The sequence below is a fragment of the Castanea sativa genome, chromosome 9 (assembly GCF_040712315.1).
Source record: "Castanea sativa cultivar Marrone di Chiusa Pesio chromosome 9, ASM4071231v1".
NCBI lineage: Eukaryota > Viridiplantae > Streptophyta > Magnoliopsida > Fagales > Fagaceae > Castanea > Castanea sativa.
The window spans coordinates 18,728,483-18,867,354 of record NC_134021.1 but is presented as its reverse complement, the minus strand read 5'-3'; the positions used below and the strand labels follow the sequence as shown (position 1 = coordinate 18,867,354).

At 34.8% G+C, this 138,872-nt stretch overlaps 10 protein-coding genes, 1 long non-coding RNA gene, 1 other non-coding gene and 2 pseudogenes across 21 annotated transcripts; 7 read left to right on the top strand and 7 right to left on the bottom strand.

Moving 5' to 3' along the window:
• Positions 1-17,893: 17,893 nt before the first annotated feature.
• On the bottom strand, positions 17,894-21,234 carry LOC142608870 (replication factor C subunit 1-like; annotated as a pseudogene).
• A 2,502-nt stretch (positions 21,235-23,736) lies between these two features.
• On the bottom strand, positions 23,737-24,527 carry LOC142608869 (serine/threonine-protein phosphatase 7 long form homolog). The gene is made up of 3 exons (XM_075780529.1): positions 24,429-24,527; positions 23,874-24,302; positions 23,737-23,754 (listed from the first exon to the last, which is right to left on the bottom strand). The coding sequence occupies exons 1-3, from the start codon at positions 24,525-24,527 to the stop codon at positions 23,737-23,739; spliced, it is 546 nt and encodes a 181-aa protein (XP_075636644.1).
• A 4,198-nt stretch (positions 24,528-28,725) lies between these two features.
• On the top strand, positions 28,726-31,545 carry LOC142609729 (uncharacterized). Its single transcript, XR_012839660.1, has 4 exons — positions 28,726-28,983; positions 29,856-29,989; positions 30,832-30,894; positions 31,178-31,545. It is a non-coding gene; the product is annotated as an uncharacterized LOC142609729 (long non-coding RNA).
• Positions 31,546-31,761: 216 nt separating this feature from the next.
• On the bottom strand, positions 31,762-34,614 carry LOC142609728 (receptor-like protein kinase FERONIA; annotated as a pseudogene).
• Positions 34,615-39,271: 4,657 nt separating this feature from the next.
• Positions 39,272-44,349, top strand: LOC142609652 (eukaryotic translation initiation factor 2 subunit beta). Of its 2 annotated transcripts, XM_075781293.1 has the most exons (8): positions 39,272-39,579; positions 40,658-40,790; positions 40,891-40,950; positions 41,070-41,149; positions 41,988-42,133; positions 42,396-42,538; positions 43,295-43,380; positions 44,127-44,349. In XM_075781293.1, the coding sequence occupies exons 1-8, from the start codon at positions 39,553-39,555 to the stop codon at positions 44,202-44,204; spliced, it is 753 nt and encodes a 250-aa protein (XP_075637408.1). In that variant the 5' UTR covers positions 39,272-39,552; the 3' UTR covers positions 44,205-44,349. The 2 variants fall into 2 exon arrangements, with proteins under 2 accessions (XP_075637408.1, XP_075637410.1); XM_075781295.1 differs by having other exon boundaries at positions 39,449-39,579; positions 40,650-40,950.
• A 1,857-nt stretch (positions 44,350-46,206) lies between these two features.
• Positions 46,207-49,842, top strand: LOC142609583 (mannan endo-1,4-beta-mannosidase 6). Of its 2 annotated transcripts, none has more exons than XM_075781200.1 (6): positions 46,207-46,347; positions 47,500-47,782; positions 48,140-48,334; positions 48,528-48,650; positions 48,746-48,957; positions 49,239-49,842. In XM_075781200.1, exons 2-6 carry the CDS (start codon positions 47,522-47,524, stop codon positions 49,669-49,671), a joined length of 1,224 nt encoding a protein of 407 aa, XP_075637315.1. In that variant the 5' UTR covers positions 46,207-46,347; positions 47,500-47,521; the 3' UTR covers positions 49,672-49,842. The 2 variants fall into 2 exon arrangements, with proteins under 2 accessions (XP_075637315.1, XP_075637314.1); XM_075781199.1 differs by lacking the exon at positions 46,207-46,347 and adding an exon at positions 46,815-47,145.
• Positions 49,843-50,896: 1,054 nt separating this feature from the next.
• On the bottom strand, positions 50,897-55,005 carry LOC142609581 (serine/threonine-protein kinase STN8, chloroplastic). Of its 4 annotated transcripts, none has more exons than XR_012839632.1 (6): positions 54,235-55,005; positions 53,527-53,700; positions 52,857-53,261; positions 52,128-52,491; positions 51,359-51,517; positions 50,897-51,212 (listed from the first exon to the last, which is right to left on the bottom strand). XR_012839632.1 is itself a non-coding variant. In XM_075781195.1 (5 exons), exons 1-4 carry the CDS (start codon positions 54,817-54,819, stop codon positions 52,141-52,143), a joined length of 1,515 nt encoding a protein of 504 aa, XP_075637310.1. In that variant the 5' UTR covers positions 54,820-55,005; the 3' UTR covers positions 50,897-51,438; positions 52,128-52,140. The 4 variants fall into 4 exon arrangements, 1 of the variants encoding a protein (XP_075637310.1); XR_012839633.1 differs by having other exon boundaries at positions 50,897-51,247; positions 51,359-51,438; XR_012839631.1 differs by having other exon boundaries at positions 51,359-51,438.
• A 132-nt stretch (positions 55,006-55,137) lies between these two features.
• LOC142609582 (serine/threonine-protein kinase AtPK2/AtPK19-like) lies at positions 55,138-59,917 on the bottom strand. Of its 2 annotated transcripts, XM_075781197.1 has the most exons (8): positions 59,861-59,917; positions 59,273-59,334; positions 57,811-58,766; positions 57,516-57,598; positions 57,308-57,428; positions 57,005-57,178; positions 56,067-56,171; positions 55,138-55,632 (listed from the first exon to the last, which is right to left on the bottom strand). In XM_075781197.1, the coding sequence occupies exons 3-8, from the start codon at positions 58,477-58,479 to the stop codon at positions 55,327-55,329; spliced, it is 1,458 nt and encodes a 485-aa protein (XP_075637312.1). In that variant the 5' UTR covers positions 58,480-58,766; positions 59,273-59,334; positions 59,861-59,917; the 3' UTR covers positions 55,138-55,326. The 2 variants fall into 2 exon arrangements, with proteins under 2 accessions (XP_075637312.1, XP_075637311.1); XM_075781196.1 differs by lacking the exon at positions 59,273-59,334.
• A 3,783-nt stretch (positions 59,918-63,700) lies between these two features.
• Positions 63,701-69,393, top strand: LOC142609584 (uncharacterized). 2 transcript variants are annotated; one of them, XM_075781202.1, is made up of 7 exons: positions 63,701-64,311; positions 65,491-65,571; positions 66,906-66,980; positions 67,841-67,885; positions 67,970-68,059; positions 68,258-68,359; positions 68,923-69,393. In XM_075781202.1, exons 1-7 carry the CDS (start codon positions 63,811-63,813, stop codon positions 69,103-69,105), a joined length of 1,077 nt encoding a protein of 358 aa, XP_075637317.1. In that variant the 5' UTR covers positions 63,701-63,810; the 3' UTR covers positions 69,106-69,393. The 2 variants fall into 2 exon arrangements, with proteins under 2 accessions (XP_075637317.1, XP_075637316.1); XM_075781201.1 differs by having other exon boundaries at positions 68,920-69,358.
• An 886-nt stretch (positions 69,394-70,279) lies between these two features.
• Positions 70,280-70,353, bottom strand: TRNAI-AAU (transfer RNA isoleucine (anticodon AAU)). The gene has a single exon. It is a non-coding gene; the product is annotated as a tRNA-Ile (tRNA).
• Positions 70,354-74,252: 3,899 nt separating this feature from the next.
• LOC142611142 (uncharacterized) lies at positions 74,253-75,720 on the top strand. Its single transcript, XM_075783184.1, has 3 exons — positions 74,253-74,751; positions 74,845-74,922; positions 75,445-75,720. Exons 1-3 carry the CDS (start codon positions 74,332-74,334, stop codon positions 75,541-75,543), a joined length of 597 nt encoding a protein of 198 aa, XP_075639299.1. The 5' UTR covers positions 74,253-74,331; the 3' UTR covers positions 75,544-75,720.
• A 10,018-nt stretch (positions 75,721-85,738) lies between these two features.
• Positions 85,739-94,598, top strand: LOC142610199 (phospholipid-transporting ATPase 1-like). Of its 3 annotated transcripts, XM_075781949.1 has the most exons (11): positions 85,739-86,257; positions 86,391-86,446; positions 86,561-88,488; positions 89,703-90,042; positions 90,154-90,776; positions 90,855-90,946; positions 91,171-91,294; positions 91,522-91,741; positions 92,790-93,248; positions 93,340-93,639; positions 94,177-94,598. In XM_075781949.1, exons 3-10 carry the CDS (start codon positions 86,694-86,696, stop codon positions 93,536-93,538), a joined length of 3,852 nt encoding a protein of 1,283 aa, XP_075638064.1. In that variant the 5' UTR covers positions 85,739-86,257; positions 86,391-86,446; positions 86,561-86,693; the 3' UTR covers positions 93,539-93,639; positions 94,177-94,598. The 3 variants fall into 3 exon arrangements, with proteins under 3 accessions (XP_075638064.1, XP_075638063.1, XP_075638062.1); XM_075781948.1 differs by having other exon boundaries at positions 89,706-90,042; positions 90,154-90,946; XM_075781947.1 differs by having other exon boundaries at positions 90,154-90,946.
• A 12,597-nt stretch (positions 94,599-107,195) lies between these two features.
• On the top strand, positions 107,196-109,417 carry LOC142609645 (WRKY DNA-binding transcription factor 70). The gene is made up of 3 exons (XM_075781282.1): positions 107,196-107,645; positions 108,062-108,166; positions 108,657-109,417. The coding sequence occupies exons 1-3, from the start codon at positions 107,287-107,289 to the stop codon at positions 109,150-109,152; spliced, it is 960 nt and encodes a 319-aa protein (XP_075637397.1). The 5' UTR covers positions 107,196-107,286; the 3' UTR covers positions 109,153-109,417.
• A 12,722-nt stretch (positions 109,418-122,139) lies between these two features.
• On the bottom strand, positions 122,140-123,696 carry LOC142611007 (uncharacterized). Its single transcript, XM_075782997.1, has 2 exons — positions 123,384-123,696; positions 122,140-123,063 (listed from the first exon to the last, which is right to left on the bottom strand). Exons 1-2 carry the CDS (start codon positions 123,549-123,551, stop codon positions 122,530-122,532), a joined length of 702 nt encoding a protein of 233 aa, XP_075639112.1. The 5' UTR covers positions 123,552-123,696; the 3' UTR covers positions 122,140-122,529.
• Positions 123,697-138,872: the final 15,176 nt, after the last annotated feature.

The following is a 138,872-nucleotide window of genomic DNA, read 5'->3' as shown; positions in this document are numbered from 1 at the left end:
AGTGGATAAATCTTATTATTAGCTTCTGTCACCATTGCAATCATCAATTTCCCTTTATATTTTCCATAGAGGTGGGTTGCATCAATACTAATCACAGGCCTATAGTTCTTAAACCCAATAATACATGGACGAAACGCCCAAAATACAGACTTGAATGTACAAGTTCCCAGTTCATCATTATCGTTCACTAATAACTTATACTTTGTACCCGGACTTGCATCCTTAAATCCTGCCAAAAAATGCAGCAACTCTGCATAAGACTCCTTAAAATCCCCGTATATAGCTGCAACCGCCTTTTGTTTAGCATCCCAAACCTTGTATGTCAACCATAATGATTATGTTAGAAATGAATAGAAGTTAAATAATTATAGTTGAAGAAAACAAATCAAGACTTGTAAGGTATTCATGGGTTTTGGGAAAAAATATCATGCTTATACTTCCATGAAGACTAATGTCTCTACATTGTATTGAAAAAAGAATGCAAGTTAAAGATTACCTTGTAGTGAGATACTTCGTGTTTTAAGTCTACCAAAGCAACGTGGCGTAAGTTCTTTATCTTATACGAGGGGTCTTCTCGTATATAGCGCTCAAGTACGTATGCTAGGAACACCGAATCAATCATCCGACCATCATGAGCATTCTGAATTTTGTAACACGTGTAGGGGCCCTTGCATTTTGCAATCTTCCAAACATTGTCTCCCTTGCAACAGATCGCACGGACTGACCATGGACAGGAATCATCCTCACAACTCACCATAAGCCTCTCTGAGTTTAAATGCTCAGTTTTGAACCTAAAATTCTCTCGCAGTGCGTACCAAGTCAACGCATGTCGCACCACAAATTTAGTTGCGAAGACCATTCCTTTCATTGGCTGCTCTCCAGGCGTCCAACTTGATACTTCCGCTTGCATAACCGGTGATGGATCAAACATATTATCCCAAGTGTTTTTGGTGAACCATTCCGGTGTAGGATCGGGACCAGGGCATGTATCTCTATTCTCTTCTACAACCACATCCTTGATATGATCAACATCCTCGTGTTCACCCATGGTATCTAGGAGCTCCTCGAAGTCATCCCTAGTAACATCAATATGGGTTGCATCGTCACCAAGTTCGTGATCATCTTCATTTTCAGATGTGCCCCCATGCAGCTCATCATGAGATAAATGCTCTCTCGCATGCACTTGCTGGGGCCCTTGCTCCTCCTCAATGTGTGAAGCATGGAGAAATGTTTGCCATGGTTCAGATTCATACCCATCTCCTGTGTTTTCTATACACCCTTGATAAGACTGTAATGGTATTGAGTCAATGTGCTCATCTACAGTTCCATCCAAAATAGTATGTTGTGAAACCTCTTTAGCCTCTACTATGGTGGGCTCAACAGTGACATAGAGATCCGAACTAACAAATCCTTTCACCACCATTTGCTCAACAATTTCCCACATCATCTTCACTTGGGCGGCACTCGATAACTGTAGTGAATTGTAGAAAACATGGGTGTCTAGAACCCGTTGAGGTGCTCGATAAACGATGGAAATGTTATGCCTAGAGTGATCTTACCTCATCACCTTCAATATTCTTTGTTGCAATTTCATAAGGCCTATCCCACGCTTCACCCTAACACAATTTTGCTTTTGGTTTGAGCCTTGGTATGACAACCCATGCAAGTCATGATAATACATCTCTCCATCGTAGTACACATAGAAAAAGTGAAAATCCATCACCGACTTGTTATTAACAACATAAAAGTTGTCATACTGTATAACCACTTACATAAATTTGGCGTATAATAAAAACAATTTTTATTCAAACTCAATCATAGACATATAAATAATTGAATAATTGAATTTATAAAAACAATTAATAATATATCGAGTTTTGCGTTCTAGTTAACTCAATTTATAAAATTTCTCTCATACAAAAAATTATAAAATTTTTTTAGTGTTTTGACATAATTAAGAACCATATTCAAACGAACAATTCAAATACAATCATATTTACATTTTTAAAAAAATTAGGTTAAAACAACATTGTGTTATGAGTTATTATTACCATATAACTAAGGCAATGGACTACCACACAAACTAACATCATGTTCATGTCCAACAACCGTTGGAGGTACTGCCATATGACTGTAGCAAAATAGACTATGCATTAATCTTAAGGATCCGGTTTACTAGTGTTGGTGTGCATTGGCTATGGTTAAGTTTTTTTTTTGATACATATATAGTTTGCTCTCCTTATTCTTCTTTTGTTTCTCTTTTTTTTAATTTGATCTATAAGAAACTGAGATCTCAACAATTTTGAAAATTTTATGATAACAATAAGTGTTGTAACATTTTTTAAAACATTTTATTTTTAGTTGTGGTTGGCTACAGTTTCATATTTTATTATTTTATTTCTACTTATAAGAAATTGACACGTCAATAATTGTGAAAATATTGTGAAATTTGTTGTGGGGGGCAAAAAGATCCTGATGGGAACGTGGGCCTTTTGGGCCGTGTTAAGGAAGGCCGACCTGATCCTGGGTTTAGAATTTGTTAGTACTATGGGTCGGCCCATACGCCGAGGATCCGAGGATCCAGCCGAGGGCGACCTTACCCTCGGATGAACACCGAAGAACTCGGGACTTCATAGTAAGGATTAGGGGATGACACGGTTAAGGCCAATGGTTAAAAGGGGGGAACCCTAGAACGCCCCAGAAGCACCGGTGTTGAAGAAATGTCAAAGATAAAGGCTGCTACCTCCACATTAAAAACCCTGCACCTACCACCCTGGCCGCATTAATGGGGAAGTGACACTTGAACAGTGGAAGAGAAACTTCTAATTACTATTCAAAGGCACTGAGAAAAGAAATATCTAGGCTAAGGGGGAGGTGAGGCAACACGTGTACAAAGTATTCAAAAGAGTAGTATTTAAAGAGCAATCAAAGACAGAAAAAGGGGACGGACTTTTTGTAACCTAAAAAAAGAAAAAAAGACAAGGAGAAAGATATAATATAAGAACAGTTCTTGGCTTACGTCCGAGAAGGCCGATTTACAATATCCCTTGTTGTTTCCAAGTATTTGCAACCTCTAGTTTGTCATTTAATCCCCACACACTTCTAACCTGGGTTTCAAGCCCACACTCTACAAATTCATATTGTTTAAGGCTCATTGGGCCTGAGCCCATAACTATTCTTGGGGCCAGGTGCACTTGTGCACTTACAATTGGCGCCGTCTGTGGGAACCTAGTCTAGAAGAGGTAGGGATATTATGGCAGGCTTAGGCTCTCACCATGCTGAGTCACAAGGATCACAACCGGAAGATCATTTCGAACGTCTTGAACATCGTAGGGATCGTGAGGGAAGCATCCATACAGAATACCCAGGGGCTAGCCATACTCATGGAGGGGGTAGCACTACCCATGATGAGGGTTCTAAATCCATGCAGAAGGAAATCAATCGTTTGAAGAGGAAGTTACGCCGTGCTAAACGTAAGGTTTCCCCGTCCTCGTCTAGTTCTTCCTCGGAGAAGGATAGGGGACTTGGCTACAGTTCAAGGTCATGTTCCCCCACCAGCGCAACATCCTCCGGTGAGGAGGACGACCGGCCAGCCCGCAGACGTAAGAAGCTTCGTTCTAGGGGCTTAGGCAACGATACCATGAGTAGGGCGTTGCACCAGCTCTCTAAATCTCCGTTTTCACGGAGGATCGAGAGGGGGAGGCTTCCCAGGAGGTTCACCCAGCCCACCTTTACCATATATAATGGCCGTACTGATCCGGTGGAGCACGTGAGTCACTTCAACCAAAGGATGGCAGTGCACTCTCACAACGAGACTTTGATGTGTAAAGTCTTCCCCTCCAGCTTGGGCCCTGTGGCTATGAGATGGTTTAACGGTCTGAAATCGGGATCTGTAGGCTCATTTGGGGAGCTAACTAGGGCATTTGCTTCGCGGTTCATTACGTGTAGCAGAGTCCCTCGGCCATTGGACTCGTTGCTATCCATGGCCATGAAGGAAGGGGAGACACTGAAAGCATACTCTGACCGATACTGGGAGATGTTTAATGAAATAGATGGCGACTTTGATGAGGTGGCGCTTAATACCTTTAAGGTGGGTCTCCCTACTGATCACGACCTAAGAAAGTCTTTGACGAAAAAGCCCGTCCGCAGCGTACGCCGTCTTATGGATCGTATTGATGAATACAAAAGGGTAGAGGAAGACCAGCAGCAGGGAAAAGGAAAGGAGAAGGTTATCCCCCAGGAGAGAAGGGATTTCAGGTCGGACAGATATCACAACAACAAGCCGAGGAGGGATTACTTCGGACAATCCGGTTCGGCAGCACCTCAGGCTGTAAATACTATCTTCCGAGAACCAGTGCATCAGTTATTAGAAAAAGTTCGTAAAGAGCCCTTCTTCAGATGGCCCGGCAAGATGGCAGGGGACCCTGCGAGAAGGAATCAAAACCTTTTCTGTCAGTATCATCAGGATGTGGGTCACACTACTGAGAACTGTCGCACCCTGTGGAACCATCTAGAGCAGCTCGTCGGTGAGGGAAAGTTAAAGCAGCACTTGTGTCAGCCCACTGGGCAGGTCAGTCAAGTTGGTTCAAACAACCAGAGGAACAGTTCATCTCGGCCAGCATTGGGAACAATTAATGTTATCTTCGCTGCACCTGGTAGGACCGGCTCAGGTCCCACTAGGGTGATGGCGGTTTCCCATCCGCAGGCCGAGGATGTGGGTAGCAGGCCAAAGAGATTAAGGGGCACTTTACCTGTCTTGGGTTTCTCCGAGGAGGATAAAGTAGGGACTATTCAGCCCCATGACGATGCTCTTGTGGTTACCCTCAGGATAGGGAACTATGATGTGAGAAGGGTGATGATAGATCAGGGCAGCGGTGCAGATATCATGTACCCTGATCTATTTAAAGGGCTAAGATTGGAGTTGGAAGATCTAACCCCTTACGACTCCCCACTTATAAGCTTTGAAGGAAGGGCCGTTGTGCCGAAGGGACAGATCAGTTCACCCGTTCAATTCGGCACAGAAACGGTTGAGGTAGATTTCATTGTGGTTGACGCGTACTCTCCATATACAGCCATCCTTGCCAGGCCATGGCTGCACGCTTTGGGAGCTGTCTCCTCTACCTTACATGTTAAGGTGAAATTCCCCTCGGGGGAGCATGTTGAGGAAATCCTCGGCAGCCAGGTAGTGGCTAGGCAATGCATATCGGCTGCGGTGCTACGTCAGTCGGAAATTGAGTCATCAACTTTGCCCATCCAGGAGTCATAGCAATTAACAGCTCCGGAGGCACCTGGAGCGATGACGGGAGACGAGGCTGTTTGTGAGGAGTTAGAGAAGTTTGTAATAACGGATGATCCAGAGAGGTTCTTCCAGGTTGGCATACTTTTGCCACACCAAGAGAAGATGGAGTTGTTGAAATTTCTGAAGGATAATTTAGATGTCTTTGCGTGGGACCCCTATGAGGCTCCAGGCGTAGATCCGAACTTTATTTGTCATCGTTTAAACGTCAATCCTGCCATTGTTCCGAGGAGGCAGCCACCTCGGCGATCTTCCCGAGAACATTCTGAGGCTGTGAAGGAAGAGGTTCTTAAGCTCAAAAGGGCGGGGGCTATCAAAGAAGTTTTCTACCCTGAATGGTTGGCTCATACTGTTGTTGTTAAAAAGAAGAACGGCAAGTGGAGAGTATGTGTGGACTTTACTGATCTAAACAAGGCCTGTCCTAAAGATTCGTTCCCAATGCCACGGATTGATCAACTGGTAGATGCTACTGTTGGACACCCTCGGATGAGTTTCTTGGACGCCTTCCAGGGTTACCACCAAATTCCCTTGGCGTTAGAGGATCAGGAGAAGACTGCTTTCATTACTCCAACCGGGAACTATCATTATAAGGTCATGCCATTTGGATTAAAAAATGCTGGGGCTACTTATCAAAGAATGATGACCCGAATGTTTGAACAGCAACTGGGGAAAACCATCGAAGTATACGTAGATGATATGGTGGTGAAGAGTAAGACAGTACCTTCACACATGACAGATCTGGCCGACACCTTCCAGGTGCTAAGGAAGTATAAGTTGCGCCTTAACGCCTCCAAGTGTTCTTTTGGCGTGGGATCTGGAAAGTTCTTGGGATATATGATTACACATAGGGGCATAGAGGTAAACCCAGTGCAGGTTAAGGCTATTCAGAATTTGCAGCCGCCTAGGAACCCAAAAGAGATTCAGAAATTGACTGGAATGATTGCTGCGTTGAATAGATTTATTTCTCGGTCAGCTGACCGGTGCCGTCCTTTCTTTCAGTTGTTGCACAAGTGGAAAGGGTTTCAATGGACCGAGGCCTGCGAGTTAGCTTTCCAACAGCTTAAGTAATATCTTTCTCGGCCACCTATTTTATCTCACCCTGAGGTGGACGAGGTTTTATTCGCTTATCTGGCCGTGGCTATTCACGCGGTGAGCTTAGTCCTTATAAGGAATGAAAGCGGAGTACAGAGACCGATCTACTACGTTAGTAAGTCCTTGAATGAGGCCGAGGTGCGCTATCTGCCCTTGGAAAAAGCACTTCTGGCTGTAGTCCACGCCACGCGCAAACTTCCTCATTATTTCCAATCTCATACTGTGGTTGTTCTGACCCAGTTGCCTCTTAAGGCTGTGTTGCGTAGTGCTGATTATTCTGGCAGGGTGGCAAAATGGGGAACCATTTTGGGAGCCTTTGATGTTAAATACAAGCCTCGTACTTCGGTAAAGGGACAGGTCCTCGCTGATTTGGTGGCAGAGTTCACTGAACCATTGTTAGAAGAAACTTCAAAAGAAGCACACATGGGTGAAAAATCAGTTGGTGTGATCACAGACGTATCGCCCTCGGTTTGGAGAGTTTATGTGGATGGGGCTGCTAATCAAAAAGGGTCTGGTGTTGGACTTGTTCTAATGTCCCCTGAAGGAATTGTCTTCGAAAAATCTTTGAGATTGGCCTTCTCGGCTACTAATAATGAGGCCGAGTATGAAGCAGTCTTGGTAGGCTTGCAAATGGTACATAAGATGGGTGGCAAGGAAATCCATGTGTTCTCGGACTCTCAGTTAGTGGTCGGCCAAGTCATGGGGACCATGGAGGCTAGAGACCCCCGAATGCAGGAATATTTGGCCCAGGTCAGGCGTCAGCAGGTTGAATTCGACTCCTTTGCCTTAGCTCACGTCTCTAGGAGTGGAAACACTCATGCAGATTCTTTGGCTACGTTGGCAACATCCTCGGCTCAAGGTCTACCAAGGGTTATTCTCGTTGAGGATCTGGTAGAACCTTCTCTTGTAACTGCTAACGCACCTCGCATCCATCTAATAAGGCCTGGTCCTAGTTGGATGGATTCGATCATATCTTTTCTTAAAGGTGATATTCTTCCCGAAGACAGGGTTGAAGCAGAAAAGGTACGTCGAAAGGCGCCGCGTTTCTGGTTGTCCGAGGACCAGAAGCTATACAAACGGTCCTTTTCAGGACCGTATTTGTTGTGTGTGCACCCTGAATCAAACAGAAACTTGGTTAAGTGCAGTCCTCGGACCACAAACCTTGTGGAAATTGATGTCTTGTCATTTGTTAAACAGAACCTTAGTTATGACGGGTCTTCGGACCTCCTACTTTGGGAAAATTAACATTTGAAGTTATCATTTTTAAAGAATCAAACAGAAACTTGGTTAAGTGCAGTCCTCGGACCACAAACCTTGTGGAAATTGATGTCTTGTCATTTGTTAAACAGAACCTTAGTTATGCCGGGTCTTCGGACCTCCTACTTTGGGAAAATTAACATTTGAAGTTATCATTTTTAAGAATCAAACAGAAACTTGGTTAAGTGCAGTCCTCGGACCACAAACCTTGTGGAAATTGATGTCTTGTCATTTGTTAAACAGAACCTTAGTTATGTCGGGTCTTCGGACCTCCTACTTTGGGAAAATTAACATTTGAAGTTACAATTTTAAAGAATCAAACAGAAACTTGGTTAAGTGCAGTCCTCGGACCACAAACCTTGTGGAAATTGATGTCTTGTCATTTGTTAAACAGAACCTTAGTTATGTTGGGTCTTCGGACCTCCTACTTTGGGAAAATTAACATTTGAAGTTATCATTTTTAAGAATCAAACAGAAACTTGGTTAAGTGCAGTCCTCGGACCACAAACCTTGTGGAAATTGATGTCTTGTCATTTGTTAAACAGAACCTTAGTTATGCCGGGTCTTCGGACCTCCTACTTTGGGAAAATTAACATTTGAAGTTATCATTTTTAAGAATCAAATAGAAACTTGGTTAAGTGCAGTCCTCGGACCACAAACCTTGTGGAAATTGATGTCTTGTCATTTGTTAAACAGAACCTTAGTTATGCCGGGTCTTCGGACCTCCTACTTTGGGAAAATTAACATTTGAAGTTATCATTTTTAAAGAATCAAACAGAAACTTGGTTAAGTGCAGTCCTCGGACCACAAACCTTGTGGAAATTGATGTCTTGTCATTTGTTAAACAGAACCTTAGTTATGCCGGGTCTTCGGACCTCCTACTTTGGGAAAATTAACATTTGAAGTTATCATTTTTAAGAATCAAACAGAAACTTGGTTAAGTGCAGTCCTCGGACCACAAACCTTGTGGAAATTGATGTCTTGTCATTTGTTAAACAGAACCTTAGTTATGTCGGGTCTTCGGACCTCCTACTTTGGGAAAATTAACATTTGAAGTTACAATTTTAAAGAATCAAACAGAAACTTGGTTAAGTGCAGTCCTCGGACCACAAACCTTGTGGAAATTGATGTCTTGTCATTTGTTAAACAGAACCTTAGTTATGTTGGGTCTTCGGACCTCCTGCTTTGGGAAATTTTACATTTGAAGTTATAACCTTTAAGAATCAAACGGAGAATTGGTTAAGTCTTATCTTCTGACCACAACTTTTATCAAAGTCATTCCCTTATTATGTCTGGATGTTAATGCGTTACTGTTTATTAACTCGGATCTTAAGTTTATATCTTTAAGTGTTAAGTAAATTTGTGTAAGGAATGGTCCTCGGATCTTACATCTTACTAGAAACAGAGCTATGCATTACAAGGGTTTAATCGTTATATGAGGCCCTCTCTTCTTCTTAATCGAGGCATTGTTCAAATATATTAACCATGTCACCTTTTATTGAATCTTTAATAATATACGCATGATTATGTGGAAGTTATGATTGTGCAATCCTTGGAGTTAGATTTGTGTACTCTGAGAAACTTTTGTTATGACTTAATGGGAAGCTTTTGTAATAAGTACAAAAGGAATAAAGTAAAAACAGATATAACCCAAGTGAAAAGCAAACGAAAATGTTCTTCATTAATCTGTTAAATGTACATTACATATATAATTCAAAAATGGAAAAAGAGAAGCCCTAAGCTAAAGTCCTAAGCTTTTTGAGGAGGATCTTGCTGAGAGGTACTGGTGCCCTCGGTCTTTCTCAACTCCAGCTCAAAGGGAGTCAAGACTTGCTTTCCCTTATCTGCTGTCTTCGTTGAAAGGACGTTGGGTTCCGCTGTCTGGCTCAAGTCCTTCTCTGCATCCCCTCCTCCTTCCTTCTCTTTGTGGGAACCAGAAGGTTCTGTAGGATCAGGAATTTGCTGTGGGACCACCGGAGGAAGAGCAGGAAGAGTTGTCTCGGGGGTAGGAGTTGCAGCAGGAGCCTCTTCAATCTCCTGTATTTCTAGAGGAAGCCAAACGTTCTCGGACTTCCTCAGATCCGAAGATGGAGGAACTCCTGCTACGTTTAAAGCTTCCCCCCATACTTTTTGACAGTATTCCCGGCATAAAGCCACGAATTCCTCTGTCAGCTGCTCCTTTGTGGTTGCTACCCCTTCATCGAAACTTGCCTGCTTGGCAGCTTGAAGAAAGAGTTGGAAGGAGCTGGCTTCTTCCTTCATCAGCGCCAGTTGCTTTTTCAGATCCGAGCACTCCCTTTGAGCTTGGGAGAGCTCTTCATCTCTTTCACGAAGGAGCTTGCGCTGTCCTTCTATCTGGGTCTTCATGGTCTTCAAGTTTGACTCGACCCCATTTTTCTCTCTCCTCAGATCAGCCACCTCCGAGGTCAACTTCTCATTCTCAGCAAGGGCTGTGCCTAAGGACTTCTCAGTTTCCATCCTGATTTCGAGCTCAGTTCTGGCTACCTTCCGAGTGTCTTCTATAAACTTCTCAGCTACAAAGACCTCCTGGATAGCCTATAACAAAGGATGACGGAGTTAGGAATAGTAAAAAATAAACTTACTTATAAATATTGTTAAAAGTGGAATCTTCCTAAAAAGGGGAAAAACTTACCAGCGCTAGATCTCTTTTTAGTGAGAGGAATAGTTGTGGCTGGCCCATTTTTTCCAAGGTCTCCATGTCCTTGGGCAGCAGGAGGGGGCTTTCCAAAACCTCGGCCAAGTGGTGGGCATGGCCTTGTTGAACCGCCCTTATACTGGACTGGCAGGAGATGGGTGCGCCGTCCAGTCTTAGATCGGGGGACCAGGTGGTCGGTGCTCGGCGCACTTCAGCCTCGTCCCTGAATTCCCCGATTTCAACCGAGCGGGCCCTACCCTTGCCCTTGTCCACCTTCTGCTGCTGGGCCGGTGGGAGTTGTTGTCGTGATTTCTTGGGGTCTTTATTAATCGTCCCCTCGTTGTCCCCCTTCCTCTTCTTCTTTGGATCCTCGGCTGGAAGTTTTGGCTCAGCTGGAGGAGGGGGAGGTGGTAAGGATGGGGGAACTTGAGACGTCCCCTTCTTTTTCTCTGCAACTTTAGCAGCCCTATTGGTGAGAAGACCCTCCATTCTTCCCATGTCTTCTTCAAATTCGTCCTCGGGAAGGGCAACCACAAACCCTGCAATTCCAAAGGCCTCGGTGGCTTCTTCCTCCTCGTCGGAAAGTACCACAAACTGGTTCCCGCGAGGTCTCTCGGTGTCTTCGAGATGGAATTGATCTATCTCGTCGTCAAGTGTGTGTGAAGAAGACACCTGCTCTTCTGGAACGACAGTTGCTTGTGAGTGCACAGCAAGGGGAACTGCTGCTATTGGCCGGTTGTACAAAATGGTGTTAGGAGCGTCCGGGAGGTCGCGGTCGTCCAGAAAGTGGGGCCGAGCTACGTTTATCTTCCTTCGTCTTCGGTCGCCCGCAATTATGGCGTTCTCTATCTCCTGGAAGTCCGAGGAAAGGGGAGTGTACCCTAGAATAAGGTGAGCAGCCCGGAGTTGTAAGTCTTCACTAACGAACACCTCGGAGCGAAGTACTCGGTTTAGATCTGCGATGTTACAGTGACTCAGACGAGGACGCACGTGCTGCTTATTTGCAAAAAACGACGTCAAAACGGACAAACCTGGTCAGATTCACACAGATATTTAACAAATTTAAGTAAGTACGAATACGCATTTCTGTGTGTGTTAGAAAAAGTTGTGTTGTGGGGAGATTAATCCTACGGCGTCGCACTTGGATCCCCCCACTCAACTGGGCAGTGGAAGCCGTCGTGCCAGTTCCCAGACACGATCAAGTAGTCGTCCTTCATGCCTTTGTTTGATTTGGGCAGACAGGAGATTAGCCTAACGGTGCTGGACCGAGATTTAATATAATAACCTACCTTAGAAAGTTTATGGGACTCATATAGGAACACGACATCGTGCCATGTGAGGTTTAAACCCATCTGCTCGTTTAGAGCGTCTACACTACCTAGAACTCTAAAAACGTTTGGGAGGCATTGATCGGGACACAACCGGTGGTTGCGAAGGTACTCCCTAGTTACAGGTTTCATTGGAAGGGTCATCCCACCCTCTATAAAGGCTATCATAGGGATGATAACCTCTCCCTCTTTCCTAGAACCGGCCACGGCTTCTGCCGGGCAATATTTTAGTCCTACATCGCTGGGAATACGGTATTTGGCCCTAAAGCCTTCCATCCCAGCGGCGGTATCAACTAGACACTTAAACTTACCCATTAGAAAAGAACGAAAGGTTAAACTCTAAAGGGGAGAATGTTTACGAAGACAGCCGAGGACTGTATCCGAGGAGAAAGGGTTAAGAATAGAGAGAGCAAGAACTTACAAAGTTGAAGGTACGGGTTTCCACGGTTTTCTGCTGGTAAAGAATGATTGTTGGTGTTTTGATGGGATTGATCCCTGATGAATTAAATGAAGGCGCGGGTTCCCGAAGCGTCACGACGTGCGAAAAGGCGGCCTCGAAATTATATTTGTCCCGCCTAAAATTTCGTGGAGTAACGAGGATCGTTGGATGCCCATCTCACCGTTGAACGTGGGAGACAAAGAGTAACTTACAGTAATAAATGCGCGCGTTTTTGAAAATAAAACCGCCAAGTGGCATCTTCTGGGACGCGGAACGATTTCCACACGTGCCATTACTCACAAAGTGAGTGGAGTAGGTTCTCGTCGGATCAAAACCCTATTTTTCTCCTCGGACGTTGAAAATTAGAGTTTTGAGGGGCTATTGTGGGGGGCAAAAAGATCCTGATGGGAACGTGGGCCTTTTGGGCCGTGTTAAGGAAGGCCGACCTGATCCTGGATTTAGAATTCGTTAGTACTATGGGTCGGCCCATACGCCGAGGATCCGAGGATCCAGCCGAGGGCGACCTTACCCTCGGATGAACACCGAAGAACTCGGGACTTCATAGTAAGGATTAGGGGATGACACGGTTAAGGCCAATGGTTAAAAGGGGGGAACCCTAGAACGCCCCAGAAGCACCGGTGTTGAAGAAATGTCAAAGATAAAGGCTGCTACCTCCACATTAAAAACCCTGCACCTACCACCCTGGCCGCATTAATGGGGAAGTGACACCTGAACAGTGGAAGAGAAACTTCTGGTTACTATTCAAAGGCACTAAGAAAAGAAATATCTAGGCTAAGGGGGAGGTGAGGCAACACGTGTACAAAGTATTCAAAAGAGTAGTATTTAAAGAGCAATCAAAGACAGAAAAAGGGGACGGACTTTTTGTAACCTAAAAAAAGAAAAAAAGACAAGGAGAAAGATATAATATAAGAACAGTTCTTGGCTTACGTCCGAGAAGGCCGATTTACAATATCCCTTGTTGTTTCCAAGTATTTGCAACCTCTAGTTTGTCATTTAATCCCCACACACTTCTAACCTGGGTTTCAAGCCCACACTCTACAAATTCATATTGTTTAAGGCTCATTGGGCCTGAGCCCATAACTATTCTTGGGGCCAGGTGCACTTGTGCACTTACATTTGTTATGTCAGTATAACAATATAAATGTCAGCTTACATCAATATTTAAAAAAAAAAGAAAAAAAAAAAACCAATCTCATATTTTATTTTATTATTTTATTTCGACTTGTAAGAAATTGACACATCAATAATTGTGAAAATATTGTGAAATTTGATGTGTCAGTATAACAATATAAATGTCAGCTTACATCGATATTTAAAAGAAAAAAAAAACACAAACCAATTATTGAAATTTTTTTTTTAAAACTTTAGGCACTGTAGCTACAGTACCAGTTGAATAAACAAAAGGATTGAATAAACGGGAAAAAAAAGTGACTAACTAAACCAAAACACTATTGTAGCTACAGTGCTGCACAGTGCAAAAATATTGGAGGTACAGTGCCAAGACACTGTGCGCGCATTCGCGCTTTTATTATAAAGAAGTAATTTTCAACTCGACTTATTACATGTGTATAAGCCTAGGTTGGATTGTCAAAGGGTTGTGCATATATATTTCATGCTTTGTAAAATTTTAGGGTTCGTTTGGTAATGTTGTTCTAGTAACGTTATTTGTATTTTTTGGAAATACATGTGGATGAAAAAATGTATAGAAATACATGTAATGTTGTTTAAAAATTGAAAATTATTGCTTAAAATTCTATACCAAACGGCCAAGTTTTTATAAACTATTTAAGTACTTTTAAAAAAATAAATATTTACCATTCATATAATTTGCCTAAATTATATTTCAAAATTTCAAATTTGTGAAAATTAATGATTAAGATACCAAACTTAATCAAACTGAAACTGAAAATAATATTATAAAATAAATTTGTATATATGGTGGGTGGAGTTAGGCCAAATTGGTTGAAAAAAACTATTACTTTGAATTTGACCCAACTCAAATCCAATCCAACAATAAAAAAATGATTCCAATCATCAAGTTAGTGGGTTGGCCACACATTTTTTCCACGGAGAGTCCCCCAAAAACATCTATTACATTCACAAGAATTTGACAACTTTTTCACATGTGTTGAGTTTGTATATTTTTGCAAATACTCGTATAGACTGACTACTTATATCACTTCTTTATTTATAATTAACCACATTTTTAAATTTCCAAATTTTTGAAACTTCAATTCAAATGTGTGAATATCAGCAGTTGTACATAGTTAATATTGAAAAACTAGGGAGTACAAAAACACCTCATGCATGGAGTACAAAAACACCACATGTGTAAAAATCTCATACGAAGCACATACAAACACAATTTGAAACTAAGCACTTAACTATTACCTCTATGTTTTGGTCACAGCAGGGTTGACCCAAAGGATAAATGGACAACACGTTGGTCTTGGACGAAGAACTGACATACAAACTCAAGGACTTGCAGATGGTGACCCAACTACCAGTAGCTTCTGCGTCCACGTAGCGTTCTGACTCGTCACGTGGAGTTGGGAAGATAGGTACGCGAGTAGAGTTCAGAAGATGCTTAACTAAAAATAGGTGAAAGGTGATGGGGTTTGTTTTCTGAAGAGGTACTCGAGTTTCGTGAACTTGAGTACCATTCATTATCCATTAATGTAGTGGTTGCCACCAGGAAAGTTGGTGCGCGCAATAAGTATGGAACTTATTACTCGAGTTTGAAGGACTCGAGTACTGTGTTAGAAAGTACTCGAGTCCAGTAAACTCGAGTATAACTCGGGTATAATAAAGTAAATCATACAGATTAGTACTCAAGCTTAAAGGACTCGAGTACTATTAGAAGTACCCGAGTCTAGTAAGCTCGAGTATTGCTCGAGTAATCTGTACTTACTCTACTCGAGTAATAGTATGGAACTTATTACTCAAGTTTAAAGGACGCGAGTACTGTGTTAGAGGTACCGGAGTCCAGTAAACTTGAGTATGGCTCGGGTATAATATACCAAAAATGTCCTACACGATTAGTGACAAACGCTTTTTAACAAGCATTCCCAGCGATATGTGAACCAAAAACCTATTAATAGATCAGAGCATACACCAACTAATTCCCAAAAAATATAAATTTGTATAAAATACCCTCGAGTTTTTTTTTTTTTAGTACTCTCGAGTTTATAGAGAGACTCCACTGATGTGTATGCCAGATAAAGAAGAACGCTTTTATAGAAGTCAGCAAATTGTGGACGAAATTTGTAGAACTGAGATGAAACCCAGTAATAGTTAGCATAGACAGTTGGATCAATATCCGTCATGCTGTCAAGGGTACTCTTCCCATCTTCTAGAAGCTTCTTGCACTCTTTTCGGTCACCTTGCTCTAGTTTGAATATGGCTATGCAACTTAATGTAAAGGATTGGTTCTTCAATTCGCTGCTCTCTACTTGCTTGAAGTTTCTCAATCACTCCTTCTAGATGATAATTAATAGCAGCTTCTTTCTCCTAATATTGCCTAGAAACTATGACAGCAAAATGTGCAAGCTTGAGAAGATTGACACCATACAACATTTTATAAACAAATCTACCCAAAGAAGAGAAATTGGTCTCAATCCCACCTAGCATTTAATCAGGCAACATTATTTTTGCAAGTTTCATTCATCATAACCTCCTTTTAACTGGTTAATATGAGTAGCATCAAATTTAATATTCTTACATCAAGACAATTGACACATGTTCCTACAAGATAATGTCCTGTGATCAAGATTGAGAGACGTATACAGCAACTATGGTGTGGGAGGAAAAACAAAAACAGAGAATTCTCATCTTCAATTACATTATACAATGATCTACTGCTAAAGAGTAAGGTTCTTCTACCACTCTCTTTCATTTCATATTATTTCATATTATACAATGGTCAACTCTAATAATGCCTGTGATGCAGCAGATACAGCTGAACCATCATATGAAGGAGCACTATATGCAGCTCCATTGTTACTAGGACGACAAGCATTCCTCCTTCTCTGAAGTACTTAAAAGCAGCTCTAGTTTATATGCAACTTGATTGCTATAGGCTGACTTGAACTGTTTCTTTTGAGCATTTGTTGAAAATGAAGTTGATCCAGACACCTCCTGCGGTACAAGATCCAGACAAAATGATTACTCACCACCACATCAATATCAATTCACCTTTTCTGTTCTCAAGATGTTCACAAATAACAGCTTGGAAAAATGCTATTCATTCTGGGGTATTCTATAATGAACTCATCAAAACTTGTCTTTGACAAACTATGGACTGGATTCTTAAATTAATGTCTGCATTGGAAACTGCCACAAATTTTTTTTCAAAATCTATATCCTTCAATTGATTCCAACATTCTATGGACTATGTCTTCAAACACAAATCTCTAGTGAAGCATATGTTATCCATTTTAACTTACAACACTGTCTGAATCAAGCACTCCTTATAATCTCTTTGTGGGAAAGTCCTTGTCAACTGCTTTTACTGCAAAAGAAGCTGGTTGTTGAAAGAAAAAAAATATCCCCAATCATAAAGTCAATAATTCAAGTAAAAATTTATCGTATCAAAAAAAAGTTGTTAACTAATATGTTCAACACCATAGAAGAGATGTGCTATCAAAAGAGTCTTGATAACATGAAATATAGACACCACAATGTCTTCAACGTCTTTTTTACACCCGACAGGGGACTTTTTTTTTGGGGGGGGGTGTTCAGTGTTATGTCCACCAAGAACAACAATAAAATGATCAAAAGTAAAAACTGAATTGAAAAGAAAAGCAAAGGAATGGCAATCAAGCTTCTTCTTTAGTCCAAAGACAGTATAAGGCTTCTAAATGGTTCAGAGATCCTATACATCAAAGTGTGGAAGAACAGTTCAAAACTTTCATAATAATGATGTGCTCTAACCCCACAACATTATTGATGAAGGCAAGTTTCCAAAAACTGCAACCCCACAACATTATTTTAGATTTTAGACTAATTAATAGCCTAGGCAGCATCACCCATAGTTTCATAATTTGTTAAGTTTCAAAGAGCATCCAAGATAACTAACCTGATCAAAAGGAGGCCGAGGCTTGCCTCGGCAAAAATTTGACAGTGTCCAGGTAGCCCAAATGCCAAAATACAAAAACTCTCATATCATAGATAATTCCTTACCTGTTTACGTGTTTCCATCTGCTCATGCAACAGTGCAACACTGATTATAACAAAAATTAAAAAAAGAAAAGAAAAGATAAATTAAACACCAATTAAGTTGTAAAACGTAGACCAAGTACTAAATCTTGTAATTGCAAGAGCTGAACACATACGAAATTATACACGATGCAAGGGAACCAATTTGAGAGAGCTGCCACTGTCTATATCATCGAATCTATACATTGATAATATCCCCATTGCAAACTGTAAAAAAAATGTAGAATTTCAAGTAGATAATATTCCCGAGAAAAATAATTACCACCTAAAGAATTTCCAAAAATACTTTCAATTACCATTAATTTGCATTTTGTCAAAATATTTTGTATTTCCAATTGGTTATTTGTGGTAACACAGTTCAACTATACAGTATATACATTGAGCCAGCAACATGGCGACCAAACCTGCTGAAAAGGGTATTGTCTATATTGGTTCTATCACTCTAATATGTGGAGTCATATATTTTATTTTATTTTTATTTCTTTTTCCATTACAAATCTCAAATGGTAAACTGCACATAACATTTTGTTGATTCATAGTTGGAAGATTCTGCAGAGACTAATTGATCACCTTGCAGTATAGAATTTTCAAAAGCTCAAGAAAAGAACCTGAATAAGAAGAGGGACTAGATCCGGATCACTCATGCTCAGGTCAATCCGCTCATCCATCCTCAACTTCCCATTGGACCTAAACAGGCTACAATCACATGGAAAGGATGACACATAATTGTCAAAAATTAACAAAGGTATGAAGCGGAAATGTTAGTAGTCAAGACTTGAGTATGTATTTGAACTACGCTATTAAAAATAACCCAGTATGTTGTTGCAGCACCTTTCTGAAGAAATTAGAGCCTTTCTCATCCAAAATATAATAAAAATAGAAAAACCAAGAAAATTCACAATGAATAGAGATGAGACTAAGTATGCAGAATGTCAAGTTCAGACAACCATCTTAAGTCAAACAAGAAATTAGATGCAGCCCACAAAAGTATCTCACAAGAAGAAAAATATAGCATGCAAATGAACCAGAACATGGGCTACATTTCTGTAGTAAAATAGGGTCATTAATGTCATACATGTCAACAGCAGTGAAAGGTGAAATGTCTTGGTCCTTTGCACCGCTATGAAGATGCTGCCTAATGTCATCATATTTGATGACTGACATGGAGAGGCTCATATATTGTAATTGGTTTAGTGCCATACGCATATCTCCATTGACTCTCTCTACAAGTTCCTTAAGAGCAATCTGATACAATACAAAAGGTAAATTTCTGTGGATTAATTATTAGTTAAAATTAATAGAAAGGAGAATCATGAGACATAAAAATAAGCATATAACATGTCACAAAATAGTAAAACTAGATGAGTTCATCACTATGAACATTTACTTAAGCAGCTATAACCAAGTGCAAATATAAACCAAAGCATTGATGGAGTATTTACCTGACTAACTTGAAGGCCTTCTGCATTTGCAATTTCCATTAACCTCTTTGCCATCTATCATAAACCAAATTTAGAATTATTAACTCTGAAATTGGAAGTAGTGGACTTGAAATGTACAGCAAATATTGCAGAAGCTAGAACACCAAAAGTTCATTTTCTATCACACTGGCATATGCATCCAACACACACACACACACACACACACACACACAGTCAAAGCATACCCAATATTAAGGATCAAATTGGCCTCCCATGAATGAACTAGCTCACCATTCACCACCATACAAGATTTTTTCAGATAAAGTTTATAAAAAAAGTGACTGATTGGCCCCAAAGCCGTCTTCTCAAAGAAGGATTGGACCAAGCCTCTTTCCAACCCATCATTTGATGAGTCTGATTCAATGAATCAACCTGCCTAGGGTCATAAAAGGTGACCTTTAATACATACATTTCTTTTACAATGTATATTTATGATCCACGAAATTTGATTGGAGTTTGAAATGTCTGTGATCACCAACATATTGTAGCCAAAACATCATCCTCAACATAATGCCTCCACCTCTCATCCCTTTGCTCATGGTCAAACCTGGTGTTAACCAATTATGAAAGATCACTTTTTTAGAATCTCTTTTTAAAGTTTATCGACCTTAGTGATTCTAAATGGTGAACTCTTCAAGTCCACCCATTTCAGCATCTTCTAAACAAAGATAAAATGAAACTTTGACTTGTAAATTCAATCTTGTACAATCAGTTTAAAATAAAAAAAAAAACAAAAATCAAATTCCAGACAGTTGGGTACAAACAACAAACAAACAAGGCCTTAGTCCCAAAATTTTGGGGTTGGCTATGGATCCTTAATAGGTTAGTGCAGGTCAACCATATGTACCCTTTTCCTCTACTTTACTGTATCTATAGTCATACTGTCTGTCACTCCCTTAATTTACATGCCTTTTTTTTATTATTTCTACTAATGTGATTTTTGGTCTTCCTCTATATTTTTTTTGTTCCCTCATCTTGTAAATTTGAAACTTTGTAGTAGTCATGCAGAATAAAAGAAGACAGCTAGTTGTAATTTTCCCAAAGATCAATACTAAGGAGAGAATCTAAGGCTAAGAAATATTACTATTCATGACTCATCAACAAAGCTAATCCAAATCTCAGATAAAATCTTAATGTGGGTATCAATGAGCTACCCGTGTAACACCAACGAGTGTGCTTGTGTACAGGGAAGAAACTAACCATAAACATGATTCCAGAGAGTCCCCCACACCCCCCCCCCCCCCCACACTCAAAAAAAGAAAAAAAAAAGTAAGAAGAAACAAAAATGCCTTTCACTTCCATTAAGTCTAGACACCTATTATTAAAATCAGACTAGTATATCTACATATATCAACTACTATACTTTAGGCCATGAACTATCCAAGAACTCAAGTTGACAAAATTTCCCAGAAAAGGCCAGTCCAAACCAAACATAACTTGGAATGGTATATTTTAGATAATCTGACTAACTCTAGTCTTGTAAACATCATCACAGAAGCAAAAAACACAAGAGAATGTCAATTCAGAAAATACCAGACAAAGGGACTAGATCACAACTACATGGAATTTCATGCATAACAAAAACAAGTACTTTAAAAACAATTATAGAAATGAGCACAAAAACCTGCGATTCCTCAGGTTTCTTAAATTCGAGAAGCAAACAGTAGTTCACAAGACTTTTTGTTTCTGGCTGTATTGGTCATTACAAATGCAGATAATAGGAATTTTGGAAATCTTAATGCTAGCAATAAGGTTAGCAATTCCACCCCTATCTCCAACAAACATCCCATCAACCTCGTCCATAATCAGCACAGTTTTTGAATGCTTTGATCTGCAACTTCAACAATTAACTTTAGCATAAATTTCAAACAGAAAAACATCTATGCACTTGTGTGTTATATTAAAGAATGCAAAACCAACCAATCCATATTGACACTTAGGGCCTCATTGCTGACAAGTTCCTTAATAGAATTAGCATTGCTTCCAACAATTCCTTTCTCAATTCTGGCGTCAGCCTTCCCACGACTGTCACTAGCATTTACCTAAATGAAATATGGGAGAACACGAGAGCAGAATTATTTTGTTTTTTTCCGTTCTTCTTTTTTTGATAGGTGTCTTTTGCTCTGTTTCTTATTTCCAGTATCAAGAAAATGAGCGTTCCAATTTGCCAACCACTTCTGAAGCCAATCAACCTGCACATCATTAGATAGAGGAGTCCTTACAATTCTTTTTCCAGATTTAAATACATGAAAATAAAAATTTAGTCCCAAAAGCAATGGCAGAAAGATGAGAACTAACACACATACCAACGACTCATTTCCAATAATATCTTGCAGAACCTTTGGGCTATATTTTTCCGTCCATGTCAAAGCATTCATTGCCATGGTTTGAGTCTTATGCTTAGCTGGGGACAACCCTGAGATCAAGCCTTTTCCAGATTTATGCATTCATTTCAATTCTAATGATTGATGTCATTGCTGGGAAAAGTGTATAGCAAGTCTTTTAATAAAAAAATTATTTGACTGCACATACAGCTATATTATTATATATTAGAAGCAATATGCAATCATATAAGGCAAAGTCAAATTTAATATCTGATTATTTGATAACTGCGAATTCCACTAAATCACTTAAATCTTAGATAGTAATTCCAAGCAACAACAAAGGAAGAGCTCTATTGCTGGTTCGGAATCAACAGCAAATGAAAAGAAACGATAAGAACAAAGCAAAAAAGGAAAACTGAAATCATATCCATTCCATTTCTTTTGTTCTTCAGAAAAAAAAAATGGTTAAAAGAAAATCAACCCAACTTATAATTAGTCATGAACAATCATATCACCAATCTAACATATGTTGACTTCATCAATTTTCCCAGGAACCAAAGAGAACCCAGATGAAAAAACTCAGTGTGTGAGAAATTCAATCGAACTTCAATAAACCCTTTAGCTTCAATTAAACCCTGATAAACAAAATTCATTGATACCAAAAGCAACAAATCCCAACCAAAACAGCATCCAGCTAAAACCATAAAACCATAATAATGTAACAATATGGCTTACAGATTATGAAATAGAAGATTCAAGCAGATCATAAACAACAATATTCAAGGTTGGATTCTAAGACCTTTGACTGGTCTCACCCTTTGGTTCCACCAATGCGATTGACCATCGAAAATCATCCCCATTTTCTTCTCCTCACTGGTTCCTTAACTGGTCTCACCTTGCCTAAAAAGAACACAAGCAAATACTAATATTCAAATCATTTAACCATAAAGAGATGCATATGTAATTGGTATAAGAGGGGGAATACCATGTCCAGTCCCACAGTCAGGAGGATGTGTCCGTGTCCGTTGCGGCCTTCGCGGCCGATCCTCACTGTGTGAAGCCTCTGGTGGGGGGTGGGTATCTCTGTCTGGATGGCACCAGGGGTGGGTAGCCCAGGGGTGGGCATGAATCTCATCTCATCTCTACCACATACATCTGCGGGGATAGTGCCGGTAGTCTGTAGGGGAGAGGATGTGGGTGGGCAAGTATCATCGCGAACCATGGATGGGGACCGACATGTTTGGGCAAACGTATGGGATGGACCCGCATCATCATGTGCCATGGAGCCCATGTCATAACCAGTGTCCAAACACATCTCATCTGATGTCTGACTTGCCTCTTCCATCGTGTGGTCATGCACGGGTGTGTGACGCCCACCCGATGTGTGACGGCGAGCAGTTATGGGACGCCGACTAGATGTATGATGCTGACTAGATTGACGACCTCCATGCCTTTGACGTCCACCTGCTTGCCGACCACGCCCTACAGCCAGTTCACTTGCATTGCCCACAGTGCGTGCATCGTCCAAGGTCAATCAACTGATCTCTTCAACAGATTGCAAGGCATTCATACAGTCGGTGTAGATCTCAGACCCTGGTTCGAACTTCGCCATAATCCTCAACTGTGATTCAACCTGTCACAAGTATACAAGAGTAATGTTAGGATTTGGAACTAAACTATGCGAAGTGAGGTACATTTATAACAGAATAGTCTTTGTAAACTTACCAAAGTGTCCCAGTATGAGGTCTCTTTTGTAATATGCCGAACAGTGATGGGACGATACCACACCATATACTCGTCATTGTAGCTCATTACCCCATGAAAGGGCGGTGCTTCGGCAATTGTGGCATGCGCAGCCCATCTAGCAATATGAGTGGCATGTTCTTGAACCCAGTTTTTTTCGTGCTTGCCTTGGAGTGTTATCTTGTGAAGTTCAATTGAAGTATCAACATTGTCTGGTACGCCTTGCTTCATCTCAAACTGTCGAAGAAAACGTTCAGGGTGATGGGCTTCAACCACCCAAAAATGTATGAGCGGCACAATGGACCTCCATATGTGTTGGCCTGCCGTACAATATGCGGGCAGGGAACCCAAATAATCTTTATATGGCTCCCAGACAATCTACAATGATCCAACAAATGCAAACAACCATATTAACAATATATGTGTAACGAATGTGTAAAAAATGTGTAACGAATGTGACCAATACATGCCAAAGTGGTTCCCACTTGTAAGGCACGATACCTGATTTGGTCGGAACGAAGCAAGCAACACACGATAGGCGTGTAGGACATGCATTGGATGGTCAGTTGTTATCTTAGCCCCTTTCCATCTACCAAACAACACAGACATAACCTTCATATAAGTTACTTACATAATTCCCATGCAAAAAAAATTAATGCGGAAATGTAAAACGATAACTAAGTTGAAGATCCTACATACCTGACAGCAAGTGGACCTGGGGGCAGTGCCTGGTGTGGATGCCTCATCACAGGACATATTTGTGGAAACCTCGCCCACGCCCACAACTGCACTAATAGCAGTGCACCACCAATTTGCTTGGCTGTCTTCTCTGATGCCTTACAGAGGTGTCTATATAGCCAACTTAGTGTTGCATTACCCCAACTATAATTCTTTCCATTGCTGATTGGATTGAAAAATTGTAGATACATGATTGAGAGCCGTTTGCCAGACTTGTTCATAAACAGTATACTACCCAACATTTGGAGTATGTAAAACCGAGCATACTGTTGTACACGCACCTCAATGGCATCAGTAGGAAGAGGGTTGTGAAACTGCTCCTCCAGCCCCTTCCAACATTGCAGTGTTCTTTTTTGTACCAACTGGTCTGTCCGGTAGAGGGGGGTACCTAGCAATTCCATGCAAAAGTCACGCCAGTTGTCCATATGGGTAAATCCTACCACCGGCAAGCTATGTACAGGTACCCCCATGATGACCTCTATGTCTTGTAGCGTGATGGTCATCTCACCGTGGGGCAAGTGAAATGAGTGCGTCTCTGGCCGCCATCTCTCCACTAAGGCCGTGATCAGTGCATGGTCAAGGTCCATATGCGGGACCTGAAGTAGCCCATCTAACTCCGCATCTGTGATATAAGTGGCAATCCGTGGATCTAACCCATCATCAAACAGACCTTTATCTCGGTGACGACAAGTCAGAACACCTAGCACTTCCTGCAAACAAAGCAGCTTAGTATTAATAATAGCATTCACTAACCACGTAATAATTACATTTCAAACATAATGCCCAAAATCTTTCTACTACATATATTGACTACGATTTTGGACACAAGTGCATACCTCGCCTGCCAAAAGAGCATCCCAAAGCAAACTTGAACGATGCATAGGTTGCCTCGTCAAGACAGTCCCTATAGAGGGTCCTGCTCGATGTGGGTCCATACCTGGCATAAATTAAAGGTGATTAATGGCCCATTAGCATATTCATCAAATACCCATAAGCTAAATCAAAATGATAGCATCTCATTGATAGCATCTCACTAATTTTTTTATTTGTTTTTATATCAATAGTTTTTTTATGGCCTTTAAGAGGGGAAATGCTATTGTTGAGGGTGGTTCAAGTGTAATTTTATTGAACCAAATTGCTAAAGTCAGTACCTATATATACATGTTCTCTTTCTTCATCCCTTTGTTTTGTTTTAAGTTATATTTAATATTTAGTTGTATTTTAAAGTTAGTATTGGAATTTGTATATCAATGAATATACCAATTGTTTGATTAATTGCAAAATATAAACAATAGGCTATATATATATATATATATATATATATATATATATATAAATAAATAAATAATGACCAATAATTATTATGACCAAAAACAAAAGCTAACCTTTGTGCTAAAAAAGAATGGAAACAATGGTTTAAGTTTCTTACAACAAAACAACCAATTAATTATAATTGATATAGCTATCAAAAAACATTATAATTGATATGATCTTTGTTTTGTTGGATTTTACTTTTGATTTTTTTTCTTGAATTTATAAAATTTTCTAATACATTTTGTGTTCTAAATATTATTAAGAGAAAATTCATATTTTGATGTGATTACCCCCCCTTTTTTTGGTTTGAATCATGGTTTTGTTGGGTTTTAGGTCCTAAAAATGTTTGTTTCATTTTTTTTCTTTGATTTAAAAATATTTTAGATACATTTTCAATGTTTTAGATATTAAGGAAAAAAATTTTGGTTATTGAGAAAGTTTTTTTCTTACCATTTTTTAGCATACTTTGATGATGAACAAAATTTTATAAATAAATGTTATATAGGAATGGATATTTTTCTTACTTTACCTTTTAACTTCTTGAGAAAGATCGTTTTGTTTTTCATTTTCATATATATCTAGTATTAAATTTTCTTGTGCATCATGCAGGTTAGTTTAGATCTAAAATGCAAGCAAATATCTCATTCTCAATTTCTTTTGTTACTTCATTTCAATCTAAACACATGAGCATAGATTTTTTTTTTATAAAATTTTTAAAATAGCAAGTTTGCAACCCATCCACCTCCCTAATCATAATGCATGAAAGAATGAAAAATTCATTAGATTTAAAATAATCGATATAGATGTATTAGGGTATACTTTAAAATAAAAAGAATGATGGTATATTGGTCCCTACATTCATGTATTCCCAGAAATAAGATTATTTGAGATACTTTGGTCAAATGAATTGAGCTATAGATGAAATTATGCCGACCCAAACATCCATCCTTACTAAATTTTAAAAAGAATGTTAGCATATTAAGGTTATGGTTGTAATGTAGGAGATCAATTGCCCAATAGGAATCAAGACTAAATACACTATAATTAGCATATCTCAATCACTATGGAGAAAAATCTTTGCAATTTATTGTGCAGGTCATTATAGTGATTCCCATTAACATTCTAGTTAGTATAATTCATCCAATGACAATATAACTAGGAGTTAGAGCAACGACAATAGTTGGGACACCCACAATATTGAAAAAAATTATAAAAAATTATCAATTTTTTCCTTCCAAGTATATCATCCAGCCAAATAGCCAACAAAGCACTAGCTATGGCACCACCCAGCATTGTGGATATGATCAATTTTTGAAACCATTGACGCTCATCAATGGTTGGAAAATCTTGGCACATGTAAAATAGTGCTACTAAGATTACACCTATAATCATGAAATGTGTGTAATTTATTTTTATGAGATTCTGCCTACAATTAACCATGGAATATGTTTATACATGTTTGACTTCAAATTAGTTTTTCTCAACTCTACTCATTATAATTTTTTCTCTATCATATAAGATAGGAGGAAATTTAAGAATAAAATTTTGGTATGGAAATATTGATTATCTTAAACAAATTATTGTTATTTATATGTTTATTAACATGTTTAGTATATAGTAAGTGCAAAAATTTACTCCAAAGTAGAGATTGGGTTTAATGCCACCTCTTAATTTTTACTATGAGCTACTGAGATTAATTTGATAAAACCCCTCCCAAATCATAGTGCATGAAAGACATTCTGTGGGAGACATTCTAATTCTACAATTTCTCGACTCACAATTCCTTAACAGATTAGATACACATTTCCCTACCCATCTTTAGAAGTAAAGCAAGGTAGACAAGTGGGAAGAGTTCTAGCTACAAACAGTTACACTAGGCACTTCTTGTAATGCACGTGCTGTGCCAATGCCTTACACGGGCTAATTATTGATAGGCACAAAGTGTAAAAGATTAATGGAAAATGTGGAAGCTCCCACCAATTTTACAACAAATGGCTTACAAACTGACATGAGGATGAATGTGATGACTGGCACATAAACAACATAAGAAATAAATTTCTTAATTATTTTTTGTTTTGCATTTGAAAATTTGATACATCAGTTTGTAAGCCTTATGTCACATTTGTAGTATCCCCAATATCACCCAAAATTAATACCACAACTAATTAAAGCCTGCATTTGATGGAATACAAGAAGGCCTAAAAACAGAACAGTTGCTCATAAAAAATTAATATCATTAATAGAGGCTGCACTATCTAATTTCTTTCCTACATTTTCTAATCAGATATAAATCATACCTTTATTCAATGAAAAAATATTTGAAAGATAAATTAACCTAGAAATGGCAGGAAAATCGCTAAATACAAATAATACAAATGATGTTGCACAATCTACCCTTCTAAGCCATCCTAAATCCTTTTCTTGCATTACCTTGGAGATTTAGCTGAGAGACACTTTCCACAGGAAATAAGCTTCAACAATGAATGTGGTTTCCGCGTCCTAATTTTCAACCGTGAAAGCTGCAGATGGCCACACTCATAAGCAACATCCTCAAACAGATCACAATAAAATAATCATTACATAGCTATTAATTAAAATGAGATTAGAAATAAAAATGGGGTAAAAATAAATGGATCTTACTGAATAATTTAGCAACTTAAAATTTTAATGTTGGAAAATCTTATAAAGACAAGTTGGGAAGTTTTAACAAGATGGTCTTGGCAATGACTGGCGGTAGGTCCAATCAAGTATAGAAAGAACTATGCATGGCTAGAACTTTCTTCTACACTAATATCATTTCATTTTTTTCTTTTATTTATTTATCTAATTTCTTTCCTACATTTTCTAATCAGATATAAATCATACCTTTATTCAATGAAAAAATATTTGAAAGATAAATTAACCTAGAAATGGCAGGAAAATCGCTAAATACAAATAATACAAATGATGTTGCACAATCTACCCTTCTAAGCCATCCTAAATCCTTTTCTTGCATTACCTTGGAGATTTAGCTGAGAGACACTTTCCACAGGAAACAAGCTTCAGCAATGACTGTGGTTTGAGAGTGCGAGGTCGTCGGCGATGAAATGGGTTTGAGAGTGCAAGGTCGCCGGCGATGAAATGGGTTTGGGGTTTGTAAGTTTTGGGTGTGGAGAGTGAGAGTGTGTCTGGTGAGTGAGTGAGAAATGAGAAATTAGATTTGAACTTTCACCGGTTTTAGTGAGCAATACTCGAGTTTCATGTACTCGAGTACTGTTAACAAAACCCAAGTACCTGAAACTCGAGTATAATGGGCATCATATACACCAAATAGATGGTTGCCAATCCAGATTAGTACTCGAGTTTCAAGAACTCGGGTACTATTAACAATACTCGAGTACATGAAACTCGAGTATCAAATGGCATTATCCCATCAAAAGCTGGCGGCCAATCCAGATTGGTACCCGAGTTTAGTGGACTCAGTACCAGATTACAGTACTTGAGGGCACTAAACTCGAGTACCAAGTGACATTTTTTAATGGAGGTTCCATGCTGGCATGCCACGGTGGAAGTATAAAATCTAGTAAACTCGAGTACTGGAAAAAGTGGTATTCCTCCAATTACTTCCAAAACAGTATTTTTTGCCTAAATTTTTTTGAAAAAGATGGTCGATTTGGCCCAAGAAAATGACTAAATATTAACCAATTGGGCCTAACATCATCTATTCAGCCCAACCTTAAAAGAAACAAACGCCGCCGTTTTTAGGCTCCACTCGTATTACTCATTTCAGTTTCTTTTTGAGGATAAACGGCAGAAATCCCTCATTTCAGTTTCGGCACATGAAACTCTATGGAGACAATGTCACAGAAGACACATCCGACAAAACAGGTAGAACAAAACGACTTGTCGTTGTTGATCAACCGTCAAAGACTCACCGTTTCTGCAAGTTTTACCTCCAGCACACCGAATTGTTAACCAACTTTACCATATCAAACTGCAAACCCCAGAGAGAGTCTGAGACAGTTAGAGGCCATTGCAGAAGCTCTGAAATTAGAATCAATCAAAACCCACATGGAATTGAAGGATGATATCTCAGATGTAAGCTTCTTTTTCTCGATTTCTAGATATTCTTAATTTATTATTTCTCATATCCTTTGAGTTACTTATGAACCCAGAAGTACTTTCAGCTTCAGATACTTCTGGGTGGTAATAGATTACTAGTGCTGCTTAAAGTTATTGTCTTTTGCTAATCCTTGATTTCAGCAAAGATAATATATGCTCATCTTGATGTGACCAGGAATATATAATGTAGAATACTGTTCAAATACAGTTGATAATGTGGACCTTGTTTTCATAGTATGTAAATATATAATGTAGACCATGAAATCATACATATTAGAATAGTGTAAATACAGTTGGTTTCTTAGTATCACAGGGTTACCAAATATTAAAAAGTTTGTAATTGTTCATTTAATTTTATTTCAAACACAAACTGAGCTCAAACTCATCAATTTTACTATGAAATGGATTATACTATGAACTTATATAAAAATTGCTCATCAATTTTACTATGAACTTGTAAAAATCAAATTCACCAACTTTGTATTGTTAAAAGTGATTTTACTATGATATGGATTACGAATATTATCAATAAATTATAAATATATTTCATGAACTTATTTACAAACTTACACCATCCAATATCAAGTCTTTTTTAATAAATTTTTTTACATGTATACATATAAACAAATAATATTAAATATAATATAAATTGAACCTCATGTTGCCTTTTTTCTTTTCTATGGAAATATGCGTTAGGAAATGTTTGGTTCAAGTTTTCTGAGGAATCAAGTACTTATTACAATCTTTTTTTTTTTGGTTAATTTTGCCTTTCTTAAGCTGTTAAATCAGAATATATTGTTACCTATTATGCCATATTGAGTGTAGTTGTAATATTTCACACTGCATAGGTAGCCAAAGCATGTCATGACATTCTTACTAGTTGAAATGGGAACAAGTGGATCTTTGGATGGACAACATCGGTTGCTCATTAAGGGTAGATTTGCTCCTAAAAACTTTGAAGAGATCCTGCAAAGATACATAAGTAAGTACATTTATTATAGTTTTGTGATAGACCTACTTCTTACTTTAGTCCATCTATAATCTTATAGTCTACCAGATAACATGTCATAAGTAGACTGATACTAAACTTATCTATTTTCATGAATTAGCTTCTTCCATGTATATTATTTTTATTTGGATAAGTAGTCAATTTATTTATTCAATCAAAAGAATGGTATAGCTAAAAGTACACAGGAAGTATAAAATAGATACACCCACAGTTAAATTTTAAAATTGCAATGATCACTCAAATCTAAAAGGTTAGTAAAAGAATAAGATACAAAGAATGACTTCTCTTTTTGTAATATTTCGGGGACCTGGTTTTATCAATTCTTGAAAATTCAGCATAACGAGCTATTTGTTAGACTTCTATACTTAACAAATTCTTTGGGGTTTTTCAGAATGAGCTCAATTTGTTCTACTACAGCCCAGATTTCTCTTTTTGGTGTATTCACTTGTGATGAAAGATGATCAATGGGACTGGCATTGTTTCTCTGCATGTTTTCACACTTTTTGCTAGGTTTCTATGCTTGATGCCTTTTTCTCATGTGCATAATATCATTTTTTTTTTTTTATATAATCATGCATAATATCATTTAAATAAGATACAGAGCTTTTTATGATTTTGGTAGATTACATGTTTCTTTGGTCATTTGGGTGTCTTACTAGCTATGTTCCTTTCAGAGAGAGGGCATAGTGGGGGGGTGGGGGTTGGATATTCTTAATCCTTTTTGTAAAAGATTACAATGTCCGTGGTTCTTATGACTCTGCAGCTTATTAGTAGAGTGTTCAATATCTTCTGAGAGAATAATCTTGAGCTTGCAGGAGATAAACGTAGGACAGTTATGAGACCTCCACAAGTTCTTTAAGGGGCGCAAAGAAGACAGGGTTTGTAAATTCTACGATCTATGAAAAACATATGCTTATTTTTTGTTTTAAACTTATATGTTCTTTCCTTTACATGTAGTACTTCTGAAAATCAGTTTAAGATAATGGTTATGTGCTCCATAGTTTTTAATCTATGTAAAAATCACAATATAAATTTTTTCTTCAAATATTTTAGAGGATTCGGATACTTATGACTTTTTTTGGGTTTATTGTAACTTAAGTTGTTATCTCATAGAATATATTGTTACCTTTTATGCCATTTTGAGTGTTTCTATCGTTTCAGGTTGCATAGGCAGCCAGAGCATGTCATGACATTCTTACCATCTGAAATGGGGACAAGTGGATCTTTGGGTGGATGACAGCAGTTAGCAGTAAGGGGTAGATTTACTCCTAAAAGCTTTGAAGGGATTCTGCAAAGATGCATAAGTAAGTACATAATAGTGATATACTATGTCCATTGGGTTAAATGTTTGGTTATTATCATTGAGGCTGGGCACTTGAGTTTATTAATTGAGACAAAATGGATGTTTATGATTATTAAAATCTGTAAAGAGAAATTCTAGGTTTTGTATGATTTAAAATACTTGTTTATGCTAGCCATTCCAAACAATTTTGGCAATAGCAAGCAGTTTGGATTTTTCAGATCTGTAATCTATGTTCTCTCTTTGTCATTACCTCTTAAGATTAATCTTTAAGTGAAATCTACTGCCAATGAACTCTCAGAAGCTAAGTTATTCATGATTACACTAAAATTGATCACAAGCAGAACACAGCGAAGCTTGGGTCATTGTAAACTTGCTTGCTAAAACAACCTTTTAAGTAAAATGTAATCCTTTTATTTATTTTTTATGGTTTTTTTTAATAGTCCTGAAGTGCAACAATAGCTACCAACAACCACTATTCCCCTGGGGTTTCAAACTTGCTTGCTAAAAAAACCCAGTCCAAAGATGGCCAGCATTAAGCTTCTGACACATGACTTCTTGAGAAAATGAACCTCCACAACCTTCATAACTTGGGGATGCATCAGAATCTTTCTTCCATACATGGGGTATGAATGTCTCCTCCTCGATGTGCATTTTGGCAATGCCCTCTTTTATCTCCTCTGCACTGGCTTGTAGCTGCAAAGATAACTCCAGGTTCCACAATACTTCAGCCATGGATGGCCTGTCTCTGCCCTGATCAGCCACACATTTCATTGCAGTCACAGCATATTGCTTGAAGCATTCAGGTGCAATCTTCCCCTTCAGATAAGGATCAGTCATCTGATTAAGAATACCCATCTTTTGGCAATGTACAACCCACTCCACCAAGCTTACTTGCTCCTCTGGAAGTGATGTGTCCATTACTGGCCGAGCACATAAGATCTCAAAAAAAAACAACCCCAAATGAGTAAACATCAGATTTTTCAGTCAGTTGCTGTAACAGAATATACTCCGAATCCAAATACCCACAACTACCCCTAACAACAGTTGTTACATTTGTTTTATCCAAAGTAGGACCTGTTTTTGACAAGCCAAAATCAGAAACCTTGGCAACCCACTTCTCATCTGAGAGAATGTTTGTTGTCTTAACATCTCGGTGGATAATGGTGTGCTTGGCACCTGTGTGGAGATAGTGTAAACCGCGAGCAGCTCTAATGCATATCTCAAGCCTTTGCTTCCAGGGTAATGGTGGATTTTGGGTATTGTATAGATGCTCACGTAGTGTTCCATGAGACATGTAGTCATAAACAAGAATCATTTCACAGCTGTCTTCACAATAGCCGATCAATGAAACAAGGTGGTGATGACGAACTTTTGAAAGCATTTCAATCTCAGTTTGAAACTCGTGTACTCCTTGATCAGAGAGAGGATTTCCACGCTTGATTGCTACTTTGGTTGCTCCACCGTTAATTTCTCCCTTGTAAACTTTACCAAAACCTCCAAACCCAAGGAGTAGAGCCTCATCGAAGTCCTTGGTGGCAACCTTGATCTCAGAAAATGAGAACCGTCAACAAAGGTTCTTGGTAAATCCTCGTCCATGTTTTTGGTGCCACCTAGAAGGAACTCCCCTTGCACTTGAATCTTTTCCATGTCCATGTTCTTGGTGCCACCTAGAAGCAACTTCACTTGCACTCAAGTCTTTTCCATGCTGGCAACGGTAAGAAGCAACAACAAAGAAACCAATAACGAAGGCTAAGACAATTCCACTAGTAACAACTCCGATGATGATTGTTTTCTGATTCTTTCTTTTACCATGACCAAATGATGGCCTAGTTATTGTTGGGTCAATTATTTAGGAGCGGGAATAGGATTCGGCCCGGCCAGATTACCATTTGTATCATTAACTTCAAATATTTCTACTCCATTCAATATTGCATCGTAATACATGGGGCTTGGAAGATGTGTTAGGATGCAGTGCGAGGGACAAATACTGTTGTGGACTTCCATTTGGAACAAGAACCAAATAATCCTTATACACAGGAACCCCAGCCAAGCCTGCCTTGAAAATACATCCACCCTTGGCTCCGCAGTTTGATTATAAAGGAAGACATCAAACACTCTTTGATTAATCATGGTTACATTTGCTTGAATCTCACAGAAATGAAGCCTAACTAGGTAATAGAATCCAGAGCCAACTGAGAAAATCCAAGTCAAATTGTAAGCAAGATTGATTTGAGCATTCGGGCCCATTGATCTAGCAGTGGCGTAGACATCAACTGGTGCAACATAAGTATGCATGCTCGTAGGATACTGGATGATACTCGTGTTCTCGGCAGAATACGCAACCCCAAAGGCAGCCCCGTAGATGTATAGCAAGTCATCCCCCCAGCTCCTATAAAGAACCGTATCATGGGAGGGTGAAATATCATTTCCACCCACATTCACCCGATAAACATTCTCAAGTGCACTGCTGTTATCAATGTAGAAGGGAGCATTCTGACCCACAATCATCAGACTTCCATCTGTGGAACTATAAATATCAGGCATTGACACGATCTCAATCCCATTCACAAATGCATACGCCTTTGGAGCTTTGGCAGATGGGACGAAACTTATATCCAATGTTGCACCCTCAACATTGATCGAATACTCCTATGCAAAATTCAATGCTTCTGTGGTTTGCGTGGCACTGAAGTTGTTAAGGAGAATATAAGACCCGGTTGTGACAGAGAAAACACCGTCGGATGCATTTAGGCTTGCATATGAAGCAGGATAAAGTAAAGACGGACAAATTTACGACCAGCAACAACCGGGATACTATAGGTGAAGTTCGAGGGAAAAACCCGAGCATTCATGTGAGGGACTAAAGGGACTGAAGGGTCTTGAGTAGCACTTGGGATACGATGGATTTCACATTTGGAGACAGATGCTTAGACCCAATATCTGTGTTCCATTTTCGTCCATCAGTATCGGTACTTGTAGGAGTACCCCCACAACTTAGGAAGATTTTCTCAGTTGGTACATAATTGGCGGCCAGAGTTGCATGAATTGTAAAGGCCAAGTAAAGAATAATGGGTATAGGTTTAGACTCAAAACCGAGTTTATAAGTGTTCCTCATTGACTCAAAAGTTCAACTTGGATACAGTTTTTTCCTGATTTAGAAAGATCTTGAATCACTCACCAAATCAGTCAGAGCCAAGAAAATGCATATGACTAAAGAACAGAGATATACTATCATGAGATCTTTGGCTTTGGGTGAAGAAGCTCGAAACAGAGACGTAAAATATGACAAGAAGAATTTTCAACAAAACCCCATTGAAGTTTCAGATACTCATACCAGGATAGCTACACTTTATGAGCGGAAGACCTGGCATAGATTGAACAAAATTCTATTCTAATTTCTAAGACTGAAGAAAATTCAGGAAATAGATTACAAACTTCAGCACCAAAGGATTGAAGTGAACAGATTTCAAGCCATTTAAACTGAAAACAAAGACTGATTGGGTGAAAATGAGAGTTTACCTTCTGGACCAGAAGCTGAGACTCAACAGTGAGTTGCAATGGGGTTCTAGAGCCTTGGATTTCATGGATGGCGAAGACAGCTTGCATAAAACCCCGAAACTGAAATAAAAGCTAAGCTTGCTTTTCCATACTCCCAAGACTTTAGTTACGAGATTTTTCTCAGGAATTCTCTCCTAGTTTTCTCTGTACTTTATCGCATACCAAAGTAACCAAACGCTATGACAATCTTCTACTTAAATTAAATGACAATTAGTTTATTGGATGTTTCAGTTGGCATCTGTAATGGCTTGCAAAATATCACCTTGCATTGGCTAATAGCCAATTATATGAACTCTGAATGGATATTGACCAGGAAAAAAAATTCAAACGCGGAAAATGAAGTCCACAGTGGAACGGCTTCGACTACCAGCTCCTGATAAATGGCAACTCTGCAAAGTTTCAAACACGCTACCACATTTTCTGGGTTACATTCACATTTCGAGATCGCAAACGCGTCTGGGTTTTTTTTTTTTTTTTGACTTAGTTGGAATTCCAACATTGAAAGACTCTGTGTGTTAAACAACACCTTAAAAGTTGATAGTCCAAAATTTATCGCTAAAGTTTTTTAGTGCACTTTCCTTCCCTGAATGTCATCATTGTCTGTCCAATAATTCCAAACGCCTCTGTTTACGTAGCTTACTCTTCCCAGCTTCCCAATTAACATTGAAATCAAAATCGCCTTACTCCAGTTTTTCTAAGAGAATACCATTTCCAACAATTTTTACTACAACTTGATAACATGTGTGTTATTGTGATTGATAAACCATCATTTTGACATAGATTCACTACTTAATAATACATTGATGATATGTGTATTATTGTGATTGATGAACCATCACTTTGACATAGATTCACTACTTAATAATACATACCAAGATTGTAACAATTGTTGTGGCACAAAATTTGTCTAAGCAAGATTTTAAAAATTAAGTTTTTTTGATCGGCTTATGCTTATGGCTTACCTACCCTTTGTTAGACATGATTTTTTTCTAAGTCGGCAAGCCTTGGATATGATAATTATTTAGGAATTTCCCCTTTATTAACCCATTAAGAACTGTTGTCAAAAAAACAAAAAAAAAAAGTTTCTAAAAACAAAACACTAGGAACTTTTTTTTTCTTTTCATTTTTTGCTGAATAATTAGGAGCTTAATGCAAATAACTTCCTCCTGAAAAAGAAAAAATGGAATTTCCATACATTTTTTTTGGCCAAATAAAAAGCAAATCCATGATGTGTAATTTGTTTACACTTCACTCATGTACCTCACCCAAGTTCACTTTATTTTCCTGGTTTTTAAAATGTTTTATTAATAAAAATGAAAATATTAGCCCTTCAATTACAATTCATCAAATTAAAAGAGTGGGTTTTGACAAAATTTGGCTCCAAATATATTTAGAACTATCTTTTCTAACTCATTACGTGCCAAATTATAAGACTATTAATGTATATTATCAATATATATATAAAAGCAGAGACTTCATGTGAGAGTGCATGAAGTTCTGCCACGTAGCACTCTAATATTGCATTTAACCTTTTTTACCTTTTTTTATTAAGTTTTTTTAATCGTTACCCAATAGATCATAGTAACTTATTTTTACTATTATATAAATTTAGCATTTTTTACCTCTTTTTATTAAGTTTTTTTACTGTTACCCAATAGATTATAGTAACTTCTTTTTACTGTCCTGCTACGTGGCACTCTAATATTGCATTTAACATTTTTTGCCTTTTTTCATTAAGTTTTTTTAACCATTACCCAATAGATCATAGTAACTTATTTTTACTATTATATAAATTTAGCATTTTTTACTTCTTTTTATTAAGTTTTTTTTTTTTACTGTTATCCAATTGATCATAGTAACTTTTTTTACTTTTATATAAAATATGGGCTGTTCTTGACAATTAGACTCATTAGACCAAAATTAATTCACTATAAAATAAACTACCTTTTAAAAGTAGACCAAACTTATGAAAAACTCAAGTCAATTCTTACCTTACATATTATGACCCAAGTTTCACCATTCCCACGTGTAAATCAAAGCAAAAACTCTTGCCCTCTTACAAACTCTCTTCTTCCTCCCCACGTATAGGTGATACTTCTAGAAAATCTCATCCTCATGAAATCATGTCTTCATTTTTCTCCAATTCCAATTCAATATGCTTTTGTCTATTAATAATGTTCTATGCAATTTATGCAGACTAATTCTCTGTCATTGACCAGTGCAACAAAAATATATATAAATTTTAAGATCTCTGAGATTGCTGAAATAATTGACAAGTGCATATTTCTAAAATTTATAATAACAAAAAAGTCTAATAAATATCATATACTATCTCAAAAAATGCCATTAACTTAATATTTGCTTTAAAAAAATTCAATGATATGAATGGTAAAAAACATGATCCTATACAAAAAATACATGCAAAAAAAAATTCATAAAAGGACTTATCTTTAAATATTATCAAGACAATAGTAAAGATAAAATGCATTGAATGAAATCCTACGAAACAAATTTGTTAACCATTTCAATTTATACTCATCATGTACATAAACAAATAAGCATACATCATATTATTTACATTAAAAAAATAATACATATTAATTTCAAAGTTCATTGCAAGATGTGAACTACTAGGGTATTGCAATAATAAGTAATATTGATACAACAATAGGTTGGTATTACATTTTATGTGTACTTTGTGAAAGGAATGTCAAACCACAAGCAAAATCATTTTGGTATGCAAAATGTGAAACAAAAATAAATCTTTCTATCTCAAAGTTAGAGGCACTCACATTAAGTATATACTCTCCAAATATTTATAATATATTTATCTCACTATAACTACTATATATATACAATTGCAAATTACTTCAGATACATGATTCAAATTGAAGTTTTTGATGCAAATATCAAAACAAATTTTGTGATATTTGATTGAGATGCCAAGAAAATCCTAATTGAATCTACAAGATATTTTGTTGAAAAATAAACTGAGGTACAACTTATTTAAATTGTTGTAAAAATATTGATATTGGAGAATGAATTCCATATGATTTGAAAAAAAAAATTACGAAAAAAATGGATTTCTCTACTTCATTTGAATGAATTCAATCTAAAGGATTGTTTTGAAAATTACATAGTTGCTAAGGTTTTTGATGCACCTTCAAATGATAAAAATGTATGGAAGAAAAAAAATACACAATTTAATATGCTATATTAATTCTTTTTGCTGCACTATTCCAAAATTAACAAAAAATAACAAATAAAAATATTTTGTAACATCATTGAAATTTAATATAAATGCAAATACTATGAAAAATTTTAGCGACAGAGTCCAAACTTTGTAAAATCCAATTAAGAATCTTTCAATGCCAATTTATTAGTGATTAACACAAGTGATGCAACAAAAGAAAAAAAAAATGATGAAAGCTCAAAAATTGAACAAATATTGGATGGACTAAACTTCAAACGTTGAAGATAGAGAAACTGATGATGATAACAAGCATCACCATACCTTAATAACAAAGATTGAAGAAAAAAAAAATTTCGTAATGAAGTTTTTTATTACATCATATAATAAAAATCAATAATATATAATGAATTAATATGTTTTTATCAACTTTTATTATACAATATTACTTCAAGTTGTTTTAATTATTGCTCATTACTTGAATAAAATAATTATGATAGATATATGCGAGCAATTTATAATTGTTACTTTTTATGATGAATATGCTATAATATGTCTAATATTTTTCAAAAACAAATTTACATAAAACATTACAATAGTATCCGTACATCGCACGAAAAACTTACTAGTTTAAATAAACCACATGACATGACTTATTAAAAAGGTCATATGTGATATGACTTTGACCATATATGTTTTCAATTATCTCATAATAAAGTGAGAGGAAGACAACTCTAAAATATGTTTGATGCTAAACATTTTGTGTGGGTTTTTAGACGTGTCTGGTGGGTGTGACATAGTTTGGGAACCCTAAGCTTAGGTTGCGATTGGGATATGATGAGAAAATACAACTTCTTTTACTATTTAATTTATTTTTGCTAGTATTTATAGGTCTTATTGCACTTTTTGGTACTATTCATAAGGTTACTATACTATTTCAATTAACTTTTAGTTTTATCTATAGTGCTTTCAACCAAAAGTTTTTAGTTTCAGTTAAATAAACCGTTCATAAACCCTCTTAAAGCAGCAAAATGAACAGGAAAAGAGTGGATTGAACAAACTAAAACTGCTAACTTTGGGCTTACATCATCTTTGCCTAATGGGTCTCGCACCAAAAATAATAATAATAATAACCAATTGGGCCTACATCATCTATGCAGCCCAACCTTAACATAAACAAACGCCGCCGTTTGGAGCTCCACTCGTATCCCTCATTTCAGTTTCGGTGTATCAAAATCCATAGAGACAGTGTCACGGTTGAAACATCCGACAAAACTCGACCAAGACAACCAGACAAGACAATAAACGACTTGTCGTTGCTGATCAACCGTCAAAGATTCGCCGTTTATGCAAGTTTTACCTCAAACACACCGAATTGTTAACCAACTTTACCATATCAAACTTTCAAACTTCAAACCCCATAGAGTCTGAGACAGTTTAGCGGCCACTACAGAAGCTCTGAAATCACAATCAATCAAAACCCACATGGAATTGAAGGATGATATCTCAGATGTAAGCTTCTTTTTCTTTATTTTTAGATATTATTAATTTATTATTACTCATATCCTTTGTCCTTTGAGTTACTTATGATTATGAACCCATAAGTACTTTCAGCTTCAGCTACTTCTGGGTGGTAATAGATTACTACTGCTGCTGAAAGTTTTTTTCTTTTGCTAATCCTTGATATTTATGTTCTTCTTTATGTGACCATGAAGTCATACATATTAGAATACTGTATAAATACAGTTGATACCGTGGACCATGATTTCGTAGTATCTCAGGGTTACCAAAATTTAAAATTTTTAAAATTGTTCGTTTAATTTTATTTCAAACATAAACCAAGATCAAACTCATCAATAAACTATATCACTTATTTAAACTCGGTTCAGATTCTTGATGAACAAGCTCGCATCTGTTCGCTAACTACTTAATTAACTTTTTTTTTCTCATATATGATAAACACTATTACACTACAACAACAAAAATTTACCCCCTGACAAATCTATGCTAAAAATCAATGACTAAATCATAGTTGACATTATACTTAGAATGATTTTTGTTTATGAGCTTATAGAAATCAAATTCACCAACTTTATATTGTTAAAAGTTCTTTTACTATGACAATGGATTACTATTATTATCAATAAATTACAAATAATAATTTGATATCTTATGAACTTATTTACCAACTTACACCATCCAACGTCAAGTCTATATCAATAAATTTTTATACATGTATACACATAAACAAATAATATTAAATATATACAAATTGAGTCTTATACTCACAAGCTTGTTCATAAACACATTATTATGTTTGAGATTGGCTTGTTTAATAGTTGAGCCTAAACTTGGGCTTGAACTCAGCTCATTTACTAAATAAACCAATGTAAATAAGTTTTTTCCTGAGCCGAGCCTGAGCTATTTATAAACAACTTTGTTCATACACAACCCTCCTAACAATATGAAAGTTTTAATTGACACGTAGAAAGAAAACAGTTGGAATGGTGAATGAGAATAGTTGGGTGTGGTTGGATTTTGCAAATCACTTCATGTTTGTAAAGTTATCTTAAATGATTTAGTTTTGCAGATTGCTACTTTTGACCCTACTAAAAAGAAGAAGAAAAAGAAAAAAGGTCTGGCTTTTGCTGATGATTCTGTGGATAAGTTGACTGAGAAAACTGAAAATGCAGGAGGTAGACGTGAACTCAGCAAAACAATTGGTATTTACCTTTTCCTCTTATGTTAAGCCTTTAAGCTGTGCAAATACTTGGTACTTGTGTTGCTTTCATTTGGAGACTTTTTTGGCTTGTTCATTTGCAGTATCTGATGAAGAGGAAGTTCTTAATGATGAAAATTTCGACTCTTGGGAGGATATTGATGGTAATATTTTCCATTCTTGTGTTTTTCAATTGGTAAAAAAGGGTAGTTACTTATATTGCAATGAGATAAGTATACTTACATCTAGTTATACTCGTGTCATCATATATCAAACCATGTAGTAATGGATGAAGAAGGGGAAGGGATTGTCTTAATGCAGAATTCCTGGGAAAGAACTGATCGAGATTATGAATATGAAGAGGTGTGTACTACTGCTCATTCAAATTTTATGATTGTAGATGCTGTGCATCCAAATAGACATTAAAATGGAAAATGAAATATTATTGATTCATTTATTACAGATTACCAGTGGTGGAGAAGCTTCTAAAGTCTAACCTCTCATTCCTTGTAATCTAGGACACTATAGATATCATGGTCTTAGTCATGTCCGTCACTTGAAAATGTCTTGACACTTGGAGCAGAAAACTGCCTTGATGCACAAACAACCTTCTAAGATGTCTTTAGGAAATTGGGTGGGTGTCTTTTAGTATATGCAGGTGACGGTCTCGTGGTATAAGTCACAAAGCTTAACTTCTCTTTTTATAATCTTTTGGGCATTTGGTTTTATGACTGCTTGAAAATCTAGCATAGTGAGCCGTTAGTATGACTTCTATATGTGGCAAATTCTTTTGGAATTTCTTATTTTGAGCTATATGTTCTAAGACAACTCTCATTTTCATTGCTTTTAGTGTATTGACAAGTGGCAAAAGATGATTAATGGGACTGCCATTGTGTCTTTTTCATTTTCACACTTTTGGCTTGTTTCTGAAGTTGAGTACCCTTCTCTCATGTGCCTATTATCAATTAAATAAGATACCAATACCTTATATGATTTCAGTGGATTAAATGTTCCTTACATCATCACGGGTGTCTATTTGGCTGTGTTCCCTTCATTTCTTCACGACTAAACTTTTATGGGTCATATATCTTTATATCTTTTTCTTTCTTTCTTTTTTTGGGTGAGGGGGAGAGGAGGGGGGTGGATATTTTTAATCTTGTTGTAATGGATTACAATGTCCATGCTTCTTATGACTCTGCAGCTTCTTAGTAGGATGTTCAAAATCCTCCGCGAGAATAATCCTGAGCTAGCAGGAGATAGACGTAGGACAGTTATAAGGCCTCCACAAGTTCTACGAGAAGGCACAAAGAAGACAGTGTTTGTAAATTTTATGGATCTCTGCAAAACGTATGCTTAATTTTTGTTGGTTTGAACTTTTATAACCTTCCTTAATATGTAGTATTGTAGACAACCAGTTTAAGACAACTGTGATATGCTGCCTTTTTTCTTGTCTATGGAAATATAAATTAGGAAATGTTTGCTTCAAGTTTTCTGAGGAATCAAATACTTATTACAATTTTTTTTGGTTAATTTATGCCTTGCTTAAGCTGTTAAATCTGAATAAATTGTTACCTATTATGCAATATTGAGTGTCATTGTAACATTTCAGCATGCATAGGCAGCCAGAGCATGTCATGACATTCTTACTGGCTGAAATGGGGACAAGTGGATCTTTGGATGGGCAACAGCGGTTGGTCGTTAAGGGTAGATTTGCTCCAAAAAACTTTGAAGGGATCCTGCGAAGATACATAAGTAAGTACATTTATTCTAGTTTTGTGATACACCTACTTCTTACTTTAGTCTATCTCTAATCTCATAGCCTACCTGATAACACGTCATAAGTAGACATGATACCAAACTTCTCTATTTCCATTAATTAGCTTCTTCTGTGTATTTTTTATTTATTTGGATAAGTAGTGAATTTATTTATTGAATCAAACGAATGGTATAGCTAAAGTACACGGGAATTATACACTAGATACACCCAAAATTAAATACTAAAATTGCAATGATCACTCTAATATAAAAGGTTAGTAAAAGAAAACAAACCTGATGCAACCATCCTTCAAACAAGGATAGGAGGAACGTCCACTTCAGATCCAGCATAGCTCTTTCACAGCCCTCAAAACTTCTAGCATTCCTCTCCCACCAAATGAACCACATTAAACAAAGAGGAATCACCTTCCAAATTTCTATGCATTCATATCAACCAAAATCACCTTGCCAACAAGAAAAGTAACAACTCCATGACTCCTTTAGGCATAATGAACCTCAAACCTGCTGAAAAAAATAGACCTAACCCCCTGGCAGTAGAATGATGAAGAAGTAAATGATCCACTATTTCCCCACTCTTGCACATACAACACCAATCCACCATAAGTTATGTCTTCCATGCATATCTTAAAGTTAGGGTCTCAAATAAATTGCACATATTGGTTGTTACTTGAATTTGTAACATAATATCAACTGTAAGTACTAAATTGTTTGGACCATGTTTCATGGTTGCAGATGAATATGTCATGTGTAATTGCTGCAAAAGTCCAGACACAATTCTTACCAAGGAGAATCGTCTCTTCTTTCTCAGATGTGAGCAGGTACCATAATCCTTGTCCTAAATATGCAAACGTAATCTTGTTTATTTATCTATAAGTATGCAAATGCTTTGGGAAGCACAGATATGGAGCATGGTTTTGAAACTTACTGGAATGTCTTGACTCATGATTGAAAGTCATTAACCAATTGATTCTGGAATTTTAATGTTAACTTCCTTTTCTAGTCTGTTCTCACATGCACATTAGGACATATCTAGAGCCAAATTTGAGGAAGAAAAACCGTTTAATGGCTGATTGATTTTCAAAGGCCAATCTTGGACGTCTCCTATCTTTTGGTTGGGGGGGGTGGGGGGGAGGGTAAAAATTCTGACCAAGAGAAAAAAATTCTAAAGGTAGCTCATTCATTCCATTTATACTACACAACTAATTGGTTTTCTCATTACAATGCTAATAAATGATAAGAAAACCTTGGAATCATATGACAAACTCATATGGAAGCTTCCCCATCACCAAATGCTCTCCATGGTACTAATCTTTAGTAGATTAGCATGCAAAAACAGGGAATTTTATTCCTAGGTGGGTTTGGAGCAGAACTTTAGTACTTGCTAACATTTCAGCTTTAATATTAAGGGAATTGTTTAAGGGATTAAACAATGAATACTTATCAAATTATAAATAAATAAAAGGAGTAACAATGAAAATAAAACAAAACAATAAATGTAGTAGAAAGGATTATAGGAATTGATTTGCCTTTGTTTTTTTGATACAATGTTTTTCCTCTTTTGTAGTGTGGTTCTGGCCGGTCCGTGGCCTTCATCAAGGCTGGTTTTATTGCTAGGGTGGAGCGTCGGAAGGCTGGGACATGATTCAGTATATCATATTTTGTACTTCAGAAGCAGCCTAATGTCGATTATGAAGTTCAGATTCTATCTTGAATTTTGTATTGCAATCCTTAATTCCATATTTTGACTTTTGAATTTCCTTTTCCTTTATTATTTTTTTTTCCCTTTATTCTCCTGTTATTTCATTTACAAAATTTTGAAATTGAGAGTTCCAGTGCTAGCAATTTACTAGCACTGTAGAAATCATAAAAATTAAAATTTAAGCAGTTATCTAGTTTCTAGGTCTCCTATTCCTTCAATTAGTATGCTTTAGGTCTAAATGGTGACATACTGACATGTAAGGAAGGTGTGGTCATATCATCATGAGTCCGTTTGGATAGAAATTATTGCTGAAAACTGAAAACTGAAAACACCGTAGTAAAATAATTTTTAAAGGGGTAAAAAACACTGTTCATTCCAGAAGTTACTGTTCATTGGCCTAAAATCACTGTTCATGGCCAATGAACAGTAACAAACACGCGTTGAAAAAAAAAAAAAACAAAACAAAACAAAACGTGGACACAGCTAAAAGAAGCTGGATCCAAACGTATTCCATATGTATTGTGATCAATCAAATTATGAATACTTACTGTGCGTAAAGAATTAATAAGAAAGCAGCACTGTCCTCTTGCAATTAAGGGAATGGAAAGAATGAGTGAAGACTGTATCATACTATGTTGTGCTTATGCATCATAAAAATGTGGTAAATGGTGAAAGGACCATCCTGGTTCATCTTTGCATGTTATTAGGTTAGAGACTAAGCAGCATAGGACAAATCACCATAGTTTGAAGTGGTGATGTTCTGGGTTTCACTTCTGGCCACCTAAAGAATTGAAGTACCTTTTCCAAATGTTGTTGGTTTAAAATGAATTTGCACTTATGCTTGTTAAGGCTACAAGTTTTGCCATGATAATGTAAACAAACGCAATAGATATCGTTAACTTGTTACGACGAAAAGAATATTCTCAAGGCACCACCATGAATATAATATCTAAATGCTAAAGCTTAGCATTTATTGTTGTTATGCTCCTTTTGAGGCTCATCAACGTAGTATTTCAGTCCATACGGTTCAATTCAGTCCCATTTCTTCTTTCTGGTCCACTTCGGTCTATTCAGTCCAATTTGGTCCACTTTGGTTCAATTAGGTCTTTTTTGGTTCACTTCGGTCTTATTTGGTCCACTTCCGTCCATTCTGTCCTTCTCGGTTCATTCGCTCTACCTCGGTCCATTCAGCCTAATTCAGTCCACTTAATTAATTTCGGTCCTTTTTAGTCCATTTCGGTTCATTCAGTCCAATTCGGTTCACTTTGGATCATTTAGGTCTTTTTTGGTCCACTTCGGTCTTATTCAATCCTTCTCGGTCCATTATGTACAATTCGGTCCTTTTCAGTCTATTTCGGTCTATTCAGTCCAATTCGGTCTACTTCAGTTTATTTCGGTCTTTTTTGGTTCACTTCGGTCTATTCGGTCTTTTACGGTCCAATTTGGTCCATTTTAAAGTAAGTGGGCCTTAAATTCATTCTTTTTGTAGTTTTTTTTTTCATTTTTATTTTTCTTTCTTAATTTTTTGGTTGAAAAGTAGAAATTTTATTCTATTTGGACAAAAAATTTTAGTTTTTGGCTAAGAAATACAAACAAAATAAACATTAGAAATTAAAAAAATGGCCCTAAAAAAGTAATAAAAATGATAAATATTCAAAAAATTACCTTAAAAGTCAAGTTTCAATAATATATAAACATTATATTTATATTTGAAAAGGAAAAAAAAATCTACAATTCTAAACTTATATATATAATAATTTAAATTTAATGTAACGGAATAGAGATGTATAATTTTTTTTTTAAACATTTTTCATTTATATAAAACAATATTATAATTATGTAATTTAAATCTTTTTATTAAATTACGTTTTTCATGTATATATATCAATATAAATCTCACAAACCCCTTATGCATAAATGGATTGAATCCTCGAATTAGTTTTGAAACAAAATGCAAAATTGATCTATAAAATACCCTTCCATTCATAAAACTTAAAGCATTCTGGCCACCTGCGCAGAGTAACCACCGACATTTCTTTCGCTTTATTCAGCTCTCTCAAAGTACATACATTTCTTGGAGAAACAGGTAAACAATCTCTATCTTTCTTTCCATGTATATACAAACAGACTTATCTTATACATCTGCATGTAACCGATGTCTCACTCTCACAGGTGGCAACCACACACACCTATAGATCTCACATGTTGTGAGACATTGGTTTATATACAACCATTACAGAAGATACTACAGTTAAACCCCGAGAGTCCTTTGCTATGATAAGACGTGAACTAAAATAGATAGTAACAGAGAGCCCCAAAAAACACACACGCAGGATATGAAATTGCTAACATTGGTAATGTTTGTTTGATTTGTTTGCTAAAACACTCAGACCTGTCTATTCCAATGTCATGTTCTTATGGATTCTGGTTTTTTCCTAGGACCCACTGGAACGTACCTTAGGAGTGATGTATTTGCAACTTTACTCTTACCCTTCAATTTGTATGTCCGTAGGCCATTGCTGAAAGTGAAGAGAAGATAATGGTTAGATCAAAGGGAGCAAATTTTCTTGGCTTCAAAGCTAGGAACTTATCCCTTCTTGACTACTTCTCTTTTGTAATAATGTGGCTTACAAAGAAGACACCTTAGACATTGATACTTATAAATGTGTGGTCCATGAAATGTGCATAATGTGGCATTTTTAATCAAAACCATGGATACCCAGATGAAAAATTTTGGGCTAAAAGTTTTTTCTTTGGTGACCATTTTTATGATTCTTATTCAAAATTCAAGTTCCACGGTGGCTGATTCCAGCGGAGATGAGCAATTGGAAACCATGGTGGAAGAAGATGAAAATGAATTGGCGTACTCTAGCAGTACTCATGGGTATATACCCAACACAACCTTTTTTTTTTTTTTTTGCTATTGCTAGTGTCTAGGTTCATTAAGCACCTAATTATTCCTCTGGATGTGTAGTTCCTTTTCGTACACACCATGAAATTACATGGGGGTGCTCAAGATGCTGACTAGGAGATTTAAACCCATGAATCCTTTTTTTTTTTGAAGTTAACTTGCGTGTGAAAACAAGGACACATGAAACATATTGGTGCATTAATTATACACATCTTTTTTGCGTGCATGTGTATTTATGTTCGATAATGGAATTTAAATTTAATATTTATTTTTTAATTAATTATTGATGAAAAGGAGTTCATCTATTGTTTTAACTAAATTGTTTAGGAGGACTGATGAGCTGGGAGCCATGGAAGATGATCCGTGGCTAATGGTGCAGAAGAAAGGGAACCAATTTGTTGTTAACGACCAACCTTTCTATGTAAATGGATTTAACACTTACTGGTTGATGGTATTTGCGGCGGATCAATCCACAAGAGGAAAGGTCTCAGACCTGTTCAAGCAAGCATCTTTGGTAGGTCTAACAGTTTGCAGGACTTGGGCATTTAATGATGGACAATGGCGAGCTCTTCAGAAATCTCCATCAGTTTACGATGAAGAAGTTTTCAAGGTACTTTAAAGTCTCAATTGTTTCTGTGATCTCATGCTTTTGAAGTTTAGTTCTTTTTGCATAACAACATCAACTTTTTAGAATTTCCATTAGCATTGAGTAACATTTGTGTTTAGATGGTTTTGGTCTCATTCTGCAGCAGCCTCAGTGGAAAGTGACTCCTAATGGTCTTCTTTTTTAAAAAAAATAGAGCATGTGAAGGTGAAGCAGCTGTGTCTGCTTGTCCATTGAGAAATTAAACAAAAAATTTAATTCCTTAAAGTTGGTGCCGAACTCATTTAGGCCTGCTTGCTTCATTGATTATGTGATATTAGCGTCGAAGTGACATGTAATGTGATTCCCTGTCTTGGGTTACAGGCCTTGGATTTTGTGGTGAGTGAAGCAAAGAAATACAAGATCAGGCTCATATTGTCACTAACTAACAACTGGGATGCATACGGTGGCAAAGCACAATATGTAAAATGGGGAAAAGCTGCTGGCCTGAATTTAACATCGGATGATGACTTCTTTTCTGATCCTACACTCAGGGGCTACTACAAGGCGCATGTTAAGGCTAGTTCTTCTACTTTTATAACCTTCTTATCTTTGTTGAACTTGGAGATCAAACTTGAAAAATGAGCACAAGATAAATGTGTTACCAATAAAATCTGCCACATGAAGTCTTCGTCCTTGGGGATTACACATTAATCTCTTTCACATTTCAAATTCAATTTTTTTCCCCTTTATTAATGATTTGACAATGCAGACGGTACTTAATAGAGTCAATACACTCACAAGTATAACTTACAAGGACGACCCCACAATTTTTGCTTGGGAACTGATGAATGAGCCTCGATGCACCTCAGATCCCTCTGGCAACAAACTACAGGTTTGTTTTACAACTTGGTATTGTATTCTTGGCATCCTTTAAAGAATGATTCTCTTCATTCCCTCTTAAAGTGATTGAATTTCATTGTTTTCTAGGAATGGATAGGAGAAATGGCAGTCTATGTGAAAAGCATTGATCCAAAACACTTGGTGGAGATTGGATTGGAAGGATTTTATGGTCCTTCAACACCTGACAGAGTTCAGTTCAACCCAAATACATATGCTCAACAAGTGGGAACTGACTTTGTCAGGAACCATCAGGTTCTTGGTGTTGATTTCGCTTCTGTTCACATTTATGCAGACTCTTGGTGAGTACCCACTCCATCAAAAATTCTCCCTTCAAAAATAAAGACTTGCAACCATGATTGATGAACATTTAATTCTCCCATTATATGCCTATACACAGTCTGTCATCAGGTACATGCATAGTCATGTCATGTGGACATGAAACTTAATGAAGATACCTGATGTGTGTCCCTATACATCATCATTTACTTTGCAGCTAATTTACATTCATTGATCAACCTTTCCCCCTTATTATAGACATGTTTATGATAACTTCTGATTGAGTAATACATTATTGACAAAGGATTTCACAATCAATAACTGATGCCCATCTGCAATTCACAAAGTCATGGATGGAAGCCCACATAGAAGATGCTGAGAAATATCTTGGGATGCCTGTTGTGTTTGCTGAATTTGGTGTATCTACAAAGGACCCTGGCTACAATGTGTCATTTCGGAACACCCTTCTCAGCACAGTGTATCAGGCCATCTTGAACTCCACAAAGAAAGGAGGGAGTGGGAGTGGGAGTCTTTTGTGGCAGCTTTTCCCTGAAGGAACAGACTACATGGATGATGGGTATGCAATTGTCCTATCAAAATATCCTTCAACATCAGAGATCATATCCCTTCAGTCTGTAAGACTTTCAAAGTTCAACTCATTGTGTTCTTGGAAATGCCGTTGGGGTTGCAAGAAGAAGCATGCATTGGAGACATCCCTATACCATGATGATCTGTAAAATTAAACATGAAAAAGAAAAGGTCCTAATATGGTGGGAAAAGAAAACAGATTGATTACAGTGATATCAATCAGAATGTAAACGCAACGACATGAATATGGACTTGAATTTTGAAAACACTGTACAAATAGGGAGAAAAAATATATATAAGAATAAGAATTGCTTGCGTCATTCTTCATTTTCTGTTAAATCAATGGCATTGTCTGCGGCATAGTTATCGCATTACTATGGCTCTGCAACCAGTCGTGCCATCTCAGACTACAAGCTATCAGAATTACTATCCTTTCTCCCTTAAGTATGCAAATTAGATAATCTGAATGACTGAACATGGCTTAATAATATGAAATTGTATTATTGTATACCATATTCTTAGCATAATACAAGTTATGTATTGTGAAGTTCATTCCAATTATGTCATTAGTTTTAAATATTTAACCATCAAAATTCCTTGATGGGAACCTCTCTCTTGTGCGCACTAGTGAAGATTGTTAGCTATTCAAATTGAGTTGTTATGTCGTTACAAAAAATAAAGTATGTTTTCTTCTTCTTTTTTTGCTAACATGGGTGTCTATAGTTCTTTGAGCACCTGACTATAATCCCAGACGTATAGTCATCCCATCTCATACACACCAAATAATCTCAAAGGACTTCCTTGAGGGTGGCAGGTGGCCTCAAGATGCTGACTAAGAGTTCAAAACGGGTCTGAATAGATTTGCTTTCTTGCCTTAACTACCAAAGATCCTATACATCAAGATTATTATAAGGCTATGAACCTGTCTTCGGAATTATTTAATAGCTGATGTGGTCATGAGAGCCATCTTCTCAAATCTCAGCAACATACATCAATTTTTGGATTTTAGTATTGGTGGCTCACAGTACAGCAAAGCTCTACAAAATTGCTTTGGAGTTTGGCCACTGGATACACTTACTTGCCATAGAAGTAATACATCTGACTTATATTTTGTTTAATGAGAAATTTCAGTTTTAAGGAAAAGGGAAATATATATTCGATTATTAGTGGCCCCTAATTCATTAAATACGATCTATAACTGAAGTTAATATTAAATTTTGATCTGTCAGATAATTTCTAAATTGTCATAGACTCAGCTGACTTTACATTTGTAGATCAACATAATGTAAGCCCTACATAATCATGTGAAGTCAAGGAACCGAAGCTTTCTTGTCTACAATTGTTACTACTAGATAAGGAGTTAACAAGAGAGTGTTTTTGAAGAAAAATATATCTTTAATTCAAGACCAGATTTAACAACAGTGGCAATTAATTTTTTAAGAAAAATACGAAATATCACCAAACAAAGAGGTGATGTTTGTTCAGCTACTACATGTATGCTACAGAAATTCCCAGAAATACAAAGATGATATTGGTATAAATCTTATTGCCGAATCTAGTCAAATGATATGGTCATGGCCTCAGCACACCATTTGAATCCTCCTTCAGTCAGAAATATCCCCAGCACTGATGAAGCTAATGAAATTTGTAGAACGAGCTATTTGACAATTGAGAATGAACATTTTGATCTCTGGAGGAAAAAAAAAAAAGGGAAAAGTTTGTGGACTTCACAAAAAAAAAATCTGAATTACTGTGACTAGTTGCAAACTTGCAATCACACCAAAGGGCCAAATAAAATATAAGGATGCCTTTAGCATGCAATGCATATTCAAGTACCTCAGTCACCATATGCAAAAATGGCAAAGTTCGTAAATTGGCCTGGAAGCATTCATAGAGCCTCTTCGATACTTCTGCCACTGCATTAAATAGAATGCAATATTTTTATTCCATATTTCAAATATCTAGGCAAAATCTTCTTACAGCTCCTGTCATGAACTGAAACGAGAAAATTATGTTTGGAACAGCTAGAAAGGTATGGCAGGAAAAGTAAACAATAAATCAATTGAGAGTTATAGGATGCTTAATGAAAACAGGATTGACCTTGCAGCAAGCTGCTAAATCAATTAGGAATCATTCACCCACCATCAAACAAAAGGAGTATTAATCAAAATTCAATTTGAACTCATTTTTCTGGTCATGATTTTATCTTTTTTACCACAGTTTGTGGATACAGATGCAAGTCATGTTTTGAGACAAAGGTATCAGACGCAAAGACTCCCAGAAATCTAGACACAGGCGCACAACTATACAGATACAACTACATTTGATAAGTCTCTTTTAAAACTATGAATAACACTTAGGATTCTGCACTTGCAAATGAGTGTTGTACACAGGTTTGCACAATTTTTTGAGTGCGCAAGTGGCCTATATGGCAAATATTCAACTCAAGTAGTAGTCCTTACTCCTAAAAGTCATAGGTTTTGGGAGGTCCCCAAAGTTTTTCTTGCAATCAAATAAGGGGAGTTCATGCATTGTCCTATCATATTTTAAAATATTCAACCAGAAATTGCAGAAGATGAAAGAATATGAGGGAAATTTTACTCACATCTCCAAGTAGCTCACTTCCTTGTAAAGCTTAATTTTGAAAGAACAGCAGCTGCCTGGTCACCACCCAACAAAAAATAAGGATGCCTTAGAGCAGCAGCAGCAGACATACGCCCTCTTCTGAGAAAACCTCTCTCTGATATAAGCTTTGTGGCCAGATCCCACCCTCTACCCAAGTCAAGATCAAGAATTGTAAAGTCAGCCCTCAACCGCGTGTAGTCCCTCCATTTATTCAAGTCATATCCATTTGTTTTTATTTCTACATTGAAATTCTTTAAGCCCGATGTAGACCTTAAGGCAGGTATTGACATTTGCAAGAGTACAATTCCAGCAGAATACATATCAAACAGATCAGGACTGTTCAGCTGCAACAATATTTGCAAACACCACTTAGCAATTCAAGGAAAATATTACTGTAACATGTTTGGCAGAAGGAAATCCAGGCATTCACATGCTCTGCAGTGTCAAAGCAAGTTCATAAGGCCTATTGACAAATCAAATTACCGACTACCAGTAAGTACAAATAAATCCCATGAATTAGACTAAAAAAACATATGTAACTCAATAGCAGGTCCAGTTGTCATTGCTTATTTTGCTATTTCCATTTACCCTTTTTTCTCTTAATTTTTCGTAAGCTCTATTTCCATATACCTCCTTGAATACAATAAAAAATTTGACATGTTCCTCTACAGTTACACACACCAAAAAGAAAAGGCAGAAAATATGTAACCTGCCAGAGAATTGGAGAAAGAAATGCAGCAATTGGCTCCGGTGGAGGACTTGGTGTTTCCTCTGGGAGTACATATAGTTCAGGGGGACAATAATCAGGATCAAGCAGGCTACGATTGGGTACATAGTTCTTGCCAATACGAAGGTCTGTGGCTGCCCCAAAATCTATGAGCTTGATCTGTCCCTTTTTGGTCACCACTAAGTTGGCAGGCTTTACATCACGATGTACAATGCCAGTACTGTGGATTTTCTTCAGTGAGGTAACAATTTGGCGCATTATCTGCTTGATGATCAATGCATCACGTTCAACAGAATTCACTCCTTGCAAGACACGTCCAAACATGACAGACTCTAAGTTCAAAGGGAAGCTGCGATCCCTCATGTAATCAGCAAGATCTCGATCTCCCTGTCACATGGATATCCCTACAATTAGTATGGGGGATAGCTGTGCATCCTTAGAAGAATTTAGAACTGTAGACAAATCTGCATGCATGTGATACAAAGAAATATTTGATCAAGTAATCCTACAAAGGCCAAAATAAATAAACCAACAAGCAGAAATAAAGAAGATATCTCAATTATACTTATCATGCATGCATTCAGTATCACAAACTTAAAGTATTCAGTGTGTCCCAATTGTCAGGTAATGCATCTGTGCTATAAAACCGCACCTCAAATTTCCAAACAAGCCATTTTCCACCCTTCGTGAATTGTGAATTTGTTTTGTCGGCAACGAAACTTCCAAGGAACTCAGCACATGTTTCAGGAGCTGCTCTGGACAGTCTGTAGTTAAACCACACCTCAAAATCACCACATTCTTCAGCCCCTTGGATTCCAACCTTTACCTGCACATTGCCATCAATAAAAAAACCAAAAGCTTATCATTTTATATATCAGGCAAAGATTATAAAATATGGATTATGAAAAATCATTAACATGGACAAGAAAACAGTAAGAAAATTCTATTTCTAGGAAGCTGATACAAATTTTAGATTGAAGATATTTGCCTTATCAATCAGAACACAACTTCACAGAACCACACTTTCAACTGAAAATGCAAAAAGTTCAATGCTTTTAATTCATGGTATTACACCTAAAAAATCCAAATGACCTTCATTTTACTCTAGGATGCATGGACACCAACACAAGTACAGGTATGATATAACGACACGAGTAATTTTTGAAAAATTATAACATGATATGGCAAGTAGGACACGGATAAGACACCCCAAATGAAGTATCTGTGCATTCTAGATTTTACTAAGCAAAACTTAATCCACACTGCCCACCTAAGAGAATCTGGAAAGGACTGAAGACAAATAAAGCACAATTAAAAATAACCGACCCAAATAGAAAACCATGAGCCATAACATACATACCTTTTTGAGAATGACCTTCTCCTTGACACTCTCATCCAACTCCAAGTCATTTTTTCTTCCTCTCTTCTGCACCTTCCTTTCTGCAGCTACATTTTTTGGAACAACAGCACCAGAATAAACAATACCAAAACTCCCTTCTCCCAGTTTTTTTCCTATCACAAAATCTGAAGTCTTCAAGTTCCTCTTTCCACTCAAACTATCCAAACCCAGTTGCAGAGGAGCCAGAAGATAAGCATCAATGGCACCCACAAGAACACCAGGCCGTGCAGTCAAATAAACCCACGTCACCCCAGCAAATACCAGGAACCCCCACTTCTGCATCTCTGATAATTCCTCAGTAGCTCTCTGATATTGCAAAAACCCATATTGGAAAACAGGAAATTGGTCTAGATGAAGGTTGTTCTCTACCAGAATTTCTTGGACGTTCCCAAAAAATGCATTACACCTTGTTGTGTTCCTTTTGAAACGGTTAGTGAAGATACTGAGATTAGTTCTAGAAGCCAGCTTCAAAGGTGAGAAGCAAGCAGAGGCAGTCCTAGAATTATTTTTAAGAGTACATGGAGTAGGACAAAGTAGAGAAGCCATGTTTGTGTGCCAAAAAGGACCTTACCAATGCGTTTTTTGAGAGATCCAATAGTAGCGTCAGCACAGGCTTGTGTTTAGCCACGTAGCCATTTTAATGTTATCCAGGAATTTTTATTACAATTATTTCTCTTCTCTGGTCTCAGATTAAGGATAGGACTCGATTGGAGGTTGAGATAACATGCTTCTCATACATAGTGAATAACGAGGAAATGAAGAACGAGGAGAAACTTGGAAAAAATTTACGATTTGTAGTTAACATAAGTGGGTTAATCTTAGCATGTCACGCAGTTAAAACCACTGCCGTTGCCATGGTAGTAATGAACCAAAGAAAATAAAACTAATTATTTAGCATAAATGTATTTTGTAAAATGTCAGCTGAAACACGATAAAACACGATAAACATAAAGTTACATGTTTCACAATACAAAAGAGCAAATAGTGTGGATTCCTCGCAGAACAAACATCTTTTGAAAAGCAAAAGGAAGTATTTCCCATAGAACTTGCCATCTAGGGGTATCTGGGGCTCTCTTTCTGAAGAAAAGAGGCTGCAGGTTTCACATAACTAAAGCCCATGAAGATGTTTCCACTAGCGTTTGGACTGGCAGCTGGAGAAACCACAACCGGCATGTCAGTCCAGCGCTTCTCAAAGTTAGCTACACACTGTTTCCCAGCAACTTCAGGGCGAAAACTCGGCTGGATTTGTCGGGCCTCCAATTTCTTCCAACTAATTGGCTTGAACCACTTGTGGCGCGTAATTTCCTCACTACCGGTAGGTCCACTCCCTAGGCGCTTGCCTGCTTCTTTTTGTAGAAGCTGCAAGAGTAAAAATTAACAAACAACTTTAAATATAAAATTATATTATGCAATGATGCACACATTTACAAAAAGATCAACCTTGTTCAGAACTAAGAGAACTTAGTTGTATTCTTGATACTAGTTGAAATAATAGACAAGTTTTCTTTACTTCTCTATGCATTAAGTAACAAGGCTGACAAAGACAACATTGGGATGTACACTTGCAAATATTCATTAATCAGCATGGATAGGGGGGTGTGGGCGGGGAAGGTATAGTGCTAAGTTGCACACACACCAAGAGGGTATTTAACCCAGGAATTCACCATCCACCCACTCTTTGGCCATGATAAGGAGAAAACGAAGAAAAAAGGTTAAGGGAAGCATAGAAATTCTCAATAAAGAAACTGTGCTGATTAGATAAGAGAACTTATATCAAGGGCAAGAATAATTACCCCTTTCAACAGAGAATGTGCTTCACTAGACAAAAATGCTGGCAGCTTGATCTTTTCCTTCACTATCTTTTGCTGGATTTTCTCTCTGTTCCCAGTAAAAGGAGGCTGTACAAGCAGAAAGCATAACCAAAAAAGAAATTAACAGTTTTGTACAACCAACCGCTGTTATTGTCCATGTTATAAAATCTATATTGAAGTTTCACAGTCTTCACCGTATTGAGATGTGTAGGATTATAATCCCATACATCTATACAATCTGATGCACATATAATATACTACTGTGTAAAGAGAGTATTGGAAGAAGCTACCAAAAATTATAAGCATTCTCATGGAACAGTGTAGCCTATGAAATAGACAAGATAGATAGTCCTAGTGTACTACATGAAAGAAAACAACATGAAAAGATTATTCAAAATAGGAAAGTTCCCACAAGAACATGGTGGAAGTGTTCCAGCATATTAGCATAACACTAAGAACCCCTTCCCCACAACAACCGTGGGTGCACGCAGGGAGAGGCAAAAAATACCACCAAACTATATGAGACCTTTAACTATTGTATCCTTTTTAGTCACAAAGAACCAAATATCTTTCATAAGCCCAATGAGAAAAAAGAATCACGGTATGAAATGTTTATTTTACAAAACATCCACGTAACTTTGTAACAAGCTTTACTAGAAATAATTATTCCTGGAATTTGAATTGCGCACACACTAATCTTAAATTTCAACACACAAAACTCTCAAGAGTGAAAAGTACTATTGGATATCTACTAATAAAGACCATCTAAAAGGTCCATCATCTATATATTTATCAAAAAATATAAGGATCCATCATCTAAATATATATCAAAAAATAAAAGGATCCATCATCTAATGAACAATAAAAGAAGCAAAATAAAAATCACAACCACAACAAATAAACACTAGCAAAACACTAACCTTGCCAGTTAGCATCTCAAATAATAAGATTCCCACGCTCCACCAGTCTGCAGCCTTATCATGTCCCTTTCCAAGAATAATTTCAGGTGACATGTATTCTAAAGTTCCACACATGGAATTAGATCTTGTATTTTCGTCAAATTTCTTTGCCATGCCAAAATCAGTCAACATAGCCTAATATATAAAAGGGTAACTGTCAGTTATATTTTTCTTCTTTGAAGCACGGACAGCATGCTCAAACACACAAAAGCACACATGTGAACACACAAGCATGCAAAAGTAGAGAGAGAGAGAGATTAGTACATGGCCATCTTCATCCAGTAAGATATTTTCAGGTTTAAGATCCCTATGCATTATGCCATTTGTATGAAGGTGAGCAACTGCGGATACAATCTCAGCAGCATATATACGAGCAAGATCCTCCCTGAAAAATAAAATAAGATAATCTTCAATACTAATTAACCCCAATTAAACACTCTGGAATTGTCTATAGTACTGAAATCAACGGTACCTGAAAAGGCCATGGTGGTAGAGCTGAAAGAAAAGGTGACCCCCATTCACAAAATCGAGCACAAGATATAGTCTATATTTGGTCTGCATGGAAATATAACTTGAGTTAATACTCATATCTTGAAGAATTGACTAGCTAAGTAGATTTAGATTCAAATTTCTCTAGTACATGTTTGTGTAGACACAATTCATGTTAAAGATACAATGGAATGCTCAGATAAAAAGCTACAATAGAAGAAAAATCAAGGCATATGGAACTATAAAACTTCAGAAATTTAAGGTACGGTAGACATTACTTGGAAGGAATATCTGAGCTGGACAATGAAGGGGTGATCTACATTTGTCAAAATATCCCTCTCAGCTTTCATGTATTCAGCATGATTATTCTCCATAATCTTGTCCTTACGCATGACCTTCATTGCATATATTTCTGTTGTACCCTTTTTCCTCACCTGATATACTTTTGCAAATGCACCCTGCCCAACAAACTTCAAAATCTCAAAATCTTCGATGCCTACACTCTCAACCTTCATACAATTTCCATCGAGATCTTTAAGAGGTGTCTCAATTACGGTGTCATCGGTGGAGGGTTCCTGAAGTTCTTTGATAGTGTCCCCATTCACAGAGTCAACTAGTTCCACCAAATCCTCGGTCTCATGTATAGTGAGCATACTGAGCTTCAATGATTGACCTACACATGAAGAAGGACCAACCAGAGAGTGTGATCGGCTGTAAATGACAGCTGGATCGTCATAAATTAGCTCACTCACATCGTCTACAGAAGTAGGGTTACCAAAATCACCATAATTCACTTCTATTGGGGCCTGAACAGGTAGAGGACCAAACACATCATCAAAATCCAGCTCAACGTGATCCATAACGGCAGCATCCATGGGGTTCACAGGTATAAGTAATGGTTTGCAAATGCGGTTGTTGGCCAAACCAGGTAACTGTGATGAAACCATTTTACCAGATGTGAAGAAGTAATGTGACCTGCAGATAACCAAATTGATCGCTACTAGCCTACTACAGGTCGTTTATCCCAAAAGTCTACAAGACCCTCACTGCAGAAGGACTCCTGTCAATAGCCTTAAGTAACAAGAAGTTTCCGTATGCAAAAGGAGTACCCAAGAATTTTGGCAGTAAGCAAAAAAGAATCCAGAAGAAGAGGTTGTTGTTGTTGTTTCCCGATTTACAGGAAACCACGGATGTCTCAGTAAGTCTTGAATTCATGAAGATCAAGTTGTCAAATCTGCAGTTTAAGGTCAAAACAAAGGACAATATAAGTAAGTAATCCCAAATTGAATTTTTTTTTTTTTTTTTTAAATCTTTTTAACACGGAGCTAATAGAATTCCACCCCCTGAGAACCAAAAGATATTAACGAAACAAAAAAAAAAGAAAAAGATCTGGGTTGGTGAAGACAAAACTAGGGATTAAAGGTGACATATTTATCTGCTTTTATAATTAGTAAACAGCTATATTTATATATTAGAATTTAATTTTCAAGCTCCTTAATTGTCTATGGCACTTCCTTCTTCCATAAGAATGGATGGAGCATGATAATCTGGAGTCAAGCACACTAGAAATGTAAATTACTTACTAATTATACAAATATCACTAATTTCACTAGGTCAACAATTCCAAAATTTTATTTTAAGGAAAAAGAAAATCATGAACAAAGTCTGTAAAAAGAAAAGTTGAACCCAACAGATGCAAAATCAAGTTTGGAATTTCACAACAAACCAAATAAATCTCACTCGTAAATAAAAACAGCCCCAAAACTCAGTCTTCACACAGCTCTAATACATTAAGGCAATCCCTGAAAAGAAAACCTACATGTAAATTTCGGGTCTTAGAACCAGCTTTGAAATTGAATAAGCAGATCTCGTATTAAACCAAGCATAAAAAATAAAAAAAATCAAGCTTTTCTATTACGCACAGAATATTACATATGAATTTTTTTTCTTTACCTAAAGAGTTTCAAGTACAATTAAACCAACAAAACAACCTTATAACAACCTTGAAAAACCGAAATTGGAGATTCAAATCCCTAACGACATTCACGAGGTACAACCACCAAAAAAAAAAACCTTTCAAACGTAAGACGCTAGTCATAGAACAAGCATCCAAAAATAACAAAAAACCTGAACAGAATAAAAACAGAACAACAGACGCATCCAACACATAATAATCAGATCTCTCAAACAAATCCACAAAAGTTTCGTTGTTTAATCTAAATCTTACTAAACCTTGAATCCTATGGTTGAAGAAAACAAACAACATTGAATTATAGGTTGGAAAGTTGAGGAATTTAAGGAAGAGAAAATGGAGATTTAAAAAACTACCTTGGAAGGTTTGCAGATTGCTGAGGAAAAAGGAACGAAACAGAGAGAGAGAGAGAGTTTTCTTATTCTTTAAAAACAAAAACGAGAATGCTTCGCGTCGCCACTTATTACATGAGAAAGCTAAGGTAACGTGAGTGGGTTCTTTTAGAATTCACCACGGGTTAGGACACCCAATACGTGTCGTCGTTGGAGTGGTTGATCTAACAAGTTATAAACAACGCTAAATATTGATGGCTTGGCACAATACTTTTGAAACTTTGGAATATGCTTTCTTGGTAGTAAATTTAGATAGAATTTTGGCTTAGCTAGGATAGGAGTAATCTATTATATCGATTTCCTTTTTAGGCTGCGTTTGGTTTAACGGTAAACCAATTTCAGAAATGATTTTCCCCGTTTGCGTGTGTTTGGTGAGCACAAAAAATTTGGTCAACTGAAATTGTTTTCCAGTTTGACCGTAAAACAACCCTTACACGCTGGAATTGGTTTACCGTTCCTATTTTACCTTCAAATCACGTTTTCCACGGAAAACAGAGAGAGAGCACGAAGAGAGGGAGACAGAGAACGAAGAGAGGAGAAAGAGAGAAGTGAGGGAGACAGAGAACGAAGAGAGGAGAAAGAGAGAAGTGCCGACGAGCTCGCGCCGGCGAGATCGAGCCCCAAGCCCAGACCAGCTCGCGCCGGCGAGACCGAGCCCCAAGCCCGGACGAGCTCGCGCGGCGGGGATCGAGCCCCAAGCCCGACCGAACCCCAAGCCCGGACGAGCTCGCGCGGCGAGATCGAGCCGCGAGATCGCTACCACGCGGCGAGCTCGCGTCGGCGAGATCGAGCCGCGAGACCACCGTCCCAAGCCCAAACCCACCTCCGTCGTTACCAGCGGCCGCCGTTACCGATCTCTCTCCCTCGATCTCTCAATCAATCCGAACATTGATCTCGATTTTGTTGTTGTTGTTGCGGTGGTGTGGGTGGTGGTGTTTTGGTGGTTTTTGTGTTGTGTGGTGCTGGTGTGTGGGTGGAGGTGGATTTTTGGCTTTGTGTGGTGTTGTAGATTTTTTTGATATAAAATTTGTTTGGAAGATGAGAAAATGTGAGAAATCAGTAAAAAAATTTGCATTTTCAGAATATTACCAAACACCTGAAAATATTTTCCAAAGTATTTTTTAAAATGCCACCAAACACCTAAAAATATTTTCCTTTCCGGAAAATATTTTCTTTTCTTGAAAACATTTTCCGGAATTGCTTTACTGTCGAAACAAACGCACCCTTAGTGAATGAGATTCTCTAGACGTGACCTTCCAAAGTTCAAACTCGTATATATCGCATTAGCATACCCCACTTCTCGACCAATTTAGCAATAGCAATAGTAATCACAAATTTACGTCACAACATGAGTGGATTTCTCCATAAGAAAGTATTATTTTAAAAAATAACAATTCTTTATATAAATAACACCTACTTCCATCGAATCCATCCATTATATGGGTCTTAGTCCTAATAACCAAAGAATTCATATAGGCTTGTTTGTGCGTTTAAGCAAGTGGTACCGTAGAATAATTCTAAAAATTAATTGTGAGTATAATTAAATTCTAGCTGGTTCGTTTTCAAACAAATAAATAAATAAATTCGATTCTCAAAAAAATAAATAAATGAATTCTAGCTGATTCAAGCTTTCAAAGTCAAATTTGTCTCCTTAACTTTTCTAAATAAGTGGAATATTACATTTCAACATAAGACTCATGCCAGATTTTCATAGAATTGGTGGGCCATTACATTGAGATAAAAGACTCGTACCAAGTAGTTTTTTTTTTTTTTAGTGAGATAGAATTTCAACCTATGGTGTCCACTACTGATAATTATTCTTTATTATCATACCAAGATACTAATCGATATTTAGTATGGGCGAGAATTGAACCACATATATCTTATTCAAATATTAGAGACTTTACTAGTTAAGCTAACTAAAACCTACAATTTCATAGCTTTGGTGTATCATTTTTGTAAGTTGGTCCAACCTATTGCTCTTTCCTTATGCCTATTTCTTAAGCTTGTTTTAAGCATATTTACCATGTTTATTGAGCCTTATGAATTCCTTTACAATCGAGAAGGAATTGATTTTAATATATTATCCACATTATTAACTCTAGCTATGTTTCCCCAAAAAAAAAAAAAAAGCTATATATTAATAATAAAATACTTCATCCAAATTAAATAATGCTATGATTAAACCATGCTGCCACTCAAAAAATTTGTATTTGTACCATAATTTTAATGGGAATGTGAATTTATTATGGCATTATTAATTAAGAATAAACATCATCAAACGGTCATGACTTGGAGCAGATTTAGTATGTTAAATAGAAATTATATTAAGAATAATAATCTTTTATTACTAGAAATATTACAACTTGTAATAGAATAACTCTATTCATATCTCTCCAAAAAAAAAGAAAAAAAAAAAAGATAACTCTATTCATATGTTTGCTATTCTATTTACATATGGAAAGTCTGTAAATGATGATACATGAGGACATTTTGTATTAAATTGTAGCTTATTACAATCATTTTAAAGAGGGATACAATTGATTCTAAAAAAAAAAGAGGGATACAATTTAAAGAATGGTTATTCCTATATAATAACTATTACGTTCAACCACACAAAAAAAAAAAAAAAACTATTACATGTAATAATGTCAACAAAATTGAGGACAACATTGACCTAGACTCATGTAGAGATAGTAATCTATATTAGGGATGGAAGTGGGGTGGGGTGAGGCTGAAGGATGGCGTTTTCACCCCCACCCTGCATAATAACTTTATTTCGTGTTAATCTGTCACACTCACACCCACCCCACACCTATTACAAATTTTTTAGAAAGCTTGTTTAATTAATATAAATATACTTGAAATTACAATTAAATTTATTACATCAAATCAAACCAATTTTTAGTAAGGACAGAATAATATTATCTAAAGTGCCTAACAAAAAAATATCACAATAAAACAAAAATTCTTAATAATCATGCATTTGAATATTTAGTAATACAAACTAAGTATTTAACACTAATAGAGCGAGACGGGTTTAAAAAGCCTAAACTCATCCCTATCCCGACCTACTCTATTAGTGTTTAATAAGTGGTATTCCATTTTTTTTAAGATAAAAAAAATATTTGATATTCAAATACAAATGGATTGAGAATTACAAACGATAGACATTTGTATAAGTGCCAACCTAGTAGAGATGTATGCTTTTCTTAGTAATGCATGCAGTCATACAACTATTCGCATCCTACTATGTGCTGGTTTGGATCCAGCTTATTATGGGCTGTGTCTGCGTTTTGTTTTTTGTTTTTTGTTTTTTTAATTTTCTTCTGCTGCGGGGGGACAAGCGCACTGTTCATGTACGTTTTTAGCAATTTTTTATTAAAAATGGGTCCTGCAATATTATTTACAAATTTAAAAATTATTTTGCTACAGTATTTTCAGTTTTCAGTTTTCAGCAATAAGTTCTATCCAAACGGACCCTATGGATAATAAATAATATGCCAAGTGCTTATTTATTTCAATCAATGAAAGTTAAACAACTTTTTTTTTTTTTTAAAGTATCTTCACTATTTGATCATTTGTGTTTTGTGACATATAATATAGTTATAATTTTTATAAGCCCATTTAAGGCTCATAAAAAGCCCAACAAAGGTCCCTTTTTTTTTAAGTTCCATTAAAAGTCCATGATTAGCCCATTTAAAAGCCTATTAAACATAGCCGTTAAAGGCCCAATGGGCATTGTCCATGGCCCAATGGTTGGATGTTAGAGCATATCATCGTTTTAATTCATAGATCATAGACGTGTGAGCTCCGATAGCTGTCGTAATTCCTTAACAGCTGAACTCAAGCTTCATGGTTTGAACGAATGGGTCACTGGTCTTAAAGTAAAATCCTAGGTTTCGACCTCCACCATGGGTGACTGTCTTCTTCCCTCAGCCCCTCTATTTGTCTCTCTCACCAAACATCGCTGCAATTTCATTCTAACCAAACCCAAACCCAAACCCACCTGGACACCGCAAAACAAACCAGTTCCATTCATTCACACCCGAAACTCCACTCGTGTTTGGAATTCCAGAGTTCCTCTCAACCCAAGTGGAGCTCAAAGCGAATTAGCGTTTAAGGAAGAGAATGAGTTCGAGCTCAAAGAGAAAGAGGGAAGCGGAATTGGTACAAAGCGTGATGAAACGGCATCGTCTGGTTTAGATTTTGGTGAATCGAAGAGAGATAAGGGGAGCGAAGAAAGGTTAGAAGAGAGGGATTTGGTTGAAGTTGGAGAGACTGAAGAAAGAGTGGGATTGAGGAAAAGGAAACAAGTGGTGCGGAGGTCGAGTTTGCTGGCAAAGCAAGTGATTAGCATTCGAAGTGCTCTTAGTTTGGGCTTTGTCTCGCAGCTTTGGGTGGACGCCACATATGTAAGTTGTTATTATATTGTTCAACTTCAACTTCTTCCTGACCACCTTATATTTATAACTAATAGTTGCTTGCTATGAATTGCTAGAAATTTTTTGAGTGGTCAACAACCTTATAGCTTAATGCCTTTGCCAACTTTTCATTTACAAGGAAAACCAAGACTTGCAACCCCCATTGTTGAGGTTTTGTGAGTGCATGTTGATCAATTAGTCATTGCCCCCAAAAGCTTAAACCATTAAAAAATGGTAAATTAAATCATTTAACCATAATTTTAACACTCCCCCATGTGAGCCTAAACTTCTCCTTAATAAATAGGATCGCAACACAGGATTTTTAACATTTTAAATTGGAGTTGGAGTGGAGACAATGATGAAGCTTAGGATCTTATGCTTTGATAGTTGGTACTATCCTAAAATTACCGATTGTCGCAAAAGTTAAAGCTATTAAGAAATTTTATTCATTTAATTATATTTTCTGACATATGTTTGCAATCTAGTCTGTTATTAATTGCAAAATAAAACCTCTAAGAGTCTTGTAGCTCAACCGGAACCTCCTGATGTTTCCAACTAAGACGTCATAGTTCAAATTCCCCCTCCCCATTGTATCTATCGAATTATCAACAACAAAAAATGCAAGATAAAACCAAAACGTATCCAACAACAAAATTGAAAGAATATAAAATAAAAGATAGAGAACTTAGGTGTTGGAACCTCGACTTGGTTGGAGTGAACACCAAGTAAGAGAAGGTAAACCTAGGAGTCAGCAACAAGGGTTTGCTGAATTTGGGCTTGACCATTGTAAAAATCCCAAGAGAACCTTTATTAATCAATCCAACTGTTTAACTGTCTCTGTGGGATACTATACTGTGCTTGTATAGTCAATGGCTTAACTCTGATTTTAGTTGACTTGAGAAATCCTAATTTTAATTCTAATTGACTTGGGAAACCTCAATTATTGAATTACAAAAATAATTTGACTCTATAAAATTTATAAAATAACCTAATTAATTAATAAGACCTAAGGTAAAAATCTAATTGACCAATAAAAATATAATTGACTTTCAACAATAAAATAAAATTTCTTTGTGCTTCATGTGCTAGTTATGTTTATGTAAGTTCTCTGCTAATTATTACTGGAACTATTATTTATTTATTTTTATATTGAATATTTTGTTTTTCCAGTGGGTGGTTTTGTTTGTAGAAGTGAGGCCAAACTTGCTTTCAGGGGAATCAGAAAGGTTTCTTCTTGAGGATGTCAGCCAGGTAGTTTTTAAAATAAATAAATTGTTAATAGTGTTATTGGGATTGTTTCGTGCTCTCTATCTCTCTCTTTATAGCTATACACATATGAGGGTTACATCACAAGTAGAAGTGTAGTTCACAAGCCTTTAGTGTATTTTGGAAATGTTCCAATTATTCTAGGAGGTTAGGATCAAAAGTTGGGGTTTATCATTTTGGGTATCTTCTAGGTGTCAGTCTAATATGCATGAAAGTTGTGTCTGTTTGTTACATATATTCTTCATTTTGATGGCACAAGCGTCATTTTCTTGTTATATGGGATTTGGAGAGGATGATCATGAACTTATGTGAGTATTTTTTGGACCTCCATTTTGTTAAAGATCTTGCCCTGTCCTTGGCCATTTCCTATAACCTATGAAGCACGGGTGTGGCGTTTGGGCCGCCGCACCCGCGTCGGACGCGGCCGGATGCGGCGACGCGCAGGCGCCGCCGCTGCCTGCGCGTCCGTGCCGCGTCCGGCAATAAAAAATCATTTTTTTCGGCGCGATTCGCGCCGATACGGGCCGACACGCGCGAAATCGCGCCAATTCGGCCCGAATCGGGTGAAATCGGTCCGGCCGAAATCGGCCAATACCGGCCGAAATTCAAAAAAAAAAAAAAACAACAACAACAACAGGTGCGTATGGCTGAAAAAAAAAAAAAAAAAAAGGTGCAAACGCACCGTTTGGAAAAAAACCAAGACCTAACCCTCTCCCTCTTCATTTTTCTTGAGCCTCTCTCCCACTCTCTACCTTCACTCTTCAGCTAGGCTCTCTCCTATTCTTTGTATTCTAGTTATTATTTACCATTGCTCTTAAATTTGGTATATATTTATATAATGTGAAAAAAGTATGTTTAGCAATATATTAAAAATATAAATAAAAATATTTTTAATAATTTTTTAATCGCCGCACCCCGCCGCACCCGCACCCTACTTTTTCAAAAATTGCCGAGTCCCGCACCCGCTCCCGCACCCGCACCCGAATCCCGAAACGCACCCGTGCTTCATAGCCTATAACCCATTTCACATGTAGTTTCTGCATATCTAGTTTGATTTACAACAATGAATATTACCCTTGGCATATGTTTTCCATCCTGTTAGTTCTTATGCCAGCATTCTAATAAGAGCATGTGAAGAATTGTTTTTACCACACTTAAGTTATGTAGTTCCCAGGAAATTGATGGATCTATTTGACTTGAATTTGAAGGAACTTAATGCCTTTTAGATCTGCAAACCATTATTTCATGTATCTGTCTTGATTATTATTATAGACATTTTTGGTCATTCTGTAGGTTATTCAATCTTTTATTCTTTGCAGGTTGGTGATGTTGTTCTCGTCCAGGATGAGAGTGTTATGGAGAATGAGTTTAAAATGGTTGGACTGGAAACCTTGGTATGTTCCATTGTTTCTTCTCTTACTTAAACTTATTAAAATGAACCTGTCATTATTTATGATTGTACAGTTCTTGTTTTTCCTTTTCTTTGGTGGCTGGGTGGATGGGGGAATTCATCATCTGGTAGGCTGTGCATAATAAATAATCAGGGCATTAATCATTATGGCTAAGCAGTAGAGGACTTTGTCCAACAAACACATGGTCAAGTGTAATCCTAGCCTAAATAAATAAGTAGATAAATAAAATTAAAGAAGTAAAAAATGTCATCGTCCTTAGATTGCAAGCAATATTTGTATTAATACAAGGAAATTTATGAACTGCACCCAAATGGTTTGGAAAAACTCAATACTGGCTAGTGCCTAAGTCAAATCAGAAGTTATAATAGCAGGTGGAGCCTCTACAGGAATTTCGTAATTTAAGGTATCAGACATGGCTTAAACATGGAGCTCTCCTTTTAGATATTGTGGTGCAATAGACTCATTATGTTATCTTATGGTAATTAGTTCATCAACTAATTTAGTTTTCCATCCTTGTGGAAATGAGTCTACTTAATTTATGCTTAATTTTATCTGAATGAATGAATTTGGGCAATCAAGTTTCATGGGAAGTTGATTGGAAGAAAGACGTGCTCTTGGATGTCAAACCCCCTCCCTCACTTTTGTATTTTTATTACGTTCATTTGATTTGGATCTTGAGTTGTTTTCATAATGCTGAAGGTTAGGACCATACACCCATATGGCCTCTTGTAAAACCCCAATTTGTGGGATTGGCAGTAGGTAGTGGATTGGTGTTACCTTCTTCAGAATATTTTATAGAAACATCTCATTTTTTTTAGATTTTAACTTGTGATGTTTGTTAGGTAGGATATAAAGTCGTAACACCAGCTCGTCGGAATATCGGGAAGGTGAGTCAATTTTGTTTGCACCTACCTTTGTATTATTATTAGCTATTCTACAATCACCTAATATTTTACATGCTATGTTTCTAGGTGCGGGGGTATAGTTTTAACATTAATTCGGGGGCCATTGAATCACTGGAGCTTGACTCATTCGGAATCTCCATTATTCCATCAAGTTTGGTAGGTGCACCAAAAAGGCAAATGTCAAAGATTTGATTGCAGACTGCATGCATATTACTTTTCACCTTCTTGAAAGATTCTGTGATTGCATATTTTGTAGTCAATTATCTGGTTCGATGTGTGTTATATTGACAATATACCTTTTGTTTGAAAAGGTTTTCTTTGTGAAATGTAAATGCAATTTGCTAGTAATTTCAGGTTAGCACCTATGCTCTCTTTGTGGAGGATGTGCTGGAAGTTATACCTGACGCAGTTGTTGTGCATGAAGCTGCAGCCTCACGCATACAGAGACTAACAAAGGTATTTTTCCATGCATAATGAAACAACCCATCTTGCTTTTGCTCTGTGGTGTGCTTTATTTGTAATCAGATATTTGGATGCTGATAAAATTCTTCCTTCCACTAAATTTATGCCATCTTATTGATGTTTGTATATACATGATGCATATATATGCACAGGTAAAGAGGCATGCATAAGGCACACAAATTGACACCCTGCCTGTCCTTCAATATAAATATGATTATATGCACTTATATGGCATGCATATAATAGATGCATGCAGTTGTCTCTTAATTTTTTTTTTATAGATGTGTTTTGTCTTTTGTCATTTGGGTAGTTCATTGAGAATAATGTCTTGTTTCTGTGAGCTGGATGTGAGATCCATGAAGTGAATCTTTCCAGCCTCATATTATGACACTAACCTGATCAGACATTGTGAGCTAAATGGGATTTGAGGTCTCCCATGGAGCTCTTCCAAGTGAAAGAAACTGACCTTGACAAATATTTTATCACTCCTAGTCAATTATCACATTTTCCCTTTAGTTTAAAATCCAAGTACTAAACCCTCTATTAACTCTTAGCAGGGTTTCTTGGGCACCCAAAATGTGGGGACTTCAATAGATGAGCTTGGAGAATATCCAGACTTTGAAAGACCTGCTAGGTCTGAATATGGTCAGAGCGTAAGAAGAAGTTACAGTAGCCAGAGATTTGAACCAAGGAATAAGGAAACTGAGGATGATTGGGAGCTTCCGAAGGATTACTTGTGATCTTTAGGGTTTACCCGCTGACTCCCATGTAGATACATATGTACATTCTCATTGCTGTCTTTCCTCAATAGTCATGCCATTCATTTTCATCCTTGTGGTTGGATATCTTAAATTGCTTTCACATTTATAAGATGGAAGCTGTTGGACATATGAAGGTCCTGAGTTTACGATGTTTTGCCGGAATCATTTGGTTTAGTTAATATAGCATTCATATAGTATAATAGCTATGTAATAAACGAGACCATTGGGTTTTTGGCTGCTTGTATATGTATTGAAACTTTACTCTCAGCATTATGCTCTATGACCACATTTTCTTCAAACATAGAAAATAATGAACCGTTTATCTTGGGAAAAATGCACAAAACCCTCTGTGGTTTCCTTGTAAAACATGTAACCCCCTCAAGGTTTCGAGTACTACGCACCCTTCTATGGTATTGTTTTATGAATGAATCATTAATTTGTTTTAAAGGGAAACCAGAGAAACTTTTGGTTATTTTTCCACTATGCCCCAATTGGAATCCTAATTAACGTAAAGAACAGCTCTTAAGATACAGTATCTAAGTTTTGTCTTAATAACATTGTTGAAATTAAGAAAACTCAACTGATAAAGTCTCTGATGGATGAATAAGAGATCTGGGGTTCAATCTTTGCCTACATCAAAAACTTATGGGTATTTTGATTTGATAATAAAAAGTTACTGTTAAAACTATCTCAAAAAAAAAAGATAAGATTAAGAAAACTCTTAGATCAAACTATCCGTAGAATACTCCAAGTCCAACAATTCGAACGCTACATTGAAGCCTGAGAAAAATTTTCAAAGAAAAAAAAAAGGCCCAATAGAAGGAAAGAGAGCAAACATGGGCCGTAGAGTTTTTGAAAAAAAAGACCCAATAGAAGGAAAGTAAGCAAACATGGGCCGCAGAGGAAAAAAAATCCCAATATAAAGAAAGAGTGCAAAGTGCAAACGTCGGCCGTAGAGAAAAATTTTCAAAAAAAAACCCAAAAAAATGGCCCATGCAGGTCTCAAACATGGACCATAGAGAAAATTAAAAAAAAAAAAAACCCAATAGAAGGAAAGTAAGCAAACATGGGCCGCAGAGAAAAAAAAGCCCAATATAAGGAAAGAGAGCAAAGTGCAAACATAGGCCGTAGAGAAAAAAAAAAACCAAAAAAATGGCCCATGCAGGTCTCGAACCTGCGACCTTCGCGTTATTAGCACGACGCTCTAACCAGCTGAGCTAATAGGCCAATTGTTGGATACGTTGTTTCATATTAATATATTTATTTTGATAGACCTCAAAATCGGATTGAACAATTGACCGGGCGAACAGAAGTTCCACAACCTCTAGATCTGCGCTATCTGTATGTATGCTAGTAAATGTAAATGTTATCAGAACCCAGCAGCAGTATAATCATACCTGCACGAAATGATTGTCTCGCATTTACTCCTTACTTAGCATGCATGCTGTCACTGTGAGGTAGTAAACGCTCAACATTAAAGAGTAAAAGACAACCCCTTTTTACCACTCACTATTTATTGCCATGTCAAATCATATTCATAGTTTCTGCAGGAAAATAAATGAATAAATACTTATATATTTTTCTGAATTCTCTCAAGAACACTCATTACAAGCAATACACGCTTGAAAGGGTCGCGAATTAACTTCAACCAATGGGGTAATTTTACCAGAGCGCAATGATAGGATAGTTTATTCATTAGATTAGATTTAGGGTTTATTTGGACGTAGAGAGACCATGGTAATCATTAGCTTTTCAGCCCACAAGGGACACTTCAATAATTAATTAAAACAAAATCAAAGTTTTACAATAGAATAGATTGAAATCATTCCTATAAGATAACACAAACGGGCTTAATTTGCAATATCATGTACTACAAAACCTTTTTTTTTTTAATTTTTCTTAATGTAATTATCAAGTCATCTTGAAAGGATTTTAGGATACCAATTGGTTGCTCAATGGTCCAATGTCACGGGGTTGAGGGGTTCTGTAATGTGAGAATCACGTTTGTTTAATGCAATTCCTTCCCACATCAAAATTTTGTATTATCTTTACTGATTTTGACACGGCTACTGGTCTTCAAATCTCAATGAGATGTTCTTTTTTATTAGCTTTGTTTACACAAAAATCATCTCCTTTGTGTAGTTTCTTTTTCACAGCTACTATACATGCTTTCTTCTCTTTTACTGTTTTACAACATCAAAGTCAACCTTCACATAGGGGGTACGGGGGACCTCATTAGCTCTTTCTTGGATTATCTCCATGTGTGAATTCCCAACAAGATATATAGTCACTGACTCACTGCATACATTTGTAACACGTAAAATTAAAAGCATTGGATCTAAGACTTCTTTTAGTCGCTATCTCAAAACACTATTACCCGTCGTCCATATTGTGTCATAGTAGACTACTGTGAATAAGGTGAAAATTTTCACTTATTATCTTTATAGCTTCAGCTTGCCTTCTAATTAAATGAAAATTTTAACCCACTCGAATATGGAATTGATATTAAATTCAAATAACCTAATAAGCCTTAGTCATTGAGCTCGTGTAATTATTGTTATTGGGCGTTCTACAACAATGTTTAATTTTTTTTTTCCATGTAGTTTTTATTAACACAAAGACAACATACGATATGGACCCTATATAGGTTGTTCTGTTGCTTTTAGAAAACAAAGGTTAAGTATTAGAATATATAGGAATTCCTCTTAGGCAAATTAAATCGATAACCAGTAAGAAAAAAAATGAAGACATTATAAGTGAGTTTTCTATGATTATTTTAGCTTTGCATCAATGATTAATTAAAAAAATGTTTTCTAGAAAAAAATTAAAGAAAAATGTAATAAATTAAATAGAATAAGGATTTTTTTTTTTTTTTTTTAAACCCAAGGGCATGGGGAATGCAAAATATTGATTCCATGGTGGACAAATTAAGGTACTAACCACATTTTATATAGCCAATCCCAATATACATTCAACCACTTTAATACCCCAACTTGGTTATAAAAGCATTAACATTGGGAATGGAATATACCATATGTAGGGAAACTTTAACATAAAAGCTCAAAACCCCCCACATATCTAGACTTGTAAAACCAACTATTGCAAAAAAAATTGCAATAGTGCTATAGTGCAATTCTAAAGCTGTAGCTCAATTCTAAAAAATAAAAAAACTAATATTTTATTCATTTACTTTATCAATTCCTCTTTCTCTCACAGGGTTTTTGGGTTTTTGTTTATATTTGGGTTTTGGGATATATTATTTTATTGTGTAGAAATATTATTTTAATGTGTTATATTGTAAAATAAAAGTTTGGATGCTAAGAGTATTGTAAAATTGTATGATATAATTGATAAAATAGCTTTTTGGAATGATAAAATAAGATGAGATAGAATTTTAAGATGTGAATGCTCTAAGCTTACTTTACTAAGTTCAGTAGGGGGAAAAAAAACGAAACTACACTATTGGTCTTTGAAGTTTACTTGATGTGCACAATTGGTCCCTTAAGTTTCAACTTAATGTTGCTAGTCCCTCAAGTTTCAAAACTGAGTGCTATTAATCCTTTGTTAACTACCGTTAATATTATTGTCTCTGTGGCTAACGGAATAGTGATGTGGCATTTTTTATTTTTTTAACTGATGTGATATTTATTTTTATTTTAAAAAAATTAGACATACCATAAACCCATAAAAGAAAATATCTAACCCAATTCAAGTAGGCCAAATCAAACCAAAAGTCCCAATAAAATTAACAAGACCCCAACACCGTCGTCCTCCTCCACACAATGCTGCCTTCCTCTGCTGGCAACAGCATCTTCTTCCCCGAGCCTTAGCAACATCATCATCCTTCACATCCATTTTGATTCCTGGTTGAGCTCACACAACAAAAGAACTAAGGGCAATTGGTCAAAAGGCTATAAATTTAATTGACCTTCAATAAGGGGATCTCCATGAATAAACCCTCCATCAACTATCGCCTTATCCAATACAATGAAAGTCTTCTCTACAAAATTCACCTCTAATTATAGTTGGTGCCACAAGAAATCAAAAGCACATATGTACATAGCAAGTACAATCAAAACGGAACAAACCCAACTGAATAATCTACAAAACCCATGTCCAGAACCTTAATCATCAATCGAAAAATGCAACAACAGATTGAGTTGGTGCACAAAAAAATCATATGTTGCACAACCAATATTAAAATCATGGTGCTCTAGAAATTTCCCCATCAACACTCATATCACCAAAAGTGTGCTTCCTATCATGTCCCAACTACCTAGTGACAACACAAAATAGATGGGTTGGCCAAAGATGAGAGGGGAGGTGCAAAGCAATTGTTGTGCAAAAACTGTGAGCATGACCATAAATCAAAGTGGTTGTCAAGGATGGCGGCGCTGCTGTCGTGTGAAGAAGAACGATGGTCTTGGGCTATCACTCTCTCATGTTAGTTTTAGATTGCTAATTTTTGTTTTATTCGGGTATTAACTCACTTGAATTGGGTCAATTATTTGCTTTTATGAGTTTATGACATGAATAATTTTTAAATAAAAATAAATAGTAAATACCACATCAATTAAAACAATGCCACATCAATATTCCGTTAACCACATAAGCAATAATACTAACTGAAGTTAATAAAGGATTAACAGCGTTTAGTTTTGAAGCTTGAGAGATTAATAGCACTTAATTGAAACTTAAGGGACTAATTGCACACCATCAATATAGTTTTAGTCACAAAAAAAAAATCAAGCGATTCGGGAATATGTTTTAACATGTTCAATAAAATAAAATAAAATTAAACCAATAATTTAGTTTGATAATGAAATTCTTTTTTGAGGAACCGGCCAGGAAAACCAGACAACTTGAATTCATTGTGTTGAAAATCTATTATAAATCTAAAGTGGGATCCACAAGACTTCTCTAAAAGGGTGGCTTCATTGTGTTAATCAACAAACAAATCATCAATTAATCATAGATCCGGAGCGTAGAGACTGGTAGTTGTTAAGAGAATTATTTATTTATTTATTTAACTCTGGTGTCTGTCCATCCAAATCTCAACCATTTGAAAATGATTAATAAGTAGCCGTTAGATTAGCGCCTCCTACTTTCAAATTCAAATATTATCCCCTCTTTTAATAATCTCACATCTCCCAAAGAAACACACAAACCACAAACAAACCTCACACATTCATTCACCATTCACCAATGCCAACGCCTCGGTTCCCAGTCGCCGGAGACCATAAACTCCGGCCAAAGTCCGGCAGAACACCTCTCCAGCAGCTGAACTCTCCGGCGAACCATGTCACCGACTCCTCTTCACACACCAAGCCAGCAAAGCAAACTCAGATCGAGATCTGCATCGCCGACGCCGACCAGTCAAACAAAGAGAACATCCTCCACCGTCCGACTCTGGACGCGTCGCTCGCGGAGGAGCTGAGCGCGATGAGGAAGAAGATGGAGAGGCTGAGGTCGGACAGAGAGAGAACAGAGAAGATGCTGAGAGAGAGGGACTTGATGTTGGAGATGAAGATGAAGGAGGTCGAAGAGAGAGGAGAGATTCAGAAGAGCCTCGAAATCGAGCTCGATAGATTGTACAGATTGAAGCAACTCCAATCTCAATCTGTGGTAAACCCACTCAGTATTCAAATTTATTGATTTCTTTGTTTTTGTTTTTGTGTTTTGAATTCGTTTAATTTTTTGAGATATTTTTGTTTTCAGAGAGTTTCTACGATTCGATCTCTAAGAGAGAAGGAACAAGTAAAGAAGAGTAGTGAATGGCAATCACCTTCAAATTCGGTATGTTTTTGGTTTTTCATTCCAAATTCAAATTTAAAATTGTTACATTCAAATTTTAACTTAAAGCATTAATGAAATGCGTAACTATCTATTAAAAAAAAAATTGGCTTCATTTTTTAATTGATTTGAACAGAATACCACATTGAATATTTTTGATAAAAATGGGGGATTAAATTGAATTATAATCTTGTAGATTTGTCACTGTTTAAAGTTTAAATAGATTGATTTTTTTTGTAAAATTTAATTAATTGTTCAAGAAATGAAATCTAACAAAAATTTTAATTAAAGTTTTAACTCAAAACATTAATGAAATGTGTAATTATCTCAACAAAAAAAAAAGGCTTCATTTGTTAATTGATTTGAACAGAATACCACATTGACTCATTTTGACAAAGTGGGGGATTAAATTGATAATAATCAAACTTTAAGAACTAAATTTAAATTGAATTTTAATCTTGAATATTTTTCATTGCTTATACTGATTGATTTTTTTTTTTTTGTAAAATTTAATTAATTGTTCAGGAAATGAATGTGGAGGATAGAGAGGAATCAGAATTTGGTGATGAAAGCATAATTCAGAGTCCAGGTTCAGCTTCGTCAGCAATTGTAACAGAGAAATGAAAGTTTCTCTATAAAATTAGAGTTTTAATTTTTGGTTCTGTTTTTTTTTTTTTTTTTTAATGCTGTCTTTTACGGTTCACTTTTACTTGGAAAATGATCATTTCCCTCGTTGTAGAATTCGAAGAAACTTTAGAAAGAAAAAAAAAAAGTAAGAATATAATATTTCATTGTTTATCAGCTTGTATTGTCACTATTTTGTAATAGATTGAGCTCCAATTTTGAGACCATTCGGCGCTGCTCTTGGCTAAATTTCAACCTTGCTTTTCAAAAAGTGGCAACAAAGTCGCAAGGACTGTTGCGACTGTTGCATTGCATACAATGATGATAAGAGTAGGCCATTTGAAATGATGAACGCGTGGCCAAGAAAGAGTCTTTGTTTTTGTCTTTTTTTGTTTTTTGTTTTTCTGTTTTTTTTTTTTGGATGCATACCATAGAATTGCAGTATACAAAGTCTACTCGATAGCGGCGGCCTTTTGTCCTCATAACAAGGGTTCAAAACTCTAATTAATTTTTGATATAAATGAGATTCAAAACTTATATGTTTTATTCAATAATAATAAATTTTATCAGTTAAATTAATTAAAACCAACTACTAATAATCTTAGTTGAGATATATGATATTGTATTTACCTTGATAATTGAGGGGTGGTTTTTTTTTTTTTTTTTTTTTTTTCTCTCTCTCTCTCTCTGAAACAAACACACACACACAAGGGAAGGATGGAAGTTTTAATATAAAAGTACATTACAACTCCACTCAAAAGTCATGGTAATTGAATTTACTAAAGCTTGTAAATGAAAATTTTAGAATAAGATCTAAAGTACTTTTTTTTTAAAATTTAGATTTAAAGTATTTTTTTTTTTTTTGCTAAACAATATTTAAAGTACTTGCAACAACAAAATTGTCACTTTTAATTTGTCTGGCGTTGTTATAAGAAGTATAATTTAACTATACAGTTTTAGTGCCCGTATAAAGTTAAAGTAGGACTTTGGAAGTAAAGCATTAACGGGAAAGTTTTAATGTTTTATAATGCTCCAAGTGTTTAACAAAGTAGCCATTGTATAGATCCAGTGTACATGGGCTATGGTCCTTTCACTTACTTAATGCATTATTATTATTATTATTATTATTATTATTATTATGTGTGTGTGTTAACTAATGTTCTAAAGATATTTGTTAATTAATAACTTTTAGAAATTTTTTATTGAAAAATAAAGAAAGTAATTGACTTTTGTGACGGTTTTTATATTTCTCATGAAAATGTTATTAATATTTTTCTTAAAAGGTTCATTAACAAATGTTCTAAAGATATATTTTGACATAACCCATATATATATATATATATATACACACAAATTATATTGAATAGTGATTTAAACTTTTGGATTATAAAACATAAAACTTAAAGAGTTAAAGTTGCAAATTTCCTAATAACTTTAGAGCTTAAAGATAATGAATAAACTATAAGCTTAAAGTTATAGAGTTGTTTTTTCCCCTAAAAGCTCTAGAATTCAACTTTAACCTTAAAGCTCTAAAGGGTCCCCTTAAAGCTCTGATTGAATTTGCCAAATGTTTTACAAATTTTAGAAAGAGCTTTTAGAATCTTAACACTATCAAACATGCCCTTAGTAGTAGAGCCTTTGCAATGTAGAGTTCTATCTAAAAAGCTTTCTAAGTGGTTTAAGTGTTTGGCGAATTGTAGTTTTATTATTCCTAAAAGTTTCGAATTTCAAGTTTTGCTTTAAAGTTGTTTTAAGTTTTAAGAATCCTTTAAAAGACTTTTTAATGGGTTGCAAGACGCGCTTTTATATAATTAGTCGCTAACCCCTGCTATGCACAGGAACCTACCTATTTATGAGGTAGAGTAAAATAATTTTATAAAATCTTAAATTGATTAAGAAACTACACAATTACATGATTTACTCTTGTATGACTTTATTTTGTGTTACAATTTGATGATGAGGCATTGTTTGAACGTGCAATGACTTACAAAAAAAATTTCAGACAATTTCAGATACTGCAAAAAAATAACTTAAAAATTCAGATATTAAAACTTCTGAAAAACCAAAAAAATTTAAAAAATCAATTGATTCACGGCTTAGAAATTATTGAAACAAAACAAAATATATATGACTAAAAAATAGAAAAATATAAGAAAAATATTGGGTTACATTCAAAAGAATAATCCATGGTTATAAGTTTGCACTCTATCATAAAATATCACGTTAGTAAAGTATAGAGATAATATTAAAAAAAATAATAATAATATCAACATTTGAGTTTGAGTTTAAGTTTGACTTGTTAAAAAGATAAAGTTTCACTCTTTGTTAAGTTTGTATTAAACAAAAATAATTTTGTTTTAAAAAAAATGATGAGTTTGAGTTTAAGTTGAACTTGTTAGAGAGATAGAGTTTCACTCCTTGTTAAGTTTAAACTAAACAAAACTAATTTTATTTAAATATTGTGCTAACGTGAAAAATTGTGAGAATTTTAGATACTTCGGTTATAATATATATATATATATATATATATATATATATATATATATATATATATATAATTAAGAACGTAGGGCATAACATTGTAGAGTTAAAGTTAGTATACAGAACTAAGTATTTGTTTTGAGTCATGATTTTTATTTATTTATTATAATTTAAGAGTTTTGTTATAATTAGTTGGCTCCTCAATAAATATTTGGCGAAAACCACATTTTCACGCGATTCTCACTTTGGTCCCTATTTTTATTTTCACCACTTTTAGACCCTATTTAGAAAAACGTCTTCTATTTAAGTCCTTTCCGTCAGTGCCGTTAGGGCACTGACCTATGTAGCTAACGGAATTCTTAAAATAATAATAAAAAATTTATTTTGTCATAAAAAAATGCCACGCCAGCAATTAAATTAAAAAATAATAATTTAACTAAATAAAAAACATAAATAAAAATAAAAAATTACATTAATTGAGATCAAAGTATGTCTTAAACAAGAATAACAATAACACAAACCCAGATCTAATAATACAAACCCAGTAATTAAAAACAAACAACAACTTTTTATTTCCTTCACTCAAACTCACTCAAAAAAAACAACAAGCAAATCTCAAAAATGTCATCCCAACAACAGCAACAGCAAGAACCCAAATCCAATCCAAAAGCCACAAAGCAAAACACAAGATCTCCCTCCATATTAACCCACCTAGCAATGGTGGAACTGAAGCAAAAAATCCTGACTTCTCTCTAACTCTCCCAATGCTCCTTAACTCCCTCTACGACGCAGTAAAAATATTTAGACGAAAATCACATTTTCATTCCTACATTTTCTCCCAATGTTCCTTAAATATTTTTACTGCATCACTGCTCATGAGATACATTGTCTTATTTGTCACGTATACCGATGTTTGGAGCACCCAACAACGTTGGACAGTCCAAGCAAGGATGAATCCAAATGGATAATATTAATATCCCTTAGGTGTTTAACTCCATACAAGAATTCAAAAATATGATTCTATGCAAATAGATGTTGCTTTTTAAGAACATGATCCTTGATTATTTTTTAATCAATAGTTGCTAACCCGTGCTATGCACATGAAATTTATCTATTTGTGAGATAGACTATAATAATTTTATGAAATTTTAAATTGATTAAAGAACTACACCATTGCATGATTTGCTATTGTATGACTTCAATTTGTGTTACAATATGATGAAGAAGCTTGAACGTGCAATGACTTACAAATAAAGCCACGTTTAGAATTATATTAATATAGAATTTATTCAAGTTTTTTTTATTTATTATCAATGTTTGAGTTTGAGTTTAAATTGAACTTGTTAGAAAGATAGAGTTTCATTTCTTATTAAGTTTAAACTAAACAAAAATAATTTTATTTAAATAAAATTATCATTTTATTTAAATATTTTGCTAACATACAAAATTATGGGAGCTTAAGAGATTTCGATTTTTTATAATAATAATAATAATAATTTTGGTTGAGCAAAAGAAATGTAATGAATCACATGAAGCAATTGGGAGGAACAAAATGAAAAGAAGTTATCTCCTGCTCACGATGTGAACCAAGACTATTTAATGGTCATGAAAAAGGATGAGGTTGAAGAGAGAAATAATAGAAGAAATCACATGGGAAATTTTTTTTTTTTTTTTTCATTTTTTGGGAATTGAAAAAAAATGTTTTTTTTTTTCCAATCCACAAACGTTATATAAGATAAGGCCATAAGGACATGTCGCCATGTCGGGCAAGGCAACAATTTGTGGTCCAACTAAAACGACAAGAACTTGAGACTTGAAAAATCATGCAGAACACGTACTTTTTCAGGAGAGAGAGTAGAGGATTCTCGCTGTTTGAGTTTGAGTGAACAGCCCAGCAAATTCTGCAACCACAAAAAGCTGCAAATTTTCTTAGTATATGTAAAGAATAGTATATGTTTTTGTGAAGGGTAAATAATAGGGCATGTAAAGAGGGAAAATGGTTAGATACTATCTAAATTATTCTCATTCTTCTTATATTTATGATAAATTTTATTAAAAATTTAATGAGTAAACCCTATCATAAATATGAAAAAATAATACATTATTTTTTGTGTTCAAAAAGTACCCATAAATTACTCTGTTAATGAAAAATTGTTAAATACCCTTGTACCCTCAAAACATGTGTTATATTTAGTCAATTATTAAGCTGTGATTTGTGAACGATGAAAAAAAAAACAGTTGAGTTCGGTTGTACTTGGCAAATATTATTTTTGTCAGCTTATTTTATTATTCAACTTATTTTTGTTATTATTCATAAATCCTACAGTATTATTTCAGCCAACTTTTACTTTTAAGCAAAAAACTTTTAGTTTAAGTAAAAATCTTTTAATTTAAGCAAAATAAGCGGATTTCAAATAGCCCCTTCATGTGTGTCCTCTCCACTGCAGAAAATATATACGGAATTTTCAGATTCTTGAGATACAACAATAGAGAAAAATTATACAAAAAAATAATAATAATCACAAACAAGACGGTACGTGGTTCGACAATTTACCTACATCCACGAAGTTGTAGAGATTTTACTATTCTCAGAAAAAAATACAGAAAGTGGCAATATAGTTTTTTCTTTAAAAAATGACATCAAACCTTAATCTTCAAAACAACAATTTTTATATCTGCGCATAGAATTCACAGTAAGCTACGAAAATGGGACAATTTTTTTTTTCAAGCCTAACAAAATCTCTCATTAAAAAATATAATAATATTATTTTGGGTCAGATCATTATTTAAATCAATCACAACTAAGTTTTACAAAGCACAACATCCACCGCTTAAAAATCGTATTACTACCATTGGTCACGTGTAAATAAAGCTAGAAAGAGTCCAAAATAGACTAGGTCCTCACTTTTTTTTGACATTCTCAACGGCATGATCTGGCTCCAACTGATCGTTTCATGCAAAAAAGATCGACGGCTATAAGAAGAGGATCTGGATCATCAGTAAGCATTTTAGAACACAAAAAGACACAAACACAACACAACACAACACAACAGAACAGAGACTTTTTCAACTGCAACATAGTAAATAGAGTAACATGTTACTGTGCTACGTGTTTAGAGGGTGTTTTGGGAAATGAACAATGTTGTGAATACTGAATACAGCGTAAAAGGAAGTGACAACATATACGTTGATCCGTATGAACTGGTCTGGTTGTCTGACTAGTGACTGCTACATGATAGTGAGTTTGATCAATCACCACGCAACGCAAGGGCAAGCGAAAACAGTGGCCCTTTATGATGAAGATGAAAGCTACATTAGCCGCTAGCTCTTCCGTACCCCTCGTACTCTTTGGGTCAGTTTTGGGAATACAACTCCAAAGTTGCACTATATTTTTCTGAACCTACTGCAACACTAATATGTATGAGGATTTTCATTAAGGAAAAAAAAAAAAAAAGTATGAGGATTTTTTAGTTTATTATTTTTAAGTACAGGGTGTCTGTTTTCTTGAGATTTGCACTTGTACCATCTTGGTCGACAGTTTTCTTATATTTTAATATAAATTAAATAAATTTACTCAAATTGAATTGGATTAAGATTGATGTAATGAATTAAACACATAATTTGATGAATTATCACTGACCATTTTATGGTTAATTTCATATACAATGCGTGCGTTTGTGCATTTTCAGTAGTTTATTTGTATAATGTGAGACAAAATATTAAAAGTAAGTTTATTTCAAAAAGTTATAAATTATATAATTTGAAATAAATTTGAGACAAAAGCAGTATAAGATCCATAAATAGTACATAAAATGATAAAATAAATAAAAAGTCGATTTATAATTCAATACCATACACGACGAAAATAAAATATCATAGTTCAAGAAGTATAAAATCTAACTAAAATATATGAAAATTTATTATTGTCTTAAAAATAAGAATTACTTTAGTTTGGATAAGCCAATGCATTGTTATGTAAAGTTATAATCTAATTTTCAATTTTAATTTTGGTGTTAAAAAAGAAAGAGTGATTGTTTGGTGTGTGTGTGTATGCGACCAATACCATACAAGAGATTAAGTTGCTAATGTTGACAAGTTATCGTGTGGGATATTGCTTAATATTTGGCTTGAATCAACTCGACTTAATTTGTTTACAACTTAAACTCCAATCACAAGAGGTCATACCAACAATTGTGAAAAAAAAAATCTAAACAAATATTGCCTCTATAATACACTTAATAAAAGTCAATTGTAGTAAATAATACCTTAAATTCCTTTTTTTTTTTAATTTAAAAAAGAGCCTTAAATTTCACATATCAGGTATTTATAAGGATCAAGCAGGAAGCTTCTAATTAACACGGAAAATGAAGGAGAAATATTTGACAAAATAGTAGTTTGTATATTTTTTTTTGAGAAAGAATATTAGTTTGTATTTGATGTTCCTCGACATTCTCTATTTTACTAAATATAGATTGCTTTATAAAATGACTTTTTTTTTAATAGAATCCTTTATAAAATGATTTTCTAAGATGATTTGGTTCAAACTCTATCATTTATTTTTAAATCATGATTTTCCTTTAAGATTAGTTGTAGCCACAAAACAAATCTTATAAGTAAATTTTGCTGATAATTTTATTTCTATGGTGATATATAATTGTTAATATAACTCGATATTCTTTCTTAATTTTTATGACTAATCGTCATCCTATTGAAATACAAGACAAAAACACCATATAAGCATCAGTTAGCTGTACAATACAAAATAAGAAAACAAGCTTCTTCTTTTTTTTTTAAGAGAAAAAAAAAAAGCCCGATTAATAATTTTTTTTAAGAGAGTTTCAACTTATAGCGCCCGCTTGTGATGATAGTTTTTAAGTTTGACTAATAATAAATATAAATACACGCATGTTCATTAAAAAAATAAAAAATACACGCATGCTTCTAATCCTACAAAACTATTAAAATAAGTCAATATTAAGAAGAATGGTATGATCAATTGGTCATATATATTTTTTTATATTAAAAAACTATTTTCTTGTTATAATTAATTTTTTTCCCTTCTTCCCTGGTCAATCAATTGAGGCCTTACATTTAAAATTCCATAACAAGTTTACATATGTATTTTTTTTAATTATATAAATAGGGTGAAAAAAAATTTTAAATCTTAAATGTTTTATTGGAAACAACAAAAACTACTAATTAAACTACAAGACTCTTCAGTATTGGCCGCCCATATGTATTATGTATTGTTTTTTCTTTTAATTTAAAGTAGTTAGAAATATCCTTACATAAATATCTTATTCCTCCCCTCTAGACTTGACTCAAGGCCGTTGCTTTTCCATGCACCATCCCTCCCCTCTGGATTTGACTCGAGGCCGTTGTGTTTCCATACGCTTAAAGCATGACAGGTACTATTCAACTCAACTCACACGATGATGACCGCATATATTGTTGAGTAATGAGGCATGAGAGGTACTATTCAATTCAACTCACACAATGATGACCGCATATATTGTTGAGCAATGAGGATGATTGTGTATATATAAATAATAGAATAGGATATGAAGAAAAAAAAAAATCAACTCTTTAATGCCTCCACAATTAGTACAAGGGACACCAAAATATGCAGAGGATTTACTTGTATTCAACAAAGTTTATCATATAGTAGAAAATTGTAAATAAAACAGTTCATAAAGGTGAATATTTCTAGAACATAATATAATCAAATACCATGTCGGAGCATCATAGATTTTGAGATTATGAGATTATTGCCCTTTTAAGTTTCATTGAGAAAATCTAGGAAGTAATAATACCTTAAAATCCTTTTTTTTTTAGGCCTTAAATATATCTCACATATTAGGTATTTATAAGGATTAAGCTAGAAGCTTCTAATTAGCACAGAAAAAGGGAGGAGAAATATTTGACAAAATATTAGTTTCTATTTGATGTACCTAGACATTCTCTATGTTACTAATTATAGATTAGCTTTATTAATCATCGCATACACCAAAAGCTGATTGGTGTTTTGGTATGATAATAATGAGCTATCATTAGAAGCTGATACCATAGGTTGAAACTATTTTTCTTTCTCTCAAAAAAAAAAAAAAAAAACCCTTTATCAAATGACATTAAAAAAAAAAAAAAATCCTTTATAAAATTATTTGCTACGATTGATTTGGTTCGAACTCTTATCATTTATTTGTAAGTCATGATTTTCCTTTAAGATTAGTTGTACCCACGAAACAAATCTTAAAAATAAAATTTTTTGATTATTTTATTTCCATAATGATATATAATTGTTAAAATAAGTCGATATTCATTCTTATTTTTCATGACTAAGCATCATTCTATTGAAATACAAGACAAAAACATCATATAAGGATAAGCATCAGTAAGCTGTACAATACAAAATTAAAAAACAAGCTTGACTAATAATAAATACACGCATGTTCATCAAAAAATAATAAATACACGCATGCTCCAAATCCCACAAACTATTAAAATAAGTCAATATTAAGAAGAATGGTATAATCAATTGGTCATACTTTTTTTTTTTTTTCTCAAAAAAAACTGGGCATACTTTTTTATTTTTTATTAAAAAAATTATTCTCTTGTTAAAATTTTTTCCCGTCTTCCCTGGCCAATCGATTGAGGTCTTACATTAATATTTAATAACAAGTTCATATGTATTATTAATATTTAAATTCTATAATTAGAGTGAAAAATAAAATTTAAACCTTAGATGTTGTTTTGAAAACAACAATAAATACTAATTAAACTAGAAGACTCTTAATTATTTGGCTGAATTTATGTATTATGTATTGTTTTTTCTTTTATTTTTTAATTTTCAATTTAAAGTAGTTAGAAATATCTTTGCATAAATACCTTATTCCTTCCTTCTAGACTTGACTCAAGGTTGTTGCGATTCCAGGCACTATACCTCCCCTCTAGACTTGATTTAAGGCCGTTTTGTTTCCATACAGTTAAGGCATGAGAAGTACTACTCAACTAAACTCACACGATGATGACCGCATATAGTGTTGAGCAATGAGGCATGAGAGGTATTATTTAATTTAGTTCACACAATGATGACCGCATATATTATTGAGCAACGAGAATGATTATTTATATGTAATAAATAGAATAGAATATGAAAAAAAAATTAAACTCTTTAATGCCCCCACAATTAGTACAAGGGGCACCAGAATATGCAACGAATTTACTTTTTTATTCAACAAAGTTTATCAAATAGTAGAAAATTGTAAATAAAACAGTTCATAAGTGAATATTTCTAGAACAAAATAGAATCTAATATCATGTCAGAGCATCATAGATTTTGAGATTATTGCTCTTTTAAGTTTCATTGAGAAAATCTAGGAAGTAAAAAATATATATATTAAATACAAATACTTACAATGCAATCCCACAAAATCCTTGCATTGAAATTTACCAAAACCTATAATATTGTTTTTTTGCAAAACATATTAATACATACTATCACAACTTTTATTTGTCAAATTGTGCGTTGTTATCTATAACTTATATATAGGTAATTTTTTTTTTTCACCAGTCACTTTCGGTCACATCACTGACAATAAAATTGTGAAAAAAAGGGTGGTTTTAAACTTTTTCTTTAATTTTAAACTAGAAAAGTAAATAATAAGTAAAAAAAGAAAAAAGAAAATGGACTCATCCACACCCACCCAAATAGAAAAACAGTAAGAGAGGGTTGTGCTTTGTGGCAGTAAGGAAAAAAAGGACGAGACGAGACGAGAGAGAAGAGGAGGACAGTGAGTGAGACCACTGACCAGCCTAAGCCACCCCAGATTCGTGCTTTACCTCTCATCTCTCTCTCTTATTTTCTCTCTGCGATTTTCTCGCTTTTCGTGCTCTCTCTCTCTCTCTCTCTCTTCCCATCCCTTTCGTGTTAGATCTCCTTCGTTTCCAAAAAAAAAAAAAAAAAAAGAAAAGAAAAAGAAATTGTAATTACAGCCTCATTTTTAAAAAAAAATTTATTTTAATTTTGTTATATATCGAGCCCTAGGTTTTTTCCTGGTTCATTGAGAAATCAGGGGCTAGATCCCCGATCTGTGGTCGCTCTCAGATCGATTTTCCTTTTTTTGGTATTCAGTGCTGCATTGATTTGAAAAAACACACTCAGAGAAAGTCTCTGATCTGATTTGTTCGATCTCTAATTCCGAGCCTCCAATCTGAAACCTTTCATTCTTTTCAGGTACGTTTTTACGATTGCGATTTGAGATTTGCAACAACAACAAAAAAAAAGAAAAAAAGAAAAAAAATTGTGGTGCCAGCTTTGTGTTACGGAAAGAAAATATGGCAGTGATTCATAAATTTTGTTTTTGCAGTTTTGGCATTTGCTTAAGGATTTCCTCCGTACACGAGATCCAAAAATTGAGATCTTGTAAGTGTGCTATCATTATCATTGTTATTGTTATAATTGTTATTCATATTCATTGTGTTCAAGTTTTGTTATAGAATTTTGAAAAAAAGTATCTATGTTTTATTTTGTTTATAGAGCTGAGCGGAAAGGTGTTAGTGGGGTAGTGAAAAAAAATGGAAATTTGGGGTTGAGTTTTTGAGACGGAGATGGGAATTGGGGCGAGACGAGTTTTGGAGAATTTGATTATTATTATTATTAGTGATCTTTTATGACTACTGATAACACAACAAATTCGCCTCGACAAATCGGCTCCTTAAGCTGTCTCTGCCCCAATGCTTCATTTTCTTCTTCGGTTTTCGACGATGCTCAGTGGAATCTCTTAGGTGAACAACAACACCAGGACAAGGTTAACGAGGACGAGTTTGATCAGATTGAGCTTGAGGAAGGCGGAGACGAAATCAAACCCCTTGAGCTAGATCATAGTGGTTTTCCTTTTAAGGAATCACAATTGGGGGTGTTGTCTCAGTCCAGGGTTTTCTTTGAGCAGTTTCCATTGGAATGCCCCAGAGAAGAGAGGATTCGGCGAATTTTATCAATGGAGAGGCATAGTAATGCTAATAATCACGACAACATTCACATCAATGGCAATGGCAATGGCAATGGCAACGTGGCTGCTTTGGAAATAGAGAAGCCGCGTAGCAAGCATCGATTTCGCCATAGCCAGCACAAAAGTTTGCAGTTTGATGAGGATAATCTGTCACATGAAGATAATCCGAGGTTGATTTATATCAATGACCCAAGGAGGACTAATGACAAGTACGAGTTTACAGGGAATGAAATCCGAACGAGCAAGTACACAATCATAACCTTCTTGCCCAAGAATCTCTTCATTCAGTTCCACCGTGTTGCTTATTTGTATTTCCTAGCCATTGCTGCTCTCAACCAGCTTCCCCCTTTGGCAGTGTTTGGCAGAACAGTGTCACTTTTCCCGCTCCTGTTTGTGCTCTGTGTCACGGCTATCAAAGATGGGTATGAGGATTGGAGAAGACACAGGTCTGATAGGAAAGAGAACAACCGGGAGACTCTGGTGTGTCAGTCTGGTGAATTCAAGCTGAAGATTTGGAAGAAGATACAAGCCGGTGAGGTTGTGCAAATTTTTGCTAATGAGTCAATTCCTTGTGACATGGTTTTGTTAGGGTCTAGTGATCCTAGTGGACTTGCCTACATTCAGACTATGAATTTGGATGGTGAGTCTAATTTGAAGACCAGGTATGCCAGGCAGGAAACGGCTTCAGCTGTATCCGATGGGGGCATGATTTCGGGGCTTATCAGGTGTGAACCGCCTAATAGGAATATATATGAGTTCACTGCCAACATGGAGTTCAATGGGCATAGGTTTCCCCTCAGCCAATCCAATATAGTTTTGCGTGGTTGTCAGCTGAAGAACACAGACTGGATAATTGGTGTTGTGGTGTATGCAGGGCAGGAGACGAAAGCAATGTTGAACAGTGCAGCCTCCCCTTCCAAGAGAAGCAGACTGGAAGGATACATGAATAGAGAAACCCTTTGGTTATCTATCTTTCTCTTTATTATGTGCCTGGTTGTGGCCTTTGGAATGGGCCTATGGCTCCTACGCCACAAGGATCAGCTAGATACCTTACCTTATTACAGAAAGATATACTTTACACCTGGGAGGGATATTGGGAAAAGATACAAATATTATGGTCTCCCTATGGAGACTTTTTTCTCCTTTCTGAGTTCAATTATAGTGTTCCAGATTATGATTCCGATATCTCTTTATATAACGATGGAATTGGTTCGTTTGGGTCAGTCATATTTCATGATCGAAGACAATCACATGTATGACAGTAGTTCTGACTCAAGGTTCCAGTGCAGATCGCTGAATATAAATGAGGATTTGGGTCAAATACGTTATGTTTTTTCTGACAAAACTGGGACACTTACCGAAAACAAAATGGAATTCCAAAGAGCAAGTGTGTACGGGAAAAGTTATGGGAGCTCCCTGCCTATGGTGGATTTACTGCCAGAACAGAACATTGTTGGTATGACAAAGTACTTAGCTTTTTATGTTCTTTAAATTTGTGAAAGAAATCATGCCTGTGGTTTCTGCCCCCCCTCCCTTTTCTAAAAAAATAGACTCCTTACAATCATTTTATTATAGTTTTATCTGTTTCTATACCATAGGTATACTGGATTTCAGATTTTTATTTCCTTGTGAACCTGAGGTTCTTTATGTTATTCCCTCAATTTTGTTATTCTTGTTGACTCAATGATTTACTTCAACTTCAATGGCTACTTATCCAACCAATAAATGTTTGGTGCATGAAGTGTTTGTGACAAATTTACTATGTTGGGCAATAATTTGTGTTAGATTATTTGCATTATGTTTGTCTTCACAAGTCACAACAATTTATTTTTTGGCAGTTGTCCAGTCTTACCCTTTTCCAGTCACTTACCTAACTGAAATGATCTCTTCCTAATTTACATGAAAGACTTTTAGGCTACCTGGCCTCTTGTAACTTATTCTGCATCTCACATTGTTGAGGTGGCAATTGAATTTCTACTATCTGGAAGTTGATTGGTATGAATAGGTTTAGGCTGCTTAAATTGTTGTCTGTGTGTCTTGCCCTTAAGAAAACCTGCAATATATGGTGTGCTCAATTTGTAACATTGCTTCAACCACAAAGTTGGGAATCCTTGTGAATATTCAATTGACGTGGAATTCTACTTGCTAGAATTGTTAGATGACAACATTGTTTTTGATTTCAGTTGTTGAGGTTTCATTTTCTTGTGCATGGAGATCTATATTCTTAGTTTTCAAGATTAGGAGACGTTAGTTTATTTTTCTGAGATCAGGAATGGATTTTATGAACTTACTAATAAAAGCTTCCCAATGTCCCACCAAGGAAAAAGGTTTTGATAATTTTTGTGGTAATTGTTGATCCGTCTGCAAATCAGGTGTATGGTGTGTGGCGTTTTAAATCTTATAAATACGTGAATATGAACATTCATTGTATTGAATATTTTTTGATAAAAAATGATTAGGGGATTTGATTGGCATAGACATTGTTTATATGACTCGTTGGCATTTTGCACTATCATATTTTATAATCTGATAAGCTAGGTCATGCTAGTTTGACAGATGATCTTCTTTCATAGTGCTGTAGATGGTTTCTTTGTTGAATGCAGGAGTTCCTGCATATATAACATTCCCCATTTTCACTTGTATGAACCTTCATCCTTTATGATTTTGCAGCAGCAGCAGGTAGGAGGTGGAAGCTTAAATCTGAAATTGCTGTTGACTCTGAACTCATTGAATTGTTGCACAAAGATTTAACTGGAGACGAAAGGATTGCGGCGCATGAGTTTTTCCTTACACTTGCTGCATGTAATACCGTGATTCCTATTCTTACTCACGGTACATCTTCTAGTTGCATAAAGAGTGAATTGCAAGAAGACAGTGTAGAAGCTATTGATTATCAAGGAGAATCTCCTGATGAGCAAGCACTGGTTGCTGCAGCCTCTGCTTATGGATATACTCTTTTTGAGCGCACATCTGGGCATATTGTGATTGATGTCAATGGTGAGAAACTAAGGTAGAAAGTCTCTCACTGGTGACATACTTGTATGTGATATCACTGAAGATTCTTTTACACATAGTTTTAATACTTCTTAAAGTAACTTCATCCAATTTTTGTGCAATTTAGGTTTGATGTACTGGGACTGCATGAATTTGACAGTGTACGCAAAAGAATGTCTGTTGTCATCAGATTTCCTACTGGTGCAGTAAAGGTGTTGGTCAAAGGAGCTGATACTTCAATGTTCAGCATTTTAGCAAATGGCACTGAGATGGATGATCGTATAAGGAATTCCACTCAGAGCCATCTTAGTGGATATTCATCCCAAGGCTTACGCACACTTGTATTAGCTGCCAGGGATCTTACAGATGAAGAGCTTGAGGTATGGCAATGCAGGTATGAGGATGCTAGTACTTCATTGACTGACAGAGTAGCAAAACTACGCCAAACAGCAGCTCTTATAGAATGCAACTTGAAGCTTCTTGGGGCTACTGGAATTGAGGACAAGCTACAAGAAGGTGTTCCAGAAGCCATTGAGTCTCTTCGGCAAGCTGGCATTAAGGTCTGGGTTCTGACAGGAGATAAGCAAGAAACTGCGATTTCAATTGGTCTCTCCTGCAAACTGCTGACCTCAGATATGCACCAAATTATTATAAATGGGAATTCCGAGGATGAGTGCAGAAGTCTTTTGACTGATGCTAAATCCAAATATGGTGTGAAATCATGGAGAGGAAGAAATTCAAGTCTGAAACGTAAGAAGGATGCTAAAAAAGACTATCTTGAGTTACCTGTTGATACGAAATTGTCTAATCTGCCACGGTGGCATGCAGGGAAGGAGGATGGAATCCTGGGTTTGCCACTAGCACTCATAATTGATGGGAACAGTTTGGTGTATATTTTGGAAAAAGATCTGGAGTCAGAGGTAATAACCATCCCCCCCTCCCCCCCCTGTGCGTCCTCCACCTCCCGTGAAGGATAATGTTTCAATGTGACGTGTATTTGAAACCTTTTCTACTTCTTATCTCTGGGATACCACTTAGTTTCAATTCTAAATTTCTCTAAGTTCACACATAATTCTGTTAGGTTTGTGTTTTATATGGATATGAATTTTGCTAAAGAATTAATTCTCCTTTCATCTTTCTACAGCTTTTCGACCTTGCAACTTCTTGTAGGGTTGTGCTATGCTGTCGTGTTGCACCCTTGCAAAAGGCTGGAATAGTTGATCTGATTAAGAGCCGCACTGATGATATGACCCTGGCCATAGGTGATGGTAAGTTGTCACTCTTATAATCTTTTTAATACATACACACGGGCAGTTGAGTTTTAGGTTGGTGTGGTCTGGCAACTTGTGTTAAGTTCTGTACATGGAAGTAATACCTTTGATTATACTCTTCTTTCTTCAACTTGTGTTTTAGTAGTTGCTACATGGTGCATGTAAAACAAGATTTTGTTATTTCTGTGTTATTCTTCTCATGTCTGATTAATGACATTTGGTAGGGGCCAATGATGTTTCAATGATCCAAATGGCGGATGTTGGTGTTGGAATATGTGGTCAGGAAGGGCGTCAAGCAGTGATGGCATCGGATTTTGCCATGGGACAGTTTCAGTTTTTGAAAAGATTACTTTTGGTGCATGGACACTGGAATTATCAGCGTGTTGGTTACTTGATTCTGTACAACTTTTACCGTAATGCTGTCTTTGTGTTGATGTTATTCTGGTATGCACAGTTTCCTTTTGTTATCACTGGATTTTTATTAGATACTAGAAAGAACCTGATGCACTGCCTCATAAAGAGGGTTGTTTGTCGTTTCCATCTCTCTCTCTCTCTCACACGTTTCACACATGCACACTTAACATATATAGCATCAAATAAAAATAAAAATATGCAAAAAGAGTTTTGAAGACCCACATGTTATGATTATTTGTCTATTCCATCCCCCCCCCCCCCCCCCCCCCCTTTCTCACCGTACACGGCACTAAATAAAAAATAGAAATTTGCAAAAAGAATTTCCAAGATCCAAGTTATCTGGGCACAACTAGGTCACATCCTTTTTTCCTGTTCTACTATTTTCCCATTTCTGATTGAAGAATCACAAAATAAAAGTATTTTGGATTGACAAAAGGAAAAAAAATGGAAAGAAAAAAGGAAGGCCTGAGCAATGCCAGATGTGCTTTTGGTAATGTGGAGACTGATGCCCTCAGCTTGTGATAGTTGAAAGATTTAGCTATTTTGGTTTTTAGAAGGGGACAAAGTTGTTCAGGCAGATATGGTCATTTTTATTTTGGATGGTAGTAAATTTTTTGATAGTTACAATGGGGAAGGGGGGAGTTGAATCCTGAACGTCTCCATTGAATCACCAGGTGGTGCTGGTTGAGCTACAAAGCTCTTGGCTATTTTGCGTGGTAGTAAAGTTGAATTTAGAAAGTATGTACTTAGCAAATATTGAATCTAGCAAGTAGAATATATGCAAATTCTTTTTCATTATGTTGTTATAATAAATGAAATAAAGTCCCTGTATTAAATTCTTAGATTTGGATGATATTAGCTTCATTTATTTTTGCTCAATTTTATTGTTATGGCCATTGGTAATCTGGAATAGATATTGCCTTTTTGAGGTGAACATCATGAATGTAATGGGTCTGAAGGGTAGGAATCCAATATTGTGGATTGAATTCTTTGAAGCACAAAGTTCTCTTCTCTTTAAATTACACTAGATGCATATTCTCTTGAAGTTATTAATCTGATTTTCTTTTTGTATTTGTAGGTATATATTATGTACAGCTTTTTCAACGACTTCTGCACTGACAGATTGGAGCAGTGTATTTTATTCCGTTATTTATACTTCTATTCCTACTATTGTTGTTGGAATCCTGGACAAAGACTTAAGCCATAAGACACTTTTGCTATATCCAAAACTCTATGGTTCTGGGTATAGACATGAAGCTTACAATTTGTGTCTCTTTTGGATCATGATGGTTGACACACTATGGCAGAGTCTTGTACTCTTCTATATACCCTTGTACACCTATAAAGATAGCTCAATTGATATATGGAGCATGGGAAGTTTGTGGACAATTGCAGTTGTTGTTCTTGTGAATATTCACTTGGCAATGGACGTTCGGCGCTGGGAAGTGTTTACTCATTTTGCAGTATGGGGATCGATTATAATTACATATGCCTGTATGGTGGTATTGGATTCTATACCAGTCTTTCCCAATTACTGGTTAGTCTTGGTATCTGCCATTGCATGTTCTGCAATCTAACTTGTGAAGGTTTCATAGAGCAGAGCTAATATTTCTCTTTATCTTTGGCAGGACAATTTACCACCTGGCAAAGTCACCTACCTATTGGCTCACTATTTTGCTTATTACTGTTGTAGCATTGCTCCCTCGCTTTTTCTTCAAAGTTGTACGGCAGACTTTTTGGCCATCTGATATCCAGATAGCCAGAGAACTTGAGATACTGAGAAAACATGGCAATTTGGAGTCAAAGAAAGATCAAGGTTCCAGTTGACATGCATGACACCTGGTTAGAGACAAGCTTCATTTTGGATGGCTTCCCATGATTTTTCCTTTGTGTGGCTTTCTTGTGGAGTTTGGTTGTAAAGTTTAATGGTAAGCATGTGTTTAATTTTTCTCATGCACTCCATAACATTACTTACGGTTGTCAAATCCCTTTAGTACTACATGCTTGGAGCTTAACTAGTTTTAATGGTAAGGAGTGATTGTACAGGTCAAGTAATATAACCATAATCTATGTTTTCTATATATATATATATATATAACCATTACCATAACCAGATATATATAACCATAACTAGTTTTATATTTTTATATATATATATATATATATATATATCTATTGTGGAAAACTCAATATTGTGAGCAACTACCAGAAACTGTGCCTGGGGTCGTGAAATCAGTGTTCTTCAGATCCTCCATTGTTACAAATGTGAAAGACAATGGATGTGTTCATATTTGTCATGGGTCCATAATTAATGTTGATGTTACAGGATTGGGTTTGATCAAGAAGCACTGTAGCATCAATTTAAATATGCCTTTTTTTTAATGTAGAGATGCATAATATAACCATAATCAAGTTCTTTTATAATCACTAGACTTTCTTGATGTTTTCTGCTTCTCATTCTTCAGATGGTTGCAGAAGCTAACCACCAGCATGTGAAACACGTTATCAGCATTGGACCGGACCAAAGCGGAGTAACCAGTTAGAGGATAGGGAGCAGTATGGATAGTTTAAGCCAAGGCGAGTCTTTTGGTGGATACAGAATATAGATGATGCAGGTCAGGGAAGGAAAAATGGTGTAAAAAGAGGTGGAGGGGCCCCATCAAGATGGATCTTTACCAATATGGTTTGTTTTCACAGGAATTGGTGTTGTAGGAAGTGAAATAACAGGGTGGCGGTCAGAAGTGTATCATATGTTAAAGGTCCTCTAGAGGCCTGACACAGTTTGAAAGGTGAAAAAAGAGGGGAAAAAATAGAGTATATAATAGTTGTGTAAAGTACAGGCTTGACCTTTTTTACAGCTTAAAATGAATGAAAAAGTGTCAAAGTATAGGTTAGTCTTCCTCAATTAACTCAGGTCATTTTTGCACCTGTGAAGAATATGTTAACTTTTTTAATGGCCTTAGCCATAGATTATACCCATATTAAAGACTTCAAGTCTTTAATCTATGGCTAAGGCCATAGATTATACTTTTAGGTCAACGGGCATTTTCTAGTGTTTTCAAGTGAGACGTCCATGGTTTGATCCCTGTCACTCATTGATGTTTTGAACTTCCTAGGGAAATATTACTATACTAATATGAAAATTTGAATAACAAATCCAACTTCCACCCAGCCTCCCTTTTGACTTTAGACCATATCATTGTGAAGAATGTGCTGCCCCATAGTGAGGCAGTGAGCATGTATTGTGGTTTTAGCACTTGAGGAAGATTAATGTTAAATACTTCATTACTCGGCTTTACATATATGTTTTCTTGTACCTTTAAAAGAAAATGTGTTTCTTGCACTAGAAAAATATGGGAAACGATTAACTGCATTTTAATTCCTTTTCCTTCCTTTTTCCTTTGCTCTCTGTGCAAAGTTGTTGCTGATATTGTCTGAATTTAAGTAGTTGGGTAGCAGAATATGATAAAGGAGGAAAGTCCTCTTGCTCTGTGATCTAGCAACTAGGCTGAATATCTGGAAGGAAAACGACTCATGCACTTCGTTTGCTTTTTAAATTCACCAATTGGGATCAAATAATCAAATGATTGTGATCACTGATTTAAAAGGTTTCATGTGTTTTAAACTAATACTCTTATATGTTGATATGTTGTTATTAATCATTTATATAATGAAATACAGTTGAAAAGTTGAGAGTTGCTTTCGAGCCCCAGGACTAGTTTTGGTATATGCCAAATGCATTTTGACCATCAGCTTTAAGGGTCATCATCAAGACTGTTGGGGATAGGTCTAGGTTTTCAGTTTGTTATTCAAAAGGGATCAACATGAAATCTTTCAACTTGGGGAGCCATATTTTTGTCTTGTATTATTAACCACTTTCGTTTTGGATTTCTTTCATTTCCTGTCGAGCTCTTCCAATTTTTGTGATGTTATTCCTTTGTTAGTGATAGTTGATTAAATTATTCCAAGCAACATCAACCCTTCGAACTCCACCATTTTATACAGCCCACAGTAAATGTTTTTTCATATATGATCCCCTTTTGTCAGCCTAGTAAACTCCCACTTGCTTGATCCATTTGGTTAGGTGTTTTGAGAGCCTACTTAAAACTTCATTTCGCAATAGCAACTCCTCATAGTTTTTTTTTTTTTTTTTTTTTTTTTACAAACATATATATATATATATAACCAAAACTTCTGAAACTCTTCAAATTTTTCACGTTAGTACAATATTTAAATAAAATTATTATTTTTTAGTTTAAATTTAACCAGAAGTGAAATTCTATCTCTCTAATAAGTCCAACTTAAACTCAAACTCATCATTATCATTTTTTTAAAAATAAAATTATTTTTGTTTAATCAAAACTTAACAAGAAGTGAAAGTCTATCCTTCTATCAAGTCATACTTAAACTCAAACTCAAACGTTGATAATCTATATAAAAACAAAAACTATGATAAGATTCAAAAAAAAAAAAAAAAAACTAATGTTGGTTTGGTTTTCTAGTTGAAATTTCTACTAATTATTTTTTTATATTGTACATGGCAGATAAAACATCTCTATTTTTTTGAAGAAAAATTAAAGATGTAACCTATATCTTCCAGCCTAGGGAATGATAAATTTTTATTTAGTATATTATATATAAATTTGTTGAATTTGGTTTGGTTCTAAAGTAGAATTTGGAGATTCTATAAATTTTGAAGTTTTAAGTTTTAGGGTTTTTGGTATTTACGTATTAGTAGGTTGATCTTAATTGTTTACCTTAAATACTTTTTATTTAGTTTAATGTGATTTTTTGTTTTCTTATTAAAAGCTATATTTTTGGTTGATTAATTATTTATTTAGATTAATTTTAATTAATCATTTTTTTTTCAGTATGTCTATTTACTCATTGTTAGATTTTTATTCAGAATCAATAGTTTTTCCATTCATCGCACGGATTAGCGACTAATTCATTTAAAACCCAAATTACCGTTTTGCCATGGGTTACCTATTCAAGCGCGTAATCTCCTATTCTCACTACTTGTCCAAAGAAGAAAATACTCTTCCCATGTGCTTCTTTGACTGCATTTCTTTATGTGAGGGTGTGGCCAACATGGTGTCCCATATTGTACCCCGAACTTACAAAGACATAGCTGGCGTTCTTTATTGCAACAACTCCAATCCCTGTTCACATCAATGGTCCATTGTCCATACCATATTCATCTTATTCTCAGAAAAGGTAGACATGGGGAAATTATATAGTCCTCTGGTGGACCACGTTACTTATCTACTATTTCATTAAAAACTTTCACTTGTTCAAAATGGCTGAATCAGTAATCAGTTCTTGTTTAAAAAAAATTTCTAATTCACTAATTTTAAATATGTGTGAGTTTTTTAGTGAAATGGTGGACTAGGGCTGGCAAAATTTGACACGATCCGCGAACCCGACACGACACGACACGACACGAAATTAGCAGGTTATGGGTTGAGACTTAACGGGTTCATGTCATATTGGGTTGACACGACTAACCCGTTTAATAAATGGGTTGGGTTAGTGTTGAACACATAGAACCTGTTTGACCCGTCTGACCCGTTTAATTAAATGATATTTTGCCAATATACCCTTCAAACTCTAGGTATATAAACTTATTAGTTGTTGTGATTTATTTTCTTTGACATATTGTGATTGATTATTTGTGATATTGGGATATGCTTTAATTTTGAATGATTATTTGTGATGCAGTTATTCGTTAGTTCTGAATTTTATATTAAAAATATTTATTTGTTTGTTTTTTCATTAATTTTTATTTTTCATTTTGATAAAATCTGATAAACAGGTCGACACGACTGACCCGTTTAATAAATGGGTCGTGTTAGGGTTGAGAAATCTTGACCCGTTTAATAAACATGTCGGGTTAGTGTTGACCTATGTAGTCGAATACTCATGACTTGACACGACACGAACCCGACACGCGAACACGAATTGCCATCCCTATGGTGGACCACGTTACTTGTCCACCATGTGATCCACTATGTGGACCTTATAATTTCTCGTAGACAATAGAGTTAGACCTAATTAAACTGTTGGGGCTGCCATCGTTTTCTTATAGGTTGAGCTTTAATTAATCCTATCACCCTCTTCTTCTTCATTAAAATTATATGTTTTTGTATTTCTAACGTCGGATTTCTTCATATATAGGTAGCTAGTGAAATTTATTCTTGTGAATTTATTTATGCGCAGAGTCCGAGTTGGGTGAATCCCACGTTCCTTATAATCCAATCATATCAATACCATTTATTTTTCCTTTTTTACATAATACTAGTACTAGGCACTCTTTTATGCATCAACCACTACTTCACGTTGACGTTGGACGAAGGCAGAAAACAGTAAAGAGTAAACTGTAAACGTTTCCTTTTATATGTCTCAACATAAATTTCAAGCTGAGGTTATCTAAGTTCTAATATAGTCACTTATAAAGAGTCAAAGACTATGAAAATTTTTTGTTCATGATTATTATTATACAAAGAGTGCCAACTAAAAACAAGCACCAACAAACGGGTTGGGTTTGGGATGAGATAAACCATTTTAAACTCAATAAAAATATTAAGAAATGTTAACGAATACCCTAAAGGCATTTGTTAGTGAACTATTTTAAGAATTTTTTTTTTATGAAAAGAAAAAAAAAAAATTGACAGTTTTTTCAATTTTCATAAAAATGTTATAAAATTTTTCTTAAAATAGATTATTAACAATTGCTTTAAGGGTACCCATTAACATAACCTTCTATCTTAAGTTCATAGTATTATGTTAAAAGCTTTGAAACTTAGTTGATGTCATATTTAGAGTTCAAATCTCCCTACATCTCATTGTCAGTGTATTTTATATATATATATATATATATATATATATATATATTCATAGTATTATTTATATTTTAAGAATCCAATCTCATCCCAAGTTCATTCATTTAGCTAATCATGAGCCCATCGAAATTGGTCAAATAAATCGGGGTTAACTTAATATCTAAGATTCTAAAAAATTATTTATTTAAATTTGTATATTAATAAGCACTTTTACAGTTTTACCTTAAATTAATTAATATTTCAAGAGAGAAATAGGGTCACGCTTGCTTGTATTATTATTTTTTTAATAATAAAACCAATAAAAGTATTTTAATAAGCATATTTTGTTGATTATCTAATGTATAAATCTAACACTTCCCAAACCCTAAAAAATTTAAAATTTTGAACTTAAAACTTTTTTTTTTAATCTCAATTTCTTATTATTTGACTTGGGTTGGATCTAAAAACCATATAAACCCTAACCAATAACGAAAAGAAGAGAACTACAAAAACACACACAAAAAAAGAGAGTTTCCTTACACCTTTCAAATTTCAATTCAATCTAACTGTCTATTTGATTACTTTTCTTTTTAATAAATCTAGATACATAATTTTTTAAATATATAACTATACAAGTGACAAATTGTAAATAGTAGACAATAAAATGATAGACTCATATGCAAATTAATGACAAATTTATAGATTATGAAAATTTTGTAAGTAGTAATGCTTTTGCGACAAATCTTAGTTGGTAAGTTATTATTGGTTTTAATTTGAATCTACTATTTAAATTACTATTTTACTTATCAATAACAACTTGTCACTTAAAATTTATTATGAAAATATGACTTACATTGAATTTCTTTTTTCCACCGTACCTCAAATTCTCAATTACCAAAATGAAATTCAACAGAAGAATCCGTTGACTAGAAACTAGTCTGTACATGTCAAAACGAGCTAAATGTTGAGTAGTTCTAGATTTTTAATACCACATGTTACTTCATAATTTTTTTGCTACAATTTTGACGTGGTAAATTGTAAGTAGTTAATTATTATTTTCATATGAATTCATTATTTATTTTCACTAATCACATTGGGTCACATCACAGTTGTGATAAGAAGTTGTGAAAAATTTCATGATCCTAAACTTTTCCAAATGTTACTCCACATCACCCGCGTGTGAATGGTATCTTGTGTTCAAACTTGGCCACCTCAGCATTCTTCTTATTAAGGTATTGATCTTTTATTCAAGGGTCCAAATGAATTTGATCTCTAATAATAATAATAATAAATGATCTTTATTAGTTAGTATTAGTATAACAACTCCACCAGAAAGTGGCTTCCCTTAATAATTGGATGAATGTAAATTATGTTAAACTACCATTGACAATTATCTAGTACGATGCTCCTTGAGAAAAGTTCCTGCAATTCCTTCAATTGTTTTCATGAAATAAGATTTTTTTTTTTAATAAGGTAGAAATTCTACTTTAGCGATTTAATTTAATTTAAGTGTATATATATATGTACTAAAGCCTTCTGTTGGAGACCTAAACTCTTGAATCCTCACACTTTACAAACATTTATATTTGTAGAATAAGCACCGTACCGATGGTAAAAATTTGTTAAATGTGTTAGAAGATATAGTAGATGGACATGGTAGACCCCATTTTTTTAATGCTGTGCTGGTTATAGCTATAAATATGTATTGATGAGTCTATTCGATATCATTAATTTCTCCTTATTTCATGACAACCAGCCATGTTATTTTCACTTTTTCATTTATTTGGATGAATTTATTTATCAGTAGAAATCCAATTACAGGATATATTTCGATAATTCAAGTTAATTGTATCCTCTTTTTTGCAAAAATTATCTTGCGACACAACATTCCGGTGCTTTCATGCTCAATGCAATTTAATTGAAAATGTACTAGTGAACAAACTAGAATATCTTTACGGTCAATTTTGGTTTGAAAGTTAAACCATGCCAAAAATCTCTTTAATACATAATAAAAATTCTATGTTTTAATGATCATTTTATATACTTAAAAACAAAGGAAGATGATTTTATCCGGGGCTAGAGCCAAAAATTTTTATTTGGAGCCAAGTTGTGACATTAATATATTAGTTAAGACACCCCCACCACATATGTATACACTTTTTTTTTTTTTTTTATATATACACACAAAAAAAGACTTAATATTTTCTATCAAAATAATGTTTGTATCAAATTGTATGCCAATAGTGTGTAAAAAACATTTCAATTGAACTAATGAAATTTTATAAAACATAAATGATTCAAAACTAAGAGGAACAAGTTTGGCTCCAAACATGTTTGGAGCTATCTTGCTCTAACTTACTGGCAGAGCCAAAATTTCAATATAGGGGAAGATGGGCAAGAATAATTAACGGATAAGAGAAAAAGTAACTTTCATATGAAAAATATTAATCAATATAATAAAATAAATATATATATTTATATACTTATGACATTGTCATACAAAATCTAATATAAATGTAAACTTTAATTTATTTTTCATACCTAGTTTTATTTATTCAATCACTCTTGACATTAACAATCAATTCATAGCAAATAACGATTCAAAAAAATCATAGTTAATAACAATCAAATTAAGATATTAATCTAAACACAAAGTTTAAACATAAAATTGATTCCTTAAATTGAGAAAATAAGTCAATATAAAAAGCATTAAGAATAGAGTAACATACTTATAAAGTTGTATGTGTATCTCACAACCTTGAAACTTTTATAAAATTATGTAGAAGATGACCTTAGTGTACTTAAATTTTAGATTTATAAAAAAAATGAAAAAAACTTAGAGTTCAAAACTATGAAAAAATAATGAGATGGAAGGCAAAAATGTTAACAAAGAAACTAGCATTTTAAGCTTTTAATGATTTTAGAGATATTAAACTCAAATAAAAATGATTTTATAGATATAAACTTTTAGTGCCATTTACATAAATGGCTTCTTAATTTTTTTTATTTTAAAAATTCTTGTTTTGTGGGACCCGCCCATTCTCCTTAAATTGAATTCGTTGAATTGCCGTGAGAAACCATTGAAAGTTGAGTTTTAAATGGGACCCACTCAATAGTCATTACTTTTACCTTTGTTTGGAAAAAGATTGAAAATGGTGCTCTTTGCTCAAAAAAAGAAAAAAGAAAAAAGAAAAAAGAAAAAATAAAATGGTGCTCTTTTGTGTAGAGTACATAATGTCTTTCTTTATTAGCGTCAAGGTCCGCTAGACGGCTAGACCGCAGTACTGTTGTCTGTGAATTTTTGAGGACCTCCCTCTTTAACGTGGCAACTAAAAAAAAAAAAAAAAAAATTTAATGTATAGTTTTAGTTATAATATTTTTTTATGACTAAATAATTTGTTTAATCAGCACATAATGAATTAAAAAAAATAAACTCAAACATGTTTGATGTCAGATTTTCGAAAAAAATTGATAAATATATGAAAAATAAAATATTGGCCCTATAACAATTAAACCAATTACTCTTTTAAGAGTATCATTGGATATTTGAAGAACTAACTCTTATTTTTATGAGCTAAATTTTCAAATTTTAAAATAATTTATATATAATAAAGATTTTTTTTATAAAATTTTTGGAAGGCTATGCCCCTCTCCTACGTGTGTTTAGCTCCACCCTGATTTTATCGCCCTATGGTCTATGCTGATATGCTCTCCCTCCCTCAAGATGGATCTTGCGCTAACTTTAACTTGTAAAGACGACTAAACAACGTAGTACGATTTAACCACCCCCCCCCCCCAAACAAACAAAAAGAAAAAAAAGTACAAAAGACAGAAATATCGTTTTTCTAAAAAAAGAAGAGAAAAGAAAAGAAATAAAAACCCACACCCCTTATAAAAAATAAAGGGCCTTGATTGGTATTAGATTTCAAATTTACATTTTTACATTGTAAACAACATTATACATATTTTTACACACTTTTTTATCTACACGTATTTTAAGAAATTACAAAAATCTCATCTCAAACTACAAAAATCTTATCTCAAACTACTCTATCAAACACCCCCAGCAGAAACAGACTTAGCCTTGGGCTGGGGGGCCCTCCTAAATTTTGAAAAAAAAATTCTTAGTATGTGTGTACACAAAGACAAATTTCAATTTGTCCCAAAATATGCAATCTTGGCCCCTCCCTCCAAAAAAATTATAAATTGGCCCATGAATTTCAAAAGTATATGTTTTATTCTATCCTTTTGCCCAGCTGCTTGAAAAATAATTACAATAACCTTTGGATAATAACCAAAAAAAAAAAAAAAAGCACAAATCTGGCCCAAAGAAACCCAATTGCCCAAAAAATAATATGAATTACCTAGAGACAAACTAATATTGACAACAAAAATAAAGCACAATTTGGCATTATTAAATGTATGATTTTCAGTTCACATGGTGTAAACTGTGAAGAGCTTAATGTTATATTTTTTAAGTTTTTTCAAAAAGTTTTTAGTTGTGTTTGCTCTAATAATAATGTTTATTTTTTTATTAAAAAAAAATCATATAATGAGTTTACTGTAATAAATTGTTTGGTAATGTTATTTTTTAAGAAATGATAGACATTTGTCAATCTTATGTCAAAATATTATTTAAATGGTTAGGTGGATGTAGGATTAATTCCTTATAATTAATTATTGTTGCCTTTTATTTTAAGATCATGGAAAAATAATGTTTAATTTTGATTTTTTTTAAAAGAAAAATTCAAAATAATTTAGAAGCTCATATTGAAAATGTAGTATTGTCAACATCTAGTTTGATGTCCCAATTTCTAAAATCCATTAAATAAATTTTTGAAAAATCACCAAATTTAAAATTGGTAATGGTTCATTATAGAATAATTTAGAATTACCACGAATATATTATGATGTTAATTAACAAAATGCAATTGAACAAGCTTATGTTAAGTTTGGTCTATACCAATTTTTTTTATACTTTTGGCCCCCCTCATTTCCGAATCCTAGTTCCGTCCCTTATTCCCAGAATATTCTCTACTTTATATTTTTATATATATATATATATATATATATATATCCTCTACTTTTTTTAGGAAGAAAAATAAAATATACTCTTAGTTTGGTAGATCCTTGAGGGACAAGCATTAAAGAAGGAGAAAACTCTTTTGAGCCAGCCACATTAAGGAATAAGGCACATGCATCGTACGTTGGCTTTCTTAATAAACTTTTTTTCCCCAACTTTTTTCAAATACTTATTAAAGTCTCCAAAATCTGTTAATATTAACAATGTCTTCTCCAATAAAAAAACTCCACTTTCGTCCAAAATTATTCAAAATTAGTTTGATTTTTCGTTCCTCGTACGACTCTCTGTCTCTGTCTCTGTCTCTCTCATCTTTATTTTGTCTTGTTTAAAAAAAGTAGGAACCCAATTTAATTCAAGAGAAGCTATCTCATTCAACCCTATAAAATACACGTCTTACTATCTATAGATCTATTTTGTCTTGTTTACAAAAGGTAGAAACTGAATTTAATTCAAGAGAAGATATTTCATACAATCGTATAAAATAGACATTTCAACACCTATGGATCTTACACACTTGTGAGAACTATAAGATATAAATGTATTAATTATCTGACTTAAATCAGATGTAACAGATAATTTTTCCAACCCAAAGGTCTCTTCATACCACATAATTATCTCCTGTATAAGCTGTAATAGCTGTATCGAGTGCCCTTCTTATAGAATGTGTGCCCCACATACTATAAGATTTTTATCATAATCATGCAAGAGATAAATTTTCCAAGCCAAAGGCCTCTTCATGCTAGATTTTTCTCGTGTAGTCTATGTCAACTGTATAAAGTGCTCTTTCTCATAGAATGCATCACCCAACTGACAAATTTATTTCATTATCATATGTAGAGTGGCTGAAAGAGATCAAATTTTCAAACCAAAGGCCTAAATACCATAGTTATCTCGTGTAGCCTATAACAGCTGTATAAAGTGCTCTCATCACAAAATGTGTGTCTACATATAACATATGTATGAAACTCAGATTTTGGGAGGGAATATGATGCTCTCCGGTTGGGAGTTTATTTCACAAGAAAGTATCTTATTGATCCCATATGATTGTGGGACTCACACACTACAAGAAGATATGTATAGAACTCACATTTTGGGAGGAAATAAAATCTTCTCCATTTGAAACTTGAAAGTCTAATTCATAGGAAAAGATATCCTATGCACTACATATATGCATTATCCCTTACATTGTTTCATAAGATTGTAAGATCTACAGCATACCATGAGAAGATATGCATGGAACTCATATTCCATAATGGAATATGATTCTCTCTATTTAAGAGACTATTTCACATTAAAATTTTTACTTTTTGATGACAAGGTGCATATAGTATTATTATCACATAATTTATAATTTTCAATAAAATAACACGTATACCATAGTAAATTTATAATATTTGATCTCTAATCAAAATTATTATAGGTAAAGCAAAATACAATCTCGCACCTCCTCTTCCACACTATAAAACACAGGTCAAAATTGGGAATTAAGTCCGTTTTCCAAACAATATAATTAGTAGATATAGTTTCAAAAGTATATATTTTACTAATATCTCGAGTCTCAAAGACTCGATTTTGGGTCTATAAATCGAGTCTTAAAGATTCAATTTTCATGGTCTGATCACATCTGATAATGTATTTTTTTTACATGGTGTTTACTTGAAAATCGAGTCTCTAAGACTCGATTTATAAACCTTTTACAAAACAAGTATAGCCCTTTACACCTTCTCATCTCATCAAAGAAGAAAGAGAGAAAAAAAAAAATCCAGAAGCAGAAACATGGGTTACTATGAAGATCAAGATCAGAGTGGGATCGGCGTGGGACCATGGGTGGATGGGTTTCAAGTCAGCGGGGGTGGCTTCAGACCAGCGTGGGTGGCCGTCGGTGGTCGTCAGTGCTCGTGGCTAGCCGTGGGTCGGGTTTAGATCGCTATCGAAGATCGAGATCGGAGTGGGCAGCTTCAGATAGGCGTGGGACCATGGGTGGGTGGCTTCAACTCGATGTGGGCCTTGTGTGGTCGTGGGGTGTGGGTGGCCGTCGGTGGTCATCGGTGCTCGTGGTTAGCCGTGGGTTGGGTTTAGATCGCCGTGGGTCGCCCACTTCGCTCCGTAGCCACAGCCTCTAGATCATCGGTCTTCTCCCCTTCTCCTCCTGGTCATTTTTTCTGTTTAGTTCGTACATCTCTTTGATTTTGCCACTATTGCTTCGTCTTCCTCTTCTGTTTTGTGGTCTTAGATCAATTTTTCTTTACCTTCTTTTTGTCTCTTTGTTTCTTGTGTTTTCAAGACTCTGACTACTCATGTGAACAAAGTGTTTGAAATTCAAAGCATTTACTTTAATGTTTGGTTTGATGTTATCAACAAAAGTAGATTATACTACTGTTTACTTTGCTTCTCTTATAAATCGAGTTTTAGAGACTCGATTTTTAAGTGGACGCCACGTGGAGAAGCGTCACGTCAGACGTGATCAGACCACAAAAATCGAGTCTTTAAGACTCAATTTATAGGCCCAAAATCGAGTTTTTAAGACTCAAGATGATAATAAAATATATACTTTTAAAACTGTACCTACTAATTATATTGTTTAAAAAAACGAGCTTAATTCCCAATTTTCGCCATAAAATACACACACAAACACAATACTTTCTTTAAACAATATGCCTCCAACCACAAAATTAATTTGTCCTAATTGAATGAAGTGATTGATTGTAGCTATAAACAATTACTTCCATATTCACCAACCACTTTTTTTTTGATCGTGCCAATGTCATGACAAAAATTGCGATACAAAAATGTCTCTAAAATCTAAATAAGCTCACGTGGTTTCGTATAGCTGCGACAAAAAGTGTGACACAGAAATATGTCTCTAAAATTTAAATGGGCTTACGTGGTTCAAATAGCAGCCATAGAAGATGTGCCCTACCCATGGGTTACACGGAGTACGATGAACCTTTACTACATACTATCCCTACCTATTTTTATTTGGCTGAATCACACTATCTCAACCTATTGAATGCTTATCCAAAATCATAAGACCCAGCCACCAAGGACTTGGAAGATCCAACCACCTAGTTATTGTCGTATTGCTCAAAACCCCATATTAGCCCCCCATACTTGCCCTTATTCACCGAACCCAACTGCCTCACACTCGCTACCATCTCAAGGTTACAATCGTCATTTAATCAGTTTAGAATTAACTTATAAAGACAGGGAAAATGGGAGTACCACTTGGGAATTAAATAAACCTCTATGCCACGTGGCAAACAGCTGTGATGCTTGACGTAGCACCCATGACGTCGTCTCGTGACGTCATGTTCACATTCGTAATCAACAACCACCATACCTTACTCGCTCCCAAAGCAGGATTTTGTACTTTCGCCAAATCCGACCAAGGTGGAGAACACGTGTACGGTTAGATTAAGTCGGGGAATCATTGTGATTGAAATGCGCGTGGGCTTTACAGGCTGATTAACGTGAGGAATTTTCCTTTCGAGGTTCCTTTGATTTTCCTTGCACATGTTGTTTAATCTAAGGTGCTTTTCTTAACTCACATAAAACCCTCTTGCTTTGCTTCACTTTGGCTAGTAAAAAAAAAAGAGCTCAAACACAAGGGACTCAAAGCTCAAAAGACAGTTTCACATATACACAAAACGCACTGAAACTCACACACAACAATGGAGTGTACTTGGCCTGAGAACTTACCTTCTAGCAAAAAAAAGGCAATAGAAGAGCTTGTTGAAGGCCGTGATATTGCAAATCAGCTACGTTCTTTGCTTAGTAAGTCAGCTGGAGATAACAACAACAACAACAACAAGAACATGACAGCCCCAGCTGAAGATCTTGTTGTGAAAATCTTGAAGTCCTTTACTAATAGCCTCTTGATATTGAAAAACGCTGAGTCTGATGAGGTGTCTCAAATTCAGGCCAATACCCATGTCACCAATTGGAATGGTGGCCCTAAGTCATCGGAATCTTCAGAAGAAAGTTCCAGGAGTACAACACACAAGGATCGGAGAGGCTGTTATAAGAGAAGGTAAATTTTTTTTCATTTACTCTATCACTATTGTAAGTTTTTATTATTTGTTTTTGTCTAATTGGCTTGGAAGTACTATTCTACTGTATATCCTTTAGTTTACCAAAATTAAAACATATATAAAACCTTAAGATCAATAGTGATCTTATCTATAAATAGTTAACAAGTAGGAGTAGGGACAGGTTTGCCTTTTTAATATGCTTATATACAGCTAAGATCATGTGTTAAACTGTACTAATACTAGTAAATTATAAGACAAAAAAGAAGTATATGCTTTTGAAAGACTAGTATGTCCCTTGTTTCATTAACCGGATTAACCATTTCTGGACTTTTTTTATGGAGTACTTGGGTTTTTGCATTGAAATCTTAATGTAAGTCAAGTTTTCTAACAAAGTTATATGATTCCTTACTTGTAGGAAGACAGCTCAGTCGTGGACAAAAGAAACTCCTAATCTGACAGATGACGGCCATGCGTGGAGAAAATATGGACAAAAAGTTATCCTTAATGCCAAATTCCCAAGGTATTTATTGTTTCATTTTTGATACATTCTCTTTAATGTTCTCAAATCCCAAGTTCAGTAATCAACAAAATCATGGTAAAACTTTTTTTTTTTTTTTTCTTTTTTAACTCTACAAAAAAGAAAAATTTTGTTTCCGGGATTAAAATTGCCCAGTAAAAAAAATTAATCAGTATTTTGACATGATTAAACATTATAGAAAAAATCCTATTAATTTTCCAAAAGTAATTGAGAAAAAGAACTGTTCTTTATTTATTTATTTTTTTGAGAAGAAGGTAAGCTAGAATTTAATAGTGGCTAGAATCATGTTGGAGTACATCATAGTCCATTAATATATTGAAGTTTTCTTAAGCATGTATAGTAAGTATTGGGAAATGCTTTACTTTCTATACCCATTCCAAAAAGAAAAACAAATAAATCAAACCCTTGATTTCCTTTTATAATTGTCTAATAATAGCATAAAATTGATTCTATTTTGTGGGGTATGATACAGGCATTACTATAGGTGCACTCATAAACATGATCAAGGGTGCCAAGCAACCAAACATGTGCAAAGAATCCATGATGATCCACCAAAGTATAGGAGCACATATATAGGCCATCACACATGCAGAAACTTCTTAAAAGTCCCTGAATTGTTCTTCGATTCTTCTCCACCTAGTGACTCTTCCATGCTGCTAAGTTTTGACAACTCCACTATCACCAGCAAAGAAGACAACCCCTTTTTCTCACCCTTTCAATCCTCCATAAAGCAGGAATACAAGGAAGAGATTCCTAGTGATCATACTGATATTGATCACATCCAATCATCATCGTCTGATTATCTAGTTTCCCCGGATCGAACTGTGGCATTTGAATCACTAGGCCACATGTCTGTCTTATCATCAACATTGGACTCTGACAATGGGGATGTGATTTCTGGGGATATGATGGGGTCGGTTGAATTTAGCGATGATTTTTTGATAGATGATTTTTCTTTGCAAGTTTGATGGACAATTCCAGCATGAGAACAAAGCTAGAAGTCATATTCAGTTGGGTGAAAAATCTTTGGAAGTTTGATGTAGAAAAACAAAATTGTGAGCTTAGTTTCTTGGAATATTTAGAGCTAGTAGCTTGTAGCTAGCAGTCTAGCTCTAACATGTGTGTATGTATTTAAATTAACCTATGTTTTGGTAACTTATTTGTTCGAAGTTGCGTCCAAATGTAACTTTAAACAAATAAATTAGAGTTAGTTCTATTTGTTTAAACTTTAAATTATTTATCTATCCCATAAGCTCTCCAAAACATAAAGCAAAGTTCAATACACGTGCAGTAACTCTTTTTATTATGTGCCACATTTTAGGTCTTCATCGTACCCGATCATACTGGTTTTCCTAGAAATAAAAAATTAGTGGACTACTTATTGCAAAGTTGCAACTACTGTTAAGTTATACAGGGCCTTTGATTCTCTTGTATCTGTATCCTGATAGTCCAAAAGAGAGATGGATAAAAAGTTGTGTATGTGAAAAAGTGAAAGTGATGAACATGCTTAAAGGCTATGGCTTTTCTTCTTGCCTTTATATTTCTTTCTGTCCTCTATTTATTTGTTTGGCCGTACATATATCCAATGACATGATTGAATTTAAAGGAATATAGGGTTTTTATCATCTATTACAAAAGAAGGTTAAAGAGAAAAAATCTAGCTAGGTTCGCTGAATATTATGATTTATGATACATGACAACCCGGTGGGCCATTGAAAGTACTACTACGAAGCCGTAGCAAGCAAGTTCAACTGTTTAACGTTATACCCAAGATGATTGCGATGGCCTGTGGAAAATGGTAGCACAGTGATACCCTTGTGTCGTTCGAAAGTGAAATGTGAAAGGCTGTGTTTTTCCAGTAGTTGAATAGTCTTTGTTGAAAATTTTAAGCCTATGGAAATGAGTTTTTGAATCTTCGGTTTTTAAAATTTTTAAGGCTAGATCTATAAATACTTTTTTTTTATTATTGTGTTGTGCTCTCAACTGTTTGAGATGTGCACTTCAAAATCGAATATTGTTGCACATATGAAAGAAACCAATTGATGTTTTGACATATATAATATTTAAATTTTATTGTGATAGCTAAAGTTTTAACATCTTTTAATTCATATTCTTTAAAAGGTGCATTAACAATAGTTTTTATTTATTATTATATATACATAAAAAAATTTATTAATATTTCTTTTAATCAGAAATCTATTGATGTTTTAGTATGCGATATTCAAGTCTTATAATGATAGTTAAAGATTTGACTATTAGTGATGGAATTTGTTGAGTAGAGAAACCAATAAATGCAATAATCAATGATCAATGATGAGTTGGGTAGATTGAATCATCAAGATCATCCTACCACATAGGTTAAAAAGCACTTACAAACAATCTTAGGTTAGCATAATTTTCAAAGAAAGGCAAATAACCCAAAAGCCTTTTCCACCAAACTTCTTCTCTAGAATTATCCAAGAAGATTCCTAATCCTTCTCAATCAAAATTTAATAAACTATACAATTGGGCATTCCACTTAAAGAGAAAAAGAAAGAGGATATTGAAAAGCAAGCTAACCTAGAGGGAAAAGTCTAAATTCAATGTATCTCTTAATTGTATTATTGATTTACTAACTAATAAGATTACAAGCAATGAGATATTTATATATGAGAATTTCCCTAACAAACTCTAACTAACTCAGTGGGAAATGCTCTTGGAATAACAAAATTTTTAATCACTAATCACCATAGGACATGTGGCATCTTAACCATACTAGAATTGACACTAATCATCCCTTACTAAACTACATGTCGTGTGACTCGATTCCCTTAGACCAGTTGCAAGTCGTGTGCTCTATTGCTGCATCATCGGAATGCTTTCTGCAGAACCACCATCAATTGCACTAAGCCTGCTGTGACTTTACAGATATAATAGGGATCAAAGAAATTCGAGAAACAAAAATCTATATAGGCACTTGAAAAGTGTAAAAATCATATACCGCAAGCCATCTATGTGTGTGATGGGAACTGATCATTTAGGGGTGAGTTTAGTGTCATTTTTAGCTTTTGGTTTTTAATTTTTATGTACAGCTTTTTAAAATCTTATTTTTTCCCACTTTTTTCACTTTTTAAAGTTTTTTTAAGGAACAAGTGTACTTTAGCACACTTTTATTAAAAAGTTTTCGGCAAAAAACTAGATAAATTGTTCTTAAATAGACATCATATGTTCGCTCAAGTGAGAATTAAGTAGTTTGTTTGTCCAAACATTTCACAAAGTAGAATAGAGAAAGAGAACAAGACCTTCCCAAGATGGAAAGCCACAACTTTCAAATTTGAAGAGCAAGATCCTCCCCTCTCCAACCCACGAACAGGGGCGGCCTAACAAATTTGGATGCCTAAGGCGATATATCTAAATGTGGCATTTTTGTTATCACTTAAATAATATTTAGCTAGTGTTTAATATCATAATTTTTTTATAACAAAAATCCATTCTTTTATTTTGTAATATGTTTTTATTTTTATTTTTTCAGAAAAAATGATAAATCTATAACAAATTTATTACAAAAAAAAAAAACTTACAAACGATATAACAATGATTGTGATTAGTGACACTTCAAGAAGATAATAAACAAGTATTTGAATGAATGAGATTAGGGATATTATCAATTTTATAACATGAGGCTTACAAATATATATCACCAATAACAAAAAAGTAATTCAAAATTTCATTTAATAGGTTGTTGAGATCCACAAATCATATAAATTGTCACATTAATTTGTAAAGGTTTTGAAGTAAAATTTATAATAGTTCCAGCATTTTCCTATTGGAATGATTTATTGTGACTAGTGTGTAATTTCGTGCATATGCATGGATATATCAAAAAACAATCACAATTACATATATATAATTTAGAATCTAATTAGATCTAGACTTTTCTAATTTTGCATTCAATAATTTACTTGCCACAAAAATTAAAAAATTAGATGGAAGACAAGCACAAAATTGAACTCCAATTAAAATTTAATTTATAATCTAATTGAATTTAGATTTTTTAATTTTTGCACCTAATAATTCACTTGAAATATAAATTTAAAAATTAGATGAGACACGTGGCGCAAAATTAGACTCCAATTTAGAATTTAATTGAATTTTCTCTTAGTTTTGACTATTAATATATATATATATATATATGACTTATAAACTTAAATTGTTTTTAGTTATAGAAAAAAAAAGACTCATAAATATAAAATCATTCAAAAATTATATATTTTATGGTTTACTTATATTAGACTTTTCGTTTTTTACACTAAATTAACTCATTTGACACAAAAATTAAAAAAACTTAGATTAGATAGGACACATGACACAAAATTAAACTCTAATTGAAATCCAATTTTTACATTGAATCAACTCACTTGGCATAAAAATTTAAAAACTTAGATTAGATGAGACACATGGCCAATTTAAAATCTAATTGAATTTTCTCTCAGCTTTACCTATTATATATATATATAGATTAGTGACACATATATTTGTAAAACTCATTTGTTTAAAATTGTATCATTTTTAGCATTACTCAATTTTATGGGACTTCATAAAAGTAGAAAAAAATATAAAACTAATTTTTTTTTCTATATCTCAATTTTTTAAATAAAAAATATATCAATTTTTGCTCCAAAATTTTGGGGTCTTTTTTCTAGTGGGGAGCCATAGGAGATGGCCTAAGTGGCCTAGGCCTAGGGCTGGCACTGCCTACGATCCTTAATTATAGGCACAAATCTTAAGGTTCTCGTCTTTAATTAGTGCCATTACACTCATTATGCCCTAACCAACTTAAGCAGATAAAATCACAAAAATAATAATTAGAAAACACCTCTATATAAATAAAAGGCCATACCACACCATTCTAAAGGTATGATAGAGAAACCTAGAAAATTTATTGCTTTCTACATAATTGAATAGAAACTTTATTGCTTTCTAAATAATTGTTTTAGCGAGTTCTAACTAATTAAGTATTAGAGAAACTTAGGCCAACACCATATCAACACATGGTTCACTAAGATTTATTATCAATGTGCATATGGCAATGGTAATATCTGAAGGGACGTTGATGTTTTGACTAAAATGATGATTGTTTGGGGTGAATGCATATTTTGGTTGAAGGCTATGAGTTGAGAGTTGTCGGGGTAGTGGAACATCATGGTGTTAAATTACCGATTGTTTCAAAGGCCTAAACTATTAGGAAATTGTGAATTTAATCACTTAGCCATAAGTCTAAAACTCCCCCTCACTTGTAGGCCTAAACTTTCCCTTTATAAGGGGGGGTCCAATAAGTGGGAATTTAACTTTTTAAATGAGAGGTAGAGTAAAATCAGGGATCGAACTCATGATCTCCTGCTCTGATACCATGTTAAATTACTGACTATCTTAAAAGTTTAAGCTGTTAGGAAATTATGAATTTAATCACTTAACCATAAGTTTAATACATAGTGGTTATAACTGATGTAGCCAATGAAAGTATAGTTTGAAGGGCTCGTGTAGTAGTTTGGGTGACAGTCATGGTGATTAGGCATGTGCAGTGTTTGTTGTAGTTTTGGGAGAATCAACCTGTAGCCCATGAAAGATGTAACAAATAATTTTTTTTATATTTAAAAATTGACTTATCAGCGATGGCGGCTCCAAGATTTCTTTTCAATAGACTATTAAGAAACTTAAATTAAACAAAATTTAATAAAAAAAGAACTTGAATATATTGAGTTATTGACAAAAAAATAACAGACATGACATTTTACTATTTCTTTTTATGAGTTTTCATATTTTGAATATTATTATGAGTTTTCATTATCCATTGTCAATGTGTGTAGGTGTAACTATTTTGTTTTGTAAAGTTTGTATATCATTTTGTATTTTTATGCAATTTTCATTATCAATTTGTCATTATTTTAATAAAATTATTTTAAACTAAATAACAAAAGTCAACTTACATGCATTATTTTAATTATTGACCCAAAGAGCTAGCCACATCCATATATATATATATATATATATATATATATATATATAATAAGCTGTGTCTACATAACCAATCAAATGTTTGAAGAATCATTATCTTTACTATTTTTTTAATCACTAAATTTATAACAAAATAATATTACAACATGATAACAATTCATACACATGTAACAAACCCTCTATATTTTCTAATTATTAAATTATATAAAGTTATATTATATTATTATATATATACTAATATAATATAAAGCAGAAGATACCAATAGTCAAATAGAGAATAGAAATTCACAAGAGATATATTTCTGAAGTATGTTATTGGTTAGTTTTTGGATGATTTGTGTTATTTAGTTTTAGGCTAAACTGATCTATGTCAGAATGATTTGCATATACCTAGTATTATACAAAAAATTTAATCTCAACAACAACTAAAAAAAAAAAAAGAATTTGCCAGCAAGCTCTCCTCACTTAAAATAAACAAACGCTAATTTAATTTTGCGTTAAAGAAAAAAGAAAGGCCAGGCCGAGGCATCACACAAGAGTGTCCATTGGGAATTGAGAAGGTTTGTTTGAATAAACAAACACTAACTAATATTTATGAATCTCCAATGTTTGTTTTTTGTTTTGTTTTTATTTTGCTTTTACTTTAGACAAAGAATCTCCAAGATTAAAGAGGAAATTCGTAGGTTTAGAGGAGCGGAGGCCCACTATAACTATAAGCCGTGGGTTTGGGGTTCAATGTCGTAAATAAATTAGCTCTCCCATCATCTATCTTTCATAATCAATCCTAATCTCATCCAAAAAGTCACCATGAAGATCTAATTTTGTACTAAACCAAACAATCAACATTAGTCAAGAAATTGCCCCTCAAAAAAAAAAAACATTAGTCAAGAAATTTGTGCATTTGTTGTCATGTGTTGGACTAAAGTAATCAGAAACAACAATTAGAGAGAGTTTTTTGAGTGAGTGTGAAGTTGTGGAGAGGGAGAGGAAATCTCAGTCATGTGGGGCAACAATTATATACAACCACTTCATAAGATAATGTATGTTTTGTGACTCTAGAATCATGGAATTGCAATAAGCACTTCTAGTGGGATACTCCTATAGAAGAACCAGCTCAATCCCAAGAAAGTATACTTTTAACAACCAAGACCAATCCACGAAAGTTGACAAAAAAGGTTTTGATAGTAAGTCTATAGAAGATCTTAATGTGTAAAAGTGGGAGGGTAATAATAGTTAAAATATTATATGCCTTTACTGTCTCCAAAACTAAAGATGAATGAAAAAAATTCAATTGCGTTAAATATAATTGACGGTTGGTGGGATGTAATAAATGCCGATAGAAGGAGATTTAGTAACATGTGGTGATTTTTTTATTTTTATTTTTGTTTTTTTCTCGAGGAGGATCAAATCACCAACCATTCAAGTGGAAGATGCCATCGAATGTGCAATTATGTTATCCTCAGACAAATTAACAATTAAGGTCTTTTTGGGTCAATGATTGAGAAAGATTTAATAGTCAAGCATTTGTTGTGAGAACTTGGGATCTTTTATGGAGCTCGGATTGAAGCTCAATTCAAGTTGAGATATTCTATCATACTGACTTATTGGGTAGGTTGATGTGCTCCTATAGGTCTACTAGGCCCAAGCTCCTTCAAGTAATTTTTCGAAATTGAAAGTTTTAAGATGATTGAAAAATGACTTAATTTAGAGGGAGAAGTACTCTGTTTAAGAGAGATAGAGTAGGTAATATTTTTTGCATCATGTACATGTTACAATAAAAAAGGGTAAAAATTCTTATTAATAGATGTATAAAATAAATAACTGAGAGTGATGTCCATATGTAGCCCCCATAATTTTCAAAGCAGACCTCATTAAAATTCTATCATATATATATATATATATAAAAGACTCTTGATTGTAAATAATTAACATTAATCCGGAGATTCATGCATAAGCCTAGAGTAGACTATCTGTGACACCAAGTGTGATATTTTTAAACTAGATGGTTAGTAAGTTATTTAATTGAATAATAAAGGGAAGGTTTGAAATTAAAACTTAAAAAACTAAACATCAAGTGGAAGCAAGTTGGAAGGACCACCCTATCGTTGAAAGTGAAAGAACTATATTTAGCAGATTACACATCGCACTACACACAAAAATATATAGGTCATTTCATGACCTACCCCCCTCAAGAAAGAGAAAAGTATGAATAAAAAAAAAGTAAGAGAGAAAGGAAGAAAGAAAGTATAGTTTCGTGGACATTGCCTTGGAAAAAGAGGGTAAAGATGAGTCAATCAAGAATTGAACAACCAAGCCCCTTTCAACATCAAAACATTTCTATTGGAGGCTGCAAGAAAAATATGTACCTATCCCAGGTGTGACTGGGGTGTATGAATAGGGCATGTGGCATTCGAATTCACATTCACATTCACATTCACAAATGACATATCCACATTGGCTTTTCGACCCTCGTGGGTTGTGAAAGTGGGAATTCTTTAAGCTAAGAGACAAAAATGGTGGCTCACTCTTGGGCCCTTTCCAAGCAAGTAAATGAAACCAAAATAAAATAATAGCACAGTTGAATAGAAACGAAGACGACAAAGGAATAGAGATAAAGTTTAGTCCTCTATATCCTGGGCACCACGCAAAGATAGGACCTTCCTTCCTTTGCTAAACGATTTTTTTTGTCATATTGTCCACGTGAAAAAAGCTGTTTGTCTAGACCCTGTTGAACAAATAATTGGAGCTTTAACTAATTGGAGCTTTAATATTTGATAGAGTTTAATTACAAAATTAATAACTATAAAATTGATTGTAGCTTAAGATTACAACTTTATTCAATAAAATAAATATCATTACATATTTTGAAATTTAACTGTTAAATTGCATGTTTTTTATGCTTTTAATATACATGTTAAATTTTATGTCAATCGGATATTATTTACAATATGATCTAAAAGTTTATATTTTATGTACAATTTTAAATTACAAAAACTTGCAATTTAAAAAGTTTATTGATGACATAGCTATTGATTTCTAATTTTTTAGAAATTTTGCAAGTATGGAGGATATAAGAAGAAGATGTAATCCAATGATAGATTTGTCAAAATTCACTTCCAATAAAAAGATATTGAGTAAGGTTGTAGATTTAGGTTACAACCATTTTTGTAGCTAAATTTTGTCCTTAATACTTTATACAATTTCTCCAATTTATTTAATTTTTTATTAAATAGGATGGTGCTTGTTAACATTTACTATTAATTAATTAAGAAGTATCCATTAGTGATATTCCAAATCTACTCACTTTAAGGTATATGCACTCCACACAACATTATACCTTTTTTATTTGAGTGTATCATTATGTGAAGCTATTCACTAATTTGATAATCATTTATGTTCTATCAAATTTGTTAATCACTCAATAATAAAGGTAAAACACTTTTTTTTATGACTCATATCTTTATTTCGAGTGAAGAATGATGCATATATCAAACATTAGCTTCAATTATTATATTTTAAGGGCAGAAATTTAATTGAATGGTTCTTATATAATTGTGATGTTTGAAATGAAAATCTTGTTAAGTAATAAGAATTATTTTATGCATATGATTATATGTATCTTGTATTATTGTATTGTATAAGTCTCACAGCTGCGTATAACTCATATCATTATCCCATGTGAGGAATGATGCATGTATCAAACATTAACTTCAATTATTATATTTTCAGGGTGGGAATTTAATTTAAATGATTCTTATATAATTGTGGTGTCTGAAATGAAAATATTGTTAAGTAATAAGAATTAGTTTATGCATTTGATTATATACATCTCCCATTTTCATATTGTATAAGCCTTATAATTGTTTACGATTCATATCTTTGTCTTGTACGAAGAAGGATCATAAATTAAATTTGTTAGCGTCAACTATGCATATGTTCTCCATATCAGTTTATCTCTGATTAAGCTAAAATCAATGATTTAATGTATCATTGATTTTTATCATCAATTAGAGATATTTATTTCTGTAATTAGTTGGCTGAGGCCTATATAATAATAATTTACTCTTGTATTTCGATGGTAAAAAATATGCAAAATATACAATACACAATTAAGAACAACCATTAGAAACAGACGCTATAAATTAAAATTATCTCTCAAATAAAAATAATATTCTACCGTGTTCCTTTTTCTATTTTGATATTGTTCTTATTATTTCAACATGGTATTATCAAATAAGAAGCTAATTCTTGATATTGCTTCAACCACTTTTGTTTACTTAGATATTTTTCCCCCACTGAATATATAAGTAATTGACCGTGTGGACCTTTGATTAGGTGAGTTGGTATTATTAATTAAAAAGAAGACTTTGTACAGAAAAATTTGTCTGAATCAAAACCAAAAGAAAAGATTATGGATATTACAGTTTGCTAAACCTTTTTATTTTTTTATGCTTTTAAAGATTAACAATAATAGAATGCTATATACAGTTAGCTCACCCGAATACACCAGGTGCACGAGAGTGACGAGACTGACAAGAGCCAACTTTTTCTTTTTCCACATTTGTTTTTTCTACTACTAGAGTACTAGGGTCTAGGGAGTAGGGACCCCTTGAACTTGAACTCTTGGCCTCGGATTTTCTTGCACGTCATCGTCAAGATATCGACACCCACAAAAAAACGTTAAAAAAAACACAAAGCAACAAGGACAAGGAGTGATAATTCCACAAAAGCACAAAGCAACAAACTGTGGGCTTCTCTATGTCGTTCTTGAATAGAAATCCATGATTTTGAGCAATAAAGGATAGGCACACTGTGTGGAATCTATGTAAATAATTAAGGTATATTCTTTATGGGCTGAAGCCCAGGCTGCTACATGCCTTGTTAATTTGCTGTCCAAATGATGAGGGAAGAGGGATATGCTTCAAGGGGATGCCGGATGATTCATTAAAGCTTCTTCCTATTATTGCTGACTTTGGGTCCCTCTTAATTAGGTTCTATTTCTTTAATTTTGAAAAACTTTGCATGAAATAAGATAAAAGGGGTTAAAACTTAAAAGCCTTTGACACTCACGTATTGCCTATCAAGAACTTCATATTATAAATGAATCAAATGTAGAATTTATGCACTAGACTAACCCTATAAACTGACCCAAGATTAATTTATTTTGTCTATAAGCATATAGGCTTACAATTGATTCAAATCACTTGGGCCATAATGTTTCTAACATAGGGAATTCTCTTGCTCACTTACTAGCTGTTCGCTGGGCTTCTTCTTGTAACTTGCGAGAAAATTCTCATCTCCTTTGTCTCAGAATCTGATTTGATTTAGATGTGAGCTCTCTTTGTTTCAGTTTGAATAATTTTATTTTATATTATTCATTTTTAAAAAAAAGCAATGAGGAACCCAAGAAAAGTTTGGGTTATCTGGTTTATTCATTTTAGTTTATTTAATTAAGTATATAACCCTTCTAACTCACGCATTTTTCCTTAACATAACTGTACTTTTATGCATGTATTTTTTAAACAAAATAATTAGTAAAATTAAGCTTATCATCCGATTTAAAAAAAAAAAAAAAAAAATTAAAGACTATCTTTTATTTTAGAAGGTGGTGCTTGAAAACCATGTTGGGCTTGATCCAACTACAATAGGCTGCTTTAGCTCCTGGATGAATCTTCCTCTTATAATGCCCAAAGTACCTATGGGGTTTGTGGCCCAACTATAATGAGCAAACTCGGCCTTATTGGAAAGAATCCCAGCTCCCAAGCGTGCGCATTGTGGGCTAAGAAATAAGAGGCCCACAAAATGACCCAACTCCCTCACCAGCCCTTGAACCCTAGAGTTGTTAGTTGTTACCAAGGTGACGATTATCACATAACTTGGAGAGAATTAGAGAAAGAAGTGAACATAGTCAATCTTTATCCGTTCTTGACACTAATAAGCATGGAAATGACTGCGTATTAATGAAGAAATTATTGTACCCTCCCATGGCTATTGAATCCTACATGTGATCCTCTTGATCAATACAAGTAATTATTTCAATGGCTGTAAATTTTTTAAAATTAACAATTTATAGAAAGACATTCTTTTTATTGGTTGAGAGGATCATTTTAATGTCGTGGGTTCTTGTTTTTGGACAGTACCCAGGCCCAAGTGGTAACGAGGATCCTAGGCCTCCCAAGAAATTATATTTGTTGGTTGGTGGATTGGGTTTGGTTCACCGCAACTATATTGGGCTGATTACGAACTAATTTGTGCACAAAACATGAGCCCTACAACACATATATATTCATACATGCAAACATATACATATTGTAAAATAAATGGCTGAGGAACAGTAAAAAATTATAAAAAATGTAAGTAAGAACATCAAGGATCCTCAGAAAATAGAGTGATATGTCATTATATTGAGTTTTTTTGTACATTGGACCCTACTTTTCACTGGGATGTATCATGAGGTTCAAATAAGTTCAAAAGTCACAGACTTGGATAGCTGTTTGTAGGCTTCTAAGACTTGTGAGGTTTGAATCCCCTTGAATCCAAGTGTATCCATAAGCACTTATCATAGGATCCCTTACAATGCCTTTCTCTTTTCTCTATTTTTTTGTGGTTTAATGAGTCTTTCTAATGCTCCTTTTTGCTTTGATTAATTGCTGCTAAATGCCTTTTGCTGATGACTTGATCCTCCTTTTATAATACATTCTTAGGGTTTTTGATATGCCATTGATTCCCTCCTTTTGCTGTACTGGGTACTGAACCAATGTTGTGTCAGCAACATTGGTGGCTGATCATTTCTTTATTTTCTCATTGTATTCTTCTTTTAAGGTTTCCCTCCAAAGAGTCTCCAACTAACCTTCCTCTTTTGAGGGGTCTTGATGGGGCTAACTTTAAGGCTTCTAGAGAGATTTTTCAGAAACTCTTTTTGGCTGCCTTACCATTTTTCCTTTTTCTTCAAATAGGTAGATTCCTCGCTGTTAAACTCAGTCACCGTCCTTCATGGTTCACCTTCCTGCTTTTCCCGAGGTACTAGGCTTCCCTTCATCAGGTGCTGATTCCCAAGTCACCATCTATTTCCAAAACTTTTCTTCTGAGTTATGGGCGGCTGATGAGACATGTCTTTCTTCGTTCCTTGTGTCCATGAGCATGCTTCCTTGAACTGTCCAAATCCCAGCTAATTCTTTCCAGCACTTCCTGATAATCCCCTTCCTAATTCTGGTAGTTCCAAGGTATCCAAGTCCAGTTTCTTTCTAGGCCCCTTGGGAGCTTCTCTTACAAAGGGCTTGGCCAAACGTCCTTTACTTTTTCTTCCTTCTCTTAAGCCTAGGGCTTACCCATTCATGGGCATGGGGTTCCTTTTACCCATTTTGAATGGGTCTTGGCTCATGGATTGGGCATTTCCTATCTTTAAGGGCTCATTTACTTTGAGTTTTAATACTTGTAACATTTTGTCCCTCAACAAAGGCTGCAGCTTATGTCCAGTGCTCTAGTGCACTGGAGCCACACCGATTGTGACACGCGTCCATTTTTAGACATGTGTCCAATGCACTGGAGCACTAGATGTAAGCTGCGCCCCTCAACAAATGTTCTTTAGTTATATTGAATAATTTTTCGTATTAAGCTTTGTTTTTCTCTATTCATTGGGCCATTGATTGCATCCATGTCTAAGATAACTAACTAACAGCTTGAAGCCTTGAACGACTCTTCATTTTTTATTCCTCTATATTTTGTGTAATTTGGAAGGCTAAGGAAAAAACAACCTAGGAATAACTTATTTTAAATGATATAGTAATTTGTGAAAACTAAATTTTCATTTGTGAAATGGTTCCTCTCACTTTCACTAATAGAATTATAAATGAGCAGGATCTTAATACCTTATTAAAAGGATTCCTTATTTTGCTTAAAAGACACCACTAATAAAACACACACGATAAAAGAAAGAAAGACATAAGATAGAGACGGAAGCATTTAATCAAAATATTGTGTTTTGAAATAAACAAAGACCATTTCATACTAAGATGTAATTTTATAAATAATTTAAAGTTATTCATGGTACAAGGTATTTAGAATCTTATTATTCTATTTAATATACTAATGTTATGGTGACATAATATATCTTCACCTTAAAATGACTTCAATGATATCAATTCCTCTTATAAAAGAAGAAAATCCTTGTAACTTCAAGTCTTCAATTGTAATACACAGTCAAGCTCAAGTTTTATCTTACCTACCGAGGCTTGAACATGATTATAAAGTTTTTGACTCAAGCTTGAGAAATTTTCTGCCATCATGAACTTGGCCCTTTCTCTCTCTCTTCCAATCAAGTTCAGTTTTTCATCTTTATATCATATTTGAAATCATGCGTACATGTTCTGTTCACCTCCAATTTGCTTGTCACCTTGTTTGAATTTCCCCAAAAAATCAAATTCATACATCAACCAAACTAGTGCCATTGAGGACAAAGCAACTAGCGCTGGACCAAGCAGCCATAACAACAAAGGGATGGTAATGCATAGAAGTCGGCTACCGATAAAAGCCAACATGAACCCTCGCTCTAGCACGATTTGTGTGTGTTCAGATGATGCGAATTCAGCGGAAGCATTTATCAAGAAATTGGCATCGATTAGGTACCCAATGGACATAGAGCTACACAAGAAGCTAAGCAACAAAAGAAGTGATGCTGAGCCAAACTTTACAGCAAACATCCCACCAGATTGCAAGCCAAAAATAGGGTGGTCAAAGAGGTGGCTTGTTTCGCTTGCTTTGTAGGAATTGTTGATTAGAGCTGCCAGTGCCACGTTAACAAGAACTGTTATTGAAGCAGTGAATGAGGTAGCCATTAGAGTGTTTCTCAAGCTTTGCACAGCCAGCATACCCTTCTTATCATCACCCTGCATAGCAAAACACCTATTAGCAAGAGGTAATGCTAGGGGCATAATAATTTTTACAATGGCTAACATGGTTTATTATAATTATTAGCAAAAAGTAATGCTAGGAGCACAATAATTTTTTACAATTGCTAACATGACTTGTTATAATTATTAGCATAAAGTAATGCTAGGGGTACAATAATTTTCACAACTGCTAACATGACTTGTTATAATTGGAGCCACGCTACTTTTACTTCTGTCCATGACTGACATATACTAGGATATATTATGAGCGTTAAGGGATATGACTCATATGAGTATGAAGCAGTACTTGAGTTTACCTGTTGTATGTCAAGAAACCATGCTCTCCTCCTTATTTCATTGATTCCAATGGTGGTACTAAAGGGCTTATTCTTGAAGTTAAGCCATAGATAGACATGGTAACCTGCTGTAAGGAAGAGACTGAAGGGAACCAATATGGTGTCCAAATAAACAACCAGTCCTCCCATCTTTGATCAATATTGAAGGGTATATGGTTTGGTAGCCAAAGGAACCTATTTATGAAGGTGTAGCCGAGTGATATGATATACTTCATTTGGCAGGTCATGACAGTAAAGTCTAGCTGACAAGGTAATGCATTTTCTTTGTTTTATGATGGGGTGGGTTCATTTGTGGAAATCGTAGAGTGGACATTAATTAAAATATGATACTGGGACGTGTGAGCATTGCACTATATATACAAAATGCCTATTACTCAAAAAGTAGATTCAAGTGTCCTACCCACTAAAGTTATAATGGAATTATTCAATGATGCCGTGCCCTGGCCTTATTGCCTTATCCTTACGCAACCATAGTAAAATTGTTTCCCCTACGGAATTAGATGAATCATCAAATTAAAAGTCTATCAATTTCTCAAAAAAAAAAAAAGTCTATCATAGTTTGGATTGGCTAACACTTAAGTCAGGTTGATATAATAAAAACAATAAAAATTCTTAAACTTCTGAACTTATAAGTGTGTTTAATAGGTGGACTAGATATTAGTACCAAATTCGAGAACATCCCAAAGGAAATTGTTATTTAACAAAAGTTGTCTTTGATTGAGTAATGCTAAACATACTATGTATTTTTAGTACATAAGCTTTAGAATACATTACCTATTAAAATAAACATAATTTAATTATTTATTTATTGTCTTGTTAAAGTAATACTAGTTATATTCATTGTTAAGTTAGTTTGTAATATTTTTATAATCAAATTATTAGAGCAATAGCATTAGGCGTTCTAAAAAATTTTATTTTAATATATTATACAATTACTTTATCTATATTAACATAGTATTTGACAATACATTCCAAATGGCATCTTTTACTTTTAACACATCACCATTAAAATAACTTAAAATAAGATCAACATTTTATTAAAAAAGAAAAAAGAAAAAACTTATCCCCGAATGCGTAACAGTTAAAAAAGAAAAGAAGAAAAAGTTTTCAACCATTGAATGAGAGACCAACACGTGAGAGGGGAGAGAAGAGGAAAAGAAAGATTAAAAATAATAGTAACACATGGTACACACGATATACTTCTATTAGTAAAAGTGTATGTATTGTACCAAATGCTAAATTTTGTTGGCCTTTGAGAGATTTGATGTTTGGGTATTTTTAATATTTGGTGTGCTTAATGCTAAAAATTTATCATTTAAAACACTATGCTCTATGTAATCTTTTTGTGATCAAATTAGAAATAGTTTTAGTATTTTCTCTTTGATTTAGAATGAGCTGCCATGCAATGCAATAATGGTGGCATCTAGAAAATACTATAGAAAAGAAAGGACAATATATGCATATCTCTCTTTGTATGGAACCAAAGGCAACAGCACAAGGCAAAGTAGATGGGAGTTGTTAATGAAAAGATGTTATAATGCCTGTACTAAAAATTTAAAAAGATGTCCCTAAGAAAAAAACGATGCGCACTCATGAGTAATCTATTTGTTTCATATAATGCAGGACATTGTTTGATCATTGTTTATTAAAAGATGTGAATTGGACAGTTTCCATTTATAAATCCCTCAAATAAGTGCTTGAGTGATTGCCAATTATGGAAAGTTTATTACATTAATAAAGGATGAAGATTGCTTCAAACTGAAGCACAGCCCAGCAGTGGACAGTTTATCATTCCACTAGAGTCCCTACCAAGTATTAATCATCAGCAATGGAGTAGTTCCTCATTATGAGTTAAGGCCATTGGCCCATAGCTTCTCAAAAGTTTCAATAATAAGAAAATTTGTACTTGTATATAATATATTGATGACAGTGCCTTGAAGACCACAAAAACAAGGCCAAAATCTCTTTGCAAAAACGAGGAAAATCTAAAGCACCAGTATGATAATTGGGGAGATTCTAGCCTTTTGCCTCTGTTAAGCATAAAATTAGGTAATATGTCCCTGTTACAAAATTATTTAGGGGCGTGCCCCTGTTTCGATACTCGATTATCTTAAAATCGAGTTACTTAATAAACTCGATTATTACGAAGCCGAGTTCTAGGTAGGTTGATGCCACGCTGGACTGCCACCATGGCTTTCAGACAATTAAATATTCCAGGTGTACTATTTAGAACTCGGCAATGGGGAAACCGAGTTACTCATAAACTCTATCCTTTTGAAATCAAGTTACTAAGGGAATTTAAATTACCTGTTCACGCCTGAGGTGTTCTTGTCGTGTGCTCAACCCAATGAAGGGAAAATCGAGTTTAGTAACTTATACTCGACTCTAGTATAATCAAGTTATGCCACTACTTACCTCTTCAGTACCCAGAACAGAATCTCCCCATTTTCAAATCAGCTTATCCTCATTTTCAAAATTTCCTCCCGAAAGTTGGTGTTATCTCTCTATCATCTCAGGTGAGAAACTCATTTTCTTCTTTGAAGTACATAGAGAATTTTATGGTGTAGGTAAAGAGTAGTTTTAGATGTTACAAAAGTTTGTCATCCATGATGTATGTTTTTGTTAGAGAAGAATTTTCATTTGATAGGTTGTATTACTTGTGCTTTGGTATTTTCTTGAATGAGTGTTATGTGAGTACATTGGAGTTATATTAGTTGTTTGGTATTGTAAACTTTAATTAGTAAAAATGACAATCTTTAAATTTTCTACAAGAAATGTACAACAAATCTAATTTGGGTGATTAGTGTTATGTGTGTACATTGGGTTATATTGGGTCTTTGGTGGTGTAAATTTTATTCACAAAAATTGAAAATCTTTAGATTTGCTGAAACTAATGAACAGTTAATCTTTAGATTTGCAAAAGTTGAACGTACATAATCATCATTTGTCAGACATTAACAACAAGGTTATGTATTGCACACAACATGTAGACATTAACAACAACTTCTAATGTTTATAGTCAAATGTGAGTGTTAGCATTTCATTTTTAGCATGTAATAGTACACAAATGTATGAATGTCTTTGTCATGTACCATCTTATGCAACTATACATTATTTACCAACAGTTGATGCACACTATTAACTCGATCATTTGATGTTATTGTATTTAACGTTAATGCTTGGTTCTGGCAACCCTTTTATCTATAGGCCTTGCAATGTATTCACTGCGATGAGTCGTTGCTGGGTATTGCAAGGAGTGGGCTTGGTTACTCTGTGAACAGGAAATATTCTATGATGAGTTGGCCGGTTCTAAGTTGCTGGTGCCTCAGCGACTCGAATTGCAGATGTCAAGAGACACGATCGACGAACTTCGTAGAGCATTGAACCGCATAAGAGAAGAAAATAATCGAATGAAGATAAGTCTTAATCGATATCGGACCCAAGTTGAGATTAGAGAGTTAGTGGAGTGTAAGTTGTATGAGCAAGTATGATACATTCAATCACTTATTACTGCTCCTTCTTATCAGTTAGAAGTGGAGATGTCAGATGAAGAGTAATCATGTCGTGATGTAATTGGACTTTGTTAGAGAATTATTTTTCTTAACTATGTTTTAGCTGTATATGTGTCACTGTTGTTGCATTTGTATTATGTAAACCTTATTATTGATAGTGAGAAGCATGCACTTTATTCGTAATCTTGAATATTCCCACATAACGCATAAAAGCTAAATATTCCCACACAGGATGTTTTTCAATATGCACCTACGGCATATCAAACCAATTTATTACACGCATAACATAGAAAACTTAAATATTCTTACGTGATGCTAACAATATGCATGCACTGCATATCGAACACTAACGGCACTAACATTATTAACTTAAACCTAGACATAATACACACACCATATAGGCATTCATCTTGACAGGTAGTCCTTGTAGCTGAGAACACTGTTACGTTTTGCTGAAGTGAGTTGCCTGTTGGTGGTGGTGGCCAGCTCTTCTGCAAGTTGTAGCATGTGATACCTGCATCTACAGAGTAGCATAAGATTTCTCCTTTTTAATTTTAGCCAATGCACACTCATATTGGTGCATGTTTCACCATGGCAGTGTGAGCGAGATACGGTCGACAAGAGACGCTCTGAGTCACACGAGATCATAGTGCAAAGCATTGGACTCGTTCATGCAGAAGTCCTACTCCCGCTCGTAGTCCGACATAGTATTCCCTCTCATCGAAATCTCTTTCCCTCCTATAGTTATTTGAAAAATGAGGTGGCATCCAATTGTGCGTTGACATTGGAAAATGTGATTTTAGATCGGTATGTGTAGATGTTTTGCAAGGGTAGATGTAAATGTGACTATATATAGGAGTTTTGCAAGGGCAAGTATTCACGTGAATGTGACTATATGTAAGGGTAAGTATTCACGTGAATGTGATTATACGTAAGGGTAAGTATTCACGTGAATAAAGATGACATGACTCGACAGTGTGTGAAATAGTGTCGAGCTATTGAGCAGCACATACGGAATTGCGAACATGACTTAGCTGAACAGTGGCGTTTGTTGGCAAATGTGGTTCGCTAAAGGGGTTTGATATGACTATAGCTGGTGCTACAACATCGGGTTGGTGATGTGTATTGCAAAAGAGGTTGCATATTTATTCACGTGAAGACTATTCAACATTCCTATGCTTCATCTGACATGACTTGACGAGACAGTGGTCCTCTGCATCCTTGAAAACAGTGCGTTGCAAAAGGATGCATATTTGTGTATTGACGTGAGTGTGGATGATATGACTGGACAGGGTTCAACAGTGCCGAGCTATTGGGCAGCACATGCAAGACTGCGAACATCAGTGTAGCAATGGTGGATAGTTCAACCCCAAAGTTGGTGCTTAAAATTTTCAAGGATGCTGCATCCTTGAAAACGGTGCATTGCAAAGGGTTGTATATCTATGTATTCATGTGAGTGTGGATGGGTACTACTAGTCAGGGCTCAACATGCTGAGCTGTTGAGCAGCACATATAGAACTACGAACATCAGTGTAGCAATGGTGGACAGTTCACCCTCAAAATTAATGCATAAACTTTTTAGGGAGGCTCTGCATCCTTGAAAATGGTGTATTGCAAAAAGTTGCATATCTGTGTATTCACGTGAGTGTGGATGGGTACTTCTGGTTAGGGCTCAACAGTGCCGAGTTGTTGAGCAGCACATACAGCATTGCGAACATCAGTGTAGTAATGGTGGACAACTCACCCCCAAAATTGATACATAAACTTTTCAAGGATGCTCTGCATCCTTGAAAACGGTGTATTGCAAAGGGTTGCATATTTGTGTATTCACGTGAGTGTGAATGGGTACTTCTGGTCAGGGCTCAACAGTGCTGAGCTATTGAGCAGCACATGCAGAACTGTGAACATCAATGTAGCAATGGTGGACAGCTCAACCCCAAAATTGATGCATAAACTTTTCATGGATGCTTTGCATCCTTGAAAACGGTGCATTGCAAAGGGTTACATATCTGTGTATTCACGTGGCGAGTCCTTGCTTTAGGAGCCATATGGTTTTTCTGTGAAAGAGAGGTTGGTCTGTGTGGTTTGGATGAGTCTGTATGTATTGAATCTATTAAATTTTGCTACAAGTAATGTACAATAAATCTAATTTAGGTGATAAGTGTTATGTGTGTAACATTTCAAATTACACAGACCGAATATTGGAAACATCAATATATTTAACGGAAGACATTTCACTTCCTAAGGTGTTTCCTACATTACAAAGTAGAGGACATTGTCCAACTAAAGCACAAGAATCATTTGTAGCAACAAAGAATAGCAGGGAAAAAATGAGCAAGTGATTTCATATAAACTTAGCCAAAACTAATGAATAGTTAATCTGAGTGATTTGCAAAAGTTGATCGTACATAATCATCATTTGTTAGACATTAACAACAACATTATGTATTGTACAGAACGTGTAGACATTAGCAACAACATCTAATGTTCGTAGGTAGAAATTTTTGGAAATCATCATTGCTTGAATCTGAAAAGTCTGAAATCTCTTTTTCATCATCTAACTCAGTAACTTCATTAATAGACTTGATGGCTCGTTTTTGCCCCTTCCCCTTTAAATGCTTCCTTACTTTTTGGATTGCATGAAAACAGTCAAGTCATCTTTGCATTTGATTGTTCTCTTGTTCAAAATGAGCAAAAGTTGGCAGGTTCATCTCTAGGTAACTTGGCTGAGCGTGCCTTAAAACTCGTAACCCGCGCCATCAACAATACACCTCCAACTCACACCTCTTCTCGTATAGGGTTGACCATGGTGGTTCTGCTACGGTGAACTCTATTGCAGTGGTATCTGTACTTTGTTTTGTATGTTTGCCGACCATGATGTGCCAAATGCTTCCAAGACTCTCGTATGTGTATATTGACATATTAACGAAATCTCTCTTCTTTCCAACCCATTTCCCTCCATAGTTGTCTGTGTATGTTTGTAGTTGTTGATCTGCTAGAACTTGTGATAATCCATTTGTTGAAGTAGATCCAAACTTGTTTCGCATTGTACGATTTGATGTTGAGGCGTTGCGGCTCATAACTTAGTCAATCTACAAAGTTAGTGGGGTAGAAATAAGATCATTATTGTGGTGCATTTATAATCTCATTTCATAGTCCAAGCATTATAATTTCAATTATTAGGGCTTGTCATGTCAAAACAGGCTGGAAAAATACTATATGAACAAGATTTTAAGTGTTCCCAATGTCACAGTGAGATTTGAAGATGTGGGCGGTAGTTGTAGTGTTCTTGAAAAGAGCATCATATTTAATTGACAGAGTGCTATGTCCCTGGTACCAGGGTACGATTATTCATATATTTAAGTTATGAGTTTTGAGTTTTGCAAGAGTAAGTATTCACGTGAATATGGATGATATGACTGGACAACGTGTGATATAGTGTCGAGCTGTTCAACAGCACATGTTGACTTGTGAACATGACTTGGCAGAACAGTGGCATCTGTTAGCGCACGTGGTTCATTGAAGGGGTTTGATATGACTATAGTTGGTGCTACAACAGTGGGCTGCTGACGTGTCTACTTAGTCATCTTGAAACTTCTCTATATTAATTGTGTTTGGTCTTTCACGTTGGAATTTCACTATATTAAATTATTAATTGTGTTTGGTCTTCCACAAAGCATTAAACGTCACGGTGTTTGAATTTGGGTCCTATTTTGATATGGGTATTGTGCTTGGAAATATTAGTAGAGCAATCTTCCTGTTTAGAATAATTTAGTTGGTCGATTGGTATTGTGGTTTTTGTCAAGGCCTCATGGAGATTCTCAAATGATTCAATTTTGTGCACATATAGTGCTTGTACTTAGATATTTAATTGGTAACGAGCTGGAGGATGCTTTTAGAGAAAAAATAATGAGTGTTGGTGATTTCATTCTACATATGTCTTCATTGTTAAGTTTATATGTTTCTTCCTAAAACTCCTCAACTAACTACATATTTTGGGTTTGGGAAGAACATTGGGAGAAAGAAAAATGAAATTTTGTTTGATTAAAGAAAATGTAAGAAAATAGAAAGGAAAAATAAAGAAAGGAAAAAAAAAATTGGTACATAAGAAAAAAAATTTAAAAGCTGATGTGGCATTTTCTGCCATCCAAGCGTTGATAGGGCATAGCAACTAATACAATCTGATAATTTCCCATAGCCATCTAAAGTTCATGACCTAGAATGCTAATAGCCATCTTCTCCAAGGCAAAAATAATTGGCTGAGTTCAACAAGTTTGCCACCAGCTTTGACCACAATGTCATGGCAGTACAAGTGACTCACTTAGCTATAATTTATATACTCACTATTTTGATTTTCTATGGAAATTCTAAATATTGATAAAATGAATGTAATGACAAGTGGGTGATTCGGTCAAGGACACGTGAATGTGTGTAGTGGACTTGGGTGGTGGATATGGGTGGAATCAATGGCACATTTCTATCCAACAATTTGGGCTTTGATGGAAATTGGTATAAGTGAGGATCTATTAATTTGATCATTTTGCTGAAGTAAGGTTTGTTTAAAAAATATTTTTATTTATTTACGTTATTGTAAATAATTTTTGTAAATAATGATTCTAACCTATTAGACCTTACTTTATTTTTTATTTTTTTTTTGGTTTTATCATTTTCAGTTGGTAACTAACTAGACATCACTTTTAGGAATTTAGGATGCGTGTAACTGGTACAAAGGGTGCACCTAAAATTTGAAAAGAATGAAAATATGATACAATCTCATCACGTGAAGAAAAGCGGAAATCTAACATTGTATTGGCATGTCCCTCCATTATTATTGGGTTATAAATATCGAATCTAAAAAAAAAAAACACACCAAAATAATAAAATGATATATTTGTAGAAATAGAGATTTGGAAAAAAAAAAAAAACTTTAAAAATTAGTACATTTTTTTTAGGAGAACAAATTAGCTTCAATAAATTTTAGAGAGAATAAATTATGGATTACATCATATAGACAAAAATTATAAATTCTCACGCATTGTGTGTGTCTGCAACTAGTTATCATAAAATTAAAACCATGTTTGTGGACCTTGAAGAGTACATATAATAATATACAAAGACTTAAAAATCACATTAAATAACTTTCATAGAATCTATGGAAGCTACAAAACCTACTCTCCCCCCTAAGCTACAATCCCTACTTCCCCTGTTTGTTATGTATTGCCAACGGCAATCATCAAGAGTCAAAGGGTGGAGGAGGTGGAAAAACACTCCTATACTCTAAAAATCTGCTCTCAAAGCAGCAATCTCAGCAATAAGCCCATCTAAAAGCTGTCCATGAGCTGCTTGAGTCATCATAAAGGTCTCCATCATAGCACGAAGAGAGAGAGGAGGAGGAACGGTGGGCTCTGCAGCTACAGTGTCAACATGTACCTCATCGTCACCATCGTCAGCAACAGCAGTTGTAAGATCAACAAGACTTTCCTTAGCATGAACATCTACAGCAGTGGACTGTACTCGTGGTCTTTTTGATGAACCAACACTTGGTCTAACATTCTTCTTTTATGCACTCCGCTGTTTAAGTAATGTGGCTCCTATAAGGGCTGTGATGTGGATTGACTTTAGGGAAGAAAAGTTTTCTAAGAGTAAAAAGTTTAGAACCCTATAGATGAAAACTGGAAAGAATAGACCATGCTTCTTACACTTGCTCCTATGTGCCTCAGCAAGCGTTTAACTTTGGAGGTATCAGTGACGAGGGCGTACAAAAAGAAACACCTCTCTATAGGAATAGTATGGACATGAGAGATGGGGAAGATGTTGTGACAAGCTATCCTAAAGAAGATATAATTAAGCTCGGTTAACTCACTCAAGTTAATTCTTGGGTCAGATCCCCATGTCACTGATCTTCTGCATAGAAGAGTCATAACATCAGATATAGGAGGACACTCCGAATATGGATAAGTAGGTCTACAAACACGAGGTACATTAAGAGCATTGGATACATCATCCTTAGTTATGACAAAACTTTGACCTCAAATCCAAGTACTTAGATTATCATCAGAATGAATATGGAGATTGGACTAGAACTCTCTAATCAGGGCAGCTGGAGGGGGTTGTAAATCTTTACATAGAGACAACCAGTTTCTGCAGTGTAGACTCCTATGGACAGAAAGAGGTAATTCATTTAGATTAATTTGTCGTTCTGGCCAAATATTCCTATACTTAATTGCGTTTTCAAACCTTTGCTCTTCTGTAACCATTTCAAACCTTATTTGTTCAAACGCAACTGCAAGCTTAGATAAGGAGGCAGACACTCTTTTGGCTTTGGTTTTAATAGTTTTAGACTTCTTAGGAGCCATAACTAGGATCTACAGTAACGGAACAAAAGCACAACAGAAAACCAATGTTCAGAATTGCGTAAGAGACATATAAACACAATGTATATATGCCAATCTTCAGCCACTACATGATGCATGGATACAATTGGAGCATGAATGAATGCATTGAAATGATCGATTTTATGAAAATATATGAAAATTGACCCATGGAATCAAGTTCTTTGAAAAAATTGCAAACCCATATTGAACATTTTGCAGCGGGTGTAAAACCAGTGACTAACAATCCATCAAACTTGAGACGGTGGTCAATTTTAAGCAATTATACCTGTAAGAGCACAATTTGTATCCAGACCCAAACGAGTGGTGGGCTCAGGCTCAAAGAGCCTTATGCAATGAAATTTGTAGAGTGTGGGCTTGAAACCTAGGCTTTATGGATATTGGACAACAGATAGGCGAGCTAGATTGCCACTATCTACACAATCAATAGATAAGAATAACATAAATTCTCCTCGGACATAAGCCGATGATGATTTGTATTACCTTTCTTTCTTCGAATGATAGACTAAACTTGAAGATCAGGTGTACAATGTTTTCTTTCTCTCTTATTCTTTCTTTTTTTCCAGCTTCCCCTTTTTTCATGCCCCATTTGTTCTCTTATATCCCTCTTCCTCTTCCTTTTCTCTTCCACGTGTAGTACAAATCACCCAATTAGATACTTGTTCAATCCACCACCTTCTTGAAGTCTTCAAACAATAGCTGGAAGGTTGAACATTTACTGTTTAGAAGTCATTTCCCTATTAATGCGATCAGAGAGGTAGGTGCAGGGTCTTTAATGCGATGGTAGCAGCCTTTTCCCTTGATATTTCTCATACGTTCCCCCTGTCTATAACCATGCGGAACACATCTTTACCCAACAAGCTTTCCAGAATCCTCTCCCCAAATATCATGACGTGTCATACGATCTTCATTTGACTTTGCTAAGGAGATGCCTCTCCTCGGACAACCTCACCAATCTTTCTAGAAATGGTTGGCTTGTGGGCCTCAAAGGCTTTGCTTGGACAGGCTCACACCACCAAATCAGACGCAAGACCCAAATGCGTGTTTTGACCATTTTACCTCCACAATACCCAATTGAACAAAACCCCAAATTCCATGAAGAACAAGATTAACCCTTGAACCAACATTTTCTGGAAATGTGAAAAATTTGAATATAAATGATAGAGAACGATTCACCAACATGCATACACAACATCCCATGAACGAGTTCAGATCAAAACTACTCTTCATCAAAATCCCCAATATGAAGACATGAACCCTAATTTCCCATTTCTCACAAATCATGAGTTCTTTGCACTTAAAGGGTAGAAAACGTGTGTACAACATGCATACAAAGAAATCCATTACATATTTCACGTCAAAACACCCACACCCATGAAAATCCCCAAATTCCATATGAATATATGAACCCTAAATTCAATGGGCTTTTACAAATCAGCTATGTTTATGTAATTAAAGCGTACAAATCGTATGAACAACATGCTTACGTGAAAACCCATGAACCATTTTAGACCACAACACCCAAAATCATGAGAATCCCCAAACTTGCATATTTCGAAATTTTAGCACATAGAGGGAGATTAATGCAGGATTTTCAGTTAATTTGAATGGGAAGGAAGGGTAAAAGAGTCTTACTACAGTTGAGGGTCGATGTTTGGAGCCTAGGAAGTTGCTTTCGAGCTTGAGGAATCGAGAGCAATCGAACTGCTGCTGTGGGGAGTCGAGAGCAGCAACCCAACACCAGTAATACCACAGAACAGTCTGCCACCGACCCAAATATGATCATTACACTGTTAGGGTATGTGCCCTTAAATCCTATTGTATGATGCTATGTATAACATTATGTATGGTTTAATGTTATGATTAATAAAGTTGTTTTATTATTATTTAAAATAATGGTAACATGAATATTTAGACATTATCAAATAGTCCATGAGATGCATAGTATGTGATTTATGTGAAAAGTCATTTATGTAAAAAGTCACAGAAGATATAAATCACAAGTTCTTTATAAACTCAGAATTTTGGTTTGTAGTCGGTGATGAAATTGAGCATTTCATCTGTGAGGACTATAACATATTAACTACTGTGAGATTTATTATTCTCCTAACGACTGTTAAATGAATAATAAATCTCACGACTTCTATTTGCATGAACTCTTAATCCTGAGAGAATAATGGACCTGATCATGAGGTGTAGGTTACTTTGATATATCAGGAGTGAGATCTAAAGTCACTATCAAAACCTCAGTACGTTTGGTAGTCACATCTAGTGTTGATGAAACATATATTCTCAAGATGGAATTCATAATCTCTTAACGGAGATATAAAAGATTCTCTTGAGATAAGTTTAATGAGTTTGGTTATTCAGAGTATTAGGCCTAATCACTTTAGTAAGGAGATACTAAAGTATATATTTATGAAATTGGATTTCATAAATATATGATGAATAACTTAGAGGATTAAACTGGGTATTCAAGGATTAAGATGTAGTAAGTTTCAAAATGGCAGTCTACATTCATGACTTTGTATTACTACGAATATTTTATGAAGGGGTTGCATGTATAATAAAGTCTTGAGATATAATTTATTAATAAGACTTAGAGTACAATTATATTTATATAGTGGTATTAAATATAATTAATGGTAATTTTGGACTTGTCAAGAGTTGATAGAAAAGCTCAAGGCTCATTGGAGCTAGTGTCTTATTGGTCACTTTTGGTCCCACTCTAAATCACACACTAAAGCCCAATTGGAAAGGCCCAATAGGCCAGCCTAAGTAGATAATTAGTTAGATATAAAAGGAGAAACATACATAATTTTTTATTAGAGCAAGAGATATATCATTGTGAAATGGCGTGTGTGTGTAAGTGAAGCCACTCGATTATTCTCTCTTGAAAACTGATTGAGAGACCACACTTCTTCTTAGGCGTAAAGTGTAATTGGAGTGAAAATTAAAAGTGTTCCCAAGTATTTCTAATATTTTGTTTTGAATTTCACCACACCAAGGTACGCTATCTTGTTCTTAAATTTTGAAATTTACATAGTGCATGTTATCAATCATGAATGAAATAGATTCATATTTGTTGCTTCCGCTATGTGTTTTGTATGAGATGCAAAACCAGATTTTCCAATATACACGTCACTCGATACTAGTATAATCAAGTTACCTAATACTCAATTGTATTATACTCGAGTTTACTAATAGTCTGACCGATCAATCACAAGTTGAAATGTGCATACAGAAATGAAGCTCTGTGGTCCCCAACCAACTGTGCTACCCCAGGGTTAATGAAGCTCTTTTGATGCATACAACAAGCAATAGCAAGTTAATATGTTAAAGATAATTGATTGCTTATCAAGAAATGAGGAGCTGAGCATTTGATAATAATTGATATAGTGTCAATGTATAACACTTTGAATAATCCAAAATTGACCGAAAAATCATTACATGCTTCTTGTAAGTGATTAAATGCAATGGCGGATTTGGTAACACCATTTCTTTTGTGTTCTTTTATTTTAAAACACATCATTTAATTACACAATTCTAACACTTATTAAATAGACTGAAGATAGGAATCGAACTCGGGATCTCATACTCTAATACTATTTTAAATTATTGTTTGTCCAAAAAGTTTAAGCTATCAAGAAATGGTGAATTTAATCACTTAACTATAGTTCTAACATCTATAATGAGCCACACACGGAGTCACAAAGTGCAAGTATGGCATATTATTAAACAAATATTTATTATTAATCAAAAATTCATGGTAGATTATTAAAAAAATTTAAACTCATAATAAAAATTATTATTAGAAACTTCTATAATTTCTTGGTAGTAGAGTTTTAATAGGAGTAGTAGTTTTTAAACTTTTTGAAACTTGGAAATGAAGTTTTACTTAGAGAAACTAAGATAATTATTCAATACTTACAATGTTCAACTTGACATAAAAGAGAAAAATTTTGAAAAAGATGATGAGAGAATTTTGAAGGTAACAATTAATGATGTAATAAGGCAAAAGATGCAAAAGAAAAAATATCCATTGTCATGGTGTTTTGATTATTTTTAAATCAGATTATTATAAGAAATTTTGCAATTTTGGCTTAAGTTCTTTACTAACAAATCAAGAAAATTAGTAATGAATTGGGCTCGATGACCTTGCTAAGAGCCCATTACCATGCTAAGAACAAATAAAACAGAATAAACATTTCGAGGTAGTCCCAATAAAAGGCATCAGAAATATATAAGTACTTGCTCTTTAAATTGCAGTTTTGCTCTTTAAATGGCACTTCTGTTTCTCCTTAAGTAGACAAAGCAACAATTTTAACCTGGCCATAAATGTATGATAGTTATTCCCCACATAAAGTACATGCATGTCTAAAGCTAATCTTGCAAAAGAGCATGACATCATACAGTACAAAATTCACTTAAAATGGAGTTTTCTTGTATGCTTAGGGCTTAGAAATAGAGTCACATAGATTTATTTTGCTTTGCAAGAGATCACACCTATGGCTAAGGATGTTTGAGGGAGAAAAGGAAGAAAAATATAAAAGCCAGATTATGCCATTGATTTAGGGTAAAGGAATAGCAATTGGTGTTGAATCTGAAACTGGTATTGCTAAGATTGGTAATCAAGTTAAAGCCATAATATCAACACAACTATAAATTTTTGAGGTAGTTCTTAGAGTTGCTAGCAAAAAGTTTATGTTAGCAAAATTTATAAGAAAAGAGTTCAATTAGATTTGAATTGCACATGGTCATGTAATTAAATTATTGGTTGGAGGTAAATCCTAAGAGTTTTCTTCCTTTGGCCAGACCATTAGTTTTATACTTGGTAAACAGGAGATTCTAGGCTTTTGCCCCTCTTGAGCAAAAAATTAGGCAATAAGATGTGTCTATAGCTTGATTGAGTCTCTATTCAGTTTATTATAAGTATTTGGAAAAATTATATTTTAAAGCTCCTACTTTAAGAGAACAAATTAGACCCACAATCCATATTATAGCCTAAATACAATATAGTTCCACTTAACTGGGTAAAGATTAGATTTAAAAAAAAATTATAGAGTTTGATTTAATACCCTTTCAAACTATATGAATTAAAAAGCAATTTTCCCTAATAATGAACACCATTGTCATGCCACCGTCATGCTAGCATATATGATGGATAATTCCCAAGATCTTTACTCCATTTCTCTAGTATTGTTGATTAGGTACAATGAGATTAAGTGAATGTATGTAATTCATGACCTCACCAATTATGACCATCAATTGTATTTTACATGAATTTGTGCCCAAGTTATGCATCAAAACCCAGTTCAAAACCAAACCCAACAAAGCTAAAATAGAAACAATAATAATGAATAGAGAAAAATCTAATAGAGAAAAACTTAAGAAGCCACACTCAAATCAGAGTGCATGCACAAGCCACACTTAACTCAGATTAAATGCAAAGGGAAAAAAAATTGAACTCAACATTTAAAAATTACCTTAATACGTTTCTAATCCTTTAACTCTGAAGATGGATTGGGTTGAGCTTCGGCTATGGT

Coding starts and splice junctions, on each gene's coding strand:
- LOC142608869 (XM_075780529.1), bottom strand. CDS start 24,527: ATGGACCCACATCGAGCAGGACCCTCTATAGGGACTGTCTTGACGAGG. Junction 24,303..24,428: donor ATGCTCTTTTGGCAGGCGAG/GTATGCACTTGT, acceptor CTTTGTTTGCAG/GAAGTGCTAGGTGTTCTGAC.
- LOC142609652 (XM_075781293.1), top strand. CDS start 39,553: ATGGAATTGAAGGATGATATCTCAGAT. Junction 40,951..41,069: donor CTCTTGGGAGGATATTGATG/GTAATATTTTCC, acceptor CAAACCATGTAG/TAATGGATGAAGAAGGGGAA. Junction 42,134..42,395: donor TTTATGGATCTCTGCAAAAC/GTATGCTTAATT, acceptor GTAACATTTCAG/CATGCATAGGCAGCCAGAGC.
- LOC142609583 (XM_075781199.1), top strand. CDS start 46,973: ATGGATACCCAGATGAAAAATTTTGGGCTAAAAGTTTTTTCTTTGGTG. Junction 47,146..47,499: donor TACTCTAGCAGTACTCATGG/GTATATACCCAA, acceptor TAAATTGTTTAG/GAGGACTGATGAGCTGGGAG. Junction 47,783..48,139: donor ACGATGAAGAAGTTTTCAAG/GTACTTTAAAGT, acceptor CTTGGGTTACAG/GCCTTGGATTTTGTGGTGAG.
- LOC142609581 (XM_075781195.1), bottom strand. CDS start 54,819: ATGGCTTCTCTACTTTGTCCTACTCCATGTACTCTTAAAAATAATTCT. Junction 53,701..54,234: donor AGAAGGTCATTCTCAAAAAG/GTATGTATGTTA, acceptor GGCAATGTGCAG/GTAAAGGTTGGAATCCAAGG. Junction 53,262..53,526: donor GGCTTGTTTGGAAATTTGAG/GTGCGGTTTTAT, acceptor TCCATGTGACAG/GGAGATCGAGATCTTGCTGA.
- LOC142609582 (XM_075781197.1), bottom strand. CDS start 58,479: ATGGTTTCATCACAGTTACCTGGTTTGGCCAACAACCGCATTTGCAAA. Junction 57,599..57,810: donor AGCTCAGATATTCCTTCCAA/GTAATGTCTACC, acceptor ATTTCCATGCAG/ACCAAATATAGACTATATCT. Junction 57,179..57,307: donor TACTGGATGAAGATGGCCAT/GTACTAATCTCT, acceptor TTTATATATTAG/GCTATGTTGACTGATTTTGG.
- LOC142609584 (XM_075781201.1), top strand. CDS start 63,811: ATGGGTGACTGTCTTCTTCCCTCAGCCCCTCTATTTGTCTCTCTCACC. Junction 66,981..67,840: donor TGGTTGGACTGGAAACCTTG/GTATGTTCCATT, acceptor GATGTTTGTTAG/GTAGGATATAAAGTCGTAAC. Junction 68,060..68,257: donor CCATTATTCCATCAAGTTTG/GTAGGTGCACCA, acceptor TAGTAATTTCAG/GTTAGCACCTATGCTCTCTT.
- LOC142611142 (XM_075783184.1), top strand. CDS start 74,332: ATGCCAACGCCTCGGTTCCCAGTCGCCGGAGACCATAAACTCCGGCCA. Junction 74,752..74,844: donor AACTCCAATCTCAATCTGTG/GTAAACCCACTC, acceptor TTTTGTTTTCAG/AGAGTTTCTACGATTCGATC. Junction 74,923..75,444: donor GGCAATCACCTTCAAATTCG/GTATGTTTTTGG, acceptor TTAATTGTTCAG/GAAATGAATGTGGAGGATAG.
- LOC142610199 (XM_075781947.1), top strand. CDS start 86,694: ATGACTACTGATAACACAACAAATTCGCCTCGACAAATCGGCTCCTTA. Junction 90,947..91,170: donor AAAAAGATCTGGAGTCAGAG/GTAATAACCATC, acceptor ATCTTTCTACAG/CTTTTCGACCTTGCAACTTC. Junction 91,742..92,789: donor TTTGTGTTGATGTTATTCTG/GTATGCACAGTT, acceptor TTGTATTTGTAG/GTATATATTATGTACAGCTT.
- LOC142609645 (XM_075781282.1), top strand. CDS start 107,287: ATGGAGTGTACTTGGCCTGAGAACTTACCTTCTAGCAAAAAAAAGGCA. Junction 107,646..108,061: donor AGAGGCTGTTATAAGAGAAG/GTAAATTTTTTT, acceptor CCTTACTTGTAG/GAAGACAGCTCAGTCGTGGA. Junction 108,167..108,656: donor CTTAATGCCAAATTCCCAAG/GTATTTATTGTT, acceptor GGTATGATACAG/GCATTACTATAGGTGCACTC.
- LOC142611007 (XM_075782997.1), bottom strand. CDS start 123,551: ATGGGAGGACTGGTTGTTTATTTGGACACCATATTGGTTCCCTTCAGT. Junction 123,064..123,383: donor GGTTTCTTGACATACAACAG/GTAAACTCAAGT, acceptor TTTGCTATGCAG/GGTGATGATAAGAAGGGTAT.